Source organism: Brienomyrus brachyistius, chromosome 1 (assembly GCF_023856365.1).
Source record: "Brienomyrus brachyistius isolate T26 chromosome 1, BBRACH_0.4, whole genome shotgun sequence".
Lineage (NCBI taxonomy): Eukaryota > Metazoa > Chordata > Actinopteri > Osteoglossiformes > Mormyridae > Brienomyrus > Brienomyrus brachyistius.
Window position 1 is genome coordinate 40,829,157 of NC_064533.1, and position 144,179 is coordinate 40,973,335.

The 144,179-nt window shown below is 40.0% G+C and overlaps 4 protein-coding genes and 1 long non-coding RNA gene across 8 annotated transcripts; 2 read left to right on the forward strand and 3 right to left on the reverse strand.

Annotated features, from left to right (window-relative positions):
• Positions 1-2,840: 2,840 nt before the first annotated feature.
• Positions 2,841-5,863, reverse strand: LOC125704052 (POU domain, class 4, transcription factor 1-like). The gene is made up of 2 exons (XM_048969344.1): positions 5,573-5,863; positions 2,841-5,253 (listed from the first exon to the last, which is right to left on the reverse strand). Exons 1-2 carry the CDS (start codon positions 5,693-5,695, stop codon positions 4,276-4,278), a joined length of 1,101 nt encoding a protein of 366 aa, XP_048825301.1. The 5' UTR covers positions 5,696-5,863; the 3' UTR covers positions 2,841-4,275.
• A 1,242-nt stretch (positions 5,864-7,105) lies between these two features.
• Positions 7,106-13,806, reverse strand: obi1 (ORC ubiquitin ligase 1). Of its 2 annotated transcripts, none has more exons than XM_049031524.1 (6): positions 13,566-13,806; positions 13,104-13,239; positions 12,880-12,971; positions 12,526-12,741; positions 8,978-9,066; positions 7,106-8,763 (listed from the first exon to the last, which is right to left on the reverse strand). In XM_049031524.1, the coding sequence occupies exons 1-6, from the start codon at positions 13,635-13,637 to the stop codon at positions 7,392-7,394; spliced, it is 1,977 nt and encodes a 658-aa protein (XP_048887481.1). In that variant the 5' UTR covers positions 13,638-13,806; the 3' UTR covers positions 7,106-7,391. The 2 variants fall into 2 exon arrangements, with proteins under 2 accessions (XP_048887481.1, XP_048887472.1); XM_049031515.1 differs by having other exon boundaries at positions 12,496-12,741.
• Positions 13,807-27,899: 14,093 nt separating this feature from the next.
• LOC125704229 (uncharacterized) lies at positions 27,900-40,511 on the forward strand. Its single transcript, XR_007381064.1, has 3 exons — positions 27,900-27,975; positions 33,772-33,825; positions 39,377-40,511. It is a non-coding gene; the product is annotated as an uncharacterized LOC125704229 (long non-coding RNA).
• Positions 40,512-62,899: 22,388 nt separating this feature from the next.
• Positions 62,900-88,260, reverse strand: rbm26 (RNA binding motif protein 26). 2 transcript variants are annotated; one of them, XM_049031413.1, is made up of 22 exons: positions 87,823-88,260; positions 86,076-86,194; positions 85,493-85,629; positions 85,192-85,280; positions 78,514-78,797; positions 78,130-78,399; positions 75,228-75,470; positions 74,957-75,097; positions 74,187-74,327; positions 73,968-74,076; positions 73,412-73,565; positions 68,844-69,002; positions 68,626-68,745; positions 68,469-68,537; positions 68,230-68,352; positions 68,036-68,122; positions 67,699-67,863; positions 67,476-67,580; positions 65,554-65,757; positions 65,263-65,349; positions 64,725-64,838; positions 62,900-64,196 (listed from the first exon to the last, which is right to left on the reverse strand). In XM_049031413.1, exons 1-22 carry the CDS (start codon positions 87,879-87,881, stop codon positions 64,107-64,109), a joined length of 3,069 nt encoding a protein of 1,022 aa, XP_048887370.1. In that variant the 5' UTR covers positions 87,882-88,260; the 3' UTR covers positions 62,900-64,106. The 2 variants fall into 2 exon arrangements, with proteins under 2 accessions (XP_048887370.1, XP_048887362.1); XM_049031405.1 differs by having other exon boundaries at positions 73,412-73,568.
• Positions 88,261-89,614: 1,354 nt separating this feature from the next.
• Positions 89,615-110,815, forward strand: LOC125704102 (NEDD4 family-interacting protein 2-like). Of its 2 annotated transcripts, XM_048969440.1 has the most exons (8): positions 89,615-89,947; positions 101,325-101,481; positions 102,529-102,659; positions 103,825-103,912; positions 105,753-105,877; positions 106,056-106,122; positions 108,747-108,852; positions 109,405-110,815. In XM_048969440.1, the coding sequence occupies exons 1-7, from the start codon at positions 89,912-89,914 to the stop codon at positions 108,848-108,850; spliced, it is 708 nt and encodes a 235-aa protein (XP_048825397.1). In that variant the 5' UTR covers positions 89,615-89,911; the 3' UTR covers positions 108,851-108,852; positions 109,405-110,815. The 2 variants fall into 2 exon arrangements, with proteins under 2 accessions (XP_048825397.1, XP_048825390.1); XM_048969433.1 differs by having other exon boundaries at positions 108,747-110,815.
• Positions 110,816-144,179: the final 33,364 nt, after the last annotated feature.

Below are 144,179 nucleotides of genomic sequence, written 5' to 3' on the forward strand. Positions count from 1 at the left end.
GATAGTCCAATGAGTGGAATGAAGCTCTTCGAGTCTGTCCAAATAAGTTTACATTAATATTTTTTAAAGTATTTGGTGTGTGTATATTTTTAAATATTAGTATTGTACTTTTTAGCTGCCTATGTGTACCATGCAAATATTTTAAAGGATTTGTTTTAGAAGTTCATTCATATTCACTATTCTTTCATATTCCTTTCAGATATTAAGCATTATATGAGTATATAAACAAAAGACACACCTTAACAAATCGCTGTGCGTCTGATAGAAAAATAAATGCTATTTGCATACAATTTTTGTTTAATTTCTTCCTGATTGGTAGCCTAATTTAAAAAAAAAAAGTAAAATTAAAACCAATGCTAAAAAAAAGGTATCTGTTAAGTTTTCATGGAATTGATAAATATGAGAGTCCTGCAACATTTATGATGCACCTACTTTTTTCTTTACTGCAGTTCATTTCCTGAATAATGCGCATTGAGTTTGAAATGATTGTGTTAATTTAATCCACTACAGATGACGTGTTTTTCATTTTATCTATGCCGTGTTTAGAAGTTCAAAAAACATGTCTCAGTAACCTGATTTATTCATTCATTTGTTTGTTTGTTCATTTATTTATTTAGTAGTTTGTCCTGCAGACTTCATTTATTTAGGTCTATACTAAATTATATTATTGCACAGATAGTATATGCCAGGAGGGTTTCTCACTGTTGAAAAGATCAGGGGCTAGGTCAAGTTTGCCTGGGGCTCAACTTTTTTTTGAAGGAAGGAAAATTTGCTTGGGGGCTAAAATACTCGTGGCTAGGCTTAAAATACTCGGGGTTATAGTGATCAGACCTAGCGACACCCATGGTATATGCAATTAACATGCTATTTTGTACAAAAGAAAACAATACAACCGAAATTGAACTCGTTTCTAAAAGACAATACAGCACAGTTCGAATCGTAGGGAACAGTTTCTGTTAACCATAACTTTCCAAGGTTCTGATCACCTTATTGTCTCATCCACGACCAGGAAACGTATTACCCTTACAAAGATTGATTTCTACTCTTGTTAGATGAATTTTGAAGGTGGGATATTGTGAAGTTCTGCTGATGAAAACTTTCTTGATTAATAGATCCATGTGGCAAACAGACTGACATATGGTGCACGAGGCAGCTGGGATTGGTACCTAAGGCATCCCCTACGGCCATTAACATATTAGAGGCTTTAGTGCAGTCAGACAGTCGGACTTCATTTTGAGGCACAGAAAGACAGCACCCCTGAGCTGTTTGATATAGGCTTTCAATAATGTATTACTCTTCAATTTGCAAGGGAGCTGTTCATGGTGCTGAAATATTACCGTATCTTGGAGTTCTATTGAAGTGTGTTGTGAAGTACAGTAGGCTTACACAAGAAAAGGGTTCTTCAAGTAAGTTTTCAAAATATTAATAATAATATTAACAAATAATAAAAATACAAACATAAGAAATGTAGAAGCTAAATAAAGGGTGTCATAATTGATCCATGACTGATGGAACACTTTAAGCTATACTTAGATTAAAAATAAAAACTGTACTAAAACAACAAAATAGAAAAAGAGCTTTTATTCCAACTGAAAACAATGCAAATTAATTAACATGAAACAGGATTATTTTACATAATACGTATGATAAAAACTTAATTAATGACTATACACGAAAAAACATGTAATGTGTATGTATGTATGAATTACTTTCGATAAAAGTCTAAACTGTAATAAAGCAGGCCTAAATGTCCTTACTCATATAACGTCCTCTTCTCCGTAGCCAAAAGCCAAACAAAGCAATAAATGCGTGGTTTTTCTCCAGTGTACAACTCTGACCACTTTCATCAGCCGATTCTGTCAAAACCCCGTTAGCTGTCTTAAAATATTGCATTTTATATCAGCAACGACCGATTAATATTGCATCGCCCGCATTTAACATTTCATTGTAAAAGAAGGAAATGTGAAGCGATCCCCAGAAGTACCGTTTGATTTTTTGAAGAATAATCTCGAAAGCAAAGTATACCATTCACCAGTTGAAACAAATGTCGGCTAGTTGATCTTTTTGCTATTCTTTTTCCGAGATTAACCCTTCTTGCTATATTCTGACTCGTGGGGACAGTTGAGTCTAAATTCGTCTGTTCTTTATTGCCGTTTGGCTGAGCTTACATTATTATTATTATTATTATTATTATTATTATTATTATTATTATTATGAAGCCGAAGAAGAACAAGAATGCTGATGATGATTACTATTGCTGCTGGTTAAAGTTGATAATAACCTAAAGCTGCTAATAATTCAACACATTCGTTTTTTTATGAACTTAATTACACTGTTTGACATTCATTTATTGATACATACGTTTTAAAACAAAGTAAAAATTGCATATAAAGCTCGATGTATCCCATTTAAGGGGATTTTCTTTAAATCCTAAAAGAGGAAAAAAATTGTAAAGGAAAAATAGTACAAACAAGTGTTACAGAATTTAGTTTGGAATGGTCAGGAAATAACTTCTATGAACTGCAACGCCATAAAGTATAAAACGTAAGATAACTTGCCTTTATTATTATTATTATTATTATTATTATTGTTGTTGTTATTATTAATGTGCAACAAGAGTCGATTTTTGTTCTAAGATACTTTCTGTGGTAACTTTACAGATATACGGTCAATTTATTGCACTTTCAGTACTGAGCCATGCACAACCACTCTGTACTTCGTATTACTGTAACCTTTAAGAGGAATTAATATCAGTACTTATAATAAGCTACGTTTAAAAGACATGCGTCTTTTCAAAAATAATAATTAAAAATAATTTAAAATGGTTTTTTTTTGGCAGTTAGCGTTTGCATGACAAAGATTTCACACAAAGCAACTTTTTTGTATTTTTTTTATTTGCAATATTTCCGGGACACATATCCCTGATACTAGATTTGGCTTAGAGAAGTAGGCCTAATTTAATTTAAAGTAAAAGAGAGAAAACAACAGAGGGATACCCGTGAAAACAATAATGAATAAACAAACACCCAAATTAATAAACGAATTAATAAATAAAAATACCACAGTAGTAGACTAATAGGAGCTGCATGATGATCACAGAAGCACAATTTAGAAACATAAAGTGCATCAAATAAAATATTACTCGTAATTTCTTTAAACGGTCAACACGACAAAAAAGTTGTTATAAGTGGAAACGGGCAGTAAACAGTGACTATCTGCAGGTACTATGTGTAGTGCTTGATTTTATTTTGATTTAAGAACGTAATGCATAGAGTGTTTGCACAGCAAACCATAGCACAGACTTGTCAGTTTTATCAGAACCCACTGGAATCATGCGAATGCAAAATTACATTTGGACAAGCCAAAATAAACGAAAAACTGAGAAGTGACTGATTTTGTCATTTATATATACAGTACAGGAGTCCATTTCTGTGAATCTGATTAACGTACCTTTAAATAACTATAGATTTTAGTGCAAATTTAAAATAACAATTTGATAACCAAATTTATATTACACCCATATGGCAAAATTCTTATTTCAAAATTTAATAATTTAATTTTTAATCATGCAAATTTTTTACAATATTGGGCAATGACTGAAATGATATACACTGTATGAACACATACATCTCTGAATAAAAATGTAAAATATTTAAAATTTAACTTTACATGGACACTCCCAGTAACTCCCAGTAGTATTAGTAGTAGTGGTGATATTAATAATGCATAATAATAATAATAATTTTTATTATTATCATAATTCACACTCCATACCACTGTTATCGACAAGGAGGTATATCTTTAAATGCTCTTATCACTTCACAGTTATCTCCACTGAGATGAACACGTTCTTTTGTTTACAATTGGGTCCGTTGGACTAACCAGGCAAATTCCACTAAAGTTTGTATGACAGCAGTGGTGTCTCGCATGCTAGTGAAAGGTTCTTATCTGCTTCGATGCCACTGTTATGCTAATAATTGCTACTTCGTTTTTAAAAGTGTTATCTGGTCTCCTCATTTGACAGTGTAATTTAAAAGGCAACATGGACTTAAGTCGTGTTTTTCCATACAACCAACAGAGAAAATTAAGTGGATTACCTGTTATTTGTATGCTTCACATTCACCAATAATGTGAAAATAAGACAAATGTGGACGCCTCACAAAACCGATTATTTTTCATAATCTCTACATCGCAAAAAAGCCTTCGGCAAAAAAGGAAGACTGAAACGATGTGTGTATTACTTGGTCCCTATATGTGTGGTAAAAGTAGCTACACTTAATGCGTTGCAGAAAATTTCAGCCGTTTTTGTTTTTGTCTTTGGTTGCAAAACCACACTCGTACAACGTTCTTTTTCAGGTCCAATTTTTCTGCTATTGCAGCTATTTTCTCCGATGAAGGTCGAGGCTGAACAGCAAAATATGCTTCCAATGATCTTTTTTCCGGAGCCGCTATGGAGGTCCTCTTGCGTTTTTTTTCTCCCCCATTGAAAATATCAGGTTTGTTCATTTTCTCTCTCTGGGCCCCCTCGGCCTCTTCCAACCACGCTTGAAGAATTGGCTTCAATGCTATCATATTGTTGTGTGAGAGTGTTAACGACTCAAAACGACAAATTGTACTTTGACTAAGAGAACCCACTCCAGGTATTTTAAGATTTGCCAGGGCTACACCAACGTCCGCTTGGGTTACCCCAAGCTTGATTCTCCGCTGTTTGAAGCGCTCTGCGAAAGCCTCTAACTCCCTTGGATCGGTGTCCGAATCAGTCATAGAAGAAAGCCCGTTATTCGCAGGTCCCGACGCACCTTGAGCGCTTCCGTGGTGGCCCGGTAAAAGTCCATGATGGGTAAGTGGTGAACTCATGTTCATAGCAGCCTGGTGGGACAGGTGGCTTAAGCCGTGCATGTGTGAGTGAGGGTGCGCAGCGGTGGATACTAGACCTCCTCCGCCGCCTCCTCCGCCACCACCTGCCCCATCGTGTCCTCCAGTCATGAGGGTCAACGAATGAGGACTGATATGGTCCATAAGATCCGTGGGTTCGAGGTTCTGGTGATGATGATGATGATGATGGTGGTGGTGATGATGTGCAAGTGGCACGGTGGAAGTTGACGAGCATGGCACGCTGTTCATGGTGTGGTAAGTCGCATCGGGCTTGAACGGGTGGGTCTTGCCCTGAGACACTGCAATATCCACTGCCGCGAAGGCTTCGGCCCGGGCCAGAATAGTTTCATCCAGGCTAGCGAATATATTGCTCTGTAGCTGTGTTCAGAAAGCGAGTAAGAAATAAAAACAGGGGAAAATGGATATGTTACACTTGTTACACTCGACTGGGAAATCCTGTCAACACAAAACACATAAATAATAGTAATTCTATAATATCGAATTTCCGAATGGATAAGAGAAATGTCAGAAGGAAACCATCCTTTTCAAAAGGTCTCCAGCATTGCCGCGGTATACATGAAAACTCCTAACTGGACAGGGTGCACAATGCAAAGTATATTATTATTATTATTATTATTATTTATCCATACACACATGCCCTGGTATAAGAAGAATCCGAAAAGTTTAGTATATTTACCTGTGGAGTCTGTAGGCACGCTCTTCTTATTGCTTCTGAGCTGGAATGCAGAGAGGTGTATTTGTGTTCAGGTAAAGCTGGATGCATGGCAAAATGTGGTTGTTTGCTGTTCATCGACATCATATTTATAGCTTTTTTTCAAATTAAGCCAAGTTAAAAAAAAAAAAAAAACGAAAAAACTAAGAATCCTACAGATCTCCTTGTAGTATAACGATGCAATAGTTTGTATTACTGAGTACTGGTTCGAGTCTGAAGACTACACAGCGGAGCCTGCAGCCTCTCGGTCGCACTTATCTGTTCACTCTTCCTTACTGCTGGGACGAGAGGAGCTCTTACACCTGAGCCCTTCAGATCTCGTCAAGCATATGCGGCTTTTCTCGCGAGATGTTAAACAGCACGGTTTGACAAATACGAAGAGCGTCAGGCACAGGAGCTCCTTTTGTTTTTAAGTCAACAAGTAGAAGACAGTACTCGGTATAGGTTGTTGAGGCAGCAAAGCGTGCATTCAACACCTGTAGACCCAGCGCATTCATGTTAAATTACTAAAGACGCGGAATCCATTTTACGTTTTTCAAAACTGCAGGCCCGAATTTCTTTAAATCACTGATACATATTATTAGCGAATACGCAAGAAACCTTAATACAACAAACACAAAGTCGAATTTAGAAGCACATCTCATGTCATTTTACTAACATGAAATTACAGAATGGTAACTTAAGTTGTCTTGAATTTATACTGAATGAAGAAAAGTTTACCATCAAAGCTTACTTATCGATGTGGGTAGTAGTAATTTAATGTAATCTGTGTTAGTTTTCTTTGTAGCATGCAGGACATGCAAAGAACATGTTAAAAATATTTTTGTTCTATTTCATATTAGAGTATAAAACCTTAACCAGACGTACATTGCTTTGGTTAATTATACTAATGTAACAAATCCATGTATATTTTACAAGCGTTTAATCACTACATTAAACTTTAATTCCTAAACTGTGTTCAATTTAGCTTAATGAAGGGTTAATTCATTTGGATTAATTAATTTAGGCCTGTGTACCAGGTTATGGTGGATATTACATCAATTTGTTTAGCAGTGGTGATGACAGTTTTAATGAGGTGACAGGAGCTAATTTAATCAAGGATTTAAGATATTTAATGAGTTCATGAGTGTACCATCTAGCATTTTCATAACTTTTGACAAAATTGCATATTTAGAGTTAAGTTTCTCATAGTTTAATGCAGTAACATTATGTCACAATGATCTTTTTTTCATATCTTTTTTTTTTATGGATAAAAGCTATCTGGGCTTGCTTTAATATTTGCGAGACAAGGTAAGCACATTTAGGAATAATAAAAGGTACAACTAGTATGAACCAAACACTATTTTCCCCCTTTTAGGTTATTTTAATATAACCTATGTATGTAATACATTCTTAAAATACAATAAATAAAATACAAATATAGTGAGGCTGGCGGGGCTAAGTATACATGTAAGAAATGTATTTAAAACATCTGTATAATCCACTAATCACTTTTGGGACAAATGATGCATTTACTGGATATGATTTTATTTTGTTGTGTCATTGATTTAAAAAAAAAAAGAACACATTTATTTTGCACATGAGCAAGGTTTAATAACCAATATTAATCTTCATTACGAACTGAAGCTGCAAAAAATCGTACAACCATTTCTGCTTGGCTGGGCAGGTTGAGACAGGGATATGCAAAAGAAACATTTTAGGATACACAGTACATGCCTGCATTATGTAAGATTAAGAATCATCTGAAAGCTGAAAAATATAGCGTTAATACAAAATGTTAACCTCAAAGCAACTTCGACACTTTAGAGGGACTTGACACGTCATGACATTCGGCAGTTTTTCTTTTAGCTGATTGACCGTTTTGTGCTTTATCTTCTGCTTTATCTTCATTTTCCACTAAATTATGATTGTCAGCCTGGGTGAGGTGAGAACTGGGTTGACTGGACAGAAGTAAGTATGTGGTCCTTGTCTCAAACCAGTCATGAGGCTGAAGTGCAAAATTGCTAATTGAGGAAATGTCAGTCAGAGGTTCAGTGATGACCGGATCGTTGATTCCAGCACAAGAAGTGTCTTCCATGCTGGGGTTCAAGAGAGTCCCACCAATCTGTGCCCTTATACCACAGAGGTCAGTGCTAGGTGAAACATTAAATTTCACTGGCCTTATGAGCTTTGTGCTGGCATCAGGCTCTTGCATCAAAGAAATATCGAAGTCAGAGGAATGTGTGGAATCAAAAGAGTAATGAGAGACCTTATAGTTTTCACACTCTGATATCATTGAATCCAGTTCAGAAACTTTGTCAAAGTATGCGGCATCCATGGAAACCTCACTTGACATTTTAAGACTTTCCATTTTGCAGTCAGTCCTACACTGTAAAGTGCTGGCCTTGGCATGCTCTTCTTCAGAGTTTTTCTGTTCCTCATCGACTTTAGTTAGAGAGGTCGCCCTAGGAGAGTCTGGATTTAGGCTGCATGTTCCCCAGAACACTGGGCTGGAGGATGTCAGGTTAGCTTTATGATTAATGGCCGTTCTGTCATTGATGTTGGATGTGTCTGAATGTTTGTTTGCTGACACAAATGTGCTACTGCAGCAATCATCAAAGCTGAGCTTTCTCAGGTAGGACAAGGGCTTACATTGAGTCCTTTTGTCAATATGAACATTTGGACTCTTTAGACTTAGGCAACTCATAGATGTCGATGGGACTGAAGAATTATCCACATTCAAAATATCTGGAGTAAAAGTCTGATCTTTGTAAAACGTACTGGGTACAGTTTGTTTTACAGCAGTTGTCAAGTGAAATCCAGAAGGACCTGACAAATCAGCCATCTCGCTGTCAGGTTTTGTGCAGACTATAGAATTTCCCATTTCACTCAGGCTTCTTCTCATTGTCACAATCCGTGTGTGTCCCTCCGTCACATGGCAAGCATGGTTGGCTCTCCCCTTGTCAGCCAGAACATCAGTCATGCTCTGGTGACATATATCATCAGTGCTCTTAATGGCTACCTTCTTGTCACACTTGCTCTCATTTTCAGAGACCTGGGACTCTAGCTCTTCAATGTATTTATCACTGCGCTCCAGAGCTTTTCTCAAGAGGTCCACATCCCGCTCATACTGGCTGATCTTTGCCTCCAGTGCAGCCACAGTATACCTGCCAAACCTATTGAGACAAAGAACCATTAAATCAAACTGTGACAGATTTCATCATGTTGCAGTCCATCTCTGTATTTAAATCTGAAAATCATTCATCTGGACCTCAGATGAATACTTGGCAGGGACTTTGAATCATTTCTTCAAGGAGTAAACAACATTTGTATAATTGTCACACAACTTTGACAAACACACATGGGCACAAATCTTGAAAGCATACATACTTTTGAGGTGATCTACTGTCCACTTCAACTTTTAGCTGCAAGTTTTCTCGAACGAGATTAACATTTTGAGCACGAAGAGTCCTGTTCGCCTTTAAAGGTAAAACATATTTCGATATGGTTCAATCCAACATTGTAAATAGCTCAATCCTACATTTATGCTGCATAAACTTTAGGATAAGCAAACTTTCATCATCATGCTATCAACATCATATCTTACACTAAGTGTCAATGAAATGTTAGAATCTCTAGCTTCCCTACACACTCTCCCATATCCCCCAAAATCTTTATATCAACTTTTGTGACTGTCTCATGTAATCAAGTTCACAAGATCTGCATCTCTGGTTGTCTGTCAGGTGCAGCCACTCTGTGAAAATGTTTCAGTTTTGGTGTGATTTGTTTCAAAATTTAAACAGTTCCAGACCTCCTCCTATACAAAGTTCCTGTGATGTTAAAAAAAATAAAAAATCTGACAAATATTTTCTGTTGGGCTGTGAGATATGACCAATATCTCATATCCTAATAACGATATATATATCTGCACCTCATATGTATGGATTTTTTTTCTACAGATCAGCTGCGGTAGGAATTGGATAAAAATCCGCAAATAAAAAGGAGCGAGGTCATAAATGTAACATAATCCACAAATAGACAGGAAGTGATCCACATATGTGCAAAACCCTTTCCACGTGTACAAATCGCTCCATATTTTTTGGGATATGATTTTACAGAACACAAATTTAAAAATACATAAATTGTGGATAGTGATGTATTTGTGTTTTTTTTCTACAGATCAGCTACGGTATATGGAACCCTTAAGTGTTCAGGGTGGGAAAATATTTTTTTTAATTGTTTTGCGTACCCTTTCAATACTTTTCTGTAGCTAATAATAACTGTACTGTATTCATTTACCCTTGCAATACTTTATCATTACTAATAACTGTTCTGTGTCCATTTAACCTCGCAATACATTTCCGTTACAAATAACTGTACTGTATTCATTTAAAGTACAAAAGGTAGAATTAATGAACTAATAAGCATAAACCCAAATGATATGGACATGTCCAGTTAAGTGTGCTTTAAGCATTAAACTTTGGGTGACAATGCACACCATGTAACTTTCATATATGTGTTTCTATTCGTATTTATTAATAATTACACTATGTCCATTCACGGTCAGTAACTGTAAACAAGACAGCTGGGCTACTGAAGGTAAAGTGCACACACAAACATTGAAATGTTAATTAAGACTCTCCCATAAAGGAATCCAGAAAACCAAGGGGTATTGCTTGCTTTTGTTGAAAGATATTACAGCCAGAAAACTGAAAACAGTGGTACCTTGGAACACAAACTAATTAGTTCCAGAAGGCTGGTCGAGTTGTGATTTGGTCGAGGTCCAAGTCAAATTTCCCCATAAGAAATAATCCATTCCAGACCCCCAAATGATGCCAATTTAAACTAATTTGCCTACCTAACTATCCATCCATCCATTTTCCAAACCGCTTATCCTATTGGGTCGCGGGGGGTCCGGAGCCTATCCCGGAATCAATGGGCACGAGGCAGGGAACAACCCAGGATGGGGGGCCAGTCCATCGCAGGGCACACTCACACACCATTCACTCACACATGCACACCTATGGGCAATTCAGCAACTCCAATTAGCCTCAGCATGTTTTTGGACTGTGGGGGGAAACCGGAGTACCCGGAGGAAACCCCACGACGACATGGGGAGAACATGCAAACTCTGCACACATGTGACCCAGGCGGAGACTCGAACCCAGGTCCCAGAGGTTTGAGGCGACAGTGCTAACCACTGCACCACCATGCCACCCCCCTACCTAACTAATTACAGAGAAATAACAAATCAGTGTAAAAGTAATACACATGTGAAAAAGCGCACATACAAAAGTAATAAACATGAAATAAATGACAATCCCATACCCATAGCAAAAGCAGACACATGTACACCACTTTCAAGTCTCACTATAAATTCCTTAAGTTCTACAGTTACTCTCAGTACTTTAACTGTTTGATTTGCTGCACTCACTACTTACTTTCCTATTGACCATGATTACTGTATCACTAAATGTACTGAAGATAAGTGAAGTAAAAAAAAAAAAAATAAAAAATCACACCAAACGCAGGAACACAGCTTTCACACATCAAACTTGGTCAAGAGGTATTCATAGGCATCAGCATCCTTTGCCTTTGTATCAGCCCATCAGAGATGCATCTCAATCTGTACAAGTTTTAGGTGGTCCTGTTTGGTTTGTCGTGTTCCGAGTTTTTGGTCGAAACGCAGCTAGATTTTTCTCGGCCGACTGTTCAAGGTCCGAGTTAAGAGGTGTTTGAGTTCCAAGGTTCTACTGTATGAAGCTTTTCACTTTACCACACATCACAGTTAAGGTTTAAACCTGATACCACTTTCGGGTATACCTCCCTGGCATTCTTGGTTAATGATGTATGTGGGGATATGCAGATCTATACTGAAATATTCCAGAAATTGGATTCGAGTTTAAACCTTCAAACTCCAAGACTGCAGTAAAGTTAGTCTTATATGCAGTTTTCTGGTTGTAATATCTTTCAATATTTGTAATATATTTCAGGTATTACATTTGTTTGTATGTGTACACTTCACATTCAACAGTCAAGCTGTCTTGCTTAAAGTTACTGGCAGTGAACAGACACAGTGCAATTATTAATAAATACGTATAAAAACACAATATTAGAGCTACATTGTGTACATTGCCCCCATAGTATAATGCTTAAAGCACACTTTACAGGACATATCTGTATTATTAGTTCATCCATGCTGCCATGTTTGCAAAACTATTGCGAGTGAACATAAAACTATTAAAAAAATATATTTTCACCCCCAGACCTCCCATGGGCTCCGTAGCAGTATGAACTGGACAAAAATCCATAAATAAATAGCAGGGAAGTCACAAATGTAACTTCACAAACAGACAGGAAGTTATCCACAAACGTGCAAAACACATTTTACATGTACAAATCCCTCTGTATTTTTGTGGATATGTTTTTACAAAACACAAATTTAAAAATACATATTTGTAGATAGTTAAATATTTGTGGATTGGCTTGTATGGAATACAAATAATAAAGTCCAATAAAAACTTCCATACAAGTACTACATTCCACGAGGCATGTAACCTTGCAAACCTTGCAACCCAAAACATGAAAAAAATTTGCCGTAAGCAGTGCATTTTGTAACACCACTAAATAAATGATAGGGCATAATATGAAATGACAGATGTTTTTATTTTGTCATCTCATACATATCGTCATATCGCAGTCCTACTAACAACTTATCTTTGCCGTTTCCTTCTCTTTGTTACCACTATGTGGCACTGATTTTTTCCCCCTTACAACTTGTCTGCAAAGTTTGAAAAGGATCTGTCAATTACTTTGAGTTACCATGCTAATGAGATAAGTGTCTGAAGAAGCCCAGTCCCAAAATCATATTAATTCCCAATCTGGGGAATACAATAAAAATAAATTACCTCTTTCATTTTCTCTAAATCCAGCTGTACCTTCTCATAAATTGCAGTGGCAGCTCCAAGCTTTTTTTTCCATTCCTGTAGAACATCAGAGTCAATCCTCTCTTCCAGTGAGCTTTCTCTACAATCTTCACTTGTATCTGAGGCGGTGATGGGACAGCCTTGCTGACAAATTTTAAGCTGTTCTTCTGTGCTCATGTTTTTCTTTCTGAGTTCTTCATTTTCATTATGCAGAGCCTTGATTTCCTCCTAAATTACAAGAGCACAAACTATGCTAGTTATTCCTTTAACACCTTTATGTTACAAATATAATACTGTACAGTTAAACACAGTTAATACAGTTAAACTGTAATGTCATAAGAAAAAAAAATGTTTGATTAACCTTACCTCATAATCCCTCAGTAATAATTCAAATCTGGTCTTCCTTAATTTCCTTTTAACTGAAGCACTGTCATTACATTCAGTTTCATTTGTTGCACCTGGATTGATATGAAATTCATAAACACATTTAAACCCTGCAATAAACAACAGCAATGCTTATAACCTTCATGCATTGTCTTAGACTCTTAAATGGGTTATTATTATTATTATTATTATTATTATTATTATACCTATAATCTCTCGGCATGGGTTTGCAGGGGTGATAGGGATTCGGCAAGTTGGACAGTGATTCGACTTCGTCAGCCACAGTTCAATACAAGCAGAACAGAACACATGGTAATTGCCACAAATAACGGGCTTCCGAACCTAGGACGTAAGAAGAACATAAGTAAGTAGGTACTTAGCTAGTTAACTGACTTATCGACCGAAATTATATTAGCACTTCCCCATTCCATGGGATGAAAGCCTCTTTATATACCGTGTCTGTCTCACATGGTACAAAAACATTAAACGTCTAAGAACCAAAAATGGTGAAACACAATATGTAACATAAAATATAAACAAGCAGCACTCAGTTAAGAAGATACAGGTACACAGATAATATATGCATATGATAAATATGACTACAAAACAATGTTGCCCTAACGCTATCACAGATGTGCTCCGTACACAGTGTTGAGAAATCGATATACCTTTCCGAGACAGATTTGGCAAGATATCGGCAAAGTTAAAGATACAGTGACATTTTGAACATTCTGAGCCATAACGCAAATGCGTTTCGCACCGCAGTAAAATTAAAATGCTGTAACAACCACCGCTATTACTACAATTGTTCCCCAAAATCGTGATTGCGCAGCAACTGCACAGATACGCCGACTTGAATTGTAGGACAAGGACGCAGCTTAAACGCATCCGTGATGTTTCTCAAATCCTTTCTGCCTATTCGCAGACTTTTCAACTACGGCAAGCGAGTGGGCTAAAATAGAATTAGTGTGTTTCACTTCCTTAATTTTCGAAAACTTTCCGATAATTATATATTCCGAAATATAATAAACTGAAATGAACAAATTTGCGTCTGTTAAATATTATGGTTATTAAGAAAAATGAGCTATATGAAAGTAGAACAATTTGGTATATGTAAGAGGACATCTTTATCATGCTTTTTGAAACCTGCACCAAAACCGGAGTCTGGGCAATACAGTTCAATTAATATTGCTATGTATTATATTAACCCCTTAAGTGTACAATTAAAAGACATTAGGTTATTTTTACGTATTCCAAAGCTGTGATGTTTAGCGCAGCAATGGACAGCTATCTTGTGGTTCAAGCAGGGTTATCAACTGGCCAGCTTGCTGGTTGGTCAGCTGGCTGGCCTGAAATGTTCAATTCGAGACAGGGTCACACACTCATTTAAATGTATGTAACGATTTTATTACCCTGTAAATAGTCTATAGGGTTTGCAAATTACCCCAACGCTTTTGATGTAGCTAATAATTAGATTTATAATGGAACAATATAGATTAGCAGTAAGATTTCGTCCGTGAGCGTGAGATTTAAAAAGCACGAGTGTTACGCCAGATTCGTGAGAGTTGGCAATCCTGTTCATGTGCCGTCATGTGTCAACAATAGTCAAACGCTATAGCGGACAATCTATTTACAACATCTGACAATATTCCATTCGACACTATGAAAAACATATTTACAAAAAAGTTTAATATATTTGAAGTAAATATGTGGCCCATCCTGGGTTATTCTCTGCCTTGTACTCGTAGCTTCCGGGACAGGCTAGCGGCTACAGAAGAAGAAGATGGATATATGATGTACCATAGCATTGTCTTATTTACTATTAAGTGTGTTTATTGAGTTCAATAAAAATGAAAGCATAGGTCTGTTTTATAGAATAACATGCCCACTTCACTGCATGTTTGCTTTTAAAAAAATCAAATACAACATAAAAAACACGGATTTAATTCATCACAGTCCATGGGGCAGGTTTGCTGCTATCTACAGGAAGGCATGTAGGTGTTCAGCCTTGAACGTGTGGCTCCCATGTGTCCATTTGTTGCTAGAGAGCTTCCAGAACCATTGATAGATTTTGATGTTAACACTACAGCCAGAGGCTTTTTCCAACAACATATCTGGCTTGGCCCTACAATAATAAATTAAACTAGGGAATTAGAAATGAAAAGAAAGAAGCACTGAAAACATATACGTGTTCTATTCTGCTCAAATAACAGTGATTTATTTTCCATTTAAGCTATGCAATGTTATAAAGTAGAAAGGTTATTAATTATTATATTCATATCAGCCATGAAATGTTTAACTATATGTCTGTGATTAACAAGCTGTAAAACTTGATTTTTGTCAAATGTAGTCCTAGGTTAGACATTTAACTATGTTTTAGAATAGTGAGGTCTCAAGATATCTCAATTATAGTACATATTTTTCGTTAATTCATAACATATTGCCACAGTGGCCTACTGCTTGTTTGTTATTGTAAGTCATTGGATCAGTTACTAATTTTTACTTGTCTTGTGGAATAATTCACATTGTGGTTTTCCACTCTCCTGGTTGGTAGAAGATAGAAATTTATATATTAATGAGACATTGCTTTGTGTTTAATTATAATACAGTCTATTATTATTATCATACACATTTTAAATTGAAAATTATATCACTGTTTTTACTTACACAGATTTTTCTAAAGATATATTCATATATTTAGATAATATATACCAGCAATAAAGTATGTCAGATTAAAAATATGTACTGCAAGTTCTTGTTTTAAGCAAAGTTATATGCAATAGTTAAAAAAACAGAGAAGCAGTTTTTGCAAGGTTTTGTTTCTCTTAGCATACAAGCTTATTAATTATTTGTGACCATATTACCTTATATTGTGATGCTAGTGGCCTGGTCAAGGACTATAATTACCACTTTACTGTTTGTATCGTATTTATCTGTCCTCTTCTTAGTGCCATATTACCCACAGCATCTCCTTTCCTTCCCCGTATACAGGACCAAAAGTGCAGGCACATCATTTATTGATAAGACAAAAAGAATGTAATGAAATTATCAATGTTCTTGAATTAATTATGAACATGATTAAGAAAGCTAAAATCTCTGGAGCCGGGGTCTCATTACCCATTCAGTCTTAGGGATTGCTTTCATTCAGGGAAGGGAAAAGGCTTTCAGCAGTACCACTTTTGCATTTTGCTCTTCTTTATGTTTTTGTTCTGGTATTTTTGCAGTGGTTCCAAGTATCATTTTATACATTTTAAAGTTAGTTATTTACGTCCTTTTCAAACTCTGCATGGTTTGTTGTGTGACTGGCCTGCGGTGCTCCATCATATCCATGGATGTGCAGAGACCACCAACATATTCATGTACTGGTGGGAATCCTCCTTCTCTGAGAACCATGCTGGAAGGTGAGTTTGGAATTCAAATTAGCATGTCTAATTTGACTGGAGGTACTGAATGTCACAGTGATATTTTGCTTTCCTTTTTCTGGACAAGACTTATTACTGATGAGCCAAGATTTTTATGAGCAGAGTGTACAGTGTTTTAATGCTGTTTAAATCAGCATTGCAGTGCACCGGTTACAAGCTTTGTCAGTTTTTTTCTGACTATACTGCTAAAACACTTTTATACTGCCTTAGATAGATAGATAGATAGATAGATAGATAGATAGATAGATAGATAGATAGATAGATAGATAGATAGATAGATAGATAGATAGATAGATATAAATGGCATTTTAAAGTATGTGTTGTTCTGTTTTCAATTCTCTATAAATTGTGAATAAAACCCAGTTGGTTAAAACATTGATTACATCATAAATTATCACTAAACTGCACAAGTAAATGGATATACAAGACTGATATGTTGCATAGCATTCTTAGAACTGGCAGCAGAACATAACCTGCATGTTGACTAACACTAGATATAATTACTACAATGTTGTTCATGATACATTAAGTATGTTATTAAGCATTCAATGCAATTAATACCTCTAAATCACATTAATCTTATGTGAAAATCAGGAAATAGGAATAGGTTTCACAGAAAAAATCTCAGATTAACTATATTTTTGTAACAAGAAAATTGAGAGGAAAATGTACTATATACCAAACAACAAAAATAGCAATACTAATTATAATAATTTAAAAAATCTTAACTTGAATACTTTGTTTAAATCTATATGAAAGCTTAATGTTTTTGCTAATCATTATATTAATAAAAAATATCCATCCATCATCTATCCATATTCTGTAACTGCTTGTCTCATTCAGGGTCGTGGGGGGTCCAGAGCCTATCCAGGAGGCTATGGGTACAAGGCGGGGAACAACTCAGGATGGGACGCCAACCCATCGCATTTAATTAAAATTAAGTAATTTCCATAATATTTTGGTTCTGGAATATTCTATAATGTTAATAATGTCACTTAAATTGGAATTGTACATTAACAAAAGACTTGATATCTAATATTGTAATAATATAAAAAATAAATAATGAGAGATTTGATCAGGGCTTTCAAGAGATGCTACAACCTCAGTCTGAGTTTTGTTAAGGAACTCTGTTGTGTAATTTGGCACTTCATAAAACTGCATAAATCTCAGAAATTGTGAAGTGGAAGCCTTGCTGGGGAAGGGTTAATGGAATTTCTCTGGCTCGGGATTGATCCAGGTATTGGATCGCGCATAAAGCTGCTGTTACTGGATATTACCCTTGCTATCAGCCTGCCGCGATAGCAGAGATAAGAACTGCTTACCAAGGGGGATGTTTCTGAGGAAGAGATATAGTTTCTAGTCCCTCAGGGAGTGACAACTGAACAATGCCAACTCAGGAAGTTTTACTTCATTAACTGATCCTAACATTGAATTATCATTTCCAATCCTCAATAACATTCACTAATTGTTATTAGTGAATGCTTGGGCAGCTTGAATGCTTAGATAAAAGCTAATAGCAATAAAACACAGAATATATGTAAGACCAATGTAAAATAAAATTACAATCACGCATTTCTTTTATAAGGACATGATTATTTTACATTTATTTACTGTAGATATAGTAGATATACCTATTTTGCAGGGTTTTTAACAAATTGCTAAGTGTTTTCTCATGCTTATGTGCTGAGTTAAACATATGGTTCTGTCTTAAATAAGTAAATTAATTAATATTGAAATACTGGAATTGTAACAATGTAAAAACATCAGATGAAACAAATTTAAGATTAATAAAAGCAAGCACTATGAGTAGCTATACTACAGAATTGGATTTTTTATTTTAAAAAAATATTCCTATAAATCTTTTGTGCTTTTAAAAGGTAAACTGCTGTCTTGGGATAATGTACAGTGGAGTTGCAAGGGAATCTTAATTTTGTCCCATGCTTCCAATGGTAGGAAAACAAAGATATGGATCATGTTAAGGGCCATTTTCAGCAGTGTTTGATATACAAATCTAGCAAAATATATAGAAAACCTACTACGGTCTACTTTTCCAGCACTAAAAAGTGCCTTCTAAATCATAGGTAAGTGATATGGCTAAAGAATGTTAAGGTGGAGTAATGACCATTTTGAGCCCTCCACTGTAAAACAGGGACAATGTGGAGTCACACAAGTGGAATCATGTCATTGCTGCTTTGCTTCTTCCCTGCTGTACTCAAGTGGCATCTGGCAGCCAGCTATGAAAACCCAGATGGTCTGTTTAGTAGGGCAACTATTCTACCACAAAGCTATGATAACCCACCCCAATGTAGGCAATTTCACTGTTTCTTAGAACAAAGTTTCTGCAGTTTGAACTTTTCTTCTAGCACTTAAAATAATTGAAGGAATAACTGAAATGCACCTCCGTGGGAAATCTGGTGTTCTTCCTGTGACATTTATGAAATCAATGTGCAGTTTTGTCAGTTACCATTGGAAGGAACACTGGCTTTCAGTAGGTTGACTCAAATGGCTTTGTCTTTCTAACGCTGTGTAAGACAAATGTTAAATATTAATTAGCCATATAATATTCTTATAAACTGATAAGTAGATATACTAATGTATTGTATTTCAGTTGGTTGTATATGAGTTCTTTATTTATTTGTTCATATATTTGATATTACAAACATTTTTTGTTCCTGAATCAACATACCAAGGTGACGTCACCACAGGCCTGGATTGGATAATTGGTATGGATGATGGATAGATGGATACTAATGGATACGTGTCATTAATATTGTGGTAACCAGATGACTAGCAACACTTTATTTATATGGAGAATTTTAAAGCTAACATCTAAAATGTGGAAAAAATGATGTCAGCATAATAAATGATCAAGGTTATAAGATATACTGGAAGGTTGGTTGCTTAAAGACCTTGTTTTTATCAGGTCTTAGCGGCACTAGGAGCCAATGACAGTGCTGTTATCAGTTCAAATGATTTTACTCCATTTTCTGCAGACGCACATCAGAGGACAGTCTGTCAGCTGCTTCCTTCTATTTCAGAGTATGGTATGTTCTATTATGTATGTCTGGAGATAGACATTGTGTGATAGACAGTATTAATGTAGAGGTGGATTAGTAGCTCTCAGTGGACCTGCTGTGGATGCTATACTGTACCTGCTGTCCTATATTTGTTTTCATAGTGCTCCATGGAAGACTTTGTTCCATTCTAGGGAAGGAGTAAGAGCTTTCTTGGCACAGACATACAAAAGCAACAATTTCAGTGTAATGATGGGTAATGGATGGTGGAGTTTCTGCTATGACAGGAAAGCAACTTTTGCTGTTAAGTAATTTCTTCACATTTTAACACGTTTTTCAAGAAAAATTGGATTAAAATGAATTGTCTAAAATAAACAGCCTATCCTTTATACATTTCTTTTATGTTGATAGAAATCTTTGGCGTCATTTTATGTGCTGCTGGATATTGACAATGGAATATTCTTTTTTAGTACCAGCCCTACCATGATAAATTGCTAAAGCACTCATAGTTAAAGGCAAAATAAAAACTGTACCTGGCATCCCGTTACCCCTAGCTCTGGACCAACAGTGGAAAAAAGAAAAAAAACTGGAATATCCAATAAGGAGAGCATGGTGCAAGGTGCAGAGGCCTCGGTGATAACATAGTGACTTCAACATTATAGGTCTTTAAGCTGAAATTGAGCCCTATGTCTTGATCTATTGGCCATTGTCAGTGAAGAGCGATGAGGCTCCATCCCCTATATTAAGGGACATTGGGTATATGAGTACCCAGGGACCAGGGCTGCGAGCTTGAAGGGACAAGCTGATAAAGGCAGTACTGTTAAAAGCATGGGGACCACCTGGAATAGAGGACTGTGAGCTGTTGACAAGAATGGCAGTTCAATGCCAATCCTCACTTAAAAATGTTTAAGAAGTAGTCTGAGGCAGTTAGTGGGATACGTGATGGTTTCAGAGGAAATGCATGTAGAAGAATTACAGCTTGGCTTGTCACACAGTGTTGCATTGATTGAAATGACATGTAAAGTGAAATAAGACAGCATAAAGCTAAGCGTATTCATTCTTTGATGAATGTGTTTAGAACTTCCTATCATCAGTTGCAGAGAAGAAGAGGTATGATGATATTGAACCCTATTTACATTTGAGCAGTAGACCCCACATTAATTCTGTGTATCACTGAATAAATGTGAATGTGTCACAGTTTTTAATAACCTGCATTCTTAACCTCTGGTTCCGAACATATGGACCTAGTTTTTCAGCAAAGCCACCCTAAGCATATAAAACAGCAGGACTAGACCACTCTCCCAAGAATCTCTCATCTATGTTTCTTTCCTGGGTACCACCCCTCAGCCATCAGAGTGTCTTCCCATGTGCTTTGGGGATTTCTTCTCGCAAAATGCAGTCATGGCAGGATAAGCACACCATTTTCCTGTCAATACAGTCCTATTAGCCCCTCAGATCCATACGTCACCGTCTTGCTGGCCTGCAGTTTGCTTATCTCTAGCTGTGCCTGTCTTTGATTTATCTAACACGCAGGTTAATGAGACATTGGGTCCAGGGTGGCTCCAAGGATAATGCACTCTTGTATGAAAATGCTTAGTGGGGGATCAAGTGATAATCCATAGTGGACCAAAAAGGACTAAGACTTAAAAAAAAAATTGTACTGTTAGTCTCTGAAGTTCAAATATCCTTCTTTCAAGGATGCAATAATGGAGAAAATAGAAAGGAACTAAAGTGTATTAATGAATTACATTTTACTTTTTCCCCTAAAGTCAACCTTTTTAGCAGCATGTCTCTTTTGAGAATATCACCATTAAAAAAAAATTGTATATATTTTTTTCTACATTTAAATATGTAAGCAGGCATAATGACCTACATTATTATGGAACATATTATTTATTTTATACACCAAAGGTCCAGTTGTAGTCAGTTTTTACCTTTTTATGTTTCTGTTGTGGTCCAATTGTATGTTTCATCATTAAACAAAAATCTAACATATTGATTATAGCAGTATTGGCATGAACATAGTAATTAATGGTTCTCTGATTGAACACTTTTATGCCATAGGTTATACTTTAAGATGAAATAGCAGAATCAAGAATATAATCGGTAAAAAAATCTTAATTGATTTGAAAATCTATAATTGACTCATATCATATAATAAACTATGTTAACATGAGATGTGAATCTTGTCACTACAGTGAGCTCATACCTGTGTTTCCCTGTGCTGCAAAGCAGTGTAACATCTGAGAAAAAAAAGCAAAAATCATGTGGTTTATTGTCCTGCTTTTATATCAGTTGGGAAGTGGTCACAAAATGGCTGTTGAGAAGCATCCTTATGCATTTGGGCTTTTTCTGCATCTGATTTCAGTGAAGAAGCCTGGGGCTAAAGCAGGCCGACCTACCCTTGTATATATTCATCACTGACTGCTAAGTACCTTGTAATTAGTATCTCCAAGCTACCCTGCATCTGTAAACCTGGCGTGGGTATGGATGTAGTTTTCCCTCATTTGACAAATTCTTTACGTTTGTACCTACATGTGTGTGTACAGTGAATGAAATACAGTACATGCATCCAAAATCTGTAATTATTATTTCATATACTTTTATACTTCTACTTTATTCAAACGGGTTATTTCAGTTCCTGTCAATTATTGATTTTTGTGTTCCAGAGTAAGGTCCTTGAGATTTTTATGCATTCTACAAGGGCAATCAAAATCCCTTTCTTCTGGTAACAAGAGCCTTGTCCTGTCTAGCATGAACTTGGGTGTGGGTATGAGTGGATAGTATTGTAACTAAATAACATAATAATTTTTCATCCATAATGGGAAAACAAGGCCAAAATAAAATTATTTATATACTCGGCAATTTAATATTAGTTTACAACAAGCTTGCACATGTAGAACTGGAACCATCTACTAATAAGGCAGAAAGGAATTTGCATGTGAAAAAGTGTTTAGCATTTACACATACATTTATGGTGGTATGTTTCCAAAAATTAACTGTCAAGTGTCACTTCAGCTGTCTCAGGGAGTGAAATGTATTCTTAGGATTTCTAATAGAAATTTATTTTCCTGTTAACATAAACTGCCTTTGGTCAACTTGATCTTTATTTTAGGAAGCACACTGCTAACTGAATGAACTCCTACATATCTAGATATATGTGTACCTGTGTAAGCTTCTATGTGGTTTGCTATTTGTGACTGGCATGTTAATAAATTGTTAATAAATTGGTTTGGTAAGATATGAGGATATTGAGGTATCAGGACATATAAGGAATTCTTAATTATTAGACTTAAATATATAGCATTCCTCTCTATTTTTTTAAACAAATCTTATTTGTTGGCTTTACTTGTTTAGAAGGAGTTAAACAGATGGTAATTTATATTCCAGTGTCCTGACATTTATCATGTTACATTATAACAGGAGTATCTCTTGGATTATGACTTCAATTTAATTGTGGTCTTAAACTAAAACGGATACATTTGAAAACAAAATTTATTTGAAAGGCCATTAGTTCCTGTTTTTAAAATCTGATTACCACATATTGAAATGTTGCAATGGGTTAGATGTTATGCATTTTCAGAAATTAGCATCCATTTCTTTTGCAGATGGGATTTACACAGGATTATACCAGGAAGGAGATTTTAGGATATCTTTTGCCTGTACTGTGCTGCAAAGAATACTAGCACATATGTCCAATAAATTAAATAGTTTTCCTTTAAATAAGAAATGGAAGAAAAAAATGAAAATTATGATTTAAGATGATGTGAACATTGAAAGTTTTTCATGTGTTCTGCAGAAGAATCAGGGATTCATAAATCAGAATGATCAAGTGTATCAGGTCACTTTTATATTGAAATGAATGATGACTGTAATTGATAGCTTTATTATAACATTTATAAGCTGTAGTCAATGACCTATGCCTTCTTGATTTCCTGTTTTTTTCTGCCCATGTAACATGTGACATTACAAAGAGAGTGCCCAACTATGGGAACGGCAATTTGCATTATTCTTATCAGTAGTCATACTTGTAATGATTTTTTAGCAAAATTACAGGAAGCACCCACAAGCAGATTTGAGGCTGGTGCAAGGAGACAGTAATGCAGAAGCTGCTACAGGTGATGTAATTGGTCTTTATTATATGTCAGTCTGCCATGTTGTAATATGAGAGCATTAAATTTTTTTTTCTTTCAGCCAATGGGGAATGGATGACCCTCTTAGGTTACTGGGCAGCTGAAGGGGAAGATCTATTTACTTCAAGTAGTTAATTGATTATGGTGAGTTCTACCCTAATGTGGGGTCACTGCAGCTCTTTTATTGATTATGCGATAGTCTTCAAATCCTTAACCTTGCTTGAGATTTTGTGTTTCGCATTGTTAGCAAATTTAATTCTGTGTAGTAATTCTGTTCATTATGCAAAAACTGTAGACTTTATGCAAGTTTACAAGTGTAAAACGTATTTGTCATTCTCTTTATTAAAAACACCAGGTCTTGGCTGGTAGTTGCATTTTTGAATTTCAAATAGGAATGTTATACTTAGAATTAAGTGATTTGTGCCTAATGTTACCCAAGAGTGACATATCCAGAGCTTAACACTTAGCATGACTTCCAACGCTATAGAAAATAACTGCTATGATTTAGTTTCAACAAAGCATCTATCTGCTGTTCGTAAGCAGATCGCTAACTGGTACATTCATTTTATTTATACTGTATGTGTATTTGTCAGAAGAAATGTTTCATGTCTGATATATTACAGTATGTACTGCAAAAAAAACACTCTGCTTGGGGGTAAGATGCTGTATTGCCCTTGAAATCTAATCTAATCTTCACAAAATAATATTCTTGGAATATATGGATGAATTTCTTTTAGAAAATCAAGGAAGTTGCCATTTAAATGATATAAAAATGTATATTTTCCCATTTACTCTGTGCATGGTTGACATGTTACGAATTATGTAGATTAATAAATAGATACATAGGGCTGCTATATGGAAGTTTGGGTAAGAATCATAATAGTAATAATAAATCTGAAACATGACAAAGTGAGAGTAAACATGAACTTCTTTCCAAAAAGAGCATTTGAACATTTCATTATTTTTCTTCCTCTACAGCAAGTAGAAATAGGGTGTTAGCTTTGTGCTAAAGGCAAAGTCACCGGCATGGCATTGTGTTAGGATTTTTCCATGCATATTTTTCTTTATTGCAAAATATCAGCGAAGACAAGATCTCAGTGGACTAATCCACTTTCCTGTCTGTTGTTAACTTACATAATAGGGACATCCCATGGGTACTTGGGGTTTGAGTGGAGTGAACTAAGATTATACTCTGAACCTTGAGATGGAACCCCTCTCCCACCATCCGCACAAACACCCCAGACCTTGTTTTGGTTTTATCCTCCATCCATATTTTCTTTGGTTTCCTTGTCCTTCCATATATTTGGGTTTTCAGCAATAAAGGCCAAGCCTCTGAGGAGTAGCTGTCTGAGCAATATATAACCAGATCATTCGAGCCAAAGAGCATATGTGCACTAAACAGTTTGTTTTGAAAATCTTCATAAATAATTCAGGCCAGTGACTGCTAGCTATTATAACAAAAATAGTGAACTGCTTCTGGACATATGCTGCTTGCTTGTAAGTCAATAGATATGCTATACCTATTCTGTTAGGTCTGTTGAGGACCAGCCCAATCAAATTTCGTGTAATTTATTTTTACACAGCCAATAACAGGGTGTGTGTGTGTGTGTGTGTGTGTGTGTGTGTGTGTGTGTGTGTGTGTGTGTGTGGCGGGGGTGGGGAGTTATGAGAAAAAAGTTTTTTGGTCCCCACAAGGGGAAATGTTTTATAAAAATCTGTGACTGCAATCAAAAAATTAAAACAAAACAAAAACAAAAGTCTTATATTTTGTTTGGTTACTTACAGTATGGTTAGGGCTGGGTAGGGGTTAAGGTTGTCAGTGTTGGAATTAGTAATTTCCCCATAGAAATGAATGGACAGTACCGACAAAGAGATAAATACTAGTTTTTTTTCCCATAAGGGAAAACTCAATTTAATAAAAATGCAATGAAAAAACTAAAAATGCAAAAACTCTTGTATTTTGCTTGGTTACTTATGGTTATGGTTAGGGCTGGATAGGGGTTAAGGTTATCATAGTTTGTGTTAGCATTTTTCCCATAGAAATGAATGAGCCGTCCCTATAAAGGTATGTTTACCGACGTGTGTGTGTGTTTGTGTGTGTGTGTGTGTGTGTGTGCTACAAATTTGTTCCCATAGGTTTACTTTAATACTTATTATGGATCAATTAAAAATATTACATTGTTTGCAGGGCAAATAAGTGGTTGATGACATCATTGTCACTTGGACAAGTTTTGGTGCATATCGTATTAAAATAGTCTTCACTTGCTGAAGGACAGGGTATATTATGTTGGAAGGAATGTAGAGTACATGACTTTAATTATAGTACAATAAAATACATGTGATTTCACAACGCAATGGTCTTGCATATTCTTCACTTATTGTAATACTTGTGACCTGGTTCTATGCACTACAAAGTATGTATGTATATAGATATAATTGGAGTTGCTAAATTGCCCGTAGGTGTGCATGTGTGAGTGACTGGTGTGTGAGTGTGCCCTGCGATGGGCTGGCCCCCCATCCTGGGTTGTTCCCTGCCTTGTGCCCATTGCTTCCGGGATAGGCTCCGGACCCCCCGCGACCCAGTAAGATAAGCGGTTTGGAAAATGGATGGATGGATATATGTTCAAAATATGTGTAGAACTGAATAAAATGTGTTTAGGGCATGATTGAACATGTCAATAACGGCGCATAAACCACAACATAATATATTAATGTATTTCTGAACAATTTATGGACGACAGATTTTTTTTTCAATGAAATAAATATTTAAACAAAGATTATTTATAATATAATTATATTATAATTGAATATAATGAAAATTCATCTGTCATAGTTTTAGAAATTCAGGTTCTACATTGTACTGATTCAGGTTTATCTTCCAAATAAACTTACACTGAAAACTTGCACTTTATTTTCTAATGAAAGGATGGGTAATAAATCATAAGGTCAAAATAATCTGCGAATTTGCATTTTGGGTAAATTCCCAGGGTGAGATAACAGCATTAATTATCCCCTTTTAAGCTGGGACAGATCCATAAGCCGCGGTAAAAATAGATTACATTTTGAGGATCCATTGGACAGATGTACTGCTGCAGTCCCTGAGAACAGCAAATGATCCCACTAAATTAAGCAGTAAGACACGTTATAGCCCATGTTTGTGTAGTTATGTGGACATGACATATACCTATAAAGTGTAAATCCAGGCGAGACAGCTGCTTCATCACACTGAGCAAAACTGTAAGGAGTGACGCTGGAGAAAAACTGCATTATGAATAAATGTTCCTAGGTAGCATAAGGATGCTGGCTTCTAAAATTATAGAGGCTTACCAGACCACACCGGTGTCACTTATCTAACATGGACTCAACTTTGAAGTTATTAATTAATATTTATGTATAATTTTATGCTTAAAATTTGGATTGGGGGTGCTTTTAAATCACTCCAAGTTGAAAATGAGCAGTAAGGATTTCCCCAAGCTGTGGCTTGAGATAAAATTTATAGTGATATGCATCGCCATTTTTATGTTGGAGTTGTAGGTGTGATTCATTTTGTGGGCTTAACAATTGAAATTGAGATATGACTACCAGGTTACTATGTAGTTTGCATCTATAAATTATATCCTATAGCATCTATAGCCCTGTACACAATTTTCTTTTCCCTCTACATTTTGAAAATGAATAACTTATTTATTTACTAGTATCTCCAGTACAAATTAGTCTGCTTTAATGCTGTGGCACGTTGTCCCTTACCATATATGTTTCTTCATTTCAAGGTCTTACCTTCAAGGTACCATAGTTTTGTTTCCTAATTCACAAATACTAATAGAAGTAGAGGCCTCTGTTGGACAAAATTTGAACTGCAATGATGTAAATTTAAGATTGTGTAAAGGTGTGTAGAAATGTTTACGTATTAAATTTCATTTTTGTGTTTGATTACTTAATTCAGAAATGCACATACCAAATTGTTGTTTTGAATTTTATATGGTGAATATTTATTTTTGTTTCACTGGAGTGTTAAAACATTGTGTGGACATTTGTTATTCAAACAAGCAAAATAACTACTTGAAAATAATATTTCTTATATATATTAGCAATAAATATTTGATTATTTGTTCAACCTAAACACACCTGTCTCTGGATAAGGGTAATAATCTCTTAATACCCACTTTTACATATTTCATGTGTCACCTCGAGAGCAAGGACAGAGGCAAAGGCAGGCGTGGGAGAAAACCAAAAGGGGCTTTATTAAAGAAAGCTACAATACAGGCAGGGCAAACGAAACAGACCACAAGGTGTCAAAATGGGGCAGCAAGGATCAGGCAGAAATGCTGGACGGACGGACGGACGGACGGACGGACGGACGGACGGACGGACGGACGGACGGACGGACGGACGGACGGACGATCAATGACTGGACTGGGGATTGCAGGACTGAAGGACACTTTATACAGGGCACATGAGGGAGCAGACAAGATGCACCTGGGGTGATCCACACGAGGGCTGTAACAAGAGGTAAGATTAAACAAGCAACAGGTGTAGCTCGTTAGAGCCAAACAAGGGAAAGAGAACGAGGGGGAAGGGATGCAGGGCATGACATCATGCCATTATCCATGCAGAAATATTACTCCATCCAATTCAGGATGACTCAGATGATTCGGATTCTGTGTCTTATTTATGATTGTTTTTCACTAAGCAGCCATGTGTAAGCAGCTGGCTCAATATGTCGTGCCTAAGCGGCATCCGTCATGTTCAGGGAGCTAATTGCAATATAAAAGCAATCATGTTCTCTGTTCAGTCACCCATCAGTGGTTTACAGGAATGGATCCATTTTCCTTTGCTTGTTAAGTAGGTAATTATAGTGCTTCACAAAAGCTCTCAAAATAAGGAGGAGGTGGTCACAATGTCAGTAACTGTCCCGAGAGGCCTGTAGAAGTGTCACAGCACACAAATTAACCCTGGGAAGTAATAAGGTGCAGGAAGCCTCTTAATGAAATAGTCCACCCTGCCATTTCAATCGTTGAATATGATGGGTCACTTTTATGTCCATCTTACAACACTGCCATCAAACCTACTGCTTTCAATTAAGTTTGAACATCAGCTTGCTTTGCCGCCAGAGGACAAAATGTTATATTTTTCCCCTTCAATGTCAGTTGTAAAACATGGCATGTAAGTCCGGGATTTGTTCTTCTAAGTCATCACACTATTTCTCAGCTGTGTTCCCTGTAGTGTGCTGTGAATTCTGGTTCTTATTTATCTGTTTTTGATTGAACTTTTAATTGTATGAGACACATGATTAACCCAAGTGTGCTGTTTGGGTACTGGTTAATCATGTTACAAAAATTTAGTACTAATCAAAGACCATGTTAACTATTTTAAAACAGCATGATGTTGTTCATTTAAAACCTGGATTTGGATCATCGGTTTGTTTTCCTAAGTGTTCCTTCTTTGAAAAAGATCAAATACAAATAATGTCTATTGATACAACGAACTTGCATTCTAAAAGGCTAGGGATAACTGTAAATGAATCCGATGTAATTAATCTGTGCTGCGTGACAAAGTAATCAAAACTAATTAGTTAAGAGCGGAAGCAACACGGGTGTAATCATTAATAAACAACTTGATTTGCCACTCGTGTCATTAGTTTGCTGAAAAATCTGTTACCATGATGTTAAAATTAATATTTAAATCTGTATTAAGGCTGCACATATAAATATTTCCCACTGCTGTTAATTAGTGTTCCAGTAGTTAATATAATTTTGGAAATTCGCTGATTTATATTAAGTTGGGAGCGACAAACTACTATATTCATGCACAAGCTCGGGCCCGGAGTGGGGAAGCAGTACAGAAGCCGTAAAAATCGGGTAAACGTGGGTTTATTTGGAGGAAGAAGACACATCCGGAACATAACGTCAATGGCCGGACTGGGAAAACAAACTTAACGCGGACTCAAATACACGAGACTGATTAGACACAGCTAGAAACGGCTGATAACACGGGGATTCCACACGGGGTAGATGAGGGGGCGTGGCACACTGGAGGATCGGACGATTGGGGCAGGACATATATTATGCTATTTTTAATTTTTATTTATTTAATTTTTCAGTACACGTGTATTAACATTATAATATTGTATCAAACCATATTACTCAAAATGAAATAAATATATCTATAAATAAATACATAAATAAATTATTTCAATAATTAAATGGATCATTTCATTTTTAAATAAAATGTTTATTTTATATGATTACTTAATTAGAATTATATTTCACAATAACTTTTCACATTGATGCATTTTCGAATAACGGTTTTCGAACCAGCTTTTTATTTCATAATGCCACCTTTCATAATAACGGTGTCATAGCCTAGATAATAGATATATTAATAGAAACTTATTAACAGTGCAACTGTTTATATTGTTTTATATTGGGCTGTATGGGGCCTTAACTCCCGATCAGAAATTCAGTTCTATTCCGATCCTAACTACTTTGCTCCTTTTACTTCACTTGCTCCAAGTCAGACATATAATTCAGCATACCAAACAAAACAATGAACTGCTTCGTTGAAATTTTCGCAGATTTCATTGGTTGTCATTAAAAGTCGAAATATTATCAAAGGCCTATGTGAACCAATTAAATGCACTGCAGACTGATCCATTTGCCATTGAATAGAAAATTACCGGCCTAAATAAGTAATTAGTAACGAAAGACCTTTTTAACGGGTCCATTTGTACCGTGTTGACACGTACGGTATAAAATGCATGTCTACATCGTGTATTTTAGGTTGCCTAAACACGGGGTTTTTTTACTATGTCTAGAGAGTTAGGCTACATCCTATATCTGCTAGATCGAAAAATAGATCGCAAAGGTTTGGCAAATCACAGGCTCAGTCCCGCTCCCCTCCAAGTGATTCACAGCGTGCATCATTATTATGCAAAGTTTCATTATGAAACAAACAGCTGGTTCGGAAACCATCATTCGGAAATATATCAATGTGAAAAGTTGAACTATATTGTGAAAAATAATTAGAATTATGTAAGTAATCATAAAAAATAATATAAATATTATTAAAAAATTTAAAGACATATAATTCAATGTTAAAATACATATTTATCTATTTAAAAGTAAAAGGACACCTTTATTATTAAAATATTTACGTGTTAATTTTTTTATTTATAGATATATTTATTAATTTCACTTTCAGTAATATGTTGTTCCATAGTGTTAACGTTATTTTGCTTTAAATTGCTGAAATTTTTTAATGCATTTTAATAATAACAATAAAAATACCAATAATGGTTATCATGACGATGATGATGATGATTATTATTATTATTATTATTATTATTATGCTTTTTTCAACAGGCTAAAAAAAGAAAATGCATGTGGGTTTAAATTAAGTAAGTAGAAAGCAACTATCTTGACTTCTTGTGAAGAAGTTAGCTAATTAGAGAGGAACTTGTTTAACAGGGAATATTCAGAGCATGATAAATGACTTTAATAAAGGAGTTTCTAGTGCTCTAACAAAGACAAATTCTCTTGAAAAAAGGTCTGCCTGGAAGACGAAACTGTCCTGGCAGTCCCTAAATGGACCTCTTCATCTTCTTTGTGCTTCAGGAAAAGTGCAAAAATAACCTGGCTATCTTTAGAACTTGACATTTTACTGAGAATTTTGAGATTTTGGGCCATGTTTGCATGAATATTTGCAAGAATACTTGGAAGCTTTCACTTGGAACAAGTCAGTGCAGAATAGACTCATTATAATGTTTTGTATTTGGTAACCACTGGATGCTATGGATGTGTAGCAGGAAGACAACTGCATGATGTTGCTACAGTCACTCTGTAGCACTGGAAAACAGGCAGACATTTTCTTAATTGCAGTGTATCAAAACCTGTATTTGTAATTCTACATCAAGTATTAGCAATGTAAGTGTTTATTTAAGCAACAACCTATTAAGTAAAAACGAATGAGAGATAATGGCTTGTACTGCAGATTTATCTAGGTCTACCAGAAACAGATAGCTTAACATTTATTGAAGTAGCTAAAGAGTTGATTTCTTATTATAACATTTTGCAGAGTATTTGAAAGACTGAAAATCCTCTGTAAGTTAATTTAATTACATATTGTGCATCTTAAGAATCAACCACAAAATGTACTCTACATTAACTATTAAATTTTAAAATATTCTAATGGAACCTTCTTAAACCTTATAAGAGTGTGTTAAGTATTCTGCACCAGCCCAGAGAAGCCAGGTGAGTTCACTTACTCAAAGTGATGACCTCTTAACCAAAGTCAAGCTAAGCTTGGAGTGACAATGACATGTGCCCCTTGAACACAAACCACTGTTATTATTAATTTTGAATAAAAGACAAAATAAATAAACATGAGTGTTTAATGAGTCTGCAACCTTTGCTGTTTTGTAGATGACCTAATGTCAGCTCCGCGTGGAATATTTAAGAAAGTTAGATTTGCAGCATTTTGTATTTAAATGTAATGCTCAATGTATTTGCCCTTGCTTTTCACATGCACATAGTATGGTTTCATAATATGTAATATAGGTGTAACGGTGTGATGTTATACTGTGACAGAGTGTCTGAAACAGCTATATACACGGACAAAATGAATGTTTCTAATTTAAATGTAATGTAAATCTAAAACCTATTTGACAAATAGCTCAAAAACTGAACCCTGAACACTATTGAAAGTGCCCTTAATAATTGGAAAGATCCTCATAAGGTATTAGCTTTCAATAAAGTAAATACTGCAAATTACAATATTTTTATCCTCTGGGGTGTTTGGTAAAATCTTAAAAAGAAATGAGCCAAGTAACAACGATTCCTTACTTTTCTCCTCCATCAACACCTGTCATGAGCTGCTTGTTCGATCCTCCTGTGTGCCACGCCCCCTCATTAACCATGAATTCCTGATTGTGACCAGCTGTTTCCTGTTATTTCGTTTGTCCTGTGTATTTCAGTCCGTGTTCGAGTTGGTTGCCCTAGGTCTGTCATTGACGTTGTTTGCCGTGTGGTACCTTGTCTGCCTGTTCTCCTGAATAAAACCCCAGTTACTGATTCATCATCATCATCATCATCATCATCATCATCATCCTTCCTGATTCCCTGCTCCGTATTCCCTGCTCGCCCAACCAGTCATAACAGAATGACAGACCTCACAGAAGAAGCGCCAATGCATCGGTTTGCTACAGGAGATAATTTATTGGCTAAATCAACCTGAGGTGACCCCGTGGCGCTGGATCTAGCCAGCCGGAGCGGGACCATCTTACAAGAGATGTCTCCGCCCGGGAACGCACACCTCGCTTACGACAATCTCCGGCAGCTCAGGCAGAGAGTGACGGAAGTGAGGACCCAGCTGGTCGCGCTGCATAGTGGAAAGGGTGCTGATCTTCCGTCTGTCCTCTCAGGAGCAACTCAACCTCCACCAACAACAGCTAGCCAGAGGAAAAAGAATAAACGAAGAAGTCAGAGACTGGAAGACGAGCCAGCGATCTTCCTGGGGGCCGTCTCTCTCTGCAGCTTCTTTCCCTACCGGATATCAGGAGGAACTTGGACTGTCCGACTGTCCTCTGGTGGAATGACTCCTCCGCCACCACAGCAGGACAGATCCTGGCCAGGTCCCCGCCTCTCGGTCTCCCAGAAAGGGAGGGGACACCTGCGTCAGGGTTGGGTCCCGCCCGCCCTGCCCCCTGGCTCGCCCTCGGTCTCTTTGGCAGTAGCTCGAGGGGTGCCTGCGGGTCCTCCGGCTCCTGCTCGGCGGTCACCCTCGGCCTCGCCTCCGACGCCTCGTCAATCACCTGCAAGTTCACCCGCTTCGACTCATCGGTCTGCTGCGCCTTCGCCAGCTGTGGCAGCGCCGTTGCCTCTCGCGGCTTCACCTCCTTCCTCGCCTCCATCTTCCATCTCTCCTCGCCTAGTGAACCCTCTGACTTCCTCCTCCGCCTGTCCCTCCGTCTGCCTCCTCGCCCCCTACTGCCTTGCTGTCGCCAAGGGTCCCTCCAGCTTCCGGTTCTCGCCCACTGGGGTTCCCTTGGGCTCCCTGTTTTCCCCAATCCTCTGCCTTCCTGCCTGCTGGCTTTGTGCCCCCTGTGTCTGCTTCTCGTCCCTCTGTGTTTCCTGTGTTCCCTTCTGGTCCCTTTTATTTGGTGTTCCCCTAGCGTCTCCTTTCTTGGTGCCCCTGTGCTTATATGCATTCCCTGTGGTTTGTCAGTGGTTCTGCTTCTTGTCCCTGTGCATGTTCTGTGTGTCCGTCTTATTTCTGGTTCCCCGTTAATATTCTTGTTTTGTTTTCCAGGTCTCCTGTCCTTGGTCCCATCTCGTCCGTCGCTTCCCTTGAGGCGTGCCCAGAGTGAGTTGTTTGTGGATTAGTAACCTTTTAAAAACAATGTATACACTAATATTCTCATGACCCATGTCACTGATCCATGTTGTTCAACAGTGATCAGACTAAATAAAAGGCAAGACTTATTTAACATGGGTGAAATCAATTAGAATTAAATTCTTTTCTTTTTTCATGTATGTTTGTGGCAATAATGAGTGGCTGGGTGGGTGTTGTGGGGGTGAGGGGTTAAACTGTGATATATCACAAACCATGATATACAGTTACCATACTGCAAATTTTTCATAGTCTTGTAACCCAAAAATATAGTATAGCTGTGGTCCTGCAAAGGATAAGTAGATATGGATGGATGAATAATTTTTCCACATTCTCGGTCTCCTCTTCTCTAAAACTCTCTAAAACACACATATTTCCAGTTGCTCGAAATCATCTCTTCTTCATTATTTAGAGGGAATTACAGTATAGTAGGTCTACTCTTGTGTATTTCTATGCTTTTCTGCCTGTCTTTTTGGCCACTGATTCCCAACAGTTAACTCAAGGTTTTATAAAAAAAAAGTTTTTAGAAAGACAAAGGGGTTCATTTAAATTTGAGATAATGTAGTGCCTTGTCAACTGTCTTCCTATCCTGTGGACAGCTGATAATGGTGATCTTGCATAAATCCTGGATTGGGATGTTCACAAAAATAGCAGAAAGCTACAAGCAAACATGCTGACTCATTGTGGGATCGATAAAAGCTGTGTCATGACAATATTATTGTTTAAAGTGTACTAGCCAAGGAGCTCATTGTAATAACGTCCCAAGGAAAGAATTGCAGGCCCCTAGCTGTCCTCTTCAAAAGAGGCTTCAGTCTCAACGTTACATTTATATTGTTAATATCATCCCCTGGCTACTTTCACAAAATCACCATACTGTGAGCCCTGCCAAGCAAATTACCACATTACAGCCATGTTGATGCTAATTACAATGCTAATGAGACCAGAAAAGAAGGCAGTGAAAAGATGTATGTCCTGGAGTAAAAAGCATTATGTCTGCAGGGAACTGCAGTGTCTTGTTTGTGAGATGTGGATTATTTGTGTTGGTTTCTGAACAGTATGGTAAATTGCACCAAAAAGCTAAGAGCTGCTTTCATTCATTCAAAATGTCTATCTTGTATGATTTACTAAAAATTACTCTGAAGAGTTTTGATGCTTTATAATGTTTCATTCCTGTAATTTCCAGTGTATACATTTGATTGCTTAAATTTAAGATAAACACAATAATTACAGAAATATACTTTATTGCAATTTAAACATGTAATTTCAAATATAAAATAACATGTATTTATTAAAGTTTACATTTTGCTGATTTTATATGTTTATAAAGGTTTTTGGTAGTTCTTTGTTCTAAATTTCTTAATGGGATAAAGCCATTGCAGTTCCATTTTAATTTGTATTTTGTATAATGTACATAAATAAGGAACATTTGACATAAATACTAATGATTCCAAAATAAAGCAGGAGTATCTATGTCTACAGGTGAGTTAAAAAAATTACTTTAGACTCGCTAAGAGGAATGTAGAAAGGAAGATGGCATTGGAAGCTAAGGATGACATTAAAAGTTTCAACTTCCAATATTTAAACTCCAAAAGAGCTCTAAAAGCTGAAATCACTAATCTGTAGGACAGTAAGGGTCTTATAAATGAAAATGAAATTGATATAGTAAATGAGTTTAATGATCATTTTACATGGGTGTTCACAATAGACAACACAAGTAACTTGGCACCATTTGGTGCAAATACAGTGTCATCTATGACCAATATATGTATAACTGAGACTGATGTGGTGCAAAGCCTAGCTAAGCTCAAAATAAATAAATCACAGAGCCCTGATGGCATCTTACCTATAGTTTTAAAAGAGATGAGGGATATTGTTAGCCAACCTTTAACTTTACTATTTCAGAAATCCTTATCTACTGGTGTGGTACCTTATGCTTGGAAGCATGCTAATATAACACCCACATTCAAAAAAGGGGATAGAAATAATCCAGCAAACTACAGGCCAATCAGTTTAACTTGCATCACTGGAAAAGTAATGGAAGCTATAATCCAAGTAAAAATGGTAGATTACCTGGATTCTGATAACATTATGAAGGATAGTTAACATGGATTTAGGAGAGGTAGATCCTGTTTAACTAATCTACTTGAGTTCAATGAGGAAGCTGCAAGAGAAATTGATCACAAAAAGATACGACGTGATCTAATTCAATTTTCAGAAGGCCTTTCATGTTGACCCCACAAACGGCTCTTGCTTAAGTGCAAAGCTGCAGGGGTTTTAGGAACTATAGCAGCTTAGATCGAAAACTGGTCTTCATCCTATGTTAGCTTTCTGTGCGCATCTCAGTGCCGTCTTAAATCAGTCATAAAATACCCTCAAAACAATTATTTATCATCCAATTTGTTTCTTACCTCTTGGTTACCTTGTTAGGTTTCATTATCCATGAAAAGATTGGTTTTAACATTTTTGGCGTGGCTTTCTGGACCTTTCTTTTGACAGCACACCTCTCATTTTCAATAAAAAATAATGGTAAAATAAGCCTCAAGTGAATTAAATAACATGCCTTACATGCCTGGGCATGCCTTGCCTAGTGAATTTTTTTTATGTATTATTTTTTCAAAATAGATTTTCCTGATGCAGTAAACAAATTTGTGTGGTGCTTTAATGCATTTTAAGCTTAAAAATGGGTCAGTACCGACCCCAACACCAGAGGTGTTATAGTCATGACCAGCGCATTTATAATTTAGTGATTTTTTATTTTATTTTATTTTGTTTAAATAGAGGTTCCAGACAAAGTCAAAAAGCCTTGATGCAGTAAATAAATTTATGTGGTGCTTTTATGCATTTAAAACAAACGGGGCGGTGCCGACCCTAACACCATAGGAAGGTTAACAGACAAGAAGCAGTGGGTACTTAGTTATTAGCAGTGGCGGAACAACTGCACACAAGGCCCCGGGGCAAAACACCGATTGGGCCCTCCCTACCACCCCCCGCGCGCACACACGCATGTGGCGGCGCTGAAACAAGTTTTAAAGTGTAGGTACAGGATCACAAAAAACTTAACGAGAGAATTCGACTGTCCCTAAGTTTTAGTGGCTAAATTGCATTTTCTACGCCTTTTCAGACAGGAGATCTGTTTAGCTATGCCTAGAAATTTTTTATACAATTTAGACAGCACAGAATCATTAACCTACTTTAACGCATTTATTTATACAACCACATATTTCCCACATTTTGACATCAGTGATGCAGTGAAGATACAGTCTCTTTATTTCTTGACGCCAACCCTCCCTTTTAATCCAGGCTTGGGACCGGCACCTAATTGAGCTGGCTTGCTCCCTTAAGTGACTGGGTTAGGCTAAACTATATACATATTTACAAAGACTACAATAAAACATCCCAAAATATGTAGTCTTAACAAAACGCAATTTAAAGAAGGTAGTCTACCTGGTGAAATTGCAAACAAATTAAAAGGCCCATGGCATATAATCGGGCTATATCCAAGCAGCTTTTAAGGATGTAGCCTACACGGCGAAATTGAATTACTTTCTGAACCAACAAACGCAAACAAGCACCTTCCTAGTCTTGATGTATGTCGTCAGACGCATGGGGACGTTAGGCAACCTCTAGATCCAACCCATCATGCACTGAAGTTAACCGGAAAACCATTAAATACAAAAGGAACAGCTTAGTTTGACTTCAAAACATTACTATGTATTATATTTTAAGTTTGTTGTAGGGATTTTACAGATTTTTTTTCTAAAAATTAAAAATTACACCATACACCCAACATAATAAGTATGTATACAAAAAATTACAGGTATTTAAAATCGCAAATCATAGTGAAATTGTCAATATTGCATTTTAACTGTCAAGAGTTACGAAGAAAGTATATCAGCATAACTATAAGTATATTTAGTATATGGAAGGGTCCTCTTTTTGCTGGGGGAAGGGCCCAGGGGCAGTGGCCCCACCTATAGCTCCACCCCTGGTTATTAGATGCACAATGTCACAGTGGGCTTGTGTTCATAGTAGGGTACCGCAGGGTTCAATATTAGGACCACTATTGTTCTGAATTTACATTAATAATATTCACGCCAATACATACAGTAAACTGGTTAAATTTGCAGACGATACTAAGGTGGTTGGTGTAGCAAATACTAAAATAGCAGCACAAAGGCTACAACGGGATCTTGATTTAATTAGCGACTGGACTGATGCCTGGTAGATGAAATATAAAGTAGATAAATGTAAGGTAATCCATGCAGGGAGCAGAAATATAAAGTGCAGATATTTTATGGGTTCCATTGAAATAAAGGTAGCTGATTATGAGAAGGACCTCGGTGTGTATGTTCATGCTTCCATGTCCCACTCTCGCCAGTGTGGGGAAGCAATAAAAAAGGCCAATAGGATGTTGGGTTACATATCTATAGGTGTGTGGAGTTTAAGTCAAGGGAGGTGAGGCTACGATTATACAATTCCTTCGTAAGACCCCACCTAGACTACTGTGTGTAGGTTTGGTCACCATACCTTAAAAAAGGCATTGCTGCCTTGGAAAAAGTTCAACATAGGGCTACAAGAATGATTCCTGGTGTCTTATGGAATATCTTATGAGGAGAGGTTAGCTCAAATGAGCTTGATGGGCCGATTGGCCTCCTCTCAATTGTAAATTTCTTATGTTCTTGCTTACTAATCTTACTTACTTAACCACAGAACATGCTAATCACAGTTATAATATCCATCCATCCATCCATTTTCCAAACCGCTTATCCTATTGGGTCGCGGGGGGTCCGGAGCCTATCCCGGAATCAATGGGCACGAGGCAGGGAACAACCCAGGATGGGGGGCCAGCCCATCGCAGGGCACAGTTATAATATTTCCAGAAAATGTAATATGCTATTATTTATGAGAATTTTATTATGGCATTTAAAGGTCAGTTTTCGCTAAAGATGAAATATGTCATATAGAACTACTTGCAGTTAATAATGGACAAATAGCAAGATAATTGTGTGTTAAAAAAAATCCCTGTATTTACTGTGTACACATAAAAATCTGATCATACAGGCAGAAGATAATCTTACATTAAATAACATAATTGTCTTTCATCTTCAGTCTTTGTAAAGAATCAGGTGATTGGTGATGAGAGGTCTGAAATTTTAAGAATATCTTTGATGTGCCACAACATTTGTATGCCCATCACACTGATGGTAAGGGTATTTTGGGACATGCCAGCAAAACATGCCTAGTGTTTTAATAGAGTATTCAAGTAGCTGCATAAGCAGTTTCCTTTGGGATAACAAAAGCTTTTTGATTCTGATTTCCCTTGTATTTAGGTTGGCCTAACTGGTTAAAGTAACCTTTTTAACACCTACAGTAAATGTTGTATGTTTGATTGCTTTGCAAACCAAAATAATTCTAAAGAATCTTAAAAGATGGTTTCCAGCACCAAGAACCTCTTGAATTTGATTATATTTAGATTGCACTTAAAGATTTTCGACAGATCACTTGACTTATGGATCCTCTTCAGTTCTCCTACCAGCCCCGCCTAGGAGTGGATGACGCCATCATCTACCTACTCAACCAAGTCTAGACCCACCTTGACAAGCCAGCGAGCACTGTGAGGATCATGTTTTTTGATTTCTCCAGTGCGTTTGACACCATCTGTCTGGCTCTGCTGGGCGATAAACTAACAAGGATGCAGGTGGATGCCCCACTGGTATCGTGGATTGTGGATTATCTGACTGGCAGACCACAGTATGTGTGCTTAAAGTGCTGTGTGTCGGACAGAGTGATCAGCAACACCGGGGCACCGCAAGGAACTGTGCTCTCTCCTTTCCTTTTCACTCCCTACACCACGGACTTCAGCTGCTGCACAGAGACCTGCCACCTTCAGAAGCTTTCTGATGACTCGGCAGTAGTTGGATGCATCACTGGTGGTGACAAGAGCGAACACAGAACTGTGGTGGACAATTTTATCACTTGGCGCAAGGAAAACCACCTTCAGCTCAATGTGACAAAAACAGAGGAGTTGGTAGTAGACCTGAGAAGGACCAGAGTGCCAGTGACAGCGGTTAACATACAGGGCGTCAGTGTGGACAGGGTGGAGGAGTACAAACACCTGGGAGTGTACTTGGACAAAAACTGGACTGGTCTAAACATCTGGACATCGTTTACAGGAAGGGCCAGAGCCGTCTCTGTTTTCTGAGACAGCTAAGGTCCTTCAATATCTGCTGGACTATGCTGCGGATGTTCTATGAGTCTGTGGTGGTCAGTGCCATCATGTATGCTGTTGCCTGCTGGGGCAGCAGCCTGAGGGTCATGGATTAACAGACTCAACAAGATCATTAAGAAGGCCATCCAAGTTGTGGAAGTGGAACTGGACTCTATGAATAAGGTGTTGGAGAGGAGAACATTGTCTAAAATAAGGACAATACTTGACTTTCCTTCACACCCGCTCCACTATATGCTGAGCAGCCACAGGAGCTCGTTCAGCAACAGGTTAAAACTTCCATGCTGCACAACTGAGAGACACAGGAAATCATTCCTGCCGGTCGCAATAAAACTGTTTAACTCACATATCTGATCACTCAAACCACAAAACACAAACATAAGCACAATCACCTTAAATAACCATGTATACAGTGTATACGTTTCCTGTAATAACCGAGGTACTATACAAATTATGTTTAATATATGCCAATGTTAACTATAATTGCTGCTATAGGTTTATTTTTTTATTGGTTATTTTATTATTATTATTATTTTATTTTAATTACTTTATTGTTCTATAGTTCTATCTAAATCTCTTCTATCATCTGTACATAACTTTCCTAAATCTTTTATTTTCATCAGGAGTTTGTTTTTGTAATATAAGAGAATTTCCCCACAGGGATTAATAAAGTAATTCTGATTCTGATTCTGACTAATTTGGGCCAGTCAAAACCTTCTTGCAAATTTACAAAAAAAGTTGACCAACAATGAAGACTTGTCTTTAAGCTTAGCATTTTGATTTCTTAATCAAATGAACCATACATGCCAGAACAATTGGAGCATTTTAGATCCAGTTTATTACACAGTGTACATTTTCTCAATTAATGTTTCCAAAACCAACAGTGTAAGGCTGTTACATTGTCTCCAGTAGTAAATTATTCACTCCATCACTAGTGGGGAGCTATATCTGACTTCTTGGAATGAATTACAATGCATATTGTCATGTAATTATGAATGTTCCAAATGCTGATAGAAAATTGAACATTAAATATTTCATAGACATATCTCACTTGCAGGAGATAATGTAAAATTGAACACTCATTTTCGGAGGAGTACGGAGTTCATGGCAAAGTTTGCAATTGGGTTATATATAATAATGGGGAATATATGGTGTGTGTATGTTTGTATGTTTGCATGCATGTACACACACAAACTCACATAAAATGATGAAATGAGTACCAGATTTAACATCTGTAATGACCAGTAATCAAATCACACCACAAACTTATTTATGTAAACTGGTCACTTTTCCCTGAGTGCTTCCTACTTTAATAATTCACACATCCATATATTCAAAAATATAATTTCATCTTGGGTTGAAAATTCACTGATTGTAGGTTAATTTAAATTGTTAAATATACATGAATTATTAATCATCTTTAAAACAATAGGTGAGAGAGTCAGAGTTAAGACCTCCCCTGACCTCCAAATTCAACTGTATTCACTTTACGTGGTATATCTGAGACCCTCCCCACATTATGGGCAGCTACGTCCTTACAGAAGTCTAATAAAATATGGGTATGCTGCTTACTAATGAGACTGTTCCCTAAGGTGATCACCATGTATATGGTGTGAACTCTTTTGCTCTGCAGACACGTCATCATAATCCTTATTATCTTGCAAATTGACTCAGGCATGAGGAATAGAAGGTACACATATATTGACATTTGACTAATTGTGTTTTTTTTCCAAACAAAATAGCCATGATAGAAACAAAATTGTTTTCATTTATTGTGTCTTGTCCAAATGGCTATGACTGTCCTTTGATAAACTGCATTAAAGTAATATAACCTTTCGGCCTGCACCAAATATGCTACAGAAATGAAGATGTAGACTCTTTATGCTGATATGTTTACTGATTTCATGGATACTGATTTACCTAGAAAGTAACAAAAGTAAAAAACATTCTTACCCTGTGTCAAGTGATGGGGATTATTAGCCTCTATGTTTTTATTTGTCAGTGCAGGATCGTACTGGGGCTTTGGGGGAGGTGTTTGCTGATTCTCTACAGAGGCAGCATACTAAACAACTGCAGCGGGAGCAAGGCAAAGATTTAAATTTTACATGATGCAGAAAGTCAGGTTCATAAATAAGTAACTCCAGAATAAAGCTTCCCTGGGTTTTTAGTTTTAAGGTATTTCTGCTTATTGTGCAGAGTGGTCTTGATCAATGAAAGAGCACTAGGCACACTGTAAAAGGTAAGCAGATGTGCCCAAGCAGCTTTTGGTGATGACTGGACCATGGCGGAAGAAAAGTACAAATGCAGGTGTGTTTTGTTATGTAATGGAGGTAGAAAGAAACAAAGAGTTGCTCTCAGAACCACATACCAAGTAAAGCTTTTTAAAATTCACTATATTTATCCACCATATTAAATTCCTCATTGCTAATGGTCTCTGTGTGTTCTCCTTCGTTAGCTAGATGGAGTCGCTGTTGTCTGTATGGACGCACATGCAACATGATATGCAATATTATTTCTGTCAAAGACAGATTTTTTTTTTGCTTTAAACTGCATTGTAAGACTTGTGCTGGGGGAGCAGAGAACAGAACCATATGAACTGAGGATGGGTGAAGGAATATAGATTTTCGTTGGGTACAGGTGCAGAGAGTGAACACAGGCGAACAGGTGAAGTCAATGAATATGCTGGTCACATAACTTTGCCACATCCTGAGATGTCCACTCTTCTCCAATACTCTTCACAAACATAGCTCATGCAGATATAATAAAAAAAACACATTTGCATTAGTATAATGCAGAAATGAGGTTTATTGTATTTCATAAAAATACCAATGGGCTTTTTGGGGGGAAAAAAATTAGAACAAAAAAATTAGAACAAAATCAAGTGAGCTTTGTGAAGTGAGTGTGTCACCGTAATGCTTGAGGAACTTTCCTTCTAATGGTATGCCGTATTCCTCATGCAAATCAGACAAAAACAAATGTTCTGTTCCAGCAAATCATGCAGAATTACTTAGCACCCACTGAAACACTCTTTTATTCTCTCATGTTCTTCAAAGAGCTTGAGAATTCCTGTATTCTCACAATTTAATTTTACCAGACCATTATCTATGATGTGGAGGTTAAATATATCAGGGCAGCCATTATGTGAAAATAATTTGTAAGTAATGAATAATGCAATAATTCCACTAATGAGATGTAATGATTTTTGTAATGAAGTCTTACGGCCATCCTGACAAATGAAATTAAAATATTTAAACGCTGTTTTATGATATTCCTGTACTCATATAATTTCCTGCACTTACGTTGAGCTGCTGAATTATCACCATTACCATGACGATGAAATAATGCAGATTAATGCAATACAGATTAGTCAGTGATTAAATGGATCATACAAGCCAAGAAGCCATAATAAGTAGCTCTGCTCAAGAGGTAATTGCCCATTGTTTTTCCCATTGCTTTTGGTGCAACATTTTTTATAATATAATAATATAGCCCTGCCCTAAAGTTTGTGATATCAAAAATATCTATACAAATCCAAAACCAAAGCTTTATACAGGGTGACAGTTCCTAAGGTTGGAACATTAAAGGTCAGTTAAGGAAAACAAAGATTAAGGGAAAAAAACCTTCATGTAATGTATCTTTATTTCAGCCAGAATTTCTCCCTTCACTCTCATGCATAGCATTCGGTAAATAAATCGTCTTTGCTGCAACCCTTGTTAATGTTTGCATGTAGCTATCAATGAAGTAATTCTGTAATAGGTTTCACATGTTTAACATACATTATCAGCAAATTGCCTCTGTAAACTACTTCACATGAGGTAAATAAACTGAAGATCTGTGCTGTCTTCATAAATAGAATCGGTGAAAATAAAAAGGGCAAAGGGAAATTAAAAATCATTTTAGATCTTTTACAATTATGAGACATAACAAAGGCTACACGTACATGCACAAACACATACTTTAGGCAATAATAAGATCTAGCAATTCACCTAAACACATGACTTGGACTGCAGGAGGAGACTTGCACAAACACAGGGGGGGACATGTGAAATCTAGTGCACACAACAAGAGGTTAGAATCAGACACCCAATGTTGGATGTGTGAGGCTGAAGTGCCACCCACCGAGCCACTGCACTTCCCAGTTTATAAATCCATGTCGACATATATATTCTGATCTAAAGCCTCTCATGCATGAAACAGTACATCTAAACACTCTTAACTATTTTCTTGACAGCAAAATAGATCACAGGAACCACGATACCTGGCCTCATGGACATCTACAACAAATGCTGCAGCAACAGAGATCACACTCCATCACACTTGACCCCTTGCACCCATCAAACAGCCTGATCTTCCCCCTTACATCTGTAAAAAGATTCTGGAGCTTTGGTCCACCATCACCAGGCTCTGCAACAGTTTTTCCCTCAGACATCTCAACTCCCACCTACCTCATGAACACTGATAAAAAGCAATTTGCAACATTTGTTTCTGTTATTTGCAGTATACTGCAGAGGTACTGAAATGTACTGCATCTAAATCAAAATGCAGTTTAATCTGGATCACGCAACTGCAATTTTGTTTCATGTGTGAAATGACAAAGTGTGCCAACAACTTTGTAGACCTTACACTATCCATTTGGGTCAACTGGGAACCAAAGCCTGTCCTAAGAAAAAGAAAATAAATTGATTATACATTAAGCTGGCCAAATGATATGCAGGCCACTATCTTATTCATTATTTTGTTAAGGAGGCACCTTCTAAGGATTTGTATATTTTTATATTATACTATGTACTTGCTGAATAGGATGAGCAGTATAATAATGAAAAGACACGTATAATTTTTGAATTTCCCTATATTGGGAGTGGAGCTGAATACGGTTATACGAACCACGGACATCTTTTGGGCTGGCTGGCAAGTTTTTTATTAAGTCCATAATTCGGAGACACCAGCCGTGGTGTATCTGACTTGTAAAGCAGGCTTAATGATGGCATGCAAAGATGTATCAACATAACACATTATAAATTACTGTAGCAGTGTAGATTTGGCCTTTTTTACAGAATGCTGATTGCAAGGAATTACAATGAAACAATTTCCATGTAATGTTCCAATCACACTGCTGGGGAAAAATGGTTTAAATATAGTTGTATTAATAATACATGCTTTAATTAAACGGCTGGAGGTGTATCCATCAGAAAGGATACTCTACCAGGCCTATTGCACTCACTTGATTCATGGGTAGTATATATGCAAAGCCTTATGCCTATAAGGCTGGGATAGAACAAAGACAATATGCCTGCTGTTATCTGGGCAATATAATCCATCTATGAAGCCATATTAATAAAATAATTGCAGGAGAGTGTAGGCAGTGATATGAATAGGAAGAATAAGGATGCAGCAATGTCAAAAGAGAATAGGAAACAGCTCCCTTGATATGGGATAATGTTAGTAGGATAATGTTAGTAGTGCAATGCTCACATGCTTACTGTATTTGTGTTTTGAGAAGAGGCATCCTACAAATCAATAAATCAGACTCTAATATGCAGCAGTTGCAATAATGCTGAGAAATCCTCACAAGAAATACTTACATTTTTGGGAGGGAAGAAAACACATGTAAATATACACATTGATACACCGTAATATTAAAACCACCTGCCTAATATTGAGTAGGTCCCCCTTGGGTCACTAAAGCAGCTCTGAACTGTTGAGGCATGGACTCTACAAGACCACTGAAAGTGTTATGTGGTATCTGGCACCAAGATGTTAGCAACAGATCCTTGAAGTCCTGTAAGTTGGGGGGGGGGAGAGGGCCACCATGGATTGGACTTGTTTGACCAGCCAATTGGATTGAGATCTGGGGAATTTGGAGGCCAATACCTTAAACTCTTTTCCATGTTCCTCAAACCATTCCTAAACAGTTTTTGCTGTGTGGCAGCATGCATTATCCTGTTGAAAAAGACCACTGCCATCTGGGAATAATATTGCCATGAAGGGGTGTACTTGGTCTGCAACAATGTTGGCCACCTACACAATATAACAGAAAATGTGACTCATCAGACCAGGCCACCTTCTACCATTTCTCCATAGTCCAGTTCTGACGCTCACCTGTATCATTGTAGATGCTTTTGGCAGTAGACACGGGTCAGCATGAGCACTCTTACCAGTCTGAGGTTATGTGGTCCCATACGCAGCAAGTTGTGATGTTCAGTGTGTTCTAACACCATTCTGTCATTGTCAGTTCTCCTGTGAGATTGGACCAGGCAGGCTAGGCTTCACTCCCCACATGAATCAGTGAGCTTTTGCCGCCCATGACTCTGTTTCTGGTTCACTGGTTGGCCTTCCATGGAGCACTTTTGGTAGGTACTGCCCACTGCTTAGCCGGAACATCCCACAAGGCCCACGAAATGAGTCTTAAGTCGCACTGGTAGAACTGCACCCGTGACTCATTTTGTGGTGATGGGTCACATTTTGGAGATGCTCTGACCCAGTCGTCTAACCATCACAAGCTGGCCCTTGTCAAAGTTGCACAGATCCTTACTCTTGCCATTTTTTTCTGCTTCCAACACATCAGCTTCAAGAATGGACTGTTCACTTGTCTAATATATAATGTCACCCTTGACACCTTAAATGTGTCATTGCAATGAGATAATCTATGTTATTCATGTCATCTGTCATTGGTTATGGCTGATAAATGTTAATTTCTATTTATTTAATCTCGTAATCTACTGTACTTTTTCCCTTTTCAGTTTGTCTGACTTGCTGCTGCTGCAGTTTCAGATTTCCACAGGTCTCAGTCTCATTTTTTGATGCAGAGCATGGTGAGCAGGGAGACAGCTACAAACCCTGGACCTGCACAACATTAAAAGAACAGAGATGGAGGCAAAATCCTAACTGTAAAAGCTGATGAGGACTGGATGCACTGGAAAAGCACATGTTGTTGGTTCATTTTATACAAAAATATATACAGCTGTCTCCAGATACCTGTAAATCTACAGCTGTGGAAAAAATTAAGAGATTTTTTTGTTTCACTAATTTCTCAATTTATGGGGGTACGTCTCTAAATATTATTTATATACACACTTGCAAACTGGCATTTGAAAGTCGCTTCCATCATCTACCTGGCTGGTTTTTGGTCGTCCCCAGTGTATCCAGCTTCACCTTATTCTTGTGTATTGCTGTTTTAGATATTTTAAGCCTTTAAGTAACCTGCTGCTCAGCATAGCCGTCTGTCAGCAGAACCATGATTAAATCAGGATTTAAAAATGCAGATTTGTTTAAAAATATAGAATAGTCTCCTTATTTATTCCACAGCTGTCTATATTTTTCTCTGTGGAACTCTGTAATTGTATTGCTATTTTCTATGTCACCATTAAATGTTAACCTACTAAAGCCTTAAGAACAGAAAAGACTCACCACGTGTCTTTTGGGCCTGTTCCATTTTTAATTTTAAATTAATTCAGTGACTTCTGTCAATCCTCTATATAGACATGTTTCATTGCTTCAGTGGATGGAAATACCACTCTGACATACAGATGAACCAAGATATTTGCTGAATATCTGTTAATTAAAGGATGCTAGACTGTTATTCCATGTAGACCATGAAACAAGCTAAATCTGCTTCTTTTGTGTGTATGTAAATAGATTTTCAACTATGCAATATACCTTTGATTATATATACCTTTACTTTAGTTGAATTTTGATACTACACATTTTTGTTAAGTACATATGAAGTACTGCAATAATACCAGAGTTTGAGAGACACCATATGGTGTGAGGTTGTAACAGCATCTTCAAACGACAGTATGTGTAAAAGGATATGTGTAACTGTTTACATAGTTTCACATATTACAAATGAATAAGTAAAAGGGCAGTGAAGGATTTTAAAATATTTTATTTAGACATAATTAAATAATGAAATAATAAAATAATTAAATTAAAAATGAAACACATTTATTATATCATCCCCACCTGAGATGACAAGGTAGTGCCTAGAAAATAAAAAAAAAAGCAAAGAATTCATACAATTGTACAGCATGCTAAAATACACATACATATGAATGCATGAGTCAAACAAAATCTGTTGGTGTGATTCTGAAAAGTTCAGCCTTAATTATATATAAATGTGAAATTACAAGCTTTTCGGAATAAAATTGCCGAAACTCCCCCGTTATTCGTAAATTATTACATTTTATGTTTATTTTATATTCATTATTTAATGTAGTATAAGAGGTATTGTGACTCCCCCCCACCAAATTCTACAAAATTATAAATGATAATTAAATCGACTCAAGTGGTCTTTGTCTAGTATTTAGTACTATTTTGGTATTTCATGTAACCAGAATCAAGAATCTGTGTACTTCTGGAAGGGTAATACATTGTTTGTTGTACATTGATAAACTAATGCAATTACAGATGGGGTCACAGAGTCAGCTAATTTAGAGATATCAACATGGGGCTCTGGAGTACCCCTTCCTCCCCCCTCCCCCCAGGGGTTCCCTGGTGTCTTTATTAAAGCAGGGAGGTTAGAGAAGAATCACACATTAGGATTGATCTTTTGACCTCTGGTGGAGCTCTCTCCATTTGGACAAAAATGCTTAGCAAGCAGAGGAAATCACAAGTTCGAAAGCCAACCGAAGTTCCACACAGGTTGGACCCTAAGGGTAATGCTGGCATTAATGGATAAAATGTACATCCCTGCCTGGACATTTTTGGAAGCAAAATAATGACTTGATTGCTTCCTCGGCCAATGATTCAGTTAAATGCTTGAAATGTGATGTGTGATTTATAAAAATTCCATAAGGGAAAATATAGCTGTGTATACATACAATGTGCATAATTCTGAATACAGTGAATGCTGAGGTAAATGAGAATAATGTATTATTTGATTTAATTAACAGTCCGTTTCTGGGTGTGATTTTTCATCAGAATCAGACATGCACCCATTAATCTATTCACCCATGAATCTTTAAACAACCAATTACTGAGTTAAATTCATAACAGTGTGGGTCCTATCCAAAAGTTACTGGTTCACTTGAAGCAGCACCCAAAGGACATGCACGAAAACACCAAAGAGAAACTGTAGCCCTAAATACTCTCCTAGAATGAAAGCAATCATCCAAGGAATCTATGGATGCCTCTCAAAAATGTTCATTCTCTTCATTCAAGTCCAAGAATGGATTGACAGGTATCTGCATATTTTTAACCTTTCATAGAAAGTCAGAAATTATTTGGCAAGTAATTCACATACAAGTTGCACTAATTAAAAAACATCAATTCCACAAAAACAAATTAAAAACAAATTTTATGAACAATACTTTACATTTAATTTGGTCAATAAATCTGTTATGAAATTGCTAACATACAAAGATAACTAAATTCCTGAATTATAATATCATATATGTCACGACCGCGGTTGGAGCGGGCGATCGTTCAGGCAGGCGAGCGAGCAAGGAGCAGGCAGGCAAGCGGGATACGGGGAAAACGGGGACTTAAATGAGGAAAACGGAGCGAGTACAGCGGGACGGAACACAGGCATTGACAACATCAATGACGGACGAAGGACTCAGGTAAGACACGGACTGAAATACACAGGACTGATTGAAAATAATCAGACACAGCTGGGTACAAATCGGGAAAGAACACGTGGGTAATCCGGGGGCGTGGCACACACGAGGAGCCGACGAGCAGGGCATGACAATATACACTTCATGACAATGCATTAACAAATTACTTCTTTAAGAAAGCATAATTGGACTCTTACCATCTAAGACAATTAGATAATTATAATATAATTATTTGGGGTCAAGTGAATATCACAGAAATGTAACTGAGTAACATCATTAAGTGAAACCCTGGGCTATACATAGATATACAATACTGTGCAAAAGTTTAATGCTATTTATCTGGGTAGTAAATGCACATTTTATTAGAACAAAAAAAAATAATTGAACATAAGAACATGTGAAAATTACGAGTAACACAATATAAACTAGTAAAAATGTCTTCTGTTCTCGAGAAAGTTACTGATATCTACTTGGATAACTAGATGAACATCACTTCAGTTCCCAAACTTCTCCTCAGTGGCACCCGAACCATTCCATGTATTTATAAAATTTCACCACCAGCTCGCTTAATTCATTAATTTAACTAGTTAAAAAAGTGAACGAGATATTGAATAGATATATGAGGTGGGCTAGTGGTCAGGTCAAAAAATACACGGGTGTGTTGTATGGTTGCTGGAAATAATAGGGTTATTTTAACAGAGGTTTTGAAATGGCTAAGCTGACACACTTTAATTTTTTTCTGGCTGCCTAAGACTTTAGCACAGTACTGTATATATATACATCCATCCATTTTCCAAACCACTTATCCTACTGGGTCGCGGGGGGTCCGGAGCCTATCCCAGAAGCAATGGGCACGAGGCTGGGAACAACCCAGGATGGGGGGCCAGCCCATCGCAGGGCACACTCACACACCATTCACTCACACATGCATTCCTACGGGCAATTTAGCAACTCCAATTAGCCTCAGCATGTTTTTGGACTGTGCAGGGAAACCGGAGTACCCGCAGGAAACCCCACGACGACATGGGGAGAACATGCAAACTCCACACACGTGACCCAGGCGGAGACTCGAACCTGGGTCCCAGAGATGTGAGGCAACAGTGCTAACCACTGCACCACAATGCCCAATAGTCATACATATGATTGTCAAATGCAGAAGGACTGTAATTTCAGATTTTTAATATTGAAGATATTGGAATCAAACATCATAACCATGCTGTTTTAGGTCTTTGGAGGACCATATTTTGCTTCAAATTTAAGCTTCAAATACAAGTAACCAAACCCCAATATTTTTCCAGAGTACAATTAAATTCTTCAATTTTTCTGTGTAAGTCTGCCTACTGGAAAAGTTTATAAATGAAGCTACTCTTCTTCTTAGAGACGTTGTACTCTGGTGCTGACTGCAGTGCTTCATGTCTGACTCCGTCTCCAAGTCATTTTCTTTAGAGTAGTTCAGAAGTTGTCATGGTCACAATACACTTCAGATCAACACTGAACAACTCCCGTAAGTCCTTGCACATTACAGGTTCTTCCACAGAGAGGCAGAAGTTCCTCCAAAGACATTAAACTAACTGAAACACAGTAATACTTTTTTTTGGATTTGAACCCGGGTCCCAGAGGTGTGAGGCAACAGTGCTAACCACTGCACCACCATGCCACCCCGTATATATATATATACATACATACATGTGGTCAGTATATATGCATAGTCTGATGGACGATCTTCAATTATTGCACATTCCATCAGTAAGAGCAAAGTGTGAAGACTGAATAAGCAGAGAAATAGCACAGCTGTATATAAAATATTGCAATCCACACAAAATAATGGGAATATAACTTGAAAAGAGAGTCATTGCAGGGCTTTAGATAACAGACGCCAGCTTTTCGGCAAGATATGTACCTTACTTATTTATGCCCACAATTCCGTAAGCAGATTGGTAGTATGCCTAAAATATTAATGAGAGGTATATTGCTATGCCCAAAAGTTATCAATTCAGTGCATCCTAATGCTTATTAAATTCAGTTAGTAGAGCACGCTGCATGTGACTGTGTTAGTAAGTCATGGAAGTGATAAGCACTCTGGAGTCAAAAAAGGGACAGTTCAGTTACACAACATCTTTATAAGCGGAGATATTGTGGTTAAACTAGGTAAAAAGACGTTGGTGGGTGGCAATACTTTTTGCAGTTTAAAGTCCATTTTTTTTGGTAAATACAGTTTTCATTTTTATTTCTGTTCACAAATTGTTTTTTTTTTTTTATTTAGGGTCCATTTTCATTTTAATTCTAGTTTACGATAATAACACTGGTCCTAACAAGCCCAATGTTCACGGACACATGCACTGGCACTGTTTATCAATGTAGAATAAACCCAGATTAGCCTAAAGGTTTTCACAAACACTTATTCAGTAGAAATTCTAAAGTAGCAGAGAGACAACTTTACAGCTGTATAATGAGTGTATCTGGTATGGAAGTGGATTGTATTCACAAAAGGTGGGAAAAAATCTTAACTGATCTTGTATTTGTGACTTACTTTGTTGAAATTATAAGATGGTAACAATTACTAGCAAAACCTGGACATGATGGGACTGGCAGACACAAATCCTGACAATCCCCAGTCATAACCACTTTTGAAAGGTTAACACATCAAAATATGTTAGGAAAAATAAGAATTTGCTCATTGTAGCATCCCCATTGGTGAAATGAGATGAAATTTGGTGGACACCCCAAGGGTCTGGCCATGAGTCCAAAGACTAAGTTTGGTCTCATAAGACCAAAGCATTGCTGAGATTAGGTCACACGTACTGATTGGCGGCTTTGCCACAAAATTCATTTGGCTATGATGGACAAAGGGCTTTGAAAATCAAAAATCCCTTGGGTAGGCCTTGTGTGGCTTGTTACTAAGATTATCTCTGACTAATCTGCTGAAGTTTGGACAAAATTTGTGGATTGCAGAAAATTCCAAATGTTAAATCCAATATGGGGGCTGCTGCAATTAGGTGGACATGAAAGTCCTGATGTGTCAGACTTGGCCCTGCAAATAGTGTTAGGCAACATAAGAAAACTTTTTCTAGGTCTAACTATTCAATAGTTATTAGCTAAAACATGTTTGCTTATTGCAGCAGCCTCTAGTGATGAAATTATACCATTTTTGTTGATCTTCCTCAGAATTGGGTCCCAAGGCCAGTTGCCAAATTTAAATTTTGACCAGTTGAAGTGTTGCTGAGATATGGCCAGACATCTTGTTTAGTGGCTTAGTCCTCAAATTCATTGGACAGTGGCCATTGCAATCCACTTAACATAATTCTGTGAATAACTTTTGGATGAAACCCTCTGTAGAGGATGCAGACCAAGTTTCATGATGATTGGATCAAAGGCCTTGGACAATTTCCAAAAGTAGGTTTTTAGAAAAATTCAAAATGGTGGAAAATTCAATAGGGATGACTTAACCTTCAGATGTCTAGGGGTAGGGAACATACTTTCACTGACTGGGGCATGGTCACTCATTTCATTCAATATCAAAAACGTAATTCATGGCAAATACATTTTTTCTTATATATTTGTTTTGGCATTAAACTCATCTTAATCTTAGTGTACTTTGTAAATATGTCAGATTTATGTGAAGCTTGTAATTTGACATCCTAGTATAGACATTGCAAAATGCAGTTTGGAACACTTGCAGAAACATTGCAAAAGTACATAGTAAGCAATGGTGGACTTTTGTTTTGACCACAGATATCTGATCACCAAAGTCTTGGCTACATGAAGATGACTAAATGGTGTAGTTGCAACATTCAGTTGGATAAATAAATAAGAAAACCCTAACTCATGTCACTATTTCTGGCTCCTTTCATTGAATATGTAGCAACTTTCATGAGTATGCATGAGCCATTCACACCTGGCCACACCCCCCCCCTTTTATGGCACTAATGGGGATGTATCTGAATCATGTTTCACTGTTGCGTTGTTCATCAAATTACCATGCAGCTATTTAGAATGTGAATAGCGATTTTCAGGTAAGAGCGGCACTACATGCACTGTTCTTAGATGGTTGGGAGAAGTTGTTCTCAGAGCATATTTTGATACCATTCTTTATTCATGGTTGTGTTCTTCGGCAAAATTGTGAGTATGCCCACTCCCTTGGCTAAGAATTAACTCCAGACATAAATGGTCTCAGGATGCTTTACTGTTGGCATGACATAAGCTCTGCACTGGTGGTGCCCCAATCCCACAGCTGAATCAACTTTAGGAGATGGTCCTGGAGCTTGTGTGACAGTGTGGAACTGCACATTGGCATATACTTTTCTTTTTGACCATTGTTTGTCATTAATTTGCCATTTTATAAGTGTGTGAATTTTATCTCATTTTCGGTGATTACATATTCAAGCTCGTTGCTGCAAGTCATCCCCTCGTCCGCCCTTTTTAGTTCCCGTGGCTCCACCTCTTTCAAAACACGTTTTAGCACTGCTGAAGGTAGGAACAGACGTGTACGACAAAGCTACAAAGCTGAAAGTATTTTTCTGCAGGAACAAATAAACGGTGGAAGTCCATCAGTGAATGCCCTTCTCTTCCTATGTTCGATCACGGGCAGCTACATTGGTGACGTGACCCGGATCGGCAGATCAGCTTAAAATTGGTTGCCGTGGCTGCTGCGATGTGTTCCCAGTCCTCGTCCACAGACTGCGATTTCAGAGACGAATGGAAACCAGTTTACCAGAGCATAGGAAGGAGTGTTTGATTAAATGAAGTGTGGCTCATTATTAGTAATTGTTGGAGGTGTGATTTACGGTTACTTAATTTTAAAAAGGGATAGCTAAATTATTTTAATACTTTGTTTCTGGATTATTTTAGGGGTGGTGGTGCAGTGGTTAGCACTGTTGTCTCACACCTCTGGGACCCAGGTTCGAGTCTCCGCCTCGGTCACATGTGTGTGGAGTTTGCATGTTCTCCCCATGTCATCGTGGGGTTTCCTCCGGGTACTCCGGTTTCCCCCCACAGTCCAAAAACATGCTGAGGCTAATTGGAGTTGCTAAATTGCCCGTAGGTTTGCATGTGTGAGTGTGCCCTGCGATGGGCTGGCCCCTCATCCTGGGTTGTTCCCTGCCTCGTGCCCATTGCTTCCGGGATAGACTCTGGACCCCCCGCGACCCAGTACGATAAGCGGTTTGGAAAATGGATGGATGAATGGATTATTTTACACAATGCAGATTTATTGTTAAATAGACATTTACATGGCACATTTACATGAAGCTGCTAGCCAGAGTTTAAATAGGGGAAGGGGAGCTTGGCTTTGGAAAGATAGCGAGAGAGAGGTGGGTTATTCTATGAATATGTCTGATGAATGTGCAGATATAGCAATGGCTCAGAGCTCAGATTATACTCGGATGGGTAGGTTTATGAGGGAAGTCCCTCATGCTTCGACACCTGGTAGTGATAGTGATGTCATTACCCATCTTGTAGGTATGGTAGAGCAACTGGGTGCACAAATAGGGGAATCCATTGCCACCAGATTGATGTCTGATGGGGTTTTGAATGTGACTGGTGGCCACCTGACTTCCTCACCTGGTCAGAACGCACAGAGTGAGTCTACCAGGCCTGAACTCTCGCATGTGGCCGTCTGTGTCAGACAGGGATCTTGTGACATTCAGAGGAGATGATACAGAAAACAAGAGATTCCCATGCATGAACAAGTGGAGATGATCATGTGTCAACTGATGGGTAAAGCTAAGGATGTTGTGAGGATTGCTTTGCCCAATGTTCTGGATAATAATTAATGAAAATACATAATAAAATAATTAGTGAAAATACAATAAACAAAGTACAATAAAAAATACAATAAAGTGTAAACATGCTCAAAAAAATATCCCCCCACCCCCCTGTGCAGAACAGATTAAAGATTTTTGTTCAGGAGTAGAATCATGTTTACATATTTCAAATTTATTGCACTTCGCCTGGTAATTAGTAACTGTCCTGCCTTTGAAAAAAATCCTCTCAGCTTACACAGACAGCCGCAGTACATTTTGGAGAGAAATTGAAACTAAAGTATCAATCTCATTAAATTGGTGTTGATCAATATCAATACCAAAATTGTTATCAATAAAATCGATACTTGGATCAATCCGCCCACCACTAGCAGAAACTTAACCTGATTAATGATGTTCTTTCAAACTATTTCAGTGAGACAACCTCATGTCTCCCTCTTGCTGATTTTTATGCTACTTTACCCAAGCACAAGGAAAATCCAGTTGATTACTGGATAAGGCTAAACAACGTGGCAGACTTGGCTATTATGGGTCTGCGTAGACAAGGGAAAGTGATGGGAGATATGATTGCCGAGGTAGCTCGCATGTTTGTAAAATGCTGTTCCGATCCTGAGTTGTCATACACCTTAATGTGTAAGCCCACTAGTGAGTGGACCTAACATGATGTTCAGGTGAGAATTAACAACTATCAAGGACAGTTGAGGGCTAGGACCAATGCTATTGGCACCACGCAGTTAAGGAATCAAGTAGCTGCTATCGCTGGATGTGGAGGTCTTCGTGTTAGACCTAAATGTGCCTTTAAGGTTGAAATGGAAATGTACGACTGTAGAATGTTGGTCCCCATACTAGTTGTTTAGGGACAACATGACAAGTTGATTCAAGAAACTAATGTCATACATGAATACAATGGGAATGCCTGCCCATTGATATCCTTTTCCGTTCTGTCCTTCGTGATTCGGTTGTCACTAATTATGATAAATATGTGGCATCCCTCACGAGTGATATGAAGGAGGCCATGGGAATTGCCCAAAAACACGCAATGAAGGAGCAATGCAGGCATGCTCTGATTTATAAGAGGGGAGTTAGAAGGGCTACTATTGATATAGGCGACCGAGTTCTCATGACTAACAGGAAAGAGAGGGGCAAGAAAAAGCTTCCTGATCATTGGGAATCGACTGTCTACGCTGTGGTGGACATGAATAAGGACATACACACATACCAGATTCATGACACGTTTACTGGCCATGAGAAAGAAATCTACTGTTGCTGGCTAATTTCTTTCCAGTAGGGGATGACCATGGGTTGGCTGGATGTGTCGCGTCCACAAATGCTGCAGAATTCTGTCCCTGACTGTGAGGTTGACGCTAGTACCGCAACTCAGTTTGATGGAAGGAGCCAGAATTTCCTGGACAATAATGTAGGCCTTAAGTCTGGAAGTGCTGGGGGTCTAGCTGTGGCTGGGGAAGGCAGCCAAGCTTTGATGATTCATTCTGAACTTGTGGACTCAGAAAGACGTATCATGGACTGGGCTACACAGTTGTCTGACTCAAGTCCCATCCTGACAGGGTCAGCACCCATTTGTCCCAGTCTTTCGTGTCTTCTCCTCATTTAGCCAGCAGGTGTCATCCCATCCTATCCTCCTTGTTCTCAGTTCTCAGTGTGTTTCCCCTGTTCCCCAGATGGTTACAAGGCTCAATGAGCTAAGTGTGCAGCTACCTATAAACCCCCTCAGTTGTATGTTAAAATCCCGCCTTTGTTTTTGTTGATTTTGTTCCCTAGTGATTCATTTGTATCAGTTCTTTTAGTTCCTGTCTTTTGTGATTTGTAGTGCGTTTTTGCTTTGTGCCTGTGGTTGTCTTTTTACCCGTGTGCTATTCCCCTAGTGTTAGATTCTGTTTCCTAGTTTCATGATTTAGTTTTATTAGTTTCACCTGTTGCCTGTTTTACCAGCCCTTGTTTCCACCTGTCCTGCATTATTCTTGCTAGCCCTCTGTATTTACGTTCCTGATCCTGTTCTATTCCTTGTGGAGTCATTGTTGTTAAAGATGTTCTTCGTGATTGTGGTTTTGCTTGTTTTGATTCCTTGTCTGTTCCTTGTGTAACTAGCTTTGTACGGTTAGTTACTTTTGTACCTCTTTTCAGTTCTGATCCCTTGTGGTCTGTTTTGTTTTGTAGCATTCTCAGTTTTTCTGTTCCTGTAAAAAAAAACCCTGTGGAGCCACAAGTGGATTATCCATCTCCTTTTTTGCTTGGGCCATGCCTCGCCCTTTGATGGAAACCCCTGAGTTTGTGACACACCCTGCTGGTATTGGTGACACAGCGCAATCTTTGTGTGATCACCAGCTTTTAGGTGGGCCCAGTGGCTGTTCAGGTATACGGATGTCATTTGGGTTGAAGTATGGTCATCTAGTCAGGCCAGTGAGTAGGCTAATACAAACCATGTCCAGGCAGGATGTTGTTCAGTATAAGATTACTCTTAAATCTGTTTGCAAGTCAGTTTTGCATGCTTTCATTGTTTAGGGAGTGGAAGGTGGACACTTCTTTTGTTCCTTTGGCAGAGTGGCAATACGATGTGTAACTCTGTTTAGTCATTTTTGCTTGCACTGTGGAAGAATGTCCGAATGTGGATTTCAGGGTCTGGTGGAGTGTAGGAAGGCACTCCATTGTCAGTAGTTGGACTGAGGGATAGCATTGCCCTCATACCACTTCATCCTTCCTAAAGATATCTTTGTGTTGGTTTGCTGATGCTGACCCCCTTTTTTTTGTTTTGTAAATGCTTGCGTGAGCACACATTCTATACAATTCAGTGGGACTGAGTGGAACTGCACCTTGGCATGTACTTTTCTTTTACTATTGTTTGCCATTTTCTCATTTTTGGTGATTACATATGCCGATAAATGGTTGATTTTTAAGTGCAATCTTACTAGCAGCAATATCCTTGCCTGTGAAGTCCTTTTTGTGCAAAGCAATAATGCAGGTAACCATTAACAAAGGATAAACAATGATTTCCAGCACCACCCTCCTTATAAAGGAAAAACAGAGTGATCATCAGCCTTGTCCTCATCAACACTATCACCTATGTTAACGAGAGAATCGCTGAAATGTAATGGAAATGGGTTTTTGGGATTAAGTTCATTTTCATGGCAAAGAGGGGCTTTACAAGTAATTGTAATTCATCTGGTCACTCTTCATAACATTCTCCAGTATATGCAAAATGCCATCATAAAACCTGAAGCTGCAGACATTGTGAAAATCAATATGTGTCATTCTCAACTTTTGGCCATAGCTGTATATAAATTTGGAAAACCACAATTCATTTTGTATGACTTGATATGTCTAAAGTGGTTCATTACAACTATTCTTCTAATTACATTTCCATAGGTGTATAAAGTTTTGTGCAAGTTAAATTGTTACATTGAGCAATGTCAAAATGATTGAGATAAGGAACATGTACTGATAAGTGTGTTGCTGAACTAACCACACATCAAATCACCTCAGTGATGAGAACATGAGTGCAGCTGTGCGATACCTCAACCACAGCAGTATGAATGAAACAGTGTGAGTTTTTTTTCTTGTGGCTGGAGTGGCAATCCTGCCACCAACCCCCATGTTTTCCCTGTAAGTTAGAGGACCTGCTTGCAGGGCTGGATGTTGATTAATCTCATACCCAGGACAAAGCAATTGCAGATTAAGAGCCTTACTCAAGGGCCCCACAGAGTAGCATCTCTGTGTATTCACAGGATTTGAACTGGCAGCCTCCTAGTTGCTGGCACAGATCCCTAGCCTCAGAATTACCACTCCGTCCACACTAAAATAATTATGCTTTACTAGAACTTGCTGAGGATTTATACATTTGCTTATATAGGACTGTGATCACATAAAATATTGCATGGGAGAAGTTTAAAACAAGATCATTTTCCATGCAATGCTCTGCAATAAAATTTCCATTTTCAGCATGTTTTTATATATTTGCGAGTTTACGGAAGTCACCATCAGCTTCATCAACATGCTGGCCAACCAGATCATTGCCTCAGCCACCATTCGGATCTTTCCCAATCAGAAACTGGATTGACAGATCCATACAGGTAGCATTAAACATACTTCTACATACAACGAAGGTCTAAGCACTGGCGATTTGGGACAGTACAAGAAGGAGTCATACAATGTCCAGCACATAGTCAGAGAGACTAAACACAGGTACTGAGAGCAGGTGGAGTCCCACTTCTAACTTAACGACTCCCACCGCTTGTGGTACAGTCTGCGCACAATTACGGACTTTAAAGTTAAAAACTCCACAGCTCTGAGCGATGTCTCCACATCTGCTGACGAACTAAACTTCATACAAAATAAACAGCAAGCCGTCCACCGACAGCCTGCCAGTGCAGCGCAGGGACACCAGGGGTGAACTCCCAGTGTCTGACGGCGCACGACGTGCACATGAGGGCCCTGCAGTGAGTAAACACCAGGAAAGCTGTGGGAGCGGATGGCATCCCCAGACGTGTACTGCGGAACTACGCTAACCAGCTAGCCGTTGTGTTCACCCATATTTTCAACTAGTCTCTGGCTCAGTCTGTCGTAGTGGCGTGTTTAAAAAAAATCCTCAATTGTCACGAATACAAAGAGTAACAAACCCTCGAGCCTCAATGTCTATCACCCTGTGGTCTTAACATCCCTTGTCATGAAGGTGCTCGAGAGACTTATGAACTTCATTTGTTCTTCCATTCCTAACACCATCTATCCACTGCAGTTCGCCTACTGTGTGCTTCAAGCTCTGTTTGTGGATTACTTCTCTGCTAGTAAGGTAGGACTCTGTTTGCTTTCTGTTTACTGTCGGCTGAAACTGTTGTTGTGTGTAGTTTCTGGCAATCAAGCGTAGTTTCGGTCTCCCTGAACTGTTGTTGTTGTGTGTAGTTTCGGTCTCCCTGAAGGTGTTAATTAGGGGGCAGGGCTTACTGAGTTTAAATTGAAGGTGACTCAATTTAACCACATTTCCTATGTGAAATTTGCTGATGACACAGTAATGCTCGGCCTCATCTCCAACAAGTCAGCCTACTTGAAGGAATTGGAGAACCTGGAAAGTTGGTGTCAACATAACAGCCTCCTACTGAACGTCATCAAAACAAAGAAGCTGATTGTGGACTACAGGAGGCAGCAGGGCTCTTACATACCTGTCCACATCAATGGTGCTACAGTGGAGAGGGCGTCCACCTACAGGAGGACCTCACCTGGTCCACACATGCACGTATTCTGGTCAGCAAGGCGAGGCAGCAGCTCTATCATCTCAGGCAGCTGAGGAGGTTTAAGGTCTCTCCTGCTGTCCTTAAGGCTTTCTACTCGGCTGCCATAGAGAGCATCCTGACCATGAGCAGTTCCCGAATCACGATGTGAACTGCTCTGCCCAGGAACGGAAAACCCTGCAGAAAGTGGTTAGAGCAGCTGAGTGCTGCACCAGATCTGCCTTGCCCTCTTTGCAAGACATCTACAACAGCCACTGTAGGACCAGAGCAACAAATATCTCCAGTGATCCATCCCACCCCAGTAACTCTGAATTCAGGCAAATGCTTCCGCAGCCTTATGACCAAAATGGAAAGGTCAAGGAGAAACTTTTCCCCCCAGGTCATAAGGCTCCTAAACCAGGACAATACTCAATGCCTCGAGGTACTGCTGTTAAAATTGTTGTCACATACCTTAGGCCTCTTGCTCATTGCACTTATATGCGTATTGTGGAATCTATCACTTATGTATAGATTACGTACAGCTGTTCATATTTTTCTTATATTATTTTTTTATATTTGTGACCCATCACCACGAAATGAGTCTTGTGGGTGAAATTCTACCAGTGCGACTTAAGACTTATTTCATGGTGACGGGTCACATTTTATCATGCACAGCTGCTCGGAGTGACCAGGGTTACATTCCATTACGTGCTGTATGTGTACAACTGTGTACATGACAAATAACTCTCTAGAATCCGTTAGACGTTTCTTGTAGTTGGTCACCAGGTTTGCACACAGCACAGCAAGAATTTCAATCCACTCCTCTTTGCAGATCTCTTCCAAATCTTTGTTTTTAGGCTATCACTTAGATGCACGGAGCTTGAGTTCCCTCCAAGGATTTTCTATGGAATTAACTTCTGGAGACTGGCTAAGTTATTCCATTCTTCTTGAACCACTCCTTTGTTGCCTTGGCCATAGGCCTAGGGTTATTGTCTTACTGGAAGGCCCAACCGCAATGCATTTTCAATGCTCTCACTAAAGGAAGGAGGTTCTCATCCAAGATTTCATGATACGTGATCCCTTGGATGCAGTGCAGCTGTCCTATACCCTTGGCAGAAAAACAGCCCCCAAAACATAATGCTTCCACCTCTGCGTTTGACGGTAGAGAAGGTGTTCCTGGGGTTGTAGTCAGCATTCTGCTGCTTGCAGGGCGGGATATTGATTAATCTCATACTCAGCATTCTGTCCCTCCAAAGCAAGTACAGCTGATGCCAAACAGCTCAATTTGGGTTTCACCCGACCACATCACATTCTTCCAAGCTGCATTAGAATTAATCAGGTATTCATTGTCATACTTCAGACTGGGCCCTCTGGAGCGGGGTTCCTTTACGAGCACTGCAGAATTTCAAACCACAACTGCGTAGTGTGTTACCGACGATTTTCCAGAGTGCAAACCTTTCTCTTAAGACATTCCTTGGTAGCTGGAATGCTTTGGATTGTTGTCTTGTTGCATAATCCATTTCCATCCCAATGACTGATTCCATCATGACTGATGGCAGGAGATTCTGGTCAAGAATTTGTTGATAGGCCTAGGGATTCATGGTTCCCTGGATAATATGGAGTCATCCAAGTTCGAAGGCAGAACATCACATGGGAGGAGGTTCTTTTCTTGATATGCAGTGTTGACTTTTCTCCAAATGCAGCGCCTGTGATCGTGGCCAAATAATTCAATTTTGTACTCATCAGTCCAGAGAATGGACTTCCAGAGGACCTCTGGTTTGTCCAAGTGGTCTCTGGCAAAGATTAAACGGCCAACTTTGTTCCTGAGAGGCTTCATTCTAGCAACTCTCCCATGAACGCCATGTCTATTCATTTTTCACCTGATTGTAGGAGCATGTATTTATCCCAGATGCTGCGAGACAGGTCTACAACTCTCTGGAGGTGATGTGTGGGTTGGCCTTTACCTCAATTATTTTTCTGGTGCTTCTTTTCTGGTGCAAGTTCTGATGGCTGTCCACTTCTGGGTACAGCTGCAATGATGCTGAATGCCCACCATTTGTAAATTATTTTTCTTGCAGGGGATTGACGAAGCTGGAACCTTCTGGAGATGATTCATGTTCACCAAATTTAAGCAGAAACTAGTACATATTGCAGGACTCATCTGACCAAAAACAATACGGCCAGAAGTTTTAGATCACATAATACTGCATTGAGGAATCAACAATTTTAGGCAAAATAAAGATCTTTAAAAACTGCATGGCAGCAAAAACACAACTTTCACAAATGGCATAAATAATCATGTATATTTAGATATACACTGATGAATTCAAATATGGTGATCAAGTACAACAGCACTTAAAATACCACTTTGGCACTAGTCTCACACAAACACACACACACACACACACTTCATTGACAATTAAGTGGGAGGGTTGGCCATTCTTCTGGATCCCATTAGGCAAGACAGCTTGAAAAGAGGAATAAAATAGGTTAATATTGCAGCAACAATGACAGCTTAACCTGTTGAAATGGAACGCAAGGTGTAGATACCTTATTTTATACTTTCAAAATTTAACATAGAAATTAGGGTGAAAAGTGACCCTACAAACTAAAAATTCTCATTACTTTAAATTATATAGGAAATTCCCACATTTACATTCAGCTTTAAGTTAAGCAACCTATAGGCCTCCCTTATCTGCCACACTATACTGAAGCCTATCTGATCTGTACAGTGCCTGCATGTCACACTCCATTTACTTACCTTCACCATACAAGACACAAACACACTGTCTCTTACCTTGCATAAGGGTACCCAAATCGAAGCTTTAAATGGATTTTTGCTCTTTCTGTGAGGACGGGGGATTGGGGGAATTTGAAATGGTCTTTTTTTCTGCTCTTTTTTAATGCATATTTTCTCTTTTGCCATTTCCAATGTTTTTTTTTTTTTTTTTTTTTTAATTTTTAAGCAGTTATGCTAGACCATTTCAATTTTTTTTTATTTTCACATTTCAAAATAAAGCCAAGTGACTAAATCAATGCCATCATACAAATCATTAAAATTCATACATAAAATATATACACAAAAGCAACTACCAAAGGCTAAGTACACAAAGCCTACTTATGCAGCTCTAGTAACTTTACCCAAAAAAAAAGCCCAAAGGTTCTTTCAATTTCCCATATTCATTAAGGAATTCAACATATCTATTCCATAATATGGAACCATGACTGAAAATAAATCTGGTCATTTTTAAGACCAAATTAAAAATGGAAAAAAAAAACGTACCAATTCAGTTTAACAGTTTCACATTACATAAAAAGCTGTACTTCCTGTTATTACTACAGTATAGTGAATAACATTGTTTTTTGGAAATATTTTCCAAGCAAATTTGTATTAAATGTTAAATTCTAAGTAACTAGTTGTTAAAAACAAGCATTTCAAGAGAAAACTGTTATATAAGCCTCCTGTTGACGGTCCACAGTGGGCCCCCAGGTGTCTTCATCTTCTCCAGGATCGAGGTTCATTGTCATCGTCCTCTTCGTCGTCATCCTGCAGCAATGCATTATCCGCAAGTGGTGTATCCTGAAACTGCAAGCAAAGATTTAAATGACATTGTTATGTATTCTCTTAGTAATATAGAAAGCAAGAAGGCTACAAATACAGCAATAGCACAATTGTTAGAATCAGAGGCACCATTATAGTCAATCTGAAGTGGAAAACTAGAGCTGAAGACAATTTTAATTAAACTTCTTCACACTACTACTGGCAGAGGCCTTTATAAACCATTACACACAGATACAAAAAGGTTGCAGCCACTCAAAGACCAGACGCACTACCTATCAATCATCTGACTAGCTGGTTTTGCCCCCAGGGTGCAAATAGTCTATTATAATGTACCTGCCTCTTAATTTTAAGGTCAATGCCTGTCTATGGACTAGGGGTGGGCAATCTAATGATTTCATATCGTGCTTGATCTTGAAGATGTCCATGATGTATTTTTCACTGGATTTTTACCCTCTGTACTTCAGGTCTTAGTATTGGATCTGTTATTCGGCAGTCAAATATGCACCGTGAGAAACACCCCATAATGTGTAACTAAGGCTGGATCCCACTGACCTCCTCATCTTCTGGCTCCATGTCTTCAGCATCTATAGCACAGAGGGATGCAGTAGGCTTATGCCAGGACAACTTCAGGTCCTGGTTGTTGAACTTCACCCCATGGACTGCAGCCTACAACAAAACTTGAAAAGTGAAGGCAAGCAGTAGCAAAAGAACCAATGAATTACCAATCTGACCCAGGTCCAAGTCATTAAAGGGTATGGACCAAGTTTCAGTGAGGGCTCACACTCATACCTCTGTACAAAATCCTGTAACAATGAGCTCAGCAAAAATATCAAGAATTCCTTTTAGTTTTGCCTATAACAGCACATGTCTATTATTGATACAATTGATGTGTTTTGAGATATATACTGAAAAGGGTTAATTAAGACTGAAAAACCCAGCAGATGCTCAGTTCATTTAATATATACCATAGGTTCTATTGGGTCTAAGATCTAAAGAGATGATGAGGTGAAATAAAAGTACAGTATCTACTTGCCCACAGTCGCTTCAGGACACATCCAGCCCTGCAATAGAGCTAACAGGCAATACTTACCATCTCGGCCTCTGCCCTTGTCTTGTAGGTGATTACGGCACTCAGAGCAGTCTCATTGATCTGGCAATCTTCGATTTCACCAAAGTGCTTGGCAAAACACCCATGCATTGTAATTAAAGTTTATGACAAAACATCTTAAATACATAAATTTTCAGCACTGTTTAATGTTAATCGTAACAGTGTAAGTGTGCTCCAGTACCTTCCAGAATATTACTTAACACATCTAGCAGAGATTGTTCCTTTACACCATTTTTGAAATATAGCTAAATAGGGGGAGAGAGTTAGACTTACTGCAAAATGGGGGAGGAGGTCCACCCGGTCCTGTTCTGTAAACCCTGAAATCTCCAGAGCCCGTGGGCGATGGTCTACTACAGCATGGATCAAGACCCCCCTACCCCGGCCTCTAATCCCATATCCCCTACTCCGCAGGGACCCACGACCACGGATATGGGCACCTCTGCCACGGCCTGAGGCCAGGATACCTCTTTTGGCAGCCTGCAGAGGAAAAGAAAAACAAAACAGGGCAAGATTCCACAGCAGTAATCGTTACACGAAGAATGTGGGATTCACACCAATGCAGCAAAAATGAAGTTCAGAAGAGTAACTATGCATTAGCCCTCCAGAGTCGGCCATACCGCCGGCCAGATAACAGAAATTTCGTCAAACCGTTAAAAAAAACCTCTGCGAGTTTTTGTGACATAAACATTTAAAAAACACCCTCAGAAGGTCTACTTTTCAAATATATATAGGTAGAAACTAAATATATCTTTACAGCTTCATGATACAAATAAAAAGAATAAGTGTGACTGACTTAAGCGTCTGCGTCTCAAAGCAGCTCTGATCGCCTGACCACTTGCAAATTGCGCTATTCGCATGATAATGACATGATAATCTGACTGTTGGTATTGGGTAAAGAAATATACAAGTAGACCCATTGTGACTCAGATAAACAAGAGCACAAGTCTGGTGTTTAGTGTTTACACTGATCGGCTACAACATGGCACACGGACACGTCTCTGCTACAGAAGCTTTGCACCAGCGTTGCCACTTTCAGCAACGAATCTCATGCCTGTGTTCATTGTAGCGTTGTTCATTCGCATGCGAATGTGGTTTGAATATGTGGTAATGCAGCCATTTAGAATTTGAATAGCGATCTTCAGGTGAGGGCAGCACTACATGCCCCTGATAAAGTAAAACAAAGAAAGGCTACAAGGTTTACTTTTTTGCCTATTTAACCTAATTTTAAAAACTTCAATACTTTCGACAATGGACGTTATGAAAAGACAGATTATGGATTTAGTCAGTATTTTATTTCATGATTCTACATAAAATATTTCAGCGACATATAAACTGAAATACACAAGATACTCAGTCCACGATGCCCTTGTCCTCACAGGGTTAACAGTGAATTATTTTATTTCCGTTAACTCTGCATAGGCACTGCATCATATTTATTGTTTTCTATAGCGACTGCTCAGTTTCATTTTTCATTCCATCTACAAATAAACTGTGAAAAGGATTTTATTGTTGCTACTTTTCTTGCATTTCAAACTACCTTTCCAATGTATTGGGTGTGGGGTGCAGTCACATTCAAGACTGATGGGCCATTGACAGTATGCAAACTACTGCAGGTGTGGGGACATCTATCATCAATATTCGTTGTGTAGGCCACTGACTTTGAGGGGAAAAAAGTGTCACTCCAACTTTAGTAATAAAACCAAACAAAATTTCAGAATCTCATGTGTAGCCAGCCCCTGTGCCTATAAGCTTCAGAGCTCAAAAATCTTGGCTAGAAATGTTTATAATGTGATTTTTTACAATGTCTGAAAATTGGTTTTTGAAAAGTATGTTTAAAGTTGATTTTAAAAAATAGAATAACATTCTAAGTGGTCTCAGATTATTGGTGGTGAGTTTGTGCTGAATAAAAGCACAAGTAACACTTTTGGATAAATGTTTTTTTAGATAGGTGAAATATTTTAAAATGTCAAGGTATGTCAGACTACCCCGAAAGTGGCTGAGAGGCCTCAGACTCCAGAGGGTTAACAAGCTCTTGAAAGAACACAGTATATGCAACTACTGGTTAGTTTTAGCAACACTTGTCTTCCACTTCAAACACTTGTGTCTTATTGCACACCAATGGGTGCAGAAAGCCCCCTTGTGGTGTGAGATATAAATTACAGAAACAAGAGAATGCAGAGATTTTGAGGGGGTACCTCTAGCTGTAACTGTGTGTATTTCTTCCTCAGCTGTGCAGTGTCTTCCCCAGCTTGCATCTTCTTGTACAAATCCAGCTCAGTGTCCAACAACTCCTTCTGGGCCTGTAACCCAATTACAAACCACATCATGGTACCAAGCTTAGTAATATGGCTCACAGATTTTGCAAGTGTAGCCAGATTATCTGTAAATCTAGAGACAGAAAACATCCTCAAAACTCACCTGAGCTTTGCTTTTAGCGGTCTTCATAGGATTACCACTTGAAACGGCTTTGAGCTCAGCCTGCATCTTGGTGATGTTTCTAGTGAGTGTGGTCAGCGTTTCCATGAATTGAGATTTGTCCTCTGGTTTGATGGACTTATTTTTCTCCAATTTGGATATCAACAGCTATAAAAATAAAATCACATTTCTATGTTAGGAAAAAGTTTAATTAATTAGTTAAATCATTAGAGGTGTTTGGAAATCTCTCGCAATAGGTAATTGGCCAGTGCATTCTCTTAGTTTTGCTTAAAATGGAAGGACCAAAGTCTCTGCAACAAACAATGCGATGACTAATTACTTTTTGTGTTTCAATATGCTTCTCCAGGATCTCCTGCTTCTTCTTCCGGACATCTTGTTGAAGCTTCAAGGCTTCCTGTAAGGCTTCCTGTAAGAATTACCGCATGTGTAAACATGGTCAGTCCTTCGCACAGGGAAGGGTCCACACATTTCAACCCATGTCAAATGGCAGCATTTCATCAGGGACTGCTGTACCTGTTTCTTCTTAAGAGCCTCTGAGGCAGCACCTGGGTTCAGGGAAGGCAAAGTCCTCTGAGAAGCTTTTAATGCTTTTGGATTGAACAACGTTTTGGTCAATCCCGTTGAAGTTGAAAGAACCTGCAGGTCATGGATGAATAAACAGGCTTTTCAAAATTCCTGGAACCTTCAGAAGGACATCTAAATCTTTCAACAACCTGGATCATTTCATTTTCATATAATCTGACGGAATATACCTTTCCTACAGCAATGGCCGGTTTTATGGAAAAGCCCAGCCGATCTTTCACTGGAACTTTAGCTGTGTTCTATTGGAAAGGGTAAATGAACACCGCTTTATCAAAACCATAAAAGACAGGGTAAAACACTGAAGCAGGGAGTGAGGCTGAAACCCACCTGCATGGCAATGCCTGACTCCTGGGGGGGCTCCAAGTTCCCTGTTGGAAGGGGGCCCAGGCGATCTTTAACGGACTGCTTGAGGGCCATCGCTGGGGGCTGCTGAGTGGCCTGCATAGCCTTATTTAACGACAGAACCGTATCGTTACAGGTGAGTGACCCGGGCTCTGACTGAAGTTATCGAAAAGCATTAATATGTCAATTGCCAGGGTGCTGACCGTCTGTGGCTGAAGATGGGGACCAGCGTCTTCGCGGTGCCAAAACACCTTGATAAAACGGTTGTTCAGCACAGCCTCTGTACTTAGAATAGCTCGTTTGGCCTCCTCGTGTGTTGCGAACTGGATGAGTGCTCCTTCAGGGTCGTTCTGGTAGGCAACCTAAAGGGCATAGTGAATGGCCTCAAATTCTATTCCAATATTTCAAATGTTCATTTCAAATTAATAATAAACATGTTGCGGGCAGCATAAAATGGTATCACAGACCAGTATTTTGAAACCTTGTTTGTGTAGATTTGCCATCCGTCTCATATTTTACAGTAAAATGCAGTGTTTGGTGTTGAACCAATACGATACACAATTTGACCTGTAGTTTCACTCAGGGATTAATCTAGATGTGTGTCCTGCATCCAGGACGCATTCATTCTCTATCGGATGCAAAGGTTTTAATACTGTGCATTCCGTAGGACGCAATAGAAATCGTTTGTCTAAAACATATCGCTCTATTTCGCGGTGCTTATTTCATATCGACACGGTTGTCCTCGGCAATGTAGCAAGTTATTTGATTAGCTAATAAAACACAGGTGCCCATATTTCGACAAATGGTATTTGCTGTAGTGTTGATTACTTCACTGCGCTTCATTTTAGTTGCCCATATGCTGAACGACCAGGATGCCGCTGAAGAAAGTTCACAGTCCTGATCCTTCACAACGGAAATCCATCAGCCAGTCCATCGCCAGAAACATTAACAACGGATTTAAACAATAATGAAACAAAAGCAAAGAAAATACGCAAGTTTAAATGCAAATTGCTATCCAGGTACAGCTGGCTTCAGTACATAGAAGCAAGCGATGAAAGGTCTGACTTCATGTTCTGTTTGGTATGTGAAGTCTGTTGTATATATTTTGTTTATATAATTTATAGATTTTTTACACATTTTACAACTTGGGACTCATTGTTTTAAAACGTCAGTAATTTTTAGATTTATCTCTGATTTCACTGCAAAGTTTAACCATGATACTGTGAAATAGTTTTATTGCCGCTGTCAGTTCGTATAGTTAAAATCATTTATTACAATAATGGAGAATTCCTCCCTTATGTGTAGGACATGGGCAGAATTTTAAATTTTCAGTAGGAATTCAATAAACAAATGCATGAATTTTACAGCATTAGCCAAGGCAGGGTTCCCACTCTTTTTAAGGAATTATTTTCCAAGACATTTTCAGGAGCTTTTTCCAGAAATTCATGACAGGATCTGGTCAGTCATACACTTTAGTCGCAGGCTTAATGCCATTTTAATTTCTCTCTGATTATGCAGGGACTTAGTGTCACCGGCATGCTAAATTACATAAAGGCTACACCAATTAATGCATTGATGTATAAGGGAGTTGTTTGACCTCTTATTGTTACACTCTGTTTTTAACTGCAAAACATAAAGAAATAAATGCCTCTAGGATTTTAGAAAACTATCCAAACACTGGCATATACGGAGCAATTCCATAATGTTGAGTATAAAGTTGTTGATCACACCATGAAATAGGCTACCATAGTGACCTAAATCTCAGTAAAAGTTACTTGCATATTGCATATTACATCCATCCATTTTCCAAACCGCTTAACCTACTAGGTTACACAGGGCACACGCACACACCATTCACTCACACATGCACTCCTACAGGCAATTTAGCAACTCCAATTAGCCTCAGCATGTCTTTGGACTGCGGGGGGAAACCGGAGAACCTGGAGAAAACCCAACGCTGACATGGGGAGAACATGCAAACTTCGCACACATGTAACCCAAGCGGAGACTCGAACCCGGGTCCCAGAAATGTGAGGCAACAGTGCACCACCATGCCGCCCCACATATTACATTTTATGTCATTGTACATAGCTTTATTTGATACAAACAATGTTCGTATTAAAACTGCATAAAGCCGATTTATTGCCTATATCATGTGTATGATGCCTATAACACTAATATATGCAACAACTGGCACGCGACAAAAGAGAAAGTCAGTTAACTTTCAACTGGTCGCTTTACTGGGAATATACCAGCTGTAGAATTTGCAAAAGTCAATGACAAAGATTATAATAAATAACTTATTTTTGTGGGAACAGAAGCTAAAAACATCCATTTTAAATCATGATAGCCTTGCCATCAATTTCTGAGTTGAAAACTTGGTTAAACTAGAAAGAAAATTAAGAACAAAAGATAACAAAACTGTCAGTTGCACCATATGCACTGTGGTCATACTTAGTCATGCAATCAGCAGAAATTTCAATTGATGAACTAATGTTCTCTTGTTCTCCTGTCAGCTACTGACAAGCTAGAGCAATGAGTGTCAAAACTCAAATATAATGGGTTGTATTAAGTTGACGTCATTGTCCAAGGTACGCATAAATGAAAACAAGGCGACGGCCATTTTACCGGGATGCGAGTGTCAACAGCAGCAAGAAAACCCTGAATCTCAGTTTCTTCTGTAAACCTTTGGATTGTACAAATCAAGGCAGAGACCGAAGAGCTGCCGGGAAGGCTACAGAAAACTTGGCTAAAATCCATCGATCAAAAGACCTTGAACGACGGTACTGTCAAGTGGCGGCACGTTCTGTGTTCTGAGAATGGGCAGAATTTCAGTTAAATGCATTAAAAATGTGTATTCGTTTCCTTTTGAGCATTTTGTAATTTGTATTTTGCGGGACGGAAAAAAATCAGATGGAAGCTAATTTGTAACAAAATAGATTGAGAGATTGTATTCTGTCCATTTAAAATACTTAATAAAATGCCATTTTAAGAATGTAAGCCTAGCGATGAACAGACTTAAATATAGCCTATCGCCATCCTTCGCTTTATTCCAAGGAAAGAAGCTGCTTTGATGAACGGAGCAAATTGACTATTAGTGTATGCAGTAAAATAGGCATATATTGCTGACTGAATGTCAGTATGATGATTAGCAGTGCTGTGCTCTAGAACTTGTAAATTAACTCGCTAGCCTCCTAAGGCTTTATCATATATGGAAACCTTCATTAGTGAGAAATCAGGCTAGCTAGTTTTATTCCTAATGACAAAGTTAATTTCTATCATCTAATTGTGGGAGTTTTTATAGCCACTGAGCCTGTGTAGAATGGAGTACCCACTGGTGAACTAGACGTTGCATATCATTTGCGTCGTACTCACTGGTCCCATTTGTATTTTGAGAGTGTACATCTAAACAGTTTCTTTGAGTTTATGTTTGGTACCCGACTCCAAGACAAAGCTGGCAATTCACGCATTATGATAATTTAAGAAAGCGTTACGGCGCCTCATTGTGCCTGCATTTACACTTTATGGTTGACTGTGTGGTATATTACTTCCTTCAAATGATACGAAGAAATGCCTCAGTCCCTGTTTGCCTGAACAGAATACAGCTTTTCATAGTCCTGAGCACTCGCTATACATTTAGTTTTTATGAAAACTAAAACATTGAAAAGAAATACAGAACTTTATACATCTGTGCGATGGCTGTCTCCGACATTCCCTGGTAAAATAGACGCTACGCACAAATCGTGACGTATTACGCATGTAACTTAATGCAACCCATTGCCTATACATGTCTCAGTAAGTGGAGCTATGACAGTGGCCTCTGCTGCGCAATCATATCTAGACTTACGAACAGCAAACTGTTTCAAACAGAAAAATTAAGAAGCGAAAACAGAAATAAAATTCCAGGACAAGATTATTTCCAGGACATCTGCCCATTTCTATCAGTTTCCAGGTCATTCCAATGACTGGAAAATAAAGTTTTCCAGGACGCATGGGAACCCTGCAAGGCATTTTTAGTGGAATCTGCTTCCCTCCTCACGACAAATGCTTTGCGTGTGAGAAAACAACTTTGGCTAAGTTGAGATCATCAGAAACATAAGCCATGATCGAGACACAAGACAGAAAAAGATAATGATTGATTTGAAAAAAGATGGGATTGGTGACTCAAACACCGTGATACAAGCTGAACTGCGAGTTTTGTGATCTTTTGCACCCCTAAACAATACCTATCAAGCTACCTACCGAACACACTTCCTACACCACACTGCTACTGGTGGCACATTATGGATTTCCAGTACAGCTGTGGCTGAAATACTTCTCACAAATAGAGAAAACAAATCAGTAGCTATGTATAACCCAAACTCAACAAATGTGGAAGAGGGAGCTAGTTATGGTCATATCAGGAAATGATACTGATTGGTTGTCCGTGTTAAAAACGTCATTCTATGCGACAATATTTTTATGTAGCAACTACTAACTATGACGCAACTTAAGCATCAGTAGTACAACTGACAAAGAACACTACCCTAGTTTATAAAACTAGCTAGTTTCGACATATGATTTAATGTATACTTTACATCCAACCTTGAGATTGAACTTACACTTAGCTGGTACAACTCACTGCTAAACTTTATTAGGAAAGTGCCTTAGAGTTATACTAATTTTGCACAGAAAAGTACAGAAATTTCAGACTGATCACAACATATCAACTACAATATTTATTTACTTTGTCTTAGATATAGCAATAAAAGCTGAAGAAATCCAGCCTTACCTGCAGGTTAACAATGGTCCCAAACTTACTGAAGTGTTCATTGAGTTTGCTGATGTTGTTAAGCTCTTTGGGAATCTGCCTGACATCCAGCTTTGCATTTGGTGAGCCAAATGGCATCTTGTGAAACCCCTGATTAGGTTTGTTAAAACTGTGCCTGCTTAAAATAAAAGATAAGTGTATAAAATGTAATCAAAGTAATCATTCACTATACACAGAAGAATAGGTCTCATAAGTTAAGATCTGTTTACCCACATGCTTTTTTTACTTTTTACATCACTGCCACCAAGAGGACTTTCGAGGAACTGGAATTATACATTTGCAACTACAGTGCACCAAAAATTAACTGATGCGACACTTTTTAAAAACACGTTTGCAAAAACACTGAATACATGCTATGGTAGGGATCTGCTATTCCACAGGCACTTCTGACATCCATAAGCAGCATGCTGAACGTAACGGGGGGGGGGGGGGGGCATGCATTTTCTAACATACAATATAAATGTTTTCAATGAAGACAGGTGCATATTAATATGAAAAAAAGGTGAATCAGACTTACTTGTCAAACCATGGCTTCTTTGCTGGAATTCCATCGTTTAGGCCTGCAGATCGTTTTCCGGAGTCTGACTCAATAACAATCCTGACACTATTGCTGTTTGAAAGTTTTTCTGCAATGATAAGGAAACTCAGCATCAACATTTCTGGCTTAACTTACTAATTCAAAGCAAAATATTAGAGGTGGGAGCAACAATTTCCCTGTAGACTGAGACAAGCATACCCCGTGGGGGCAGGTCCACCTCCCCCATAGTCAAGCCGATGAGATTTGGTCTCTGCGCGTGCACTCTGTGCCTATACACAGGTCTGGAAGAGTTGGTGATACTGGGAGCCTCAGGATTGTACATGTCCGTCTCAAAGGTGTCTGAGTGTCCAAGGAAGCATGGAAAATACAAAGCTGTGTCAATCAAGAGCTGGCTTAAATAAGAACTCGCCTGACTGAGGACTAATGTGTGATACAGAAATATCATAAACCTGCCTATAGGCACCACCAGTTACTTCCATATGCTTCTAATCACAAGTTCTGCATTTATACTGAAATGCATTATTGTAAGATTCAACCATGAAATGAAGGCTTAATGACATGTGAATGCAGTCAGTCATTTTCGACTTTACACAGTTACTTAAGTCTTGCATTACAATTACTGCAGTCACTAATTTACTAAGGTCTTAATTGTTCAAGGGCAACAAAACAGAAAAACTGAATATTGAATAAATTGAAAATTTACACTTAAATTTTTCGACTTTTAGCAGTGAATTCTCTCACAATCACAGCAATTTGTCTGTTTGCTTTACCATAAAAAAAAAACGCGTGGCTGATTAATTACAATAGTTTTCAATAATCAGAACATTCGCACAATTAATTGCAAATCAAAATAAAGACAATGTAAGAGCCCAGTAAGGCAGAAATTCTGTGCACACTATGAAGGATCCAGGATCAGGGAAACACTGATAGAGCCACCGCTACACAGAGCAGCTCCTTGAAAGCCATACCTGATGTAAATAGAGGTGTTGGGGACTGCGGTGGGGGGAGGCGAATCCCTGATGTGACAATAGTGGGCACAGAGCTGGTGATGGAGTTCGGGGGGGCATCCATTCCCGACGGCTGAAGAGGGGGGAGCGGCGGTGGCGGACCTACATGAAGATCATCATGCTCAGAAGCACCTATGGCAAAGTCTATTGGACACCTTTGCTTTACATTTGCAACTACAGCACAACACACAATCAGTTACTAATTTAGTACTATGCTTATGGCTGGCTGTACCTGCTATAGGAGGAAGGCTGGGTGGCAAGGCCCCTGGAGGAGGCACTTGCGGCCGCAGGTTCACTGGTGGTGGTGTCATGAGGGGCGGAGGTGGTGGGAGTCCTGGAGGAGGTGGTGCCTCCACCACGGGGAGGGGCTGTGCTTGAAATGGAAGAATGCTAGGTAGGTTCACGTCCTCCACAACCACTGGGTCGCTGCCGTGGTCAAATGGGCACATGTCACCACGCATGCAGAAACCTTTCTCTGGAATGGAAAAGACAGTCATCAGTGCCAGTACTCCATCCAATCAGCTGTAAGCTGATATTTTATTATCATGGTAACAGTGCAGCTAACTGTAACCATGAAGCTGTTGATAAACCAGAACAACTTAATATGTAAAAGTTACCCCACATCAATAGTAATTGACAAATCAGTGAAATGGGAATGTTAGCCTCCATAGCAGTCAAGCTGCATCCATAACTATTAATCATGATAAACATTAACAGCAAATGCTAAACACATAAAAAAAAAAACATTTAGCATATTAAATGACGGCTAATATATTAAATGTTTTTTTATTATTACTATTATTATCAGCATACCGCTTAATGTGCTTGGTAAGCAATGGAAATTAACGTTATTTATTACCATGAATGTCATTGTTTGAAACTAGTCACAGTCCCCATGACCGGGAAGTTTGCTGGAAATTCCTCCACCTTTTCTACAATGGGCCCCTATGGGAGTGCCACCATTCATTTGTTTCTACCGGTTACACGTAATGCAGTATAAGCATTTTGTGCGACAGTAATAATCCTTCATATGAAACAGTGTGATCACTGAGCAGTACATAGTCTTGTGGAATAAATGAAGTATTGAATCAAAGAATTTGGATCAAGGATTTCTTGTAAGAGTTATTCAAGTGACTCAATGAATCATTGTAGCCCTAGTATGCACCTGAATGTGTAAAGATTCTTACTTCAAAGACTACAACCCTGTTTCCAAAAAGCTGGGATGCTGTGTAAAATGTAAATAAAAACAAAATGCAATGAACTGCAAATCATATGAACCCATATTTAACTGAAAATAGAAGAAATACAACATATCAAATGCTTAAACTGAGAAATGTTGTTTTATGACAAATATGCTCTCAATTTGAATTTGAGCCAGCAATAAAAGACTGGAAAAGTTGTGTAATGCTAAAACAAAACATCTGGATGAATATCTCACAGGTAATATTAGATTAATTGGTAACAGGTCTATAAGATGATTAGATAGTAAAAGAGGTAGAGTCTCTGTGGAGTGAAGATGACACCGTGTTGACTGAGCTAAAGAGGAGAGGGGACCATCCAGGCTTGTTATCAGAGAACAGTTCAGCATCCATGATGGTACGGGTGCATTAATGCCCGTGGCTTGGGTAGCATGCACATCTGGGAAGGCACCATTAATGCTGAATAATATATACAGGTTTTGGAGCAAAACATGCTGCCATCCAAACTTTTTTTTCCAGAGAAGGCCTTACATATTTCAGCAAGACAATACTAAATCACATTCTGTGGATATTACAACCACATCGCTGCATAGTAGAGTCCAGGTGCTAGACTGGCCTGTCCGCAGTCTAGACCTGTCACCCACTGAAAACATTGAGTGCATCGTGAAACCAAAAATTCTACAAAGGAGATCCCGAACTATTGAGCAGTCAAAATCCTGTATCAGGCAAGAATGAGACATTCCACTCCAGCAGCTGGTCTATTTGTTCTATTTTCAATTAATTATGTTTCGTAAATCATTGAATTCTATTTTTATCTACTTTTTACACAGCATCTTAACTTTTTGGAACCGGGATTGTATATGATTTAATTACAATCATCTTGAATCAAGTACAGAAAAATCCTGTCATAGGGGACTCGCTTATAATGGAATATCGTCTATGACGGATGAAGTCCGCTGGTCCCAGCCATGTGCCTTTAAGAACATGCAGAAAAAGCATCGGATATAGCAGACTCATACATAATGGAATTTCGCTTATAATGGACAAACAATTTGGTCCACAGGGCCGCTTTTAGCTGTAGTTTTGTTCACTATAACAGACATGTAGGCTCTGCCTACAAGGGGTGTGGCGTGATGGTGATATCCAGCGCAGATACGCAGTCGGGATTATTAATAGTCACATCTGGTCAAGTTAGATAACTACACATACAATATAATAATCTATACCACAATTGTGTTTGCTGGGGTGTGGCATGAGTAAATAGTGCCCTGTAGTTGTGTTCTGGGCATACAGCAACTCTGGATATAATGGACTGTTTTGACAGGTCCCTTGAAGTCTATTATAAGTGGATTTTACTGTATACTAAACTTGTACAGTACTGTGCAAAAGTTTTGGGAAGTCTAAGGAAATGTTCAAAACTATTTATCTTGGAAATGTGTATATTTGCTCAAAACAAAACACACAATTTAACATTAGAAATTTGCTAATTAAAAATACCACAAAAACTAACAAGGATATCTTGTATTCTCCAAAAAGTAACTGACATCACATCTTGTTGGATGGGAAGAAGGACACCTCTTTCAGACACTTCTCCTTAGGGGACCCCAGACTTTCCATGTATTTAAGTCAGCTGGTGGTGATATTTATTTAATTAGTTAAATAAACGTCAACTAGGTATTGATTTGTCATATAAGGTTTGATAGTAGGCAAACAATGCACAGGTGTACTGGATGATTGCTGCAAATACTGGGGTATATTTTCTTGAGGTTTTTAAATGATCACACTTACTGACATCAGTTTTTGACCAATATGAAGATCATTTTAACATTTTGACTGCTGAAGAGTTTTGCACATTAATATTTTTTACATTCAACGTAATATACAAGTCATAATAACCCAATACGTGACACGCATACTGTTTCTCAAACACATTACCATCATAATCTCTGCAACGTTTCCTCTGCGGTGCCCCCTGGCCAAAGGAGCTGTGGTCCAGCGTATGTTCCTCGTGGAATTCCGACCAGCTTTCCGTGGTGCTGTTGCCGTGGTGTGTGGGAGCGATGACCGTAATGGTGCTGCTGAGAGTAGGCACTGGGAAATGCCCAGAAGAGATGCCGGGCACCAGTGGTGCAGGAGTGTAGCTCTCCGGGGGCTCTAGCCTCTCCACACGGTCGTGGTCATACTTTGATTTGACAGTGTCCCTTTCTGTGGTTAAAGGCAGATTAAACCTTTCATTAAAAATGAATTCCAAAGGCGGCCGTTCAACACATTACGTTTCATTAGGAAGAGCAGTAGCTTAACAGAAGACATGTTGTTGACCTCGACTTCTAGTCCTGCTCTGGCTCCTGGAACGACTTCTGCTTCGGGACCTGCTCCTGCTCCTGTCCCTATCCCGATCACGGTCCCTGTCTCGATCTCTCTCCCGGTCACGATCACGATCCCGCTCTCGGTCGCGGGGGCGGTCCTTGCTCCTGCTGCGGCTGTAGCTCCGACTGCGCCCCCTCCTCCGGTTATATCGATCCCTGTAAGAGTCCCGTCTGGGAGGCACGCGGTCATAGTCACGCTTTCGGGAGCGGTCATCCTTTTTGCGATCATCACTCCTTCTGCGTGCAACAGATGAACACGAAACACTTCATTAACAATAAAGTTTGAAAACAAGTCAATTCAATCTCAACTTCATTTTAAACACAAAAACTTGCCTTCTCCACTGAACAGTAACACCCAAAATACTCACTGCAACAATCAAGGAAGTTTCATAAGCAACAACACAAAGACAGTGGGGGGCGGGGTGGTTATTGTGAAACAATGGAAAACTCCAGAAATTCAAATTGTTTCATTTAAGGTAATTTTATTTCTACAACAAACTATGTCATTGCAGGGCTTTAAATAATGGACACCGGCTTTTTGGCACTATATAAACCTTATTAATACCTACAATTCGATCAGCGCATTAGAAGTGTGCCTGAAATATTAGGGGCATCACAGCATGCCTCTCAAGTCAGTAATCTGTATAAATTCAGAGCATCCTTATGTTTAGTGGAGCACACCATATGCTGCTGTTTGGGTATATCATGGATGCGATAAACTTTTAGGAGGATATATTGTGGATTTAAAAAAAAATAAAAATGTTGGTGGATGGTGGTACTTTTTGCACTCATGCCCAACATGTTTCCCAGTAAATATAGTTCATTTACAAGCCCAACACGCACGCACACACACTGGCACTATCAACCAACATAGCATAAGTACAGATTTCAGCCTAAACATTTTCTCACATATTCAATAGAGATTCTAAGGTGGCAGGTAGATAATTTTATAGCTTTATTAATTAGTGTATTTAGCAACTACAAGAACAAAAAAAGTTATTAAAAAGCCCTCCATACTAATTGTAATTTAATGTACAATATTTAAGGTGGCTTTACCTTTTCTGGTGGTTCAGCATCCAGAATAGCACCTGTCTGTTCTCTCTTCAGGTGCTTGTGTATAGCGTTAGTGCCGAAACTTTGCGCAGTGTAAAACCACCTTTTTGTTTTGTGATAATTTGAAAAACTCCCACAATTATATAGTGATATTGAAGGAAAACATTTATCACAATGACCTGAAGCATTTTAGAAATCAAAAAGATAATTTTAATGTAATCGACTGATGTCTAATTGTGGTAGCCCTAGCTGATATTATGCAACTAAATGACAAGTTCTCAGCAGGTAATACATATAGGCCACTCTGTACACAGCAACATGTACAGTCACCTCCAATAGTATTAGAATGACAAGGTCAAAAATTTGAGTTTGAGACCAAAAGATGAATATGATCAGAGATCAGAAGAAAGAATGAGTGCTACCATCAATCCTGTGCCATGCCAACAGTAAAGCATCCTGAAACCATTCATGCATGGGGTTGCTTCTCAGCCAAGGGAGTGGACTAATAATTTTGCCTGAGAACACAGCCATGAAAAAATGGTACCAAAACATCCCCCGAGAACAACTTCACTTAACAATCCAAGAACAGTTTGGTGACAAACAATGCCTTTTCCAGCATGATGCAGCACCGTACCTAAGGCAAAAGTGATAAAAAAATGGCTAGGAGAACAAAACATCTACATTTTGTGTCCATGGCGAGAAACTCCCCAGGCTTTAATCCCATTGAGAACCTGTGGTCAATCCTCAAGAGGTGGGTGAACAAACAAAACCCCACAAATTCTGACAAACTCCAAGCATTGATTATGCAAGAATGGGCTGCCGTCAGTCAGGATCTGGCTAAGATGTTGATTGACAGCATGCCAAGGCCAACTGCATAAGTCTTGAAAAGAAGGGTCAATACTGCAAATACTGACTCTTTGCATAAACTTATTGCAATTGTCAATAAAAGCCTTTGACATTTATGAAATGCTTGCAATTATACTTCAGTATACCATAGAAACATCTGACATCTAAAAGATCTACAAACACAGGAGGAAGAAACTTTGTGAAAACCAATACTTGTGTCATTCTCAAAACTTTTGCCCATGGCTGTACTGAGCAACAGACATTCAACAGGTTGGCCAAGAAATACAACAGTTAATAACAAACACTGCAGAGCTTAATGAAAAAGCCAAAAAAATGTCAGCATCAACAGGGCAGAAGACATCACAATCCACCATTCAAGGAAGACTTCAAGAGCAAATCACTCTTCAGCAGTAAGAACTGGAAAGAAAGACTGGAATTTGCAAAACTGTAGAGGTGAGCCACAAGAGTACTGGACCAAAGTTTTATGGATTGATAAGACTAATTAGCTTCTACCAAAGTGGGGAAAAGGCCAGTGTGTGCAGGAAGAATCATGATCCAAACTATCTACGAAGCAGAGGGGAGATAGTGTTAAGGCTTGTATATCTGCTTCTCGAAATGGCTCACTAATTTTTATTGGTGATGTATGTTGGGCTCTCCCTATCTGCACGTGGAAGTATGTACATAAAGATGCACCAATAATGAAATGCGCTGAGCAATCCTTCCAGCTGTGGTGTAAGAGTGAGGCAAGAATGAAGTGGTCTATAGCTGATTGTTTTTTTTTAGAGAAGAAAAATCATGAGGCTGATGGAGAGAGAGAGTCAAAGAGGTTCAGATTAAAATATTTTGCAAGAACAGTAATTTACCGTTTTCATGTTTGTGGTTGTCATTCGCAAGTTAGCTGTGAACACCTAAACAAATATTTCTGGAGCTTGCAGAAAGATTGCAAAAACGTAGACATAAGAACATAAGAAATTTACAAATGACAGAAGGTCATTCAGCCCATCAAGCTTGTTTGGGGAGAATTTAACTAATAGCTCAGAGTTGTTAAAATCTTATCTAGCGCTGATTTAAAGAAACCCAGGGTTTTAGCTTGCACTACACTAGCAGGAAGACTATTCCATACTCTAACTACAGGCTGTGTAAAGAAGTGCTTCCTCAGATTTATTTTAAAATGTTCTCCTGCTAATTACCATTTATGGCCACGAGTTCTAGTATATAAACTAATACTGAAATAGTCATTTGGCTGAAAAGCATTCAGACCTGTTAGAATCATATACCTGAATCATGTCCCCCCTTAGTCTCCTTTGCTCAAGGCTGAACAGATTCAGCTCAGCTAACTTCTCCTCACAAGAAAGACGATGTGTAAACTTAAAACAATACTGAATATGATTTTGGGAACATGAAAATCATATAATTATCAGTAATAATTAATAATTAATAATAGTTATTAGTAATACATGTGTCACGTAGATGTCCGAGTGACAGGAATTTTGCGTTTGTTACTTTTAAACTTTTTGTTGTCTTTAATGTTACATTTTAATAATGAGCCCAAAGTTTCCCCAGTCCATACAATAGTGTTGGGCGGTATACCAGTTCATACCAAAAATCGTTTTTTATTATTGTTATATGATATGAAATGAATTTGTCTCATATCACAATACCGGTTAAATAGCCTAAACAATGTTCGGAAAGTGGCGCAACCAGAAACTTTGAGGGACCTTTTTCACTGCTCCATTGCTAAAAATGTACCACAAAAGATGACAAATGGAAAACAAAGCTGACACTGAAGTTGAAAATAATGAGACACTGGGGTTGTCAAAAAATCTATTCTCAGATACTAATCGATATTGAAAAGTAGCATCTGATACTCACTTTCACCATTATTGATACCAACAGTGCAGTTTCCACCTCATTTGCCACACTTGAGCACCGCTACAGCACAGGCGCGTGTACACACACACACACACACACACACACACACACACACACACACACACACACACACACACACACACACACACACACACACACACACACACACGCAGCCCCTACCCTCCTCTCAACAGCTGCTGAATGCAATCGCGCTGGTTAACACGCGCATATCGAGTTGGCCGAACATGGCATATGCTGCAGCTGAAGGCACTTTGCAGGCTACTTTAGAGAAAAAAAAACACACCAAAATATTTTGCAGATGAGCAAGGAAAGGCTAAGGATGTCGTTAAGCTTCTATGCAAAAAGTGTTACAAAGTTGTGGTGACGAAGTCAAGCACCCCGTCAAACCTGGCGAAGCATCTTAAAGACCGACATTCCTGTCTTTGAGAAATTTCGCGAGGTCAGTAAAGCTCGCGTTACAGCAACACTGAACTATTAAACATCAAAAATGTTAACTTGGCCGGCGCACACCTTAACATTAGCCATTTATCTATAAGCAGTTAGCCAACAAACACGTTAGCCGCCTGTTATTAAGGTAGCAGATAGGCGCAATGGCTAATAATAATAGTTGAAGTGGGAACAAAACAAACGTAAAACAAAAATGTGTCCTGTAAAATGGGGTAAACGCTCAGTCATACTTAAAAAAAAAAAAAATGCTGTCGTGTACCGTGAAACCGATATAACCTTGAAAAATACCGTGATATATTTTTTTGTTATACTGCCCAGCTCTAATGTACAGGTGCATAATTTAGATGGTTTGTATATTATATAAAAATGTCTTGCCAGAAAAAGAAAGCAATTTGGCATGCAGTGTACAGTAATGTTTAAGAAATTGGTAATAGACTTATTTAAGGCTAGCAGACATACGGGTAGCTGCTAGGGGTGCCTTTATTTTATTATAAAAGTATTATTTGCAAATTGTCACATTTGTGGGGATTTTCTACCCCAAACCCTCACTACTGTGAAGGGTTACTGTATAAAGTCTTGAGTCACTGTCAGCCTTTCATCAATACAAAAATCAGGTTATGCAAATTAGGACTATTCATTAGCATGCAAGGTGAATGATTAACACCATGCTGCACTACAAAAAAGGGTACACCCAAATCATGCACTGGTGCAACCACCTGGGAAAGCTGATAGCAGCGGTGCTATCACTGGAAAAGTCAGTCTGAACCCCAGAAAATGCATCCAAACTTCAGGCAGCAAGACAATGATCCAAAACGCACAACCAACTCAATAAAAGACTTTGTCTGGGGGAAAAAGTCGAAGGAGTTAGACTGACCAAGTCAATAGCCAGACCTTAACTCAGCTAAGCATGTACTGAACCTCCTGAAGGGGATATTAAAGGGAGATACCCCCCAAAACAAACAAAAACTAAAATGAGACTGCAGAAAAAGCCTGAAAAGCATTACAAATGAAGAAACCAACAATTTCACTACAGCAGTGAGTCATAGGCTTGATGCAGTTACTGCATGCAGAGGATAAGGACATGCCACTAAAAATTAAAGGTCATTTACTTTGACTCTGTTCCTATAAATCCTATAAAAGAGTAAAAGGTCAAATTCTAAACTTTCATGCCAAATTCATCTTTTGATCACAAACCCAAATGTCTTCAATGTATAGCAAATACAAATGTTCCAAAAGTTTTGTTTCAATCAACTTCACTTCAATTAAATTCAAAATACTTTGGCCTCTGAGAGACAATTCAAGGCAAGCATGAAAGCAAACAAATTTCTCACTCACACACACACACACACCAAAATACTAAGAATCCTCTGACAATATACTGACGTTGTAAGACGATCTAAAAAAAATACATACAGCAACAGAAAAAAATTGAGATCACAGTTTCACTCATTTCTCAATTTATGAGTGTGAATCATATTTTCTTGCAAACTCCAGCCTGGTTCTTCCCTTCTCATTGATGAAGGGGTTCTTCCTTGCTTTATGGGACTTCAGTCCTGCTTGTAGGAGCATGATATGCACTGTCCTAGCAGTGCAGTTCAAGCCTGCACTTAATGTCTCCCATTCCTTCTGAAGGTCACTTGATGTCAGCCTATGATTCATACAAAACTGTCGGACAAGTTAACGGCTATCTCTGGCATTAGATTGTCACTTCTGCCCTTTACCTGGCTGGTTTCTTATCATTCCCAGTGTCTCCAGCTTATTTGTGTGTACTGCTGTCTTAAAAAAATTTTAACCTGGAAGCAATCTGCTGCTTTGCATAGCCTTCTGTCAGCAGAACTACAATTAAGCCAGGATTTAAAATGCGGGTTTAAGAATATAGAGTGGTCTCATTTTTTTACGCAGCTGTACGTATATACACTGACATTAAGATTAAAGTGCAAGTTAAACTGCAAGTGCCTTCATCAAGGTAAACTGACTCTCTTGCACTGTTGCTGTTCACCAATCTGATGAATTCTGGAATAAACTTAAACTTCCTCCTATTTGTTTTACATGCAGGCTGTCTGAATTGCATTCCTGATGTAAACAGCTAGAAGTCATCAGAGGACGTGTGGGATCATTGACAATCTTATATGGTTTTTAAGGCATATATTTATTTTTTCAAAATAAAGTTGCACTAGAGTTCTTTGTGTTTGCCCAATAATTTTTGAGCCGAGGAGGTAACTGCAATTTCCAAAATGAGACAGTGTGTCATATTAATCAGGCAAGATCAGTACAAAAAAATATGGGCATAAGGGAATATAAATTCAGCTATTCTCAACATCAATGGTCCATGTTACAGATACACCCCACAAGAACAGATATGAGCTGACAGATTATCCAGCCATTCCCTCACCTGCTGTCTCTGTACCGTGAAGTGGACTGGAGAGGGCTGTGCGTCACCCTCCGTGAGAATTTTTTCTCCTTGTCATCTTCTTTATTGGGCTGGAAAACAAGACCAGAACATGACTGGTGGATTCTTTGAGTTAAGAAACTAACATAACGTAAACAAATAAATGCAGCACAGTGACTAGGTAGGGAAATCTGGGAGACCGTATCAGCAATAATAATATCCCAGTTGCTTTCACTACAAGTTATACCAAATAAAAAAGCATGAAGATAGGATCATACTGTTATATGTTAAGCAAAAAGGTTACCTCTTCTTTCTTCTGTTCATCTTTTTCTTGCCGCTGGTAAGCTTCTGTTTTGACGACTGTCAATGACTGCTCAAACTGAGGTAGATAACTCTTTGTGTTCACAGCTTCAAAAAGTTTATCTACAAAGATCTGTGTTTCTATGGGTACAAAATGGATTTGTATCATATTCCTGGATCTAGGATTCAATACCTTTTATCAGAAAATTTCACTTTCAAACAATAAAAAACTTAATACATGAACTGTCCATTGTGAACAATAGTTAAATTTCCTTCTAACAGAACCCATGCTTACAGACATGGTAAAGCCTTTAGTGGCCAACACACTTTTATGTGACAAATTATGGTGACATCTTAAGCATCATAATAAAGAAACATGGATAATCTAAAATCATTTACATATACACAGAAAACTGCTTGATGTAACAAAGCTGGCATCTTGTAACCCTGTAGCTGTTTAACAGGATTAGCAATTCACAAACCTCTGCAAGTGAGCTGTATACAACATCCAGTTCATATTTTAGGCAGTATATTTTTGACATCCTTGAAAAGGAGCAAAGGTCCAACATGTGCAAGCATGAATTTACCTTTCTGGAGAAATACATCCAACTGGTCAATGCATAGTGCTTTCAGGTCTTTCTCTGATTTATCCTTCTTCACCAAGGCGACAACATATTTAGCCAGAGCTGACGGGTCAGCATCACATCTAAAAGATAAAAGAAAATAGTTACACTTCACATGATCAAACACACAAACAAAACAAACTAGATTTCACTGTCTTGTACACCGATGAAACTGAAACCACAAGTGCTTAATAGAAATGGAACTCAACCCTAACATCATCTATCAACTGACAACTCCACAAGTTTATTTATGCGAAAATCTTGTACTCAATCCCCTCCACTGACAAATTCTAAAATGCTCATACATCTGAACACCAGCATAAACTGATTACATGCATGTGATTATCTGCCAAGCATTTGGATTCACTCCTTAGCAATTAATTCTGAATAAAAAAATTAGGCAACCTTTTTTACATACACTGCATAAAATGTTCAACTGAACCAGGCAGAATACAGTACATTTTCAGCTCAACTTTCAAATTACAGAGACGCTATGTTGACGTTTAAACTTAGTGATTAAAGTGGCGCACATTAATTAATCAAAGATGTTTCCCGATAACTATGACTCTTAGAATCTTATATAAAGATATATCTTACAAAAGGTATTTCTTATCCTTATGTCCGTTTCCTGAACAATCTTAAGAGACTGCTTAAGGGAGAGCTTCTTGAGTGCAACCTTAAAAGGCACTGAACACCTGATTGGTTGACATCGATGGCTCGAGAATTGATTATATATACATTTACAGCATTTGGCAGATCCCCTTAGCCAGTGAATACATTCTGAATTATTTCCTCCATGCAGCAACTGCTTGACTGCCACATGAGGGAAAGTGGTGTTCTTTGTAAATAAGACTCCAGAAATCTTTCAAAATATTGCATTAATCAGAACTGGGCAGAACCTAAAAATAAAATGCAAAATTAACAAACAAACATCTAACCGTAAATATGATTTTCGCCGACTGGGTGCGCAACCCCGCCTCCCCAGATTTTAGTACCCTTAAAGATGTTAATCTTATTTTAAATGAAGCGTGTGAGCCGACAACGGCGATAAGGGACAGCTAAGAGCGGCTCAGGCCAACCTTAACGAAATATTTTACGGAAGATATACTTAACTAAGAACGTTTCGGGGAACATCGGCGGAACGTAAAGAAACAACAAAGGCAGACCTTACGAACGATGTAGCGTTAAGAAAGTTTCGGCAAACCCACCCCAAGACATTTATGCTTGTTTACAAACTAGGAAGTCATCATTCTGGAAGGACTGACTGATTGTGTGAAGTGAAGATAAACTCGATAAATTGCTTCGCATTCGCTAAGCAGTAACATAGAAATAGCAAAACGTTGCGTCAGCGGCGCTAACGGTTTGTCAATGTTGCACGTTAACATTTAACTTGCGACGCATAATTCCGTTATATGTATCAAATAAGCTTTAGTAACGACAGCTGCGGACACTGAACTATTAGCTGAACTTGATACAAATGTTACTTGAACAAATAAGTACAGTATGAATAAATTTTACTTGCAACTCCCAGCTGAAATATTAAAAGATCCCCTCTGTCATACACAATTTAACTGTGATTAAATAGAAGCAGAGGATTAAATGTTTCGTGGTGCAAAGCAGTCTAGGTATTAGACAGACAAAACATGTTACATTTAGAAGTTAGCAAATTAAATAGCTAGCTGGCTGATTTCACTAATCGGGTGCTACTTACATTGGTTCAAGGGTTTTTGAGAGCCAGGACTTCAAGGCATCAAGGTTCTCTATAATCATTTTTCAGAAAGCAGTCTACCTTCCCAAATACAGTAGGGCTTAACCCTTACAAGGGACAGGAGGCTAAATAAACCGAAAGTAGCAACACACGCGACGTGCAGGCAGCGTTAGCTACCGTCGCTAGCTCAAAGGCCGCACGGAACCAAAGACCTGCTTAACTATGCCAAAGTACGCCCTGTTTCACTCAACTTGCTCGTCCTATTTCTAATGGGAAAGGGGGAGATTCGCAGATACAAGAACGAGTGTTCCGTGATCGGCGTGAAGCATACAGCTAGTTGAACATGCAAATATATTGGAATCTTTTCCAGTAGTTTTCACCCAGTCTCAGCCCCGCTCCGTAAACATGGCGACTGTTGACTCCCGCGAGAAACATCGCGAGATAATGTATGCGTCCCTCGAACATTTCCTACGTCAAGTACGTTCTACGTACTTCAAACCGCGATGTGAGAGCTATATGTTGTAATTAAGCACCTGTGATTTCTGTGGGATAGAAGAGAAAAATGCCATACATATGTTTTATCACTGTGTTTATACAAAATTATTCTGGATAGATATACAACAGTTTATTAAGAACAACTTCAAAAACGATATAGTGATTGGCCTATTTGATGTATTTATTTTATGTTAAAGGTAGTAATTTGATGTTAAACAATCTATATGTTATTAATTTACTTTTGTTATTGGGTAAATTTCATATACATAAAGTGGGCAAAAACCAAACCAAACTTCACATATTTTCTAGTGGAATTTACGCAATGCGTAGGCTAGATGCTATTCAGAAGTTTAAAAACAAAAAAGCACAAAAACATCAACTTATCAATTCCTTCCAGTTGCCTATATGTGATGTGTGTGTGTGTGTATTGGATTATGTTTGTCTATTGTATACATACACCCCTGGCTGTTCATGTTCATGTGTTATAATGCAGACATATGTCATTGTACCTTATATTGATTACTTTAAAAACTATGGTTTGCCAAATAAGAAAAATGTGAAAAGTGGCAGTTTGCGCTCTCTGCCCCCGCCCGCTCTCTGATGTTTTATGTCTGCATTAGAGTTTTTTGTTTGTATTTATTTTAATTTAAAAAGCATAAATTGACCATTAGAGTCGGCGAAAATTGTTCTGACTAAATCATAGTATTTCATTCTTAACTTCTGATTGTTATGAAGAAGTTACTTATCTGTGTAAACGTATATTATTTGGAAAAATTGTTACTCGATAAAGTTTTATATAAATCGCAAATATGATTATCGCAAATCTGTGTCTTAATAATAGGCACGCTGCCGTATAATACTGTATTTATACAAAAATGATTTTGAACTAGCAAATTCATCTTCACTCCTTCAAAATATTAAACTTAAAATCCATGACAAGGGAATAGTTATCTTAACTGATTTTCCCGCGTTCCTACATTCCACAAAAATTGCAGTAGAATTCCGCCTTTTACTAATTACTCTGAAAAACTGTTATATAATTTATTGAAAATTTAGTTTAATCCTTATTATTATATTTATGACATGGAGTGTGTGTAATGTAATGAAAAATGCGTTAAATTTGATACATGCTAATTGTTATTGGTGACTAGTAAATTATTATCTCGCCCAGCAATAAAAATCTTACATACTTGGATGGAGGTATTTAAGCTTCATCGAATATCACTGATTTTCCACAAATGCGCGCTATAACCAGGAATCCTGCGAGCTGTCACAGCGGCTAATTACTACTGAGCCGAGCGAAACCGAGTGAAGCCGAGGCGGGAGTCCGTAGTCCTCTGCCGTTGCCGCACGTCACGTTGCCTGCGGTTGTTTTTTTTCTCTATTTTATTATTTTTTTTATCTCACAGCTCTCTGGGTCTGGGTGCCTTATACAATGTTCTTTGATCTAGGAAGTCGCGTAGGCACCGTTTACGCAATTTAAACCATCTGACCTGAACGACGTGGGCCCCCAACCGCAGCGGGAGAGGTGGTTCAGCGGAGTAGCAGCGTTTGATCTCGATTTCCGCTAGCCGTCTTCGCTAGCTTAGCCGACGCGATGGACCATCACCAGGCGGCAAGCCGATACCGAGTGGTAAGGAAACAAATAGATCCCCCGATACTGCCCGAAACAACGAGTAAACCAGACAATATACAATACATGTAACTAAAGGTGTGGTATATGATATAAGCGTACGAAAAATATAACTACTTGAACATCGTTGTTATCCACACTTCCGCATTTTTAGCTTGTAAGCTAGCTAGCCGTGTGGGCGTACGTGCCAGCTTGACATCGCTAACCATCGGCCCTCAATTTCCATGAAACGTAAGCCTTTAATTCAGCATGTTGTATATGCAAATAGACGTTTACTGTTTCTTCTCAGTGGTTGTTTAGACGTGGGCATAAATGCGGTGCACGAGCACGGCTTTATTGCGGTGCGATCGGCCGTAGTTCATGGGAAAGGGCGCTTATGTGTTACAGTCAGTGTAGGCAATTTGAGGCGTTGTATATAGACCATTCATCGATGAGCGTCTATGGTACTTTTGATCCTGTCTTATCAGTGTTTAATATTGGCTTTCATGGAGCATTTTGCTCTCTGCGTGATGGTAGATTGACACATAAGAAAATCAACCAACGGAAAATCAAAAACATGCGATTGCGTTTTGAACATGCTGATCTAGTGGATTGAAGAAAACTGAAAGCTTGCTGTGACGTTCATATCTTGCGTAACACCTTTCATGCTTTTCCTGATGTATAAATTGAGACAGTTGTATTTTTTGTATAATGGTGTTATTTGGCTGGTGTTAGACAACCTTTGCCATAAGCGAGCTTCCAGGCTCATTGCAGGCCTGTGTTAGATAATCTGTATGGAAAATTCACAATGGATAGAAGTGTCGCCTCAGACCTCCTAGGTTGGGGGTTGCCCTGTGTTTCTGTGCATGTTCTGAGTAATGTGTGGGTTTCCTGCATGTACTTAATGTTTCTCTTGTTTTCCAAAGATATGTAGTTGGGCAAAGTGGCAGTTATTGATTATCTACAGTGTGTATTGTGAAGTGTGATTGTATGTGCTCTTGATGGATTGGCATTCCATCCAAGGATGGAATAGAAAATATGTATAATAATAACAATAACATAATCGTCACAAACAGATGAAAGTATTGTAGCTAAAATGCATTTTTATGTGCAGTTAAACTTTTGATAATGAACTGATATGAATGCAAGTTTTTGTGTATGTAATAGGCAAAACGGCAATATTATCAGGAATCGGCAATCTCTGGTGTTTGTCTGATAGTGATTCTTTGGCAGTTATCACCAGCAAAACAAGATATCAGGAATGTATGTATGAAAGTATGATTAGGTTTTCAGTTCAGCATTCTACCCCCCCCCCCCCCCCACACACACACACACACACCTTCTTTGTATGCAACATATCATAATAGCTTTTGTATATTCATCTAGCAACTGCATAGCTAATTCAAGATCCCATTGGTGGCCTGGACCCTATCCCATACAGCAAAGGGCATGTGTGTATTGTTATGCTACCCAAAAATAAGAATCTCAATAACTATAGAAATGCAGGGGAATCATTTCGTAATTGTAAAGGAATACTTAATGCTCTCTAGAAGAATATTTAAATGGCTGGATTAAGTAGTTTAGAACACCTTCATACATTAGTGTCATTGGAATTAAATGGAGTTATCCAAGAGTGTAACATACATAGTATCCTTTGTTATACATCCTCAGAGAAAACACTTTTTAACAAAACTGTTACATTCTGTTGGTGTTGCTAGAGAATTGTAAGAAAAACTAGTTTCCCAAGCCATCAGATAATCTGACAGTGGCAGCTGGTGGAACTGGAGATCATCTTACAATGGTATGACTCTTTTATGCAAGAACCATGCTGTTTACAAAATTGGAGACCAGTACCATCCCAGTTTGTTTACATCTCTACTGCTTTAGGAGTTGCTTTGGAAAGTAAATGTGTTAATTGATTCCCAGGTAATTGGAGTGCTGATGGCTGGGTGTCATAACTACACATAAGCTGTTGTTCTGAGTTCTAAATTCTAAATGATCTTGCATAAAATGCTTCAAGGTGAATTTTAAGCCTTGCTTATGAATATTTTATTTGCTGGGAAATTTTGCAATGACTTTTACGCAGTGAAATGATTGCTGCCAAAATATTGGCGGATGCTTTTCAAAGCGATGAATGGCAGTATGACTGTTAGTGCTGGGCGTTGTACCAGTTCATACCAAAAATAGTTTTTATTATTGTTATGATATGAATTTTTCTTATACCACAATACCAGTTTAAATAGCCTACACAACATTTGGGAAGTGGCGCAGCTGGACACTGTTTAAGGGGAGACCTTTTTCACTGGTGTACCGTGAAAGATCAGAAACAGAAGATACAGCTGACGCTATAGTTGAAAATAATGAGACACTGGGGTTGTCAAATCGATTCTCAGATATTAATTGATATTAAAAATTAGTATCTGATACTCATATTCAACATTATTGATACCATCAGTGCGGTTTTCACCTCATTCATCACACTTCATACAGCACCACTACAGTGCAGGCGCGCATGCACGCACACACTTGTGCAGCACCTTCCCCCCTCTCAGCCACTGAATGCATTTACCCTGGTTAACACACGCATACCGAGTTGGCCAAACATGACAAATTATGCTGTTGAAGGCACTTTGCAAGCTGCTTTAGTAAAAAATAAAAATGCAAAAGTGCCGTTTGGAAGTATTTTGCTGACGAGCATGGAAAGGCTAAGGATATTGATAAGCCTCTATGCAAACAGTGCTACGATTTTTAAACACATTCAGAGAAGGCAAGTCTAAATTCAATATATTTTGTAATATATTCCACTCGTGCATAAGAACAAAAGACAGACTTCCTCAGTTCTGTGCATGTGGTGGAAGACTAAAGGAGAGGTTTAACTGATGAACAGGTATTGTATGTGTTAGTGTGGAATGTCAGCATACAACATATACAGTACAGGCCAAAAGTTTGGACACACCTTCTCATTCAATGTGTTTTCTTTATTTTCATGACCATTTACATTGGTAGATTCTCACTGAAGGCATCAAAACTATGAATGAACACATATGGAGTTATGTACTTAACAAAAAAATGTGAAATAACTGAAAACGTTTTATATTCTAGTTTCTTCAAAATAGCCACCCTTTGCTATGATTACTGCTTTGCACCCTCTTGGCATTCTCTCGGTGAGCTTCAAGAGGTAGTCACCTGAAATGGTTTTCACTTCACAGGTGTGCCTTATCAGGTTTAATTACTGGAATTTCTTGCTTTATCAATGGGGTTGGGACCATCAGTTGTGTTGTGCAGAGGTCAGGTTACTACACAGCCGACAGCCCTATTGGACAACTGTTAAAATTCATATTATGGCAAGAACCAATCAGCTAACTAAAGAAAAACGAGTGGCTATCATTACTTTAAGAAATGAAGGTCAGTCAGTCTGGAAAATTAGCAAAAACTTTAATTGCGTCCCCAAGTGGAGTCGCAAAAACCATTAAGCGCTACAACGAAACTGGCACACATGAGGACCGACCCAGGAAAGGAAGACCAAGAGTAACCTCTGCTTCTGAAGACAAGTTCATCCGAGTCACCAGCCTCAGAAATCACAAGTTATCAGCAGCTCAGATCAGAGACCAGATAAATGCCACACAGAGTTCTAGCAGCAGACCCATCTCTGGAACAACTGTTAAGAGGAGACTTCGTGAATCAGGCCTTTATGGTCAAATAGCTGCCAGGAAACCACTGCTAAGGAGAGGCAACAAGCAGAAGAGATTTGTTTGGGCCAAGAAACACAAGGAATGGACATGAGACCAGTGGAAATCTGTGCTTTGGTCTGATGAGTCCAAATTTGAGATCTTTGGTTCCAACCGCGGTGTTTTTGTGAGACGCAGAAAAGGTGAATGGATGGATTCCACATGCCTGGTTCCCACTGTGAAGCATGGAGGAGGAGGTGTGATGGTGTGGGGGTGTTTTGCTGGTGACACTGTTGGGGATTTATTCAAAATTGAAGGCACCAGCATGGCTACCACAGCATCCTGCAGCGACATGCCATCCCATCCAGTTTGCGTTTAGTTGGACGATCATTCATTTTTCAACAGGACAATGACCCCAAACACACCTCCAGGCTGTGTAAGGGCTATTTGACCAAGAAGAAGAGTGATGGAGTGCTGCGGCAGATGACCTGGCCTCCACAGTCACCGGACCTGAACCCAATCGAGATGGTTTGGGGTGAGCTGGACTGCAGAGTGAAGGCAAAGGGGCCAACAAGTGCTAAACACCTCTGGGAACTCCTTCAAGACTGTTGGAAAACCATTTCAGGTGACTACCTCTTGAAGCTCAGTGAGAGAATTCCAAGAGTGTGCAAAGCAGTAATCAGAGCAAAGGGTGGCTATTTTGAAGAAACTAGAATATAAAATATGTTTTCAGTTATTTCACCTTTTTTTGTTAAGTACATAACTCCATATGTGTTCATTCATAGTTTTGATGCCTTCAGTGAGAATCTACCAATGTAAATGGTCATGAAAATAAAGAAAACACAATGAGAAGGTGTGTCCAAACTTTTGGCTTGTACTGTATATTGAGGTAATTTGCCCATTAAAGCCTTTGCAATAAATCCAGGCAATGCATTTTCCTTCTAAGAAAAGGAAATCTATAAGCAGTTAGCCAACAAACACGTTAGCCATAGCGGATAGGCGCAATGGCTAATAATAAAATAATATTGTTAATATGGGAACAATACAAAAACGGAAAACAAAAATGTGTCCTGTAAAATGTGGTAAATGACCTGTCATACTTAGACAAAACAAAAAAATAGCATCATGTACCGTGAAACCGATATAACTTTGAAAAATACCGTCATATAAATTTTTGGTCATACCGCTCAGCTCTAATGATTGTTTTGAAGGACAACATCAAGAACACATCAAATGTGGATGGTAATGTTGACCGAAACTCCACTTATGTTGTTATTAAAGTACAACCCTAAATCAGAAAAAGTTGGGACAGGGTGAAAAATGTGAATAAAAAAATAAAGCAGTATTTCACAAATGTCCCTTAACTTTTATTTCATTGCAGACAGTATGAAAACTTACTTTATGTTTTTTTTGGTCAACATCATCTGATTTGTAAATAAACATCCATTCTTGCCGTTCAGGCTTGCAACACATTCCAAAAAAAGTTGGGACAGTACAGCATTTACCACTTTGTACAGTTCCCCTGTCTTTTAACAACACTTAAAAGATGTTTAGGCATTGAAAAAATCAAGTGACTAAGTGTTGCAGGTGTTAGTTTGTCCCATTCTTCCTGCAAACAACGTTTTAGGTGCGCAACAGTACAGGGTCTTCGTTGATGCATTTTTTGTTTCAAAATGCGCCAAACATTCTCTATAGGAGACAAATCAGGGCTGCAAGCAGGCCAGTCAAGCATCCGCACCCTCTTCTTAAGCAGCCATGCCTTTGTTATGTGCGCAGTATGTGTGGTTTGGCTTTGTCTTGCTGAAATTAGCATGGGCGTCCCTGGAAAAGACGTTGTCTTGAAGGCAGCATTTGTTCCTCCAAAACTGAGATATACTTCTCAGCATTGATGGTGCCATCGCAGAAGTGCCAGTTACCATTGCCGAAGGCACTGACACAACCCCATACCATGACAGACCCTGGCTTTTGGACTTGTATCTGGTAACAGTCTGGATGGTCCTTTTCCTCTTTGGTCCGCAGCACACGCCATCCATTTCTTCCAAAAAAGATGTGAAACACCGATTCGTCTGACCACAATACACGTTTCCACTGCACAATGGACCATCCCAGATGCCTCTGAGCCCAGCGAAGTCGACGGTGCTTCTGGACACTATTTATGTAGGGCTTCCTTTTGGCACAGTACAGTTTTAGTTGGCATTTCCTAATGTAACTACGTACTGTAGTGCTTGAGAGTCACTTCCTGATGTAGTCCTGATCCCACGCAGTTATATCATTTATTGATGAATGATGGTTTTTAATGCAGTGCCGTCTGAGGGCTCGGAGATCACGGCCATTCAGTTTAGGCTTGCGCCCTTGGCCTTTGCGCACGGTGATTTCTCCAGATTCCCTGATTCTTTTCACTATGTTATGCACTGTAGAGGGAGGAATGCCCAAATCTCTTCCTGTCTTTCTTTGAGAAACGTTTTTTTTTCTTCATCATTTCAAAAAATTTTGCCCGCACTTGGTGGCAAACTGGCTATCCTCTGCCCATCTTTGCTCCTGAAGGAGTAGGCCTTTCCTCGATGCTGCTATTGTACCGAATCATGATTGCAATCACCTATTAACATAACCAGTTTCAAATCACATCATTATTTAATGATGCAATGTTGCAAGCCTGAATGGCAAGAATGGATGTTTGTTTACAAATCAGATGATGTTGACCAAAAAAAACGTAAATTAACTTGTGTTCATACTGTCTGCAATGAAATAAAAGTTAAGGGACATTTGTGAATTACTGCTTTATTTTTTTTACCTATACATACTTGTATAGGCAGTATTAAATGTAAAAATAACACAATGCAAAATTAAGTTGATACCCTAATGAGATGCCTATTTCTTCATGCTGAGGTTCTTTAGAAAAAGATAAGCATGTCAACACTCTTTGAAGCAAGGCAACTGCTACCAAATCTTATCTTATGAAGAAAAACCATTTTAAGCATAACAATTTACCACAAGCAATCACAGCACAGTAAGAGTAGACAGATAATCAATATTACAAACTCCACACCCAAGAGAGTGCAGAATGTTTTTGATGCAGCAGACCCAAAAAAGCAGGCAAAAAGTATTGTGGCGAGTGGTCGTCATCTTAATAAAGATAACACTTTTTTAAAATAAAATATTCTTTATTCTCCGTTCTCTAAAATACTCTCTCTTTTTAAATCACTATTGGTTTAATTAATACTAGCAGCAGCACAGACAAGCAAACCAACAGTTTACATGACGCTGACGGCTATACGCTAATGAAACACACACATTCCACAGCAAACATTACACACTGACATTTACAATTAACTATAATTCAGGAATGCACACAAATTTACCCCATTTACAGTTTTCCCCAATTGTTTACACACATTTTCTGAAAGCATGCCTCATATCGTCAGAACTCTACACACAAATCAAAAACACACACACAATGGGCAAAACCCTTCAAATCTCTTGCAAAATGATTCAAAAGAATGTAATTCTTTCTCAAAATGTTTTGTTTTCAAATGACACAAAAAAACCATCATATGAATAGACATTTATAACCAGTTGATCATTGATGTGCTTAATTACATTAACATGACCACTTCTCCAATCATCATAATGATTTTAATGACATAGTCTTTTTTTTTTGTTCAGTGTTTACACTTACTACAGACAGTACACAGGCCTACATAAGTGCATTGTAAAATATTTCAGAATATTGTTTTTATACAAAACGCACAAATGCACGATACCAAATATATTTTGCAGTATTTTTCCCACAAAAACAATGTACACAGTGTTCATCACAACCAATGGTGATGAATGACACCATGGTTGGCAATTGCTGCACACATTGTGATGTTCCCACCACTCTGGCCAGGGACTTCAACAATGGCATGCTGGCCAATGACATTCCTTCCCCGCCTTCGTCTTTTTGTGAGGTTGAATCCAACCTCATCAATGAAGATGAACTGATGCTCCACTGCAGCCACCTCTAGCTCAAGGACTCTCTGAAACACACGTGATACATAATACAGACTTGGAGTGGTCACTTTTGTGAAACACAGAGTATGATTACTATACAGTACTGAAATATGTATACTGTAATTTATACAGTGTTGAGAGTATGCATCAATTGTAGGTTTGTATGGGACTTGCGCATAGTTATATTGCAATTCTTTGACTCTTTCTGAATTGCGTTCAAATGGCAGCCTGCAGTGTTTAAGCTTACCCTATCAATATTTTGAAATATGTTGCTGTTTTCTATTTTTCTTTACATTTGCTGTAATGTTATGGCATTGTTTTCTAGAACCATGTTTATAATTTCAGTCTCCTGTTCGTGTTGGTAATCTTTCAGTTCTGTAATACACATGGTATACTGTGAAATACTGTAAATACTGTAGGCCTACTGTGTAGGAATACAAAGTAGGAATACATTTCCCAAATACTTGAAACATGCTTCACAGTATTTTCATAGGCAATACTGTACTACAGTAATGTACTCATTGAGTACAGTGAGATCTTACCTATTCTCATTTCGGAAAGTCCATTTGATGGATGCTAAAGTGTACCTGCTCAAATTTGGCTGTACTCTTTGCCCAGCCTGCTTCATTGTTGGACCATGGTTGACCACATGGTCAACCGAAGTGACTTTGATCTCATGAGAGATTACTTTCCTTGGCTTACCTCGCCCTCGTCCTCCCCGTTGTCCTCCTCTTACTCTCACTCCTCTGGCTCTGCCTCTGTTTCCAACGTTGGCATCCATTGTTCCAAAACAGAAGAGCTCACCTGTTGCCCTTTTATAAAGTTCTGATTTCTAAATTGCAATTGTGTGACAGGTGTTTACCTATGTTATGAGCTAGTATGCAAAGTAGGGCAACTGAATTTACAATTTTGAATGACAGTGTGTTCCTTGTGAAAACAGATTTTCTTCATGAAAATTGCGCCAAATGCAGAGAATTGTGTGTAGTGTTATGAAAAAAGTGTGTTTTAAAACTGCAATTTGAGTGTAAAGCAGGAATTGTGCTTGTGGTTTAGCAGAATTGGTTCAGAGGGTTGGTGCATCAATTACATGTTGTAGTCATTGTGTCTCAAGTACAAGTAATTGTGTGTAAACAATTAAGAAAAACTTTAAAGATTAGCATGGTACAAAGCATGCTGGGCGCTGACCAATCTGGGCATCCCACTATGTCATCCAGTTGCCAACAGTGGGTGGGATCATTGCTCATGCATCATGGTATTATTGAAATGACGTTGACCATGTCAAGGTATGCGACTACCTTTAGTCAGGAGGTGGGTAATTTACGGCATCTGCTATTGTATAATAACATTTAAATTGTAGCCCTTAAAAATAAGACAATCCAATTTTTTTACGATTGTTTTTTGCCCCCCAAAAAATACGTCTTGCATTTGTGCCAATACGTGTAGGAAAATAACAGCCATTTTGTAATACCATGGTTCATGTTTGCGTATTGAACCACACACCAAACAGTTAGATAATATTACGTGTACTGATGAACTCCTATGATGCTTTTCCACCAGACCAGGTACTGTACTTCAGGTACTTCAAGAAAGTATGGTACTTCAAGGTGTTGGTTTTTCACTGGTGTAAAAACAGTTACCAGCACTGAATGACTTCACAAAGGTGAGGCTGGGTATTTTGTACTGAATTTGAAAAATGGCTGTAGCATATTACAATGCGTGTTATTAATTCCAACAGGGAACGTGGGGATTTTGTTTCGCTAAAATATTTCTACTTTGTCATAGAATAAAAAATGTCAGCTTACATTGCAATTATAATTATTACTTTTTTTGGATAACCTGATTTTTGAACATGTATTAGATCAAGTTTACCTCCACTGCTTTTGCATGAACGCTGCATGCATTCTGAGATAATCATTGTCATCTTTGCTATTTAAATCACTCCTACATAGGTTTGTGAACTTGTTTTTGCTTTATAAACGCTCCAGTATTTTTTACAACAAAAAAATACTATACTGCCGTAGTATATTAATTGAAAAAAATCTTATGCCATCCTTTTTGTTTTATCTCTTCTTCCAACCAGATTGAAATGTTTTTTTTTTTTTTTTTTTACTTCGTGTATCGTTGTTTTCCAAGTTCTTAACTTTTTTTTTTCTTTCTAAAGATTGCGGTTGTATTGCACTTCAGAGACAGGCTATTTCCATAATCAGTCGACAAAGAAAGCGTTCCCACCCTGAAGTACCAAAGAAGTGCCCCAGCTGGTTTGGCACTTTTGGTGCTGCTACTCAACTAGAAGTCATTAGAAAAGGGAAAGTACCAAAAGTATGATACTTGCTGCGGTGGAAAATAATGCTAAATAAGGCTCTCCTAATGTGGTCAGGTTTGCCACTGTCTCTAGCTGCGATGATTGTTTTTGAGTAACAACATGTCTATGAAAGTATTGCATCCCCTCTAACTGCTTTATAGTGTGGGTCATTGCTTTTGAATCATATCAAATCTTTCGTGAGCTTATAAATAATGACACATGAGAAAGTCAGGTACCAGTTGCTGGCAGCACTTGTGCTGCAAATACATAGAGTGTCAGTGATATAGCAGTCCTGGAAGTGAATCCCATGTTGCTTAAAAAGTTTCAACATGTTCTTGGTGTTTGCACCCTATGAAATAATCATTTTGCAGACATTACAAATGTTCTTATCGTTTTTCTTTGTGAAATATAGCCATGTTTTGCACCACTTCTTCCTCTCTGCTATGGTGACTCCTTTTTTAAGGCAACAGAAGACACACGTGTATGATGATGATAATTTGCAATCAATGCGCACCTGCTGGCATCAATAAAGGAATTGATAGAGGCATATGATGCCAATGCTTTGGAAAATTTGAAACCGGTCCTCTAGTGGCACTGGTTCTCAATTTCATCCCTATTCGCGTAGCTCTCTGAGTGACTATGGAATCTCTCATTTCTCTCAGTAACTTTCTAACTTTTTATTACAGTTAATTCTGCATGTTTAATATAATGAAACATTTTTAATTTAATAATGAGTCCAAACCACAGTGCTTCCCGTGCATTCAGTAGTAATTTTGTACATACAGGGGCATAACATAATTGATACATAATTTAGATGGTTTGTATATTACATACAAGTGTCTTGATAGCATATGACAAAGTAATTTGATGTGCATTGTGTACACTACTGTTCATTTAGAAATTGGTAATAAATAGACTAATCATTCAGGCTAGCTGACTGTTATGGGTAGTAGTTAGGGGTGCCTCCCGTAACCCTCACTAATGTAATGGGGTTATATCAAGTCTTAAGTCACTATCAGTATTCCATCAACAGAAAAACCAGGGTATGCAAATTAGGATAATTATTCAGCATGCAAGGTCATTGATTAATACCACACTGCACCAAAAATAAGGATGTGTTCAAATCATGTGCTGGTGTGACCAACTGAGAAAGCTGGAAGCCGCAGTGCTACTACTAGAGCCCTGATCTGGAAGGTTTCAAGTCCCAGGCTGGCAGAGTAATCATACCACCTGAGAAAAGCCCTTAACCCCAGCTATTCCAGGGATTGACCCCAAACATTCCTCACCTGTATGTCACTTAGGACAAAGGATTCTGCTAACTATATTAACCTAATGTAAATGAGTTGTCTCAGTACCCATATACAGGATGCAGGCTTGTCTTTGCAGTGTTTTTCTCATTAATAATAATTAAAAAAATCATCTCCTATGTGTCCAGTTGCATAATGAGGATGACCCCTCTGAAGCTTCCTCCAGAGCTGAGGCTTCTACATCCAGCCATGAGCCCCCTCTGGCAGAACCGACTTTGTCAGTTGATGTGGAGGCACCACCCCCTCCATATGCCAGCATTGTGACTGGAGCAACGGCAGCACCAGGTAAAATAATCTTAGGGTGGTCTACAATCCAAATAAGGTTGTGCAATACATTTATGAGCAGAAGGTAGTCCTGTACTGTGCTTTGAGGGTGCCTGTACCATATAAGGCGCAAAAATGCCTTTTGAAGGAAAAGGCATTGCGTCAGCATACTATTATTACTATTACTTTTAAACAATATTGTTCACAAAACAGTGTTTTTATGCTTTATTTTCAGCAGATTATTGAACTTAATATATGGCTATCTCTTAGTAAACTACACTGTGCTCTAAAGCATTTTGTTGAGGTAACTATGCATTTCCATGTAACTGCCTGTCCACTGCTTTAGATATAACTGTGTGTCTTTTGCAGTGTCTTTGTTAGTCAGAAAAATGCTGGTTTGTGCAGAGAAGTGCTATTTCACTCTGTGCCTTGCACACACTGGGCCATTTCCTTAGAATGACTTGTCCTATAAAGCAAGGTAGGTCATTATATTTAGAATACTGTACCATGGCAAATCCAGTAGATGGTTGGGTGTATGATCCACACATCATTATTTTCACTGCGAAGTACAGCCTTCTGGCATGCAATGTGAGGAGGTGCAATGATCTCCTTACAAGTGAACATGAAAGATAATCACAACTATAATCCCTCAAACATCATCAAGGTGCTTTCTGTTTTCAACTTCATTACAAGCTTTACCCTGGTGCTTGTTTGTTCATTCATTATTTATGTTTTTAATTGACAAATATCAGGTCACAGTGGCTTCAGAGAGCACTGACTGGGAAGAGAAACACTTTCTCTGGGTTAAGTTTTGTTTCATGTAACAGCAATGCAGTCTACTTTTCTTGAACTACCTAGAAGTGGCAGAAAAACCGGTCTAAACCATTAGTCGTCTCTGTTTCCTCCAATACATTTTCCTCCAACATAAAAAAGTCCTTTCTTAGTACTTGCCCTCTGACGAAGGGCATATGGCTCACAAATGTGTGAACCCTGTTGTGTCTGTGCCTACCATTTAATAATTGACCAGCACACTGACGATAAGGCCTTTCTATCTCCAATGTCCCACAGAGGCTGGCTTTCAGGGGGACTTCCCGGTCCCTCCCCCATACAGTGTGGCGACCTCCCTCCCCACCTACGATGAGGCAGAGAAGGCCAAAGCGGCCGCCATGGCAGCAGCAGCTGTGGAGGTGGCACAGCGGGTAAACCTTTGGTGTTGCCTTGACCTAGCTACATGGGATCGGAGAGGGAGGGGAAAGCAGTGTAAATGGGGCAGAACAGAGCATGACAGAGCCTCTTTCTCCACACAAGATTTTTGTTTGCACCAAGAGTGCTAAAATAAGTTTCCTTTATTATGTAAATAATAAAAAAGGTCAGTTGGAGCAGTTCAAGGGCAACTACCCATGGTAGTTCTGTCTGCTTTCACTCTGCTTGGGTGTCTCAAGTACAGATTAAGGAAGTTCTTTACGGACTGATGTGGGCAGCACCTGCTGTACCTGTACCTGATTCTGTTTAGCACCACTTTGATGTGATATTTGGATAGTGTTACCCCTTTTTTGAGCGGTCTCTTGTTTTGTGAAGTGCATTATTATGGATATGCTGGATATCTACTAGGCAAAGAGGATGATTTTTTGTTTCAGGTTCAGACGCTCCTCTACTTGCGAATGAGATGCGTTCCAAATGGCTGTTCATAACTTAAAATGTTTGTAAGTCGTTATTCAACCTTATTTTAAGGGTATTCGCAAGTACAAAGAATTAGGATGCTGTGAGTACGCATGCCACACTGGTTCGCGGTGGGAGTAGCGGGCAGAAGTCATACTAGGTGGAATTGGCACGCAGAAAAAAAAATTTGATGTTGTGGACAGGAAACGGGAGCCCAATGAACACAATTTGGACTTACAGTCCTCTTCGTTCGTATGTCAGAAAATTCAAAAGTAGAGGAGTGTCTGTATTGCTGTTCAATGAAGTATTTGATTCGGAGGAAAACATAAGTATTATTGTACAAGCAAAACAATATGACATTCTGAAAAAAGGTTGCCAATGATCAAAGCTTGCTGCCGTTCTAAATATTTACTGGATCAGTCAAGCACTAATGAAATCTCTTCACCAGCCCGTAGACATGAGTAGTCGATTGTTGAAATATTTTGTTACAACAAATCTTCAGTGCTCTTTCCATAATGCATTTGGCAGGTAAATGGATGTTAATAATGTTGAACAAAATTTATGTTTTTACATATATCTATACCTATTTCTTGGAGTATAATTAAAATACAAAACGTACACAGACACAGCCTCAATTTAGTGACTGTGCTCCTTAATTCTGCTTCCCGTCTGACCCTTGGGAGTAATGCATTTCTCTTTCTGAAGGAGGAGGAATTTCCACCCCGGGAGGATTTCAGTGATGCCGACCAGCTGAGAGTTGGCAACGATGGGATTTTCATGTTGGCCTTTTTCAGTATGTAACTTAACTGGATTTACTTTTTAACAAAATTATTATGATCTACAACACAATGAATGTTCACAAAGGCAAAATATATACCTGGTTGTGAAATTTCTGTAGTAACTTTCCAGAGATTGTCAGTAAGAACAGGCTGAAAATTTAATATTCAGGTGTCCTGTATCAGTCAATGAAATAATATACATTGCAGCCCATAATTAATTGGAGTGTAGGAGTTAGAATTGAAATGTTTAATTAAATTGAAACATTGTAACTAAACATGCAACCACCGGGGGGCATCCTCTGCTAAGCTGCCATTATGAATATACACTGTGCAAAAAAAAGTAAAGGAACACTTTAATCAGAGTATAGCATCAAGTCAGTTAAACTTCTGGGATATTGATCTGGTCAATTAAGTAGCAGAGTGGGTTGTTAATCAGTTTCAGCTGGTTTGGTGTTAATGAAATTAACAACAGGTGCACTAGAGAGGCAACAATGAGTCGACCCCCTCAAAACGGAAATGGTTAACAGGTGGAGGCCAGTGACGTTTTCCCCTCCTCATCTTTTCTGACTGCTTTTTCACTAATTTTGCATTTGGATGGCGCATCAATACATTCTGTTGCCAAAAAGTTTGCTGTCTCCCCCAGCACAGTCTCAACAGCATGGGGGGAATTCTAGGAGACAGGCAGTTACTCTAGGAGAGCTGGACAGGGCCGTAGAAGGTCCTTAACCCATCTGCAGGACTGGTATCTGCTGCTTTGTGCAAGGAGGAACAGGATGAGCACTGCCAGAGCCATACAAAATGACCTCCAGCAGGCCACTGGTGGGAATGTCTCTGACCAAACAGAGTCAGATTTCAGTGAGGGTGGCCTGAGAGCTCGATGCCCTCTAGTGGGCCCTGTGCTCAATGCCTAGCACTGTGGAACTCAATTGCCATTTGCCATAGAATACCAGAACCTGATGCCCACCACTGATGCCCTGTGCATTTCACAGATGAGAGCAGGTTCACCTTGAGCACATGTGAAAGTCGTGAAAGGGTCTGGAGAAGCCGTGGAAAATGTTATGCTGCCTGCAGCATTGTTCGGCATGACCGGTTTGGTGATGGGCTGGGGATGCATATCCATGGAGGGACGTACAGACCATGAAACGCTAGACAATGGCACCTTGACTGCCATTAGGTATCGGGATGAAATGCTTGGACCCATTGTCAGAACCTGCGTTGGTGCAGTGGTTCCTGGGTTTCTTCTCGTGCACGACAATGCCCGGCCTCATGTGTGCGAGAGTATGTATGCAGTTCCTGGAGAATGAAGGAATTGATACCACTGACTGGCCCCCATGCTCGTCTGACCTGAATCCAATAGAACACTGGGACATTATGTTTTGGTTCGTCTGACACCAAGATCCCCCAGGACACCATCCGTGGTCTCATTAGGACCATGCCCCAAGATTGTCAGGCATGCATACAAGCACGTAGGGGCCATACAAACTACTGAGTACGATTTTGAGTTGCTGCAATGAAATTTGGGCAGATGGACTAGCCTGCTGCCTCATTTTTTCACTTTGATTTTGGGGTGTCTTTGAATTCAGCCCTCTGTCGGTTAAATTTAACTTCCGTCAAACAATGTGGCATCCTTTCATTCCTAACACATTACTCATTCCATATCAGTGTAGATATCCAGCATGTTTTTTTCCTACTGAGAAGTGATGTGTTTTCAAAGTGTTCCTTTAATTTTTTTTGAGCAGTATACGTAGGCCTTATTGTTTTGTGTTGTATTTTACTTGCTAACTTTTGTTAAGAAATGCTAGATTATGTTAATATAAATAAATACCAGTTTCTTCCCCTCTCTCTGTGAAACAGTGGCTTTTCTTTTCAACTGGATTGGGTTCTGCTTGTCATTCTGCCTGACCAATACTATAGCAGGCAGATATGGTGCCATCTGTGGGTTTGGCCTCTCTTTGATCAAGTGGATTCTCATTGTGAGGGTAGGTGTGGCGGGACATCTGTGAGTAATTGTTACATGGACTTGTTTGCGACCCTAGAGCATAAAAATATTGGGTTTCAGTTTTTTTCTGATACATTTAGATCGGATTATGCAGTTTTTTGTAAGGAATGGTGCAGTATGCTAATTGAATGTAAGGCGTTGCTCTTGTTTCATTTCAGTTTTCAGACTATTTTACTGGATACTTCAATGGGCAGTACTGGCTCTGGTGGATTTTCCTTGTTCTAGGTGAGTAGATATATGTAATCTTGTTGCCTTTAGAGAAGGTTGGATCATTGCATGGTTTATGAATAGTATTGCTCTCAGCTGCATTGATACAAAAGTGCACTTATCACAGTGATCCTTTGAAATGTATGTAGTGGTTATATCTATATGCAGGTAGTAAGATTGTTTGATGTAATTTAATAAGACTTATAGTAAGGATTTAAACTGTTTATTTTCTTATGAGTGCTGCCCCCAAGCGATTCAGTTTAGTATTCCCTGTTATCCACCCAGTAATATTTTATACATTTAATTTTTATTCTTAAAATTCAAGCACTTAAATACAACGTACTGACAAGCGTTTGCGAGCAGAAAACCCCTCCTTCCTATGTGCCCACATCTGCACAATACTCACTAGCTTGTTTGGAGTTTAATTAGTCTCAAAACCCCGGACCTGGCCCACATATGCGCCCATCCTTTGTACTAGCTTTTACTTGCTGGACCCTCTCTACACGCTTGCGTCTGCACAACATTTGCTCACTCCACAGGTTGAGTTTTGAGACTTTGGAAGCGGAAACAGTGACTGATTTCTCCACTTCGTGGATTAGTCTCTTTGAATCCTGTGATTCACTAGTTGATGAGAGAACAACCATTTTCATACTCTGTCATGATGTCGGAGCAAGGAAGTCTTACACTAAATTAACATCTTTCAGAGATTCTATTTTAATATTGCATGTAATCAGAACTATTCATATATGGTTCAGAATGTAAAATTTAATGATTTGTTGATACCAGCCGATAAATATACCAATGTGAATAAGGTGGGTACCGGAACCATTTTTCCCTACTTCAAGCACTGTACATATATACCAGGACTGTACATATGCTCTATAGAATTTTTGGTGATCAGTAAATGGATTGCATTTAAATAGCGCATCTTCTATTCCTAAGAGCACTCAAAGCACTTTACAATTTTGCCACACATTCCCCGATTCACGCTCCCATTCACATTCCAGTGGCACTCAGTGGTGCCTTGGTGGTCGGGAATTCGAACTAGCAATCTTTCAATTACAAGTGCGCTTCTCTAACCATTAAGACACCACTGCCCACTGTACAATTTGCTGTACAATATCCCATTCTGCAGTGACTTTTATATACATTAAGATGAAGCGGGAAATTCCAGCAATCCTGCATTGAATTCCAAGCGCTGCTTTAATTAACTACACACACGCCTGATTTCAGATACCACCGTGTACATACAACATTAAGATAGGGTCTCTGAAAAATGTTAACAGTGCAAGACTTCCTTGCTCCAACATCATGACAGAGCATGAAACTGGTTCTTCTCTCATTGACTGGTCAGTGATTATCTTCTCCATCCTCCAAAGCAAACAGCCAATCATAGGATTCAAAGTGACCAATCAACGAAGTGGAGAAATTAGCCACTGCTCCCTCCTCCATAGTCTTAAAACTCAATCTGTTGACCGAGCAAGCGTTGTGTAGAGGCAAGCATGTAAAGATGGCCCAGCATGCCTTAGCGTGGGTTTCCTGCTTGCGAGCACATACGCGTGTGGGGTTCGGGTTTTGAAACTAATTTAACACCAAGCGAGTGTCATGCATATACGAGCACATAGGGAGGAGGGTTTTTCTGTTCACGAGAGCATACGTGTTGTTTTTATGTGCTTCAGTTTTGAGAATAATTGAATACCATAGTTTTATCCATTTACGATCCCACTGGTTAAAAACCTGCCACGGGGAACGTCAGACATAAGACAGGACACATCCAATGTGCAACATTCATGTCTGCTTTCATCAATGCTTGCGTAGAACAAAGATGAACTCAGGCTTTTGCCTCAATTGTGCAAGTGCTTTTTATAGCTCAGCAATTTCATTGTAGGCTTGAAATTACTCATTATGTGTCAGGGGCTGTGCTAGTCATTTTCTTCTAAGGATATGCTCCGTTTGTTTTTTACAAAACACAGTTATAGGCGATGTGACTTGTATGTACTGTGACTTATGTAGGCAGGATATTTGTTTGAAAACAAAATTGATACCTTTTTATAGCTACTTTTGGTGTTTTTTTCATACCTGAAATCTATTCTCAATTAACTCTTGCTGCATCTGAGGGACCTATTTTTTTGTGTCATCTGTTGCATCCCCCTTTGGTCATATGGCCTCACCACTTCACCATTGGGCACCCTCTGGACACTTCTGTCCCTCAGCTGATCACCTTCAAACTCCAAACCTGCATTCCATTGCACTCCCCTACCCCCAACATGGATTTCCTTTCAAACACGTTTCCCATATCAACCAACCGAGCACGCGCTGCATGGCTCTGAAGAGCAACCTTTTGCTTTGAACGCATTTTTTTTTTGTGTTTTTATCACTGGCACTGTGCCTCTAGTCAGTGCATCTGTTATGGGATTTACATAAAATTCATCTCCAGTTAAGCAGTTTGTCCAGTGGACCTCTCTATCTGGCAGTAGGAGTGGTCTGTACATCCTGGACATGAAGCTGACTGGGTCATGTTCACATCTGAAGGCTGCTGAATCAAATATTAACTTTTCAGACCCAAGTCACTGTAATACTGAAAATTAGCATAACTTGTATTTTTTAATAACACATTCATGTCCTTTGTCTTGTTTTTCAAGGTCTGCTGCTGTTCTTCAGAGGGTTTGTGAACTATCTCAAAGTGCGTAACATGTCTGAAAGCATGGCAGCGTCCCACAGAACCCGTTTCCTATTTACCTATTAGAGGTAAGGAATCTGCTCAGTCCTGTATGTTATGAGCCATGGAGGTAGTCACCGTAAAACCAAATGTGTATTTTTTTTTTTAACAGTCTGTTTGAGAATGGCTTTCATTTTGAAGCCTTTCTTACAATTATAAGTTAAATTTTATCTGTGATGATTTAAATTTTTAAATTGGTAAAACTAAATTGAGCAGAGGTGGTTTTTGACTGTGAACAGATGGTCTCTGGTTCAGATCCCTTGGCTTGCAAAGTGACATCACATTTGGGCAAAGCCCTCAACCCAGTTAGCTCTAAAGATGCTGGCTGACCCTGATCTCTGTGCGTCGCTTTGAACAAAAATGGCTGCCAAATAAATGTAAATGCAATGTAAATAAATTGATATGACTAAGGGCACTCTTATCATAGCAAGGTCTTTCTAAAAGTAAAGAATAGGATAGATTTTTTTTTTAGATTTGACAATTCTTTCTTTATCTTTTCTTAGTACTTGGTATGGGATAAATGTAACACCATGAGTGAAACACAGTAACTTCCTTATGTATTGCAGTCTTTTTCTTTTAAGGTTGGGCTACCAGATGTCCCCTGCCCCATAAATGTCAAAACCTCATTATGAACAAATTTAAAATATAAGCTGTATCCCAGGCTACAGGAACTAAGAAATGGCGCTGTGAACCAAAAACAAAAACTGCTAATAGAATACATAGAAAGGTCTTGTATTAACGCTTCTTTTAAAAATCCCCACCGATCATATTTACTTTCTTCCCCATGATGAGAAAACAAGCCTCATCCCAGAAAGCAGTAGTTGGCATGTTAGCAGCATCGGGTGTATTTGAAATGTGTTTCTTCCACTCCCCTCTCCCCACGATATAAGACGAACAATGAAGAGTTATGTAGTCCTGAGAATGAGTTACACAACACAGTTTTGCCACTTATTTTTCGGTCAAGATTTTGGAATCTGCGGACTTTGCACTGTATATCTGATATTTAAACAATATTCACTTTTATTAATCCTCAATCTGATTTGTGTCATAACTTAATTAGCCAATCCATATTACGAATTATTATACTATTCAAGAACTTTATTTTTTTCCTTTTAACATGACGTGTGACATTGTGGTGTGTAAATGTACAGCCTTGCCAATTGTTTATTAACTGGAATTTGTACTTAATCATGATATTTGCATTTTTGCAGTTTCATTTGAATTACAGATTTTGAAATGTAGCATAATATGCACAGTACAGAATATCTGACATTTTAACACTAGCTCCAAGGATGACTTTCTGTCCAAATTGTCCCCGGTGCTGTCCATCGCTTGAAATTTTTGTGGTAGTTTGAGTCTGATCTGATCTGATCTTTACATCCCTCATTTTATTGTGGACAAATACTGACCTGCCACACATTGGGACACATGCAGAATGTAGTATGCATGCACACTAGGGGTGTCTCTAGAGCATGGTGGGTTACCAGAGATGTGTCAGAACTCACACTTGCACAGCAGATGCTTTTGTCACTTCATGTTATGCTTCATTCTGTGCAAAGGCAGTAGATGGGGATAGGAGATTCCCTTCTGGAAGTATCATCAAGCTTGGAAGTTGGAAAACATTTATCCTTTGTTATAATTAGCTATATTTTTTTCTCTTTTCTCCCAGATGGAATGTATTTTCCTAAACTGTGCCATGTCTTGAAGTTGATTTCATAATTATTATTATAATTATTAATATTACTATTGAGCCCTACTCATGTCATTCCATAAGACACTGTTTAGCAATTTAAGGTCTTAGAATTAAAAAGACCACAAATGCATGGTTAACTTGATTGAGCTGGCTGATATAGTATAACAATGCAATATTAGTGTTTAAAATATACTTTTTTAAAATTGGAAACACTTCTGATTATCTTGACATATGTACGTTTAATGTAAATTGTTCTAAGTCAGCAGAACACTAATAAAGTTTAAAATGCATCTTGTAAATGATTCAGTTTTTATTGACTGCCTTGCATTAATTATTGGATGCCTTCTGTATTGAGGTATTGAGCACCATAAATTGAGTTTTTTTGCATCTTACGTGAGTTTCTCAACATATTCAGAAATGGTAATCTACAGTATGTATTACTTATGATAATGGTAATTGTCATAGAGGTGCTCTCTGCATATTTTATCCATGTCTCATTCTAAATTAGCTGAATGTCTTTACATTTTTTGGATTTTTTTCTTATTGTGCAAACATTGTGGAATGTGGTCTATGAAAAATTTGGTTCACAGGCAAAATTTTTGTGAAAAAAATGCATCGCTTCACGTACAAAATTTAGTTGACAAACAGATTCCTCGACCAGGTTCCTTTTTTAATATTAGTGTAGCTCCAGCGGGGAGCATATCCCAGCATCCTCCGCGTGCAATTGTAAATAGAAGGATCACAACAGGCACCCGACAAGCAGTACACAAATGGGGAAACACAAGGTTGTAAGACGCTGGACTGGAAGATGCACTCACGGTGGAAGATTTACACACACTAAATAACAAGGATCGAACCTGGTACACACAAGACATGAGCAAACGCATTCAACAATAGGGAAACACAACCATTAACATAGACAACAACAACAATACAAGCGTTAAGGACTGTTAAGAGCGTGATTTCCCCGGCAAGCAGGTCTCCATCTCTCTCTGCTCCCACGATGCTTCGATCCGCCCATTGCCACACTATATTGTGTTTTTGTTTTTATAGTTTTTAATATAGAAATTATTACTTGTAGGCTTGTGAACGAAGTATTCAAATTTCAATGCTTTCTTATGGGAAAAATTGCCTTGGTTTGCATACAAATTCGTTCACGACCACTTGAGGGTGGGAGATCCTTTCTTCTCCTACTGTGCTGTGTCCTATCTGTCCTGATGAAATACAGCAGTATCTGACCTGCTGCGTTATAGATTCCTTCCATAACCATGAGATGAACTCTTGGAACCACATGAGACCCTGAGACCAAACATAGGGCTCTATTTTGGTTATGTAATGCAACACGCAATGTAGAACTAACCGTTATGAGGTAGGTTTCCTGAAGCCTCCTAAATGCTACGTCATTTGTAAGTTCCACCTTAAGTTGTCTCTTAACGCTCTGACACATTTCCTGAAATGTTCTTGGTTAAGTATATCTTCCATAAGATATTCTTTCGTAAGGCCACTCTGTCTCTTGTCGCTGTTGTCGGCTCATTCTGCTAATTTAAAACCGTTTCATAACCAAACATCAATTAACGAAATAACTGGCCACCATGATAAAATTATTTTGTCTGATGACTACAATCTTCCACTGAAATAATGGTGGCCGATTATGAGAGAGACCATGGTGTGTATGTTGTTGCTTCCATGTCGCTCACTCACCAGTGTGGGGAAGCAATTAAAAAGACCAATAGGCTGTTGGATTACATCTCTAGGTGCGTGGAGCTAATTTCAAGGGAGTTGATGTTAAGATTATACTAGAATTCTTTGGTAAGACTCCATCTAGAATATTGTGTGCAGGTTTGGTCACATTATCTTAAAATGGTCATTGCTGCTTTAGAAAGGGTTCAGTGTAGGGCTTCAGTGATTCCTGAGTGATTCTTAGAGGAGTGTCTTATGAGAAGAGATTAGCTGAGCTGAATCTGTTCATCCTCAAGCAAAGGAGACTAAGGGGGGACATTAGCCAGGTATATAAGATTCTAACAGGTCTGGATGCTGTTCAACCAAATAGTTACTTCAATGTTAGTTGAAACAGAAGAATTCGTGGCCATAAGTGCAAATTAGTGGGAGAACATTTTAAACTGAATTTCAGAAAACACTTCTTTACACAGTGTGTAGTTATAGTATGCAATAGTCTTCCTGTTAGTGTAGTGCAAGATAAAGCCTTGGGTTCCTATAAATCAGAGCTAGATAAAATTTTAACAACTTTAACAAGCTAAACGAGCTTGATGGACCGAATGGCCTTCTCTCATTTGTAAATTTATGTTCCTATGTTCTTTTATTTTTAATTGCAGTTTGTAACGTTTGCATGAATGCCTATGTAATGTCTTGACCCAAAAATAACTGCATGAGTTTTTTTTTTTTTTTTTTTTAACCCTTACCTGAGTTACACTTTCCAGTTTATAAGATTAATATAAATACCCATGTAATAACATAAGTTTTTTCACTTTTAAGTGAGATACACTTTACGGTAGATAAGATTAACATAAAGGTATGTGTAATGTCATGACGCAGTAATAAATAAAATGGTGTAATGTTATTCTGCCATTAAGTGCTGACAAGTTTCTTGGTCAGCAACGGCGATATTAGATAAAAGTATTTTTATCGGTTATCAATCAAAATTTCCATTGCAGAAATATGGATTCGCAAGTAAAAATGCACTCATTAAGGGATTAAATTTAAATGAAGTAGAAATATAATTCCACCTGCTAAATTTCTCTTCTGCTACTTCTGTCTCTTCTCCTGCACTTCAAAATTAGTGTGGTGTGGTCAACCCATCAGCAAGTTTATTGCTATAAGACAATGAGGCCATGAGATAAAGGCCAAGATTAGACAATGGTTAACATTTTAGAAATAGAAAATCCAGGCAGTAATATATGAGCAATATATGATTCAATATGAAGGGGCTATATAATGACTAACATTCTGCTGATAATCAAATATAGTCACAATTTTGATTACCACTGTCTCTTTAATGCTTAACTAAATCAATGTAAATAAGATTAGATTATGTGTGAATTTCTAAGTCTCTACCTTTATCATAGAGTTGTCGAGATAGATATTTTTCAATGGCATTACTTGGCCTCCATTTTGAAATGTAGCTGGAATCTTGCCTCCTCTTAAATGTATGCTGAGTGTAATAGGCCAGGTGGACAGCAGAAATGTTTCTGCAAACTGGCAGGATTCACGCCCAGACTTGTGTCATGTCTTTTGAGTCACCTGCCTCACTCCCAAGGCGCACCTGTACTGAGGAGCCCAGCAAACAGATGCTCCTTAATCACCCAGTTATTCCCTTTGGCTTTGGATTAAATTGGGATTGTGGTATTATCCAAAAGCAATTTAGAAAGGGAAAAGTGTATTTTTTATTGATCAAGATTGCAACGCCCCTACTTCTGGAGTCGAAACTTGAATGAAAGATTTCATCCACCTATAGGGGATTTAAGTGTATTCTGATATTTAATGCGTAGATGAGATTCCTGGAAAAAAGCTATATCTATTCTAAGATGTTTCAAATGAGTACAAACTCTATATCTCTCCAGGGCTATTTACACCTTTCACATTCCAGGACAAAAATCTAATGGGACTGCCTGCCGTGTTCCAATCAGGCATATTGACACCTTCCAAATCGTATTGTACCAATGGTGCAACACCTTATGATCAAAAAACAATATGAACATTGGCCCACTACGACTGCTATGAGCAACACACTAAACAACTAAAACACAATATATAACAAAGAAGGTTTGACTAAGGTCTAAACATCCCCTCCCCGACAAATAGCCTTTATTGTCCTATAAAGATATCTATCTGTTTATCTGTCTCTCTCTCTATGTCCGTCTATGTCCTTTCAGACATTTCTTTGCCGACTTCGCTATGGTGCGATGCGTATGATGTGTGTGGACTGTGAAGCGCTGGCAGTGTCTGTTGAGAAAATGTTTACAATATAACATTTTTAAAATAGATGCATCTGATTGGTTGCATTTTAATTGAGGCGCGTAATAAATAATGATACTGCTCTGTGAGGATGCGCTGTTTTCTTTTTTTTCCCCATCCCATCGAGACTGCTATGTCCGAGACCAAGACAAGACCAAACCCAAATAGAGTCGAGACCACAAAAAATTGGTCTCGAGACCAAGACCGTTCTTGAGAACTACAGCACTACCTATTACCACCTACTGCAAGTATTCTGATGACACTGCTGTACTGGGTCTGCTCAGTGACAGTAATTCAATTATAGCCTATCAACGTTCTGTTTCACATATCATACAATGGTGCTCTGACAACTTCCTGGAACTGAACGTGGACAAGACAAAAGAACTGGTCATTCATACTTTACACACATCACCATCAGAATGGACTCCTACCTCAATTCATAACAAAATGGTTGAACAGGTTGAACATTTCAAATATCTGGAACTCACATTAGACAAGAAACTTACACCACATATGAAAATGGAGCACCCTGTAACAAACTCACTCAGATTTGTAAGGAAAAAGACATTTGAGAAGATTTTTTGGTAACACTTCATGCTTTGTACTTACATAATTCAAACTTAAGTCATTTTGTGCTATGTAAATATCTTTTAAACTTGTTCATGGCTACCACAGTCTGAGATAGATGTTACAGTATTTCTCGAATTGCCCACCAGGCCACTTCTCAAGCTCAGGAAACTTCTGTATTGTGTGTGTGGAACATTTGAATGTCAAAGGAAAATTGGGTGAAATGCATGGTCTGTCCAAGGTGGGCCCATCAAGCCTGTACACCAAGAAGACTTCAATACACCTGTCACTATGGTGATTTTGATGGTGACTAACATCACACACGCACACACAGACATGCACACCAGGAGCATTACTAAAGATTTATGAAAGGGGGTGCTAAGCCTTTATTATGGAGGGTCTCATGGAAATGGCCCACATTACATCATTTTTAATATTACATTTAACCCAGGGCTATGTTACAACTATCACTGCAACTATCAAATATCGTCTGCTTATTTGTTTGCACCAGTTGCTCATTTTTCATACTGTATATTTCCTATTTGCACTTGTATCATTGCATTTTGTCATATTTCCTAGCACAGTCATTCTCCCCGGTCTAGGGTTGGACACCGTCAGAAAAGGAGAGCGAAAGGGGAGATGGGACAAGCAGGGAGTAGGGAAAGGTGACACGGAAAACAAGAGGGATCTTTTTTATGTTTTTTATTTTTCACGAACACTTTCACAAACACCAGGTGTAACAAACTTTGGGAGTGACAATGGCCAAAACAACAAACACCGCTACCAAACGCAACCCAATCTAAGCTAATCCTACATGAGAAACAAATTACAAACAAAACAACAACACTACCTCCTAGTTCCCTAACAAAAACCAACAATTAAGCAATTTGTCACACAGAACAAAAATGGCAGTCACTCCATACGCACCTACAGCACAAACACACAGGAAACACACAATCCAAGATGACAGTGTCCCAGGGGGGCGAGCAAAAGAATAGTCAACAAACATGTGGGAGGTCAAGACCAAAGAAAACAATTAAAGCCGAGGCGAAGGTACAGAGAAAGTGCGACATAAAAATCAGAAACCAAAACCAAAAGAAGAATCATACACAAGTAATGAAATCAACAACAATCCAACAATAATCCAAGCAATGAGCAAAGCTCTCGAAGTTACTAGCCATGGTCTTTTCTGTGCGACGAACAGGAAACAGGAAGCGGTGCTGCAGACGGGAGAGGCGTGGTCAGGTCCGGGAGGCGGAGCTGAAGGGAGGGACCGGCGAATGGCAAATGGAGGGTGGGAAGTCCGGAGGACCTATAGGGACATCCCCAAATCACTTACGGCACGTAACAAAAGGTTCTAAACCTAATTGGCATACAGTCATTTTGTAATGGGGGGGGGCTCAAAATAAAATTCTGCTTAGGGCCCCAGTTTGGCCAGGGGCAGCCTTAACAGTAATTTATTGTATTTATACAGCTCTGAAAAAAATTAAGACGCCAGTCTATGTTTTTTTAAATTTTTTTTTATTGAATCTTGGTATAATCGTGGTTCTGCGGGCAGAAGGCCACACTGAGCAGCAGGTTGCTTCCATTTTCAACATTTTTAAAACAACAGTACACGAATATGAAGCGAAGCAGGAAACTCTGGGAATGACCAGAAACCAGCCAGGTAAAGGGCAGAAGCGACTTTCAAATGCCAGAGATGATTTGGAGGAGAATGAATCAAGAGACCTTCAATATGAATGGGAAACATTAAGAACAGCTGGGCACAATCGGGGAAGCACACGTGGATGATGAGGGGGCGTGGCAGACACGAGGATCGGACGTGCTGGGCGTAAGATATATAAAACTTGTTTGAAAAAAAATATAAGATAAAGAATACATTTTATCAAAATGTATGTAGACCCTGCCAAAACCTAGAACTTGTTTAAAACCCAATAGCTGATGGAACAGATAATCTCAGCTACCTGTTTGCTTTGGCCGCCCCAGATAAAATACACCTCCTCCCTAATGGTAGGAGGCACAACTCTGCGTGGAGAGGGTGTTGGGTATCTGCCAGAATGATCTTTGCTCTTCCAAATGGCTGTAACTTGATAAATGTGGTGAAGATTATTCAAAGTACTGCCAGTAGTCTTCTGGCAAAATATTCTATAACTTATTTTTGTTAACCATGCTGAGGTGCTGTATGTTTTTAATTTGCACCTGGCTAGATATTGACTGCATTTCACTGGCTATGTAATTATACTCAGCACAGTGAAAATAAGGTTGAATCTTATGGTTATTCAAAGCTATACTCTGTAGTACCAAATTCGTGTGTGTGTGTGTGTGTGTGTGTGTGTGTGTGTGTGTGTGTGTGTATATATATATATATATATATATATATATATATATATATATATATATAATTAAATACACCACTAAGACACCATGAAATGTTCTTTTCATTATAACGAGACACTTGTCTCATAATAATGAGGTACATAGCTTGTAATAATGAGATAAGTATTGGTTTATAATTAGAAACTGGGCAAATTTAATTTTATTATGGTGACAGCAATAAACTGCCACACTTATTTGTGACAATAGATTAGTCTTTTTTTTTATTTTTTAAAAATTTATTCTATTAAGATGACACACACACAGGCACACACAAACCAGTTGCATTACCAAGTCATGTGTTTATTTGCCTGATGAAATACTCCTAATATAGCACACAATACTCACACTTTTACTCTATTTTACCTATGTCAAGTCATCTGCACACAGGGCCTCTTACCCATATGTTGTAAAATTTAAAAGTGAAAATTTTGATTCAGTTTCTCAGTCCTAATTCCGTATCCAGATAAAGAAATCTCACCCTAATTTCACAAACCAAATACTTCCATTATATTTTCTTTATTTTAGCTATTTACTCTAGTTACAGGAATGTAATTAATGCTTTTTTTCCATTTAGCTTTAAAACTCAAGCCTTTTGAGTAGTTGAGGTTTACATGATTAGTGTAATAGCGAATAGCGAACACAATGTATTATGTTATGTTGTGTCAGTTATATTATTATGTGGTTTACAAATTCTCTCCACTTTCTCTACATTTGATTTAAATATATAATTCAGGAATGAAAAGGGTGTTTCAGGGCTGATGCACGTTACGTGATGGTCATGAATGATGTCTCTATTCTTGCAAAGGTGAAATACAAAAGTGCAATCAGTATCACACCATCTACATTAACCCAAACACATCTATGCTTCAGTACAGAGTTATTTGTTTAAAGAATTTTCATAAATGTTAATTTATTTTCATAACAGGAACTTGTTGCTGATCCTGACGAGAGGTTTACAGATAGCACTACAAAGTACACTGTATTGTCAAAAGTATTGGAGCACCTGCCTTTACACACACATGAACTTTAATGACATCCCATTCTTAATACATAGGGTTTGATATGGAGTTTGCCACTCTTTGCAGCTATAACAGCTTAAATTTTCTGTGAAGGCTGCCGACAAGGTTCAGGAGTGTGTTTATGGAATATTTGACCTTTCTTCCAGGAGAGCATTTGTGAGGACAGGCACTGATGTTGGGCGAGAAGGCCTGGCTTGCAGTCTCCACTCTCATCTCAAAGATGTTCTATCGGGTTGAGGTCAGGGCTCTGTGCAGACCAATCAAGTTCCTCCATGTACTTATGGACCTTGCTTTGTGCACTGGTGCGCAGTCATGTTGGGGCAGGAAGGAGCTATATCCATTATGTTCCCACAAAGTTGGGAGCATGAAATTGTCTAAAATGGCTTTGAATGCTGAAGCATTAAGAGTTCCTTTCACTAGAACTAAGAAGCCAAGCCTAACCCCTGAAAAACAACTCCACACCATAATCCCCCCTCCACCAAACTTTACACAATGCAGTCAGGCAAGTACTATTCCCCTGGAAACCGTCAAACCCAGGCTTGTCCATCGAATTGCCGGACAGAGAAGCATGATTTTTCACTCCATAGAACACATCTCCCCTGCTCTAGAGTCTAGTGGCAGCGTGTTATACACTACTGCATCTGATGCTTTGCATTCCACTTGGTGATGCAAGGCTTAGATGCAGCAGCTCGGCCATGGAAACCCATTCCATGAAGTTCTCCATGCACTGTTCTTGAGCTAATCTAAATGTCGCATGAAGTTTGGAGGTCTGTAGCTATTGACTGTGTAGACAGTTACACAACCTACAAAAATACACAAACTCTGCACAAGAAAACCTGTAATCTTGGAGGTATGAAACAACAGGGCTATCTACTGAGTCCCCCATATACACAGGATTGCCAACTCTCACGGATCTGGCATGACAATCATGCTTTCAGACTCTCACGCAAGAAATCTTATGGCAAATCTATATTATTCCATTATAAGCCTAAAACAAACTTCAAAACTTCAAATACATCAAAAGCATCGGACAGTTTTCAAAGCCTACAGACTATTTACAAGGTAATAAAACTTTTACATACATGAAAATATGTGTGCAGACTTGTCTCAAATGGAAAATCTCACTTCAGAGAGCTGACCAAAGCTTGCAACCCTAACATATCTGCCCAAACAAGAATTATATGTTAATCATCAGCTCTAAAATTCTGCTTTTAACATGGGCACTGAACTACAACTACCACTGCTGTTAAAATCACAGAAAATGCCATAATTTCCCAGCCATTCCAAAAACTACTCTGAAATGGAAACTGAAAACCTTCACCTCAAAACAAGGTGAAAATAAATATAAAACAGTGAGATCCTGTGGTGTTAAAACCCCACAGAAAATATACCATGGCTCCCTTTAAATTGCTTGGCAAGCAATGGAGATCTCTGAGGCTTTCAGGATAAGCAATGTCCATAGATGAAAGGGGCAGTAAGTGTACTGATGCCACTGTAAAACATTCCCAGGTTAATTATTTGCCAGTAGGACTGTTCAATTCCTGTGGAAGATTTATACTAAATCCTGTTATTGGTCTTGCTTTGCAAATGCCATTGTCTGTTACTTGGAGCAAGTTGAAGAGCTACCAACCTTTTCTTTCACAGTGTGACGTCCACTGGTTTAATTAAGCTGGCTGCACTCATGCCTACCTATGGCTGTTGACTTTAAAATGAATTCTTTCCCATTATCTTTGTCATTAAAAACCAGACACAAAATCCCCAAACTATAAAACTATAAATGTTCATTTTTTGGCATAATTTCTTGTATGCTATTCATTGATAAAATCCAAAATCTCAATTGTATATCATTTTAAACCTACACTAGAAAAAAAGTATGTTTTCACATAGTTTCACATAGCAGACCGGTAATATTGCATCGACAACACAGGAAATTTGTATCCAAAACATGATAAATTAACAATGAAATTATATGAAGTCGGGGCGGCATGGTGGTGCAGTGGTTACCACTGTTGCATCACACTTGTGGGACCCAGGTTCGAGTCTCTGCCTGGGTCACGTGTGTGGAGTTTGCATGTTCTCCACATGTCATCATGGGGTTTCTCCCGGGTACTCCAGTTTCCCCCCACAGTCCAAAAACATGCTGAGGCTAATTGGACCTACTAAATTGCCCGTAGGAGTGCATGTGTGTGTGAGTGTTCCCTGCAATGGGCTGGCCCCCCATCCTGGGTTGTTCCCTGCCTCATGCCCATTGCTTCCAGGATATGCTCCAGATATGAAATCATCATTATTGCTGCACATTGTAGCAGAGAGTGTTTTGGATTCACTAATGAAAACACAGCGACATAAGATACATTCTGAAGGGTCGTTCGCAACTTGAAATGTTCGTAAGTCAACATCATTTTAAGGGTATACGCAAGTACAAAGAACTAGGATGCTGGGAGTACGCACGCTACGCTGCTACATGGCGGGAGTAGCAGCCAGAAGTCGTACTAGGCGGAATTGGGGCGCAGAAACAAAAAATTGATGTTGTGGACAGGAAACGGGAGCCCAAATGAACACAATTTGGACTTACAGTCCTCTTCGTTTGTTTGTCTGAAAGTTCGTAAATTGAAAGTTCGTAAGTAGAGGAGCGACTGTATATTACTAATTAATCTATATGCCGGCTTCAAATTACACAGTGATCAATGTACATAATTTTGCGTAACTGCTCACAAATCAGTAAAGGAAATGCTATATGCAATAACAGTTTTAGTACTGGGTTTTATATTTTATTTTAGTGCATTGGCATGGTAAGTCTGTAGATTATTAACACAGTTTCCTTTGTATTCAACATGAGAGAAGCAACCCCGCCCCCACTTTCTGCCCCACCTGAGTTTAGGATCTCAGGTTGATCCTTTCTTGATCCAAGTTATGTCTGCAGTCTCCTTTGCCTCTTTGCCTACCTATTCAGCTCTGTCCTTAGTGTAGCTAAAACAGCCAAAGACAAAGCTCCTTTCTTCCTTCACCCCTGTTTGCTGTGGAGCAAAGTAAGAGTGTTTCACAGCTTTAGAGTCATTCACCTCCAAGCAAATTGCTCGTTGGTGTTTCTAAGACATAAGATTCCATAACACTCGCTGCACAAGTACATGGACACTTACGCTGTAGTGGCATCATACCAGCATCCACCTTTAACACTGATATAAAAAACTAATAAAAATACTTAAAAATACCTAACATAGTTTTGTCTCTGTGTGACCTCAAAACCAGCAAAAATGAGCAATTATAAGATGTTGATCATCATGAGTTAATCCATTAAACACCCCTTAAATGAACCCTTCTGTAAGAAAAAATGGGTATACCTAAAGAGGCGCGATAACTTTTGTCTGATTGTAATGTAATTAATAAAGAGTAACCACTATTATAGAACCTGTCAACCAACCTTTCAATAAATATACATCCAGCCTTAACTATTTAGCTTCTTATAACTATGTCTCTTTGACAACCATCCATGTATATGCCAGGATCCCTCACAAACTTTAAGACATTTCTTTCATCTTGATGCTAAAATTCAGTGGCAATCTGAACATGCTGATCCCTGGTTTCTCTCCTGGTACCACCTGATCATACTAGAGTGTGTCTGTCCCTGCTTGGCCCCAAAAGGCTGCCTGGCTCCTTCAGACTGGTGGTCAGACAAGAGGAGTGTAAAGAATGGCTGTCTGGCGTTCTGCCTTGGTGAGCAGATTCAATAAAAAACACCAGCAAAGAACAATAAAGGGCCCTTCTAAGCTACTTCTCATCAATTCCTTGCCAGATTATTGGACCTACAAATTTCTTAGTTACTACAGTTGTTTTTAATATGTAAACATCAAAGTGTGCTAAATACCAAGTGATTTGACCCTTTCAAATATTTTCTTTCCTATACAATGGAGGAAGCAGAGGGAGGGGGTTGAGTGGAGAGCACTGTAGCTTCACACATCCAGTGTTAGATTTCCTGCTCCTGGCTTTGTTTATGTGCAGTGTGCATGCTCTCCCCAGGTTTGTATGTGTTTCCACTGCAGTCCAAAAATATGCAGTTTAGGTGAACAGGTTTCTCGAAATTGCTCACAGTGTGTAAGTATGTGTGCTGTGGTAAACTACCATCCCATCCAAAGTGTCCTCTGCCTCATGACCTGTGCTTCCTGGGATTGACTCCAGGCTCACTATAACAATGTGCTAGACAAATGGTTATGGAAGATGTATTAATGAGTGAGACAAGTGTAAGTTGATGTTGAAACAGCTGATAGTCCTTGAAAATATCTTTTTTGCTTTGTTTAATCATACACACCAGGGCCATCATTAGACCTATTTTAGGGGGGATTTAGCTTTTGGTGTTGACATATCTGAAGGATATCACAGGCCTCCTGATAGAACCCGTGCAGCTTGCTTACTGGAAAAACAGGTCAGCAGATGATATAGTCAACTTGCACTATATCCTGCAACACCTTGACTTCCTAGGGACATATGATAGTATGCCGTTTGTGGATTTTTGCTCAGCGTTTAACCCCATTATCCCAGAAGTCCTCCACTCTAAACTCACCCCGCTCACTGTACTAGCCCCCATCTGTCAGTGGATCACAAACTTTATGACAGACAGGAAGCAGAGGGGGAGGTTGGGGAAAAACATCCAATACCTGGATGATCAGCACTGCCGCCCTCCCAGGGGTGTGTCCTATCCCCCTGCTCTACTCTACCTACACAAATGTCTGCATCTCAGGGGACTCATCTTTTAAGTTCCTGAATTTTGCAAACAACATGATGGTCATTGGCCTCATCTGGGACTGCATACAGATAGGAGGTTGAACAGTAAACTCCAGGAAGTGCCCACCAACAATACCCCTCCTCACCCTACTGAACAACACTTTGTCTAGAGTGGAAACTTTCAGGTTACTGAAATCCACAATCTCCCAGGACCTAATGTGGGCAGCCAACATAGACATAATTGTCAAAAAGATCCAGCAGGGGCACCAATTATTGGCTTAGTCACTCTGATGGCTGCCATACTCAGGAATTAGCTGTTGCTGTGGCAGATCGGCTCCTCTCAGTGGTGTCTGATGTGACTCCTTTTGATGAGTGTATTAATACGAGGCTCAGGCTATTGCATTTCTGGGTTTCTTGTCTGTTATCTGTTGATGTCTTGATGTTTTATTTGCAGCTTTGCTCGGTTGATGATGGGTGCCCACAAGGTGACACTCCTCTGGTCATGGGTGATTTCAGTGTGACCACTGGCACTGACAAGGCTGGCTATGATTATTTTACCAGTCCCCATGGGTCTGGCAACCATAGTGAAAGTGTATCCATGTTCCTTGACTTTGCAAAAAGTCAGGGGCTGTGGATTGCTGTATCCTGGTTCCAGCACCCTAAGCCACGTCATGGGACTTGGTGGTGCGGTGAAGGAGCTCGATCACATCCTCATGGGCAAACGCTGGATGCTCCTACCAAACTGCAGGATCTACAGAGTACGAAGTGAATTCTGTCCAAATACTTGTTGTTGCTACTCCGAACATTCAGCTTGGGTTCAGGAGGCTACCGCCTACTAAAAGAATGAGGGTGGACCTGGCCAAACTCCAAGATCAAGCTGTTTCTGATGAGGTTGCAAGTAGCTTGTGTGAGGAACTTGGAGACTTGGGTGCGACTGATAATTCTAATGTGATGTGAGAGAGGAAGTGTTTTATCTTGTTGAACACCCTGGGTATTATTAAGAGCATCACATAACTTGATGGCAACTGCACTCTGTACCGGAAACTGAGAAGGACAGCTATGAGTACTCTGAGGGCAGATAGAGTAAGGAGTCGTTTATTAGTTACACACCATCGATGGTCTAGCGACCCACATCCTGCTTACACAGTAAATGAAGCATTACACACATCCAGATCTGTTCCTCAGAGAGTCGCAGTCAGGGCGGGTCATGGAATTCTCCTTATGGGTAATACATTTGTGGCCTGCTGGGCCAGCTACTTGAGCAGCTGTTTAAAGAGCTGACCCTCCAGCCTGGACATTAGATACCTCTGGGTCCACAGTTCTTTAGGCTGATCTTCCGATTAGCTGTGTACCACCCAATCACACTGAGATTGCACAGGTGTTGAACCAGGTGAGGATTCGGAAGGCTGCAGGCATCTGTGGTAACTGGGGTGAACTTCTCCAGGCTGGTGATAAGGCTGTCCTCCTGGCATTGCATCTTTTCTTCCATTTGGGATATGGGCTTCATCCTAATTGACTGGAAAACGGGACTTGTTGTCCCTATTTGAAAAGGGAAAGGTGATCAAGGGAAGGGGGATAACATTGTTCTCAGTGTCAGATAAGGTCCTTGCTAGGGTCATCCTGAACAGGATCTGTGATCACTTGCTTGCCTAACAGAGTCCGTAGCAGTCTCTGTAGTATGCCTAAACATTCTACCATCAACCGCATCATGGCACTGAGGGTACTATGCAAGGGTCAGCAACCATCTGGCATTACCCTTCGTGTCTCTACTCTCTTTGGCTTGGGGGTTGAGTGCAGCATATAGATACTGGAACCCTATAAGCAAGGATTCAAAGCCAACTTTCCTGGTTTCGTTTAGTTATTTATTTTTGTTGTTGCTACGGTATGTTATTGATTCTTTGTTCCCTGTTTTGGTTTGCCCTGCTTGTCTGCTGTTTGAATTAGATTTTTTTCCCTCTTGATGTAATTAGTCATTAGTTGTTATACTTCCCTAGTCCTTGAACTCATTTAGTGTGTCCACTTCCACCTGTTTCTCATTGTTCCTATGTCTCTCTCTAGATTGATTAATTGATTATTAATTGCACCTGTTCCTTTTTGCCCTGTGTCCTTGTTATTAGTTCATTGATTATAATTCTCACCTGTCCTGCATTGTGTCTTGTTAACTGTGTATTTAAGTGCCTGCCTTTGTGTTGCAATGTGTTTGTTCCTCTGTTCTTCTGTCCAGTTTATTCCCTGTGGGTTTCTTAGTTGTGCTTTGTTTCATGGTTTTAGTTAATTTGGCATTATTCCCTGTTTGATCCTGCATGGTGCTTTTTTTAAAGTTTTGCCCTGTGTCCAGTTACCCAATAAGCCAGTATTTGTCTTGTAACTGCAAGTAGATTGTCACCTTCCTTTTCCCACCTGTGCCATGCTGTACCTTAACTGTTCTCATTGAGTGCAAATGCAAGTATCAGCTGAGTTTCTTTGCAGCCTTTGCCAATTTTTCATAAAGAGTTTGATTCAATTGATCGAGCTTTCTTCTGGGACATCCTGAAACTTCATAGGGTCCCCCTGAACATCATGGATGGCCAGTTCACTGGTACTGTGAGTGCTGTTCAGAGTGGAGGCAGAACCTCCTACGACAACTGATCCAGTTCTACTCAGCAGTCATCACAGTTTTGTTTGGAGCAGCAACCAAACAGGACAGGAAGAGACTGCAATGGACAGGACAAATCATTGGTGCCCCCTGTCCTTTCTCCAGGATTTGTACACTTCGAGAACCAGGAAAATGGCAGGGAAAATCGTTATTGACCCATCCCATCCTGGACACTGTTTTTGAAGTCCTCTCTTTTGGGTGATGCTTCAAAAGGCTGCAAACCAGGGACCTCATGTATAAACGGTGCGTACGCACGAAAATGTTACGTACGTCTGTTTCCACACTCACGTTCAGATGTATAAAAACGAAACTTGGCGTACCACTATGCACATTCTCACGGCAGCTCCACACATGGCGTACGCATGTTTCAGTTTTGTAAATGGACAGTTTCCAGTGGTACTGTGGTTTCCCTTTTTAAACTCACAATCATGATGCTGACTTTATCCAATACACCGACATTAACTGTATGTTTACAAATGTACAGCATCTTATTTTTATTCAATTTGTAACAATACGGTGCAGAAAATGATGAACTATTACAACTACCATGGCAGCTCTTGTGTTATTGGAAGACGTAGCTTATGGAAGAATTAGAAGAGAGCGTGTATTCAGGGATCATAGTGATTTAGTCAACACTAAGTCATGCCATGCCAGCTATATAGGACGGCATAATCCGCTTGTCACCCAGATATATAGAATTTCCTTACACTGTAGTTAAACAGGCAAACATTAAAGTGCAATTTGCAGTGATGTCCAGTTTTCCCAATGTAATCGGAGCCATAGGCTGCACTCACATTGCTATAAAGGCACCTTCAGAGAATGAATTTGCTTATGTAAATTGAAAGCGCTTTCACTCTATTAATGTACAACTTATGTGTGATTCAAACATTCGTCTCATTAATGCATGGGCGTCACCCCCATTAAATCTGAGGGGGACGTGCCCCCCTCACATTTCAGAATTATTTGTTTGGATCCCCCCCACATTTAACATAAAATATTAGTTTTATGCCAGTGTGTCCCCCCCACATTCAAAATGCTTCTAACGCCCCTGCATTAATGTTGTGATTAGATGGCCTGGCTCAACCCATGATTCGTTCATTCTCAGAAACAGTAGTGATGGAAACAAACTTGAAAATGGGGTGGTATGTGATGGCAGGCTGATCGGTAAGAAGATTTTGCCCATTTTATAATTTTCCCCATCTTATAATTTGGCAGGGAGCCCCAATGATTTGTTCTGCTGTCCTGCTGTCCTGCCTGTTGCAGTCCAGTAACCATCTAGCCACAACATTAAACATTAGCTCTGAAACGACACCAGAATTGGTGTCGTCTTATAAAAGCGTGAATACTTTTTCATATTTTTGGAATGTAATAGAGTGTTCCTTTAAAATTAGTAATGTGTAATGTGTATGATTTTATGTATCAGGACATAAAAAAACAACCATCTGGTCCTTACCACATTCTAAAACTATAGATTCCACCATGCCATTATTTATTTCACAAAAAAAGAAGCTGAAAAAGAAGCCATATATGGAAGAACTAAGTGATTCAATAGCTTATTGAACTACCTTTAGCAGCAATAACTTTAAGTAGCAATAGTAGCAATAAATAAAGTATTTGTTTTCTGTATGACTTTATCAGTCTCACATTGTTGTGGAAGAATTTTGGCATTCAGTTCATTGAGTTTTGCAGGCATTCATTTCTGCACAGCATTTCAGTTGGGTTGATATCTGAATTTTGATTGGGCCATGGCAACACCTTGATTCTTTTCTTTTTTTCTTTTCTTTCTGTTGTAGTTTTGCTGGTGTGCTTTGGGTCATTGTCCAGTTGCATGAGCTAATTTAGACAGCTTTAGCTGTCAGACAGCCTCACATTTAACTGTACAAGACTTTGGTATACAGAGAAGTTCATGGTCAACTGCAAGGTGCCCAGGTCTTGTGGCTGTAAAACAAGCCCAAATAATCACCTCCTCCACCACTATGCTTGACATTTAGTATGAGGTGTTTGTGCTGAAATGCTGTTTGGTTTTTGCCAAATGTGGAGCTGTGCATTATGGCCAAACATCTCTACTTTCGTTCCTCTGTCCAAAGGACATTGTTCCAGATGTGTTTTTGTTTGTTCAGATGCAACCTAAGGTGTGCTGCCATCTGTAGCGAGAAGAAGCTTTAGCCTGGCAGCCCTTCCAAACAAGCCACACTTCATCTGTCTTTTTCTAATTGTACTGTCGTGAACTTTAATATTTAACATGCTAACTGAGGCCTGTACAGTCCAAGTTGTAGCTCTTGTGTTTTTATTTTGCTATTTCTCTGAGCATCGCACGGTCTGACCTTGGGGTGAATTTGCAGGGACGTCCAAACCTGGAAGATTGGCAAATGTCTTGAATCTTGTGAATAATCTTTCTCACTGTAGAGTGATGTACTTCAAATTGTTTGAAAATGGTCTAATAACCCTATCCTGACTGATGGGCAGCAATAATTCTCTAAGATTATTGCTGATGTCTTTCCTCCTTGTTGTTGCGTCAACACACAAGTGAAGGTTCCAGTAGTGTTGTAGTCTAGACCACCTAAACTGAGACCAAGACAAGACCAAGACCAAGGCAGGGCAAGACTGAGGCAAGATCTAGACCAGGGATGTCAAACTGTAGTCCTGGGGAATCAGAGCCCTGTGTAGCTTAGCTCTTTTCCTGTTCCCACACAAACGATTGAGCTCAATAGCTGTGTGATAATTAGCACAAGGAGTTGAATCAGGTGTGTTAAATGAGGTAAAACCCCAAAATGTGCAGGGCTCTAGCCCTCCAGGACTGGAGTCTGACACCTCTGACCTAGACCAAGTCAAGATCAGAAACAGAAACCTCTGGGGCTTTGCACCATCCTCCCCCCATCCCACCATTAACGACAACTTGGAGCTCTGACTTCTCTCCAAGCTGAGCTTCCTGTTGCCAACTTCCTGGCCAACTCATCCCCATTACCACATAAATGCAAAACACATGCAAAGTGTTAATCAACCACCCCCAAGGATACCATATAGCTGATGTAAAGACAGAGGCCCAGTACAGCCAAAACCATCAGGGGAAAGGGAAGAAAACAGTATAAGTACATAAAAGCTGAAATGTAGGATAAACTTAATGTTTTTTTTTCATTTAAAAGTGATGTCTATGAACATTTGCCTCTATGGCCACCAAACCCCCACTGTTCCCAGCATTTTTCAATTCGTAAAATGAATGAAAATGATTTCTCTTTTGCTTCAATTTTCCTTCAATTTAATAAGAGGCAAAAGTACAAACATGACAAAGATGCACCCAACACAACAAGACAAATAATTTTATATTAAAATTAATTCATTAATTAGAATTCAAAAAGAATTGTTCTCAACCTTTATTTCTTTACGTAGACTAAATTTTTCTCCCTAGTAATTGAAATTATCATTCATTTTCATTCAGATTTTTCTTCCTCTATATCTTTAAGTTACTTAGTGAAAGTGGACTGGGCACTTAGACTTTGAGTAAGTGAGGTCGTTCAAAGGTCATGGTATTTAGTCAAGGGCCTTTCAGAGATCAATAGGCAGTATATTTGTAAAGGATATGGCCTTGTAGGCTGAGACACCAGGTCCAAATACTGAGGTTCTTTCAGTAAAATATCAGGTGGTACAAACAGGTAAAACTATTGTTGGTTTGGATAAAAGTTTAAGTTTTACAACTTAATACACACGTGGTATTCTCACCCTTGGTCAGAATGCTGTGGAGTCATCTAGTGCCTCAACAGCTTCCAGATGCTCTCTTAGAAATATTATGGTTAAAATTGCAAACATTTAGAAGCGGAATGGACCAGCTTTTGTACTTTCCTTCCCTCGCATAAAGATACAAAAAATGTGATTTTTTTTTTCCAAAGGTATTTCACTCATGTGAAGTAAAACACCATTTTCAGTCTAACAATGACTCGGGCAAGTACTGCGTAAAATGACCACAGTTAAAAGTTAAACACTTCTCATTCTCAACAGGTTATATACAAGTGTATGTTTATATACTCTGATAACTAGCTTTTTAGTATTTCCAGAGTGTGTGTTAATAAAACAGTTACAGCCAACTTTGGTTAACTAGCTTCTGTTTCCCATTTATTTTTGGTCAGACATTTACTGGCAAACATATCACACTTTCACAGACTGTTATGAGTACAGGTGGTAAAACATTGTATTTATTACAATGGAATCAGTGTCATATGAGATACATTTCCAAACTGCAACATTAAATTTCTGTACACTGATGCCTAAGGATATTAAAGTGGGTAAGAAATACAGCACCCCTCCCCCCCCCCCCTTCCCCCGTGGACATTACCTGGACACTTAGCACTCCAAAGAGGCAATCAGAAATATCTGAGCTGTCATGAATTATGCGGCACGGACCAGGGAAGCAGGCAATTTCTTACATGGTGTATGTTACTGACTCTCATCAGGATACGGTATAGGTGTTTTGGGTTGCACCTCAACAGATGTTACACTTTGGGTATATTGTACAGACATTACATTATAAATTCAAACAGCACATCTTACCCTTAGATAGGCGTGGACATTAGTTTGTGTCAATACCAATTTAAATTGAACATCTGGGACAATATATTTTGGTTGGTGTGGCTTATCACAAGGTTACACTATTTAATTTTCAAGATTCTTCTTGTATAACCATGAGAACATGTATGCAGTAGTAGCTATACATATTACTCTTTACACAAAACATGCTTTAGACACTCCAAATCAAGTGAAATGTGCTTGAAAGGTATAGCTGCAAAGTTTCATGCAGGGATTAAGGATTATAAGGTTATATTATAGATTTACGTTCTACTGTCTCACATTCAATTGACTATAAATTCAAAGTGTGGCATACAAAGTGAAATATACACATACTATATAATATCAAATATATATATTATTCTATATGAAGTATTGTATGACTGGCAGCGTGAATATGGATGTGAATATTGTATATACGATACGTGAATACATGCTTAGAAATGTGGACAAACATACAGTACATGCATGCACGCACATGTGCACACACACACACATACACACACACACACACACACACACACAAATCAAGATGCATTTGCTATGGCACACATTTTTCACAGTCAGAAATGAGAAAAATTTAATCTCCAAATGCTATTCACAATTGCCTAGAATTCACACAAGAATTAAGGAAAATAAAATATCACTAGGAACCCAAAGTGACATCCTGCATGAGGCATCTAAGCTGGCTTTCAAGCAGTATTGTGGTGGACAACATTGCTGTTCTTGCACCTGCAGCCGGGACGTCTTGCACAGTCATAGCAAGCCTGGAAGACCTTTAGGCACCCTTTGAGCGGGAAGTAGCAGAACAGGCAGGGCAGAAAGAGAGACATCATGCCCATGATGGACCAGCGCAAACAGCATCGCGACTGGCTGCAGGAGCAGGGGTCGTCAGAGCACATGTCCTCGTCTTCAGAGGAGCAGTGGTAAAACAGGCCCTTGATGCAGCAGAGGCATGTGCCATACTCTACCAGGTTCTCCATTGAGCAGATGCAGCGACGACTGCACACCCAGCAGGACGGCAACTTCTGCACTTGGGTGCATTCGCCACACTTGCACTTCCCACAGTCGGAGCAGCGAGAGGAGTGTGCACGGGGCACTTTTTTAGTTGCTGTTTTTGAAACCTCTGGCTTGAGTTCCTCCAACTCGGCATGTCCCACAACTATCTGGACTGTTCTGGAAGTATCCAAAAGCCCCTGTTCCATGGAAGTGCTGTATCGGTCATTCCCTGCGCTAGCCCAGAATCTAGAGCTCGTCACGAGAGCAGGCTGTGTCATATTCACCTGTGGAGTGTGTGCGAGTTGGTGAGTATTACAGCATTGCTCCTGATCATCCATCTGGCTGATTTCCAGTTGGTTTTGTTGCTGGGAAATCTCCAATGTCTTATGCCTGGGTCCCTCAGTGTAGTTGTTGGTTCCCCGAGAGACACAGATCTGATCCGGGCATGGCACTTGAAGCTGCCAGCTTGAGGCTTCAGCAGGATCCAGTTCTTCGGCCCACTGCCTCCCACCATCACATTGAGCATGTAGCAAGCCTAGAGACCCACCACCATCTTGAGTTCTTGTTAACATATTTGCTATGAAGTTTGACCCACTCTGCAGGCATTGAACACATCTGAAGTCCTGCAGACAGACAACAGCAATGTTACAGTATCTGAAAAGCGGTGGATAACTATTGCTTTCATGAATTTGCATAAATTTGCATAATGTGCTCAAACAAAAGTGAACAGTTTGATTGGCTTGAATAGGCTTACATCTCCAGTGTTGGTGTTTTACATTTTGCTCTTTTTAATATTGACCTGAATATTACGTGTTATTTAATCTCTCCATTTAAATTGGCAGGCATCAAATTTTACCAGTATACACAACCAAAATATCCATCCATCCATCCATTTTTCAAACCGCTTATCCTACTGGGTCGCGGGGGGTCCGGAGCCTATCCCGGAAGCAATGGGCACGAGGCAGGGAACAACCCAGGATGGGGGGCCAGCCCATCGCAGGGCACACTCACACACCATTCACTCACGCATGCACTCCTATGGGCAATTTAACAACTACAATTAGCCTCAGCATGTTTTTGGACTGTGGGGGGAAACCAGACTACCTGGGGGAAACCCCACGATGACATGGGGAGAACATGCAAACTCCACACACGTGACCCAGGCGGAGACTTGAACCCGGGCAACCAAAATATGATCATTCAAATATACATTTCTGAGAAAAAATAAAGCAGATTTAATATATACATCAAGGATGATGAAATATAATGTATTATTATAATACATGTTAATGTCAGTATAAAATCCTATAAAACGAAAGGCTGAATTTGAATATTTGCCATAACGGATATTCAAAATAATCTGAGTGGTAATCAGAACTATCTACAAACCAGGAAATTATTTGAGTCGTGAGGGGAAAAGTATTAGGCTACTACATTATTTGCCTCATTCAGAGTAACAACAAAATCCGAAAGGTTATACTTATATTTAATGACAACTGCATTTTAAATTCGGGAACTATCCACAAATGCACACGACATCATGAACTGCAGGACACGGAATGGGGAAGCAGGAGGACACGAAGGATCAGGGAATGAGGGATTTAATAGACAAGCATACAGGGCAAAACAAATAATGACTTCAATGACAGAACTAGCGAAACATACACTGACGCGGACTCTGGGATCAATCTTGGATATATCCCCGAGTATTTTCACCGCGATGCCAGCTTCCTTCAAAAAAAAAAAAAGGTAGTTGATATGGTAAACTTGATTTACCCCCTGATCTTTTCAATAGCTACAAAGTCCCCTGGGCATTAGTGCTTCATAGGACATTTTAATAATTATATATTTCCCATACAAAAAACCGAACGGGTCACTTTCCCTCTCGTTTTTTTATAAGGTCGGGTTTAGGCAGTAAATAGCATCATGTGGAAGTGAAAGAACAACAAAACAGTGGTTGTCCCAGAATGTATGCTGTATCCGATTCAGGGGAGGGCTGGTAGGCAGGGCCTGCCCCGGTGACATGGAGGAGCCCCCTCCGACTGCAAATCTTAAATGTATGCATTTGTGATGTTTAAGGCACTGATGTCATGCATTTTATATGAGCTTCTGACATGCTACTTGTCATGCCCGGCTCGTCCGCTCCTCCTGTGTGCCACGCCCCCTAATTACCCACGTGTGATTTCCTGATCCTGCCCAGTCGTGTCTTGTTTCCTGCTGCCTTGTTCCATGTATTTAAGTCCTGGTCTCCCCAGTTTGCTTTGTCTGTCATTGATGTTAGTTGGTGTTCCATGTCTCCTGCTCCCCGTTCCTTTATTAAAACCCCGTTTTCCCCGTATCCCGCTTGCCTGCCTGCTCCTTCCACTCCTTGCCCGCACGATCGCCGCTCTGCTCGCGATCGCTGCCCACGACCCGTGACAGAATGACAGACCAAAGAGAAGCAGCTTCCGTGACTGTGGAGGACTACCGCGGTTACGTCGATCAGCTGCTATTTTGGATCGCCCAGCCCGGCATCCGGGAAGATCTCCCGGCCTGGGATCTCATCAGCCGGAGCTGGGACATCCTGGACCAGCTGTCCCTGGAAAAGGACGCGCACCTCGCGGAGGAGGTGCGCGATAACTTCCAGCGGGTGGCCGAGTTCCGTAAAGAGCGGTGGGTTCCGCTACGAGAACCGGGGACCATCCTCCCGCGGTCCGCTTTCTCGGACAGTGCGCAGCCTACCCCCCCGACGGTGACGCGGAGAAGGAGGAAGAAGCGGACGGTCGCCCGGACGATCGTCCTAGGGGCGTGCGCTCTCGTCCCCGCCTCCTTCCCAGCTGGTGAGCTGGAGGACGACACGGAGGCCCTCAGCGCTGCTAAGCCGCCTCTAGCCGACTAGAGGCCATAGCCGAGCCTGAGGAGCTCCCTTTGCTCTTGCCGCCGACGCAGCCGCCGCTGCCTGCGGATCCCTATCCCGTGCGGCCGCCGCTGCCTGCGGACCCCTATCCCGTGCGGCCGCCGCTGCCTGCGGACCCCTATCCCGTGCGGCCGCCGCTGCCTGCGGACCCCTATCCCGTGCGGCCGCCGCTGCCTGCGGACCCCGCTCCCGTGCGGCCGCCGCTGCCGGCGGACCCCGCTCCCGTGCGGCCGCCATTGCCGGCGGACCCCGCTCCCGTGCAGCCGCCGCCGCCACCTGCAGCTCCCGGGCCGGCGCCCCCACTGCAGCCACCTGCAGCTCCCGGGCCGGCGCCCCCACTGCAGCCACCTCCTGTTCCTGACCGCGCTCCAGTTCCTGCAGAGGCGCCCCCTCTGCAGCCGCCTGCTGCAGCTCCCGGGCAGGCGCCCCCTCTGCAGCCGCCTGCTGCAGCTCCCGGGCAGGCGCCCCCACTGCAGCCAGCTCCTGTTCCTGACCGCGTTCCAGTTCCTGACCGCGCTCCAGTTCCTGCAGAGGCACCCCCTCTGCAGCCGCCTGCTGCAGCTCCCGGGCAGGCGCCCCCACTGCAGCCGCCTGCTGCAGCTCCCGGGCAGGCGCCCCCACTGCAGCCAGCTCCTGTTCCTGACCGCGCTCCTGTTCCTGACCGCGTTCCAGTTCCTGACCGCGCTCCAGTTCCTGCAGAGGCACCCCCTCTGCAGCCGCCTGCTGCAGCTCCCGGGCAGGCGCCCCCACTGCAGCCGCCTGCTGCAGCTCCCGGGCAGGCGCCCCCACTGCAGCCAGCTCCTGTTCCTGACCGCGCTCCTGTTCCTGACCGCGCTCCTGTTCCTGACCGCGCTCCTGTTCCTGTCCAGGCGCCCCCACTGCAGCCACCTGCAGCTCCCGGGCCGGCGCCCCCACTGCAGCAACCTGCAGCTCCCGGGCCGGCGCCCCCACTGCAGCAACCTGCAGCTCCCGGGCCGGCGCCCCCACTGCAGCAACCTGCAGCTCCCGGGCAGGCGCCCCCACTGCAGCCACCTGCAGCTCCTGACCGCGCTCCTGTCCCTTCTCCCCCTGTGACAGTTTCTCCCTCGCCCCGGCGAACTCGACCCCGACCTGGGGTCATGTCTGTGTCCCGTAAAGGGAGGGGACACAGACGCAGGGCTGGGGTCCCGCCCGCCCTGCCCCCTGGCTCGCCCTGCCTCGCCTGCGCTGGGGCTCGGTTGCCGCCTGCGGGTCCTGGCCCTCCGGGTCGGCTGTCGCCTGCGGGTCCCTCTCCGGTGCCTCGTCGCCCTGCCTCGCTCCCCTCTCCGGGTCCTGGTCGGTCGCCTGGGGGTTCCCCGACGGCGGCTCCTCGGTCGCCTGCGGGGCCCCTACCTCCGGCCCTCCCCCGGACATCGCCGCCTGCTGCGGCTCCCCCCTCCTCCGTGCCTTCGCCCTGGCCCCTTCCAGCTCCCTCGTCCCCTTCCCTGGTGCTCCCTCCTGCTCCCTCCCTGGCCCCTCCGCGGGTCCCTCGCCCTGTCTCCTCTGCCCCTTCTCGGTCCCCTCCGGCTCCGGCCTCCCGGCCGCCTGCGGCCCCTCCGGCTGCCTCCCGTCGCCCGCTGGGGCTCCCACGGGCTCCCCTTAGTTCCCCCGCCTTCTCTCCCTTCTTTCCTGTCTCTGTCCCGCCTGTCTTTGTTCCTCCTCCTGCCTTTGTCCCGCCGTCCTCTGTTCCTGGTCCCTTTGTTCTGCCCCGCTCTGTTCCTGGTTTCCCGTCGTTCCCTCCCGTCACTCCCGCTCCTTGTGTTCCGCCTGTTCCCTCTGTTTCTCCCTTCCTGATCTGTCTGTCTGCCTTCCCATCCCTTTGTCAGCTCCTGTCGCACGTCTTGTCCCTGGCTTTGTTTTGTGCTTCGGTCCTGTTCCCCGTCGTGCGTTGATTCTGTTCTTGTTTTTCAGGTTTTGGTTCCCTGGTCTCGTCCCGTCCTTCGCCTCCTCCTGGGCGCGCCCGGTGTAGCGCGCCTTTGGGGGGGGGGTTCTGTCATGCCCGGCTCGTCCGCTCCTCCTGTGTGCCACGCCCCCTAATTACCCACGTGTGATTTCCTGATCCTGCCCAGTCGTGTCTTGTTTCCTGCTGCCTTGTTCCGTGTATTTAAGTCCTGGTCTCCCCAGTTTGCTTTGTCTGTCATTGATGTTAGTTGGTGTTCCATGTCTCCTGCTCCCCGTTCCTTTATTAAAACCCCGTTTTCCCCGTATCCCGCTTGCCTGCCTGCTCCTTCCACTCCTTGCCCGCACGATCGCCGCTCTGCTCGCGATCGCTGCCCACGACCCGTGACACTACTTTTATGCCTGTTTTTAATAATACAATCTCATTATGGTGAGTCATAGCACAAAATATTTGGTACAATATTTAAAACAATTTTATGTACAGTACTGTGCAAAAGATTTAGGTAGTCCAAAGAAATGTTTCAAGCTGTTTATATGGGTAGCAAGTGTACTTTGGCTTAGAACAAAAATCACAATTTAACATTAGAATATGTGCAAATTAAGAGTAACACAATAACAACTAGTAATAATTTCTTGTTTTCTAAAAAGTTACTGATATGTAGTTGGATGGCTAGATGAACACTGCTTCAGTTCCGCAAACTTCTCCTCAGGGGCACCTCAGCCGTTCCATGATTTTGTTAAATTTCACCAACAGCTCAATTAAATAATTAAATATATTGGTTTAAAAAGTCAGTGACAGATTGACTACAGTAGCTGTATGAGGTGTGCTAGTGAACAAGTAAAAAAATACATGGCTGCACAGTTGCTGCAAATAATAGTATGATTTTAACAGAGGTTCCGAAATGGCTAAGCTGACACACTTTGATGGGTATAATATCATAGTTTTACACCAACATGAGGATAATCTAAACATCATTTTCTTTTCCTGCCTAAGACTTTTTCACAGTACTGTATGCATGTCCAATGTAATAGTTTTACAATGTTTTCTAGTCAAACTTGTTGTCGAAGTGTGTATTTAATGACAAAAGCATCTTTGTAGAATATGCTAACTACTGCAGTGCATGATGGGTATGATATTTGAAGGGGGGACATGGCCTATTTTTGCCCCAGAGCCCAGTGTACAGTTATTCCTCCATTGATCCGATTCCAGCTTATTGGTTCAAAAGGACTCATAGTCACACTCTTCTGTACCTCGGAGTGGCACAGGCAGAATGTAGGGTCAGCCAGTCCCTGGAGCAATTGGAGTTAAGGGTCTTGCTTAAGGGTCCAGTGGTGTGATCACTCTGCTGACCCAGGGATTTGAACCAGCAATATTCTGATTCCCAACCCACAGACCTGCCCCCCCTTACCCCCAAGAAATTGATATTTTTTTTATACTTTTCGGTCAGTGCGTAAGTCATATCCCTGCTGAAAAAACAACATTGACCATCACGATTTCCATAGACCACTATCCTAGTTAGTGCTAGTTTGGTGCTAGTGTAGCTAGTGGACCAGAATATTTCATTAATGATGATGGTCCTTCACACTATAATGCAGCATATGCTGATAGAACCAGTATGCATTATGCTGATCATTATGGTAACCAGCTATGGTTATCTATGCTGTTTTTTTTCCAGCAGTGATATGTTCGTATAGTTTTGATGTCTTAATAATTATCCTAAAATGGAAATAAAACTCCATCCATCCATCCATCCATCATCTCCCGCTTAATTCGGGGTCGGGTCGCGGGGGCAGCAGCCTCAGCAGGGAGACCCAGACTTCCCTCTCCCCGGCCACTTCGTCCAGCTCCTCTGGGGGGATCCCGAGGCGTTCCCAGGCCAGCCGAGAGACATAGTCTCTCCAGCGTGTCCTGGGTCTTCCCCGGGGTCTCCTCCCAGTGGGGCATGCCCGGAATACCTCCCCAGGGAGGCGTTCCGGAGGCATCCTGATCAGATGCCCGAGCCACCTCATCTGGCTCCTCTTGATGCGGAGGAGCAGCGGCTCTACTCTGAGTCCCTCCCGAATGACTGAGCTCCTCACCCTATCTCTAAGGGAGAGCCCAGCCACCCTGCGGAGGAAACTCATTTCGGCCACTTGTACCCGCGATCTCGTTCTTTCGGTCACTACCCAAAGCTCATGACCATAGGTGAGGGTAGGAACGTAGATCGACTGGTAAATCGAGAGCTTCGCCTTTTGGCTCAGCTCTCTCTTCACCATGACAGACCGCATGACTGCTGACGCCGCACCGATCCGCCTGTCGATCTCCCGCTCCATCGTTCCCCCACTCGTGAACAAGATCCCGAGATACTTAAACTCCTCCACTTGGGGGAGGACCCCATCCCCAACCCGGAGAGAGCATTCTACCCTTTTCCGGCTGAGACCCATGGTCTCGGATTTGGAGGTGCTGATTCTCATCCCAGCCGCTTCGCACTCGGCTGCGAACTGCTCCAGTGAGAGCTGAAGGTCACGGCTCGATGAGGCCAACAGAACCACATCATCCGCAAAAAACAGAGACCTAATCCTGAGGTCACCGAACCGGACGCCCTCAACGCCCTGGCTGCGCCTAGAAATTCTGTCCATAAAAACTATGAACAGAATTGGTGACAAAGGGCAGCCCTGACGGAGTCCAACCCTCACCGGAAACGAGTCCGACTTATTGCCGCCCATGCGGACCAAACTCTGGCACCGGTCATACAGGGACCGAACCGCCCTTAAAAGGGAGCCCGGTACACCATATTCCCAGAGCACTCCCCACAGGACCTCCCGAGGGACACGGTCGAATGCCTTCTCCAAGTCCACAAAACACATGTAGACTGGTCGGGCAAACTCCCATGAACCCTCCAGAACCCTGCTGAGAGTATAGAGCTGGTCCACTGTTCCACGGCCAGGGCGAAAACCACACTGCTCCTCCTGAATCCGAGGTTCGACAATCCGGCGGACCCTCCTTTCCAGGACCCCCGAATAGACCTTGCCAGGGAGGCTGAGGAGTGTGATCCCCCTGTAGTTGGAGCACACCCTCCGGTCCCCCTTCTTAAAGAGGGGGACCACCACCCTGGTCTGCCAATCCAGAGGCACTGCCCCCGATGTCCACGTGATGCTGCAGATGCGTGTCAGCCAGGACAGCCCCGCAGCATCCAGAGCCTTGAGGAACTCTGGGCAAATCTCGTCCACCCCCGGGGCCCGGCCACCGAGGAGCTTTTTGACCACCTCAGCGACCTCCACCCCCGAGATAGGCGAGTCCACCCCCAAGTCCCCACACTCTGCTTCCATATCGGAAGGCGTGTCTGTGGGATTGAGGAGGTCTTCGAAGTACTCCCTCCACCGACCCAAAACGTCCCGAGCTGAGGTCAGCAGTGCACCATCCCCACCATAAATAGTGTTGATGCTGCACTGCTTTCCCGCCCGGAGCCGCCGGATGGTGGACCAGAATCTCCTCGAAGCCGTCCGGAAGTCGTTCTCCATGGCCTCACCAAACTCCTCCCACACCCGAGTTTTTGCCTCAGCGACCGCCAAAGCCGCATCCCGCTTGGCCTGCCGGTAGCCGTCAGCTGTGTCTGGAGTCCCACAGGCCAGAAAGGCCCGATAAGACTCCTTCTTCAGCTTGACGGCATCCCTTACCACCAGTGTCCACCAGCGGGTTCGGGGATTGCCGCCACAACAGGCACCGACCACCTTACGGCCGCAGCTCCGGTCAGCCGCCTCCACAATGGAGGCACGGAACATGGCCCATTCGGACTCAATGTCCCCCGCCTCCCCCGGGATATGGGAGAAGTTCTGCTGGAGGTAGGAGTTGAAACTCTCCCTGACAGGGGATTCCGCCAGACGTTCCCAGCAGACCCTCACTATACGCTTGGGCCTGCCAGGCCTGGCCGGCATCCTCCCCCACCAGCGGAGCCAACCCACCACCAGGTAGTGATCGGTTGACAGCTCCGCCCCTCTCTTCACCCGAGTGTCCAAAACATGCGGCCGCAAGTCCGACGACACGACTACAAAGTCGATCATCGAACTGCGGCCTAGGGTGTCCTGGTGCCAAGTGCACATATGGACACCCTTATGCTTGAACATGGTGTTCATTATGGACAGTCCGTGACGAGCACAGAAGTCCAATAACAAAGCACCGCTTGGGTTCAGATCGTTCCTCCCAATCACGCCCCTCCAGGTCTCACTGTCGCTGCCCACGTGAGCATTGAAGTCCCCCAGCAGAACAAGGGAGTCCCCAGGAGGAGCGCTCTCCAACACCCCTTCCAAGGACTCCAAAAAGCGTGGGTATTCTGAACTGCTGTTTGGCGCATAAGCGCAAACAACAGTCAGGACCCGTCCCTCCACCCGAAGGCGGAGGGAGGCTACCCTCTCGTCCACTGCGGTAAACCCCAATGTACAGGCACCCAGCCTGGGGGCAATAAGTATGCCCACGCCCGCTCGGCGCCTCTCCCCGCGGGCAACTCCAGAGTGGAAAAGGGTCCAACCCCCCTCAAGGAGACTGGTTCCAGAGCCCAAGCCGTGCGTCGAGGTGAGTCCGACTATATCTAGCCGGAACTTCACAACTTCGCGCACCAGCTCAGGCTCTTTCCCCATCAGAGAGGTGACATTCCATGTCCCTAGAGCTAGCTTCTGCAGCCGAGGATCGGACCGCCAAGGTCCCCGCCTTTGGCCGCCGCCCAGATCACCTCGCACCCGACCCCTATGGCCCCTCCCATGGGTGGTGAGCCCATTGGAGGGGGGTCCCACGTGCCTTGTTCGGGCTGCGCCCGACCAGGCCCCATGGGTATAGGCCTGGCCACCAGGCGCTCGCCATCGAGCCCCACCCCCAGGGGAAATAAACCCCTCCTGGAGCCGACACCTTATCGTGGTGGAGGGGTTTGCGTGTTACAATGATCCCAGGAGCTATGTTGTCTGGGGCTTTATGCCCTTGGTAGGGTCACCCAAGGCAAACAGGTCCTGGGTGAGGAACCAGACGAAGTGCGGCTCAAAAGACCCCTTATGATGAAGAAAATTTTGGAACCACGTTTTCCCTTGCCCGGACGCGGGTCACCGGGGCCCCCCCCTGGAAATAAACCTTTGTATGGATATGTATTTCCAAACTTTTGACTGGCACTCTATATGTTATAATATTAAAATAATGTTTTATATTACCTAATATGTTATATTGTCCAACATGTCTTGGATTTCACATACATATCACAAAAGCTAAAAAAAATGATTTTACAGTTTTCCTGTTTGGTTTAAAAACAGAAAAATAAAACCTGAAACTTGATTTTTTTTTTTCTTTTTCCCGTTCTGATTTTAAAACAGAAAAAAAAATGCTTTTTCGTTTTTCCAATTTGGTTTTTAAATGAAAAATCTATCTATCTATCTATCTATCTATCTATCTATCTATCTATCTATCTATCTATCTATCTATCTATCTATCTATCTATCTATCTATCTATCTAGTTACTGAGGCCAGGAAACTCACTGGATTTGATCAAGTTCTTCAGTGAAACCCTGATTCCATTTTGAACTTTAGCTTTCTATCAATAGTATGGTGGTTATTATGCAGGACTACTTAATTCCAGATGTCATGCTTGATAGTGTTTACATGTTCACATAATATCTGGTGTGCTGGTGCTAAACACATTTAACTCAATCACCGGGCCTAAACATTACAATAGTTATTATTTAATTATTTTTTAATAGTTGTGCATTATTTAATAATTGTGCATTGCAAATGACCAAAATTCAGTTCTGTACTTCTTGAGAAGTTGTCATAATTGCGCCATCTGCTGGTACTTTTTTTAAAGACAGCTATTACTGTTTAACAGTGGTTAAAGGTTTTGTATGCTGCATATATTTTTATTTGACTTATTTTTTGTAATAAGTAAAACATACGAGAGAGGGCACAGGAATTTATTCCTTTTTTGCTTGTCTGAGAAAAATAGTCTAAGGGGTAACTAGAGAACTCATATTAATAATCTTTTAAACTGATTGATACAGTGGAACCTTGGTTCTTGAACTTAATCTGTTCAAGAACATTGTTTGAGAACTGATTTGGTCAAAAATCTAATTAGCTTTTCCCATTATAAATACTGTAAATTGGATTAATTCCTTCCAGACCCCCAAATGATTGCCGATTTAAACCTATATAAACACATACTTAATGACAGAACCATAAACAAAAGTTTTAAATCCCAGAAATGCATGAAATAAATGAATTTTACTGCACTTTACCTGTACTTTTGAGAGCAAATGGCATACAATTATTTCCTTTTTAACCTCTATCATGGTACTCAAAACTTTCCTTTTTCATTTGCGGTTATCATTAACCTTCCTAGGACCCATGGTGGCTTCTTTAAAAACAGAGTAAGAGCAACAATAGCAAAAAAACATGAGAATATTCAAAACACAATTTGGCAATACACAAGCATTAGTGGTAGACTGACTCATACACACGTGTTTTGTCCTTTGTTTATGCATAAATAGATGCATGCTTTCTCAGACATATTTTAGCATGAAAGAGTTGGTTGATTCCTCTCCTGGAGCCGACACCTTATTGTGGTGGAGGGGTTTGTGTGCTCCAATGATCCCAGGAGCTAAGTTGCCCGGGGCATTATGCCCCTGATAGAGTCACCCAAGGCAAACAGGTCCTGGGTGAGGAACCAGACAAAGTGCGGCTCACGAAACCCCTTATGATGAGACAAACATTGGATCCAATCGGAACCGGAGTTCCAATAAGTTGCATTATACAACCGGAGCCAGGCCAGGGGGTTGGGCTTGATGGCGAGTGTCTAGTGGCTTGCACCCATGGGGCCTGGTCGGGCACAGCCCAAATAAGGCACGTGAGTCCCCCCTCATATGGGCTCACCACCTGTAGGAGGGGCCATAAGGGTCGGGTGCGATGTGAGTTGGGAAGTGGCCAAAAGCGGGGACCTTGGCGGTCCGATCCTCGGCTGCCAAAGCTAGCTCTAGGGACATGAAATGGTACCTCTCTGACGGGGAAGGAGCCTGAGCTGGTGCGTGAGGTTGTGAAGTTCTGACTAGATATAGTCGGGCTCACCTCGATGCACGGCTTAGGCTCTGGAATCAGTTCCACTCTGGAGTTGCTCGCAGGGAGAGGAGGGGTGGGCATATTTATTACCCCCTGGCTAGGCGTCTGTACATTGGGGTTTACCGCAATGGATGAGAGGTTAGCCTCCCTTCACCTTTGGGTGGGGGGACAGGTCCTGACTGTTGTTTGCGCTTATGTACCAAGCGGCAGTTCAGAATACCCACCCTTTTTGGTGTCCTTGGAAGGGGTGTTGGAGAGCACTCCTCCTGGCGACTCTCTTGTTCTGCTGAGCTTTAATGTTCATGTGGGCAATGACAGTGAGACCTGGAGTGGCGTGATTTGGAGGAACGGCTTCCATGATCTGAACCCAAGCGGTGTTTTGTTACTGGACTTCTGTGCTCATCACGGATTGTCCATAATGTTCAGGCATAAGGGTGTCCGTATGTGCACTTGGCACCAGGACACCCTAGGCCACAGTTCCATGATCGACTGTAGTTGTGTATAGATACACTGTAGTTGTGTCATCAGACTTGCGGCCACATGTCTGGGACACACGGGTAAAGAGAGGGGCGGAGAGGGGCGGAGCTGCCCTTTGTCACCGATTCTGTTCATAGCTTTTATGGATAGAATTTCCATAAAGTGTGTCCGGTTTGGTGACCTCAGGATTAGGTCTCTGCTTTTTGCAGATGATGTGATTCTGTTGGCTTCATCAGACTGTGACCTTCAACTCTCACTGGGACAGTTTGCAGCCCAGTGTGAAGTGGCTGGGATGAGAATCAGCACCTCCAATTCAGAGACCATGGTTCTCAGCCGGAAAAGAGTGGAATGCTCTCCCTGGGTCCAGGTGGAGGTCTTCCCCCAAGTGGAAGAGCTAGTGAGGGAAGGATGGAACGGGAGATCAACAGGCGGATCGGTGCGACATCAGCAGTGATGTGGACGCTGCATT

Coding starts and splice junctions, on each gene's coding strand:
- LOC125704102 (XM_048969433.1), top strand. CDS start 89,912: ATGGACCATCACCAGGCGGCAAGCCGATACCGAGTG. Junction 101,482..102,528: donor TGGAGCAACGGCAGCACCAG/GTAAAATAATCT, acceptor AATGTCCCACAG/AGGCTGGCTTTCAGGGGGAC. Junction 106,123..108,746: donor GTGGATTTTCCTTGTTCTAG/GTGAGTAGATAT, acceptor TTGTTTTTCAAG/GTCTGCTGCTGTTCTTCAGA.
- rbm26 (XM_049031405.1), bottom strand. CDS start 87,881: ATGATTATAGAGAACCTTGATGCCTTGAAGTCCTGGCTCTCAAAAACC. Junction 74,328..74,956: donor AACACCTCTATTTACATCAG/GTATGGCTTTCA, acceptor TTGGACACTCAG/ACACCTTTGAGACGGACATG. Junction 73,569..73,967: donor AAGAAGCCATGGTTTGACAA/GTAAGTCTGATT, acceptor TTTTATTTTAAG/CAGGCACAGTTTTAACAAAC.
- LOC125704052 (XM_048969344.1), bottom strand. CDS start 5,695: ATGATGTCGATGAACAGCAAACAACCACATTTTGCCATGCATCCAGCT. Junction 5,254..5,572: donor CGTGCCTACAGACTCCACAG/GTAAATATACTA, acceptor TTCTGAACACAG/CTACAGAGCAATATATTCGC.
- obi1 (XM_049031515.1), bottom strand. CDS start 13,637: ATGGCTCAGAATGTTCAAAATGTCACTGTATCTTTAACTTTGCCGATA. Junction 13,240..13,565: donor GCCAAATCTGTCTCGGAAAG/GTATATCGATTT, acceptor CTTACGTCCTAG/GTTCGGAAGCCCGTTATTTG. Junction 12,742..12,879: donor TATTACTGAGGGATTATGAG/GTAAGGTTAATC, acceptor CTTGTAATTTAG/GAGGAAATCAAGGCTCTGCA.